Consider the following 104,648-nt stretch of genomic DNA (forward strand, 5'->3'; position numbering starts at 1 on the left):
TAAAATTGTGCTCCCCAAAGGATGAGCCTTTCTGATTTAGGTAACAACTTGTAACTGTCATGTAGCCCCACCAATACTGTGACATTTACAAGTACATCGCTAAATGATATTCAGTAAAGTAAGTTGATTACATTGAATATGAGTACACTATTTCTGTATTCATAATATAATGTTTCCTGTGAAACCAAAAAAGAACTGAAATGCTCATCTCTATCACACTTACATGATCACCAGGGGATAAACCCTTTTGCTTTTAACTAATATTGATCTGTTCTCCTTTTCCAGTTCACCCTCACCATTTTTTAATCCATTCAACAATTCTGTTTTCTAGTGTTTATTTTCCACATCATCTACAGGGGGTGACAGGCTAGATACTGATGTTGTTGTTGTTGTTGTTGTTGTTGTTGTTGTTGTAGTTGTAGAGACTGATGTTTTGTTTACTCATAACAATCTCAATGTATCCAAAACTGTTGCGTTTAAATTGAGGACACAAATCTTATGGGGATTTTTTTAAATAAAATGTTTGTTCCTGCCTGGATGACCATTAAAAAATAAAATAAAATTACAATTATTAATCTCTTAAATGGGGATGACAGCACTGAAGTAAATATGTAATGTATGTAAAGCCACATTGGCATGGAGAACATTTAAAGGACAACAGTGAAACGAATGAGGAATCATTGAAATCATTGCTATTTAGGAGAATTTAAAATAGTCAAAACCAAACAGATATTATCTTTAAACATCTTTTAAATAGGACACAGGTAGCAACAAAAGCTACAACTGTTATCTTTTGTCACTGTAACTCTACATAATGTCAGCTACATCCTAGATTTCCCACTAAAGCAGAATAAACGAACCCAAAATCTTTGCACTGCAGAAAACTGAAACACTGTAGTAGAGAATAGCTGTGGTACAAACATATTCACACCAGCTGTAACTTAGATTGGGAGGCATAATCTTGTCATCCCTGCAGAATTATAAAGCTGTCATCCTCTGATAATTTGCAGACGAAACAGTCGCCAAGTGTGTTGGTGCAGAGACTGAGTTTCAGAGAGAAGTTCAATCTTCAGATGGGCAGGGGGAGCGATGCTCATCTGTGCTGGCAACACTTCCTGGACCAGACAGCTATAGTCCATCAAGACAAAAAGTTTGATCTGTCAGATCAGGATAAACCCCTTGAGATGTATCATCAAACCCTCATCAAAGAAATGGAAAGCAGAACAGTACAAGAGTTACAACGTTAGACTAAACCCAAACAAAAAGAGAATAGAAAGGTCCATCTAGGAATAAAGAACATAAAAGAACAGTGATGGCATTACTGCAAAAAACAGATAAAAAAAACTCTTCCAATCAGAAGGAGCCGAAAAACAAAAGCTTTTTATATACAAAGGGAGCTATAAAGTGCATTTCATGTATAAGGAACAAAAAATGTTAATGCATTTAAAACTGAATGGTGCCAGTGAAATTGAGGGAGCCATCCAAGTCTGTGTAACTCTGTGCAATGCTGTTAAAAAAAAAAAAAAAAAAAACAACCTAGTATAAATCTACCGAGTCCATCAAATCCTGTTTACAAGACATTTGAAGGACAGAGATAAGGGATTTACACTTTCTTGCCGAAGGAGGGAAAAAGTAATGCTTCGATACAGGTGCATTTAAAAGCGCTGAAAGTGCAACAAGACAAAACGTACAGGTTCGATCATGGACTACAGCCCGTGAGAATTCACTGGAGATTCACATGTGCAGTTCATGGATGGAGACTTGTCAATACTCATGAGAAAACTACAGTAGCTCATATCCAAGATGCTCCACAGCTGTATATACAGTACATATAAAGATGTGTGTGTACATAATTGTACATGTGCGGAAGTGTATCGCAGTTGTGCACATGTCAATGTAAACACGTCATCCTCCTGTCTCCTGCTGACTGCTTTTTGATTTTTTTTTTTTTTTCTCCTCTTGCCGATGCCCGGAGATTGAGCTCTGATTGCCTGTCCCCTGCTGTCCTGCAGCATGGGAGTGATCTGCAGGCGTGAGGACAGCAGGCCATTATTCAGTCTTTAGATGTGCTGCTTCTTATCAGCGCGCAGGGTTGACTGAGGCAGCTGCTCTTGTCAACACGCCAGCACCCGAGTGTCCTCTGGGGAGGGGAGCAGGATTTGACGGGGCCGCTCAACAGACTCCTCCAGGAAGAAAAAAAAAAAAAAGAAAGGAATAAATACTGTGGTGGAAACACAAGGTACTGACAGGTTGATGACTAAAATATTTTGTATACAATATAGGAGATAAACCGTATCACCAAAAGTCAGAAGGACGTGTTCACAACATCTGGTTACACATTCTTCATTCTACCTGAATCCCAACAGGGATATAAGCAATGTGATCAAAGGCACATAATGGTGCTACACAATATCCTCCAGACTGCAAGTGTTGTGTTCTAACCCCACCCCCATCCCCCCACGCCTTACTCTGCACAACATCATCACCCATCTCTCACTCTCCGCGGGGGCCGATGTCAGTGGAGAGGGTGTGGAGGAGGTGTTTGACAGATGACAGCTGCAGAATGAGGGTGACAGTCTTTGGTCACTTTAAATAGAGAGAAGATGACTATCTAAAATGAAAACGCTTCCCGCCATGTGTCCCCCCTTTCTGTTGATGGATTAAAAGATATCGGCTGCGATCTCGAAGGGTGAATTTACTCTTAGTGATGAAGTCATTGTGTTGTAATGTCCTTTCGTCGCTTCATAGTTTAAAAACAACAGGGACGATCAAATAAGTTCTGATCCTGATGTCCGATACTGAATGTGCCCCACCTCAGGACGTGCCAGCTCAAAAAAGGCGGGGTATGGAAACCTGCATTCACCACCAGAAACTATCAGATGCTGGAACATCCCTCAGTGGGGTTAGACAGTATGGAAACATCATGTCTTCCACAAAATTCTTACACTGGCTACTCGAGGTTGTTTGTACAAGCAGCTTATTACGACCTATTATGTTTTGTTAAGTGACATCTAGTGTCTAGCATCTAGCTAATGCCCCAGAACAACACATTTAAATTGAAGTGGTAACGCCGTTGCCGTGGCCACAGCTGTTATAACGCAACAAAAGTGACTTAATGCAGTTGAAGGGACGGCTACAGCATGACGTAGATTCTATCCGTGCGTCATTGTGTCATGCCGTAGCCGTCCCTTCAACGGTCGCTGCTTTAAGTCCCTAAAGTCTGCGGAGGGAGGATGTCATGGTGGACATCAGACTTTCAAACTGATAGTCAACATTGTGTCCTTAAAGCATGACCAAACCATGACGAATTTCCTCTAACCTTCACGAAGTACATATTTTAACCCAAACCACAATCTTTCCCTAAACCTGACCAAGATGTTTTTGTGCCTAAACTTAACCAAACATTTACCACATATCACAACATAAAAGGGTTCATTATTTTTCAGCTGTGATTTTTTATATTTTTTATCTGCTGCTGGTAGAGGGGCTGGTTCAGGAAACACTTCTATGGATCATGTCAGAGAGTAGGGACAAACAACATACATGATCAAGGACTTGTTGGTCTACTGATATCACCAAATCTTTGCCTAAAGGAAGTGATGTATTGTTTGGAACGTAACAGAAGTGGCTTGTGCGTTATTAAAGAGCCAGATGTAAGGCCAGGGGGTAAAGAAATCCTCTTTGGGGCGTCCCTTCGCTTAGAGGCTAAGAAGCTGACCATGAACCTGTTCTGTACAACATAGCAACATAGCTGATGTCCACTACACTGGGTTAATGGGATGTCAAAATCGCAGATTTCCCCATTTTCAGGTAGCTCAGAAATAATTTTTGGATAAAGGTTAAGTGCAGGAAAACCAGAGCTGTTTTCTAAAAGCATAACCACAGACCTTTTAGCCAAGTCTGCCTCCTCAGGTGGTCGACTCCAACCTGTTTCGCTGTAATGAATCATCTTCTTTTTCCCTCAGAACTTTCACAGAAGCAGGTTCCAAATTATTCAGCAATGTGGAAATCTATCAGCTGGTTTAATGTTGTTTGTAATGGAAATGACTGTGATTAGAGATTATGGTAGGAAGCGTCTGTTCCACAAGCTTCATTCAGACTGCATTTCTTACTTAAATGTTTCAATTATTCTTGTTTTTAACCAGCAGGGAAAAACTGTATCATGATAATTGAAATCTACCAATAGAGATTTGGGCTAATTTTGCTCAAATCAGCCTCTGCAATCTCTGCTCCAGGTAGGCCAAGGTAGAAAATGGTTGCTGGAGCTACATGGGAACATTTTACCAGATATATTCCATCATATTCACTATGTTTCTAAAATCCTGTGGGTGAATTAAAAGTGTTGATAGCGAAGAGCGTGCTCACATTCAGAACAGAAGTGCACTTTTGGGATATTTGATTAGTTTTATTATTATCTTGTAATTAAGTCTTTTTTTAGGCAAAAGTCGATTGTAATTGCAATGTCACTGTTAAACGAGAACTGTCATGAGAGTATTTTCTATAGTTTAGGTGTTTATTATTTTTGTCATTTTTATCATGTTTAACCCTACAGGTGTATTTTATTCAGAGGTGTAATCCCTGAGGATTAATATACTGTGGTTTCATATTCAAACCTCTGTGTTTTCCATTATGTTTACAGCAAATGGATAATGCAATGGGATGAAAGTAGGTAGGAGTCCGTTTTTTTAAACACAGTACAAATATGTGCTTGGGGAAATTAACCAACAACCATGGTTATTATCAGTAACAGGTTAAATTGTAAAACGCCACATTTCCTTCAATGCTGGGCCCACGCCAGAGGATAACTGGGAAGATTTTAGGTCTGATTCCGAACAATCATTGGGTTGTTAATCTGCTCAAATGATCCTGTAGTGTGTAGGGTTTACAGACATAATCTTAATGTTACAGACTGGATCAGTCTCCCCGGTTTGTGAATGGAATAATGATATAGCCAATTAGAGCCATCTGATTGGGAATTGTCACCAGTCACATGTTGCGTACTAACAATAAAACGTTTTTTACTTTATTTATTAACTTTTAATGCACCTCCAGCCCATGCTGCAAAATGTATAAGCCATGTTAATTCCTTGTTTTCAGCCATGACTTCATCCACACTTTTTTCTTGTATTTTGTTTTTCTGTGAAAAATGTAGCACACACACAAGTGCGACAAGCTGATGATGACGGTCCTCATCCATGTGTGTTTTGGAGAATGACCTGTAAAAAACGAGCCCATAGGTCGTCTGTACAGCAGGTTATTATGACCCATAGTTATGTTTTGTTGTTAGGTGACATCTAGTGGTCGTAGTAATTATGACAGTCAAAGGGAAAAGTGCGGTGACGTAGTATAAAGAGAGACAAAGTCTATGACAGGAGGAGGTTGTGGTGGATGGATGAATATGAAACAGGAGAGTGGTGTTTGATTCCCATGTCAAAGTAGCAGTTTACGTTTTTTCTATTATCCATGAGCGTTCAACATTATTATTGTAACTGTGACAACAAAGACTGTATGATATTGAGAAAGTACTTATTTTAACCCAAATCACAATCTTTTTGTAAACCTAACCAAGTCGTTTTTGTACCTAAAACTAACCAAGCCATGACCATTATTATAGTAACCATGGCGACGAAGGTAGGTATGCCACTTTCGGCACAGTCAGTATGTTTACTGTTGTAACCATATCAACCGAGGTCTGGTACAGCTGCCGCCGTAGGGACGCTATTTCAGGAGACACTCCTATGGGTCGTATCAGAGGGTTAAAAGAAACGACCTACATGGTTGTTCAGGTTGAAGGAGTGGTTGTTCTTTTGCCCTGATATCACGCTTGATCACGTTTTCTGGAAGTTTCTGGAACTGCCACTCTGAAATCATTTAGTATAAACATAAAAGTGTGTGGTCCTGCGTCATGACTGAATCATCTGGTATGTGAAAATATTGAAATATTATACCAAATATTGCACCAAGTGTGCACCAAGCCTAAGCCCTTTGCAGACTGTCTGGATCAGGTCTGGATGCAGATGTACTGAAGTCTGTTTTACCTGAGGACTGAATAAGCAGATGAGGAGCGGCCAATGCACAGTCTTGTCAACAGTGGCATTCAGACTGTTTTGTGGTTTGAGCAAATCTAAGCCTCAGGGAGGTGGGCTCTCATTTTCTTCTCTCTCCTTAGCCAGAAAATCATAAATAAGTCAACTGTCTGACGTGCAGAGAAATGCAAAAATTCAGAGGTAAGCAGTGGAGACTGGTGGGATGTTCTGCTCTGCTTGACAGACCGAGATGACTGAGAGCACTGAGTCTTCACTTCATGATGATGCTCAGACATTTCTAAGCGAGAGAACCACTCATCTCTTCATGTTGCTCTCAACAAGGGGATATTTTATGGAAATAGATGATTGCGCTAGAGTCTCTTTATATCTCCTTACTGAAGGAAATAAATAATATGTACTAGTCTTTTCAGAATTAAAAGCAACACGAGTTAGACAACAGTTGTCACAATACATTATCACAACATTTTCTTGTTTACAGACATAAAGCTGACTATTGCTTCACTCTCCACAGTTTTCTTTATTGATTAACACTGGAAACATTTTAACATTGAATCCATGATGATGCACAGTTTTCTACCAGCAAGGAAATCCTGCCTGAATTTATTGCCAAAAATCAGATGATGTCTGTAGACTGATGCTGTGACAACATCCTGTTTCTAATAATGTTCTATATGAGTATTTAAACCTGCACAAATCTATATATGTATAATATATCACCAGACCCTTTTTTTAGCTCATTGTTTTTGTTTTATGATCTGCAACTGTTTTGGTTCAGTCTCAGCGTTCTCATCAACCGTGTTTGGATAAACCTTTACCTGCTCAGCACCAAACTGCAAAAATGGCAAGTAGCTCATGAAGAAAGTCAAATGTTTCACTGTTTAGGAGCCACATTGTTTTTTTTCAGGCGGTGATGACAGAAACAGAACTAAAAGGACAGTGAATATTGAACTGGCATTCTTTGGCATGACTTCAAATGAAAGTTTCTGCTGGATCTATAAATAGGTAACTGTTTAACATACTAACATGTTCACCATATTTACTTTATGCCGTTAAAGCTGTACTTACAGTTTGTTTCACTGCCCTCATGTGGCCAAAAAGAAAATTCAAAGAACAGCACTCCATTCATTTATCGCACTCCAATAACGTTCTGTTTTTCTTCCTTGTCAAAACCTGGCGAATATATCACCTATAATGAAACGCAACTGCTGAGTATTTGGTTCAAGATTCGGGTGTGTTATGCTAGTAGCGGCTAATGTAGCCTCGAGCTGCTAGCCTCTGCTAATCTCTCTTCTTCTAACTCCACACCGCCGGATGTAGTCTTCAGACTCAACTGACTTCACACAGCTCCTTCTGAAGACACGAAAAAGATTATAGAACTTTTTGCACATATGCTGTAATACCTGGAGTTCCCCTTTAATCCACTATTATATTGAAAGAACAAAATGTTAATTTGCTAAAATATAAAATCTTTATGTATGTGCAGCTAATGTCAGTATCTGAAAATAGCACAAGAGAGTAAAAAGCCTTGTCAGTACATTTTAAAGTAGTCCCTGGGAGATTAAGTGGTTCCCAAGATGTCCAGATCTCCTTATCGGAAGTGCAACCTCCTTCATCATACTGAACCTTCACTCAGAACCCACACCCACCTGTTTACTGCACCATGCAGCATCATAGCTACTGTGAAGGCTCGCTGTGCATGTCCACAAGACAAAATGATTGAACGAAACCATTTTCAGTAGAAAGTGAGATTTGGTCTTAAACTTTTATTTAAAATATGGAGGGAAAAACTGGTCATCAATCAATTTTCAGTCCAGGTTAATTGAAAAAAAGATGAAACTCTCGTCCATAAGAAATGATCAGATAAAATCAGAAAAAAATAAAGTAAAAAATGTATTTTTAAATGATTCAATGAAAGGTTAAAATGGACGTTCGTTTCCACTACACCTACTTCATGTTGAGCATTTTCGCTTTAGTCAATACTCATGTGACCCTAAACATTTTAATTTCTCTGCATGCTACAGTATGTACTACAGTCTTCTCCTCATCATGTATTTAACTGAATTGACATGAATATTTAAACATACTGCAAGCTGGATCGATCTTTTCTCCTTGTTCCTCCAGCATGAGTCACTCCACTTAAGGTGACCATGCAGAGTGCATATTAACCATGTCATTCACCAGCTGTCCCCGTATCATACATCGCTCCTTTGTGTCACAAGTTGGGCTTTAAAATAGCAAAGCCCTGCTCAATCGTCCATCAGCCAAATTTCACAGGAAAGCGGTAGAATAATGGAGCAAATGCAGATCCCCCCGTGCAGCTATTGTGTTTTACATGTTCTCAGTTAAAGGTATAATGTGTGAGATCATGCTACTTGATCCACCTCCATAGGGGGCAACATTTCACCTCTTTGCCCCTCTCCAGTTAATCATGTTGTTGTTTTCCCCATGTTCCTTATAATTTGTTATTTATATTTTCATTTATTATAGTTAGTTAAAATTTTTGATAGCACTGAAACAAACGTAACTGCAAGCTCAGTAGGAAGCTCTTCTTCTCCGTGGGACTGAGGACAAACTAGACGCTACACTGACTCACACATCATCTAGTGTGTCTAAGTGGTATTACAACACGGTCCAGGACACGGCTAGTTGGTTAGCATGCTCATTTCAGTAGATATCTCTTCAATACAATAGGTGGTGGTCTTGGTCATGACATCATCACTGTCGCTCCTTCACATACTATTGACGGTGTTGGTTCATTTTTTTTTTTTACATTTTCAACTAAAATTCTGGCCAGCTCTTACACATTGCACCTTTAACCCATGCTTCAGCAGCCACCCTCACTCTAACACTGTCTCATACAGTGTAGCTTGCAGCATGGTGGAACATGCAAGTCTGTCTCTCCTTCATCCAAACAATGGTTTCTCATTTCAAACACACATGTTGCATCTCAACAGCTTTTCAAAAAGTCATTTACACTACAAGGGGAATGCTGAGGGCTGTGATTTTCCCTCTTTTTTGTGGATTTTGTCTTCAGCCTCTTTCACGACTGTTAATAGAATATTTTACAGTATATGTCTACAGGGTGTAATGTGCACAAGGGCTTTGGAAATCCAGTTCTCCCCTCAGCAGTTACATTTCCCAAACCGAAGACAGGGCTGCATGAGGTATGAAAATATATTGTTGTTCTATTGAAAATCTCCTCTTCATGTCAGTCTGTATAATGAACTGACGAGATGGAGACTATAGCTTGAGTCAAATTAAAAAAACATCAAGTGACCAGTAGGGGATGCTGACAAGTTTAATTGGACAATCAATATATTAAAAAGTGGCATTTTTAACATGAGGTTCTGTCCTAAAAAAAGACAAACACAGGGGCTGTTTGACTCATGACAACTTTATTAAAACACATACTTTGGTAGCTCCAGCCATTGGTTCTATACATTATGATATGATATGTTACATTTCTTCCTCTATTGGACCTATTTTATGGCTGTTGCAGATTTCTGAAATCTCAGGAATTACCTTTGTGAGTAAAAGCGTATCCTACATAAAAGATCTACAAAAGAGTTCATTCTCTGTTTATCACATGTCATACATTCCTGTGTTTTATATACCTGTGTATAACATACACACACATGCTGCCAATCTCCTGCTCTACCCAATCCCAAAGGTGTTCTAATGGATTCAGATGCAACCAGTTTGAGACGACTTTAGCTTTGTGACATAGAGCATTAACATGATGGAAGTAGCCATTAGAAGATGGTTAACTGTGGCCATAAAGGGAAGCACTGGTCAGCAACAATACTGAGACTGTGGAATTCAAACCAAGAAACATTCCCCACACTGTTACACCACCAGCAGCAGCAGCCTGGACTGTTGACACAAGGCAAGTTGGGTCCATGGACTGTTGTTGACTGTCGACGTGTTACTTAGCTGCTGCTCACTGAATCTTTTTTTGTTTTGGGCTCCACTCTGACTAAAAACTCTAGAGACTGTTGTATGTGAAAATACCAGGAGATCAGAAGTTTCAGAAAAACTCAAATCAGCCCATCTGGCTCCAACAGTCATGTCACTGAGATCATGTTTTTCCCCATTTGATGTGAACATTAACTGAAGCTCCTGGCCTCTATCTGCAATTATACATTGCACTGCATTTGGTGTCAGACACTTCTGAGCTGTGTTTCTTGGGGCATTTGAGTCTTTCATCTGGGTGGTAGACTTCAAGAACTTATCAAGGGTCAAACACAAATCCTCAAAACTTCCAAGCACTCCTCCAACAGCCTGAGACATGAATGATATTTGTTAGGGCCTTTAAGTTTTCTCTTTAGGTGTTGGACATCAACATTCAGTACAGTGCCTGAGGATTGACCTCAAGACCTTAAAGCTCAAGAGTGCTTCTCTAACACCTAGACTGTTTCGGGAGACACACTTGAGCCTAATTTCTTGGAGCTTATGACACTTCCCTTTAGATATTGTACTTCAGTATTTAGCGAGCATCAAAACAAACCCTTGACCTAAAAACTTCTCAGCAGTCCTCTTCCTCCCCTTGAGCCATTTGATCAGGATCAGTTGAGCAGTGTTCCTTAGACCTTGTGCATTCGTCCTTTGAAAGTCGAGGCTTTAAAGCCACAACCTCAAAATTTCAAAACAGCCATCCAACACCCTCAGTCTCTTGGTCAGATACTTATGAACTGTATTTCATGGAACATTTGAGTCTTCTCTTCACTTTGGGTATCGGACATCAAAATTCACTGAGCCTCTTCTAAGCAGTCCTCCAACAGCCATTTAGTGAAGGACTGCTTCACTCTTTTTCATAGAGCCTCCAGATCTCCAGCTGCATAGATAGAAGAATGAAGTGAAAAGTGGAAAATCATGGGTGTGTCAAGTTCAATGAAATAGTTTGGGACCTAAATGTAGAAGTCAGACTCAGAGGCAAGGTAGAAAGCTCAAACAGAGGCAGTTTATTGTAAAGTTGTGAGAGAAGTTGATCTTTGTTAGTGGAGTGGGGCAGGCACAGCAGGCAAACCAGGTATTCAGGGAACAATGGACCAGAGGCACAGGTAAAAAGAATTACAGAGGAATCAAAACCCACAACAGCAGGAAATTTCTAGGAATTCGGAGAGTTGGCCAAACATTAAATACCAAAGCGATGCAGTGAACAAATGGTGAAGAGTGGAATGAAGGACCGGGGTTCAGATACAGCAGCCTTCAGGTAGAGTTGATGAGTTGATATTCGGCAGGTGTGCAGAGGAGGAAACTGGATCGCCATACTGAGGCTGAGAAACACAAACCGAGAGACAAACGGGACAAACAAGGGAGGGGCAAACAACAGAAGCACAAGGATTAAGCAAGAGCTACTGCAGAATCCTTAGCAATGTGGCTACCATTCTTAAAAGTTCTTATATCGTCCCTGTGGAATTATAAGGTTCTATCTGACATTTTTGTCAAAATTGAGTTATTCACATATTTTGATTTTGTGGCAACCTATTTAACATTATGTGAAGTTTTTGTTTAAGTTGTATACATTTTTGAATCGTATTTCTCTTATCTAGAAAACAAAAAGGGTCTTTCAGTTCTGCTCTATGGAATGTAAAAACTCTGACACTCAATATCTCAAAACTGCTCAGAACCCAGATAGAATCTTATAATTCCAAGGGGATGATACGTACGTGTTTTATTACATTTAGTGCTGCCCCAACACAGGCTTTGTCCTGTGTTTTGCCTCACGCTGTGCCTCCGTAGCATCCTGCCAATCCACCAGTCCACTGCAAGTGAGTGCGTAATGACACACACACACACACACACACACACACACACACACACACACACACACACACACATACACAGTGTGCAGTAGGACATGTCTCTGGCTCTCCGGCTGGCAGTCTGACAGCAGCATCTGCGAGAATCTGAGCGCTGCAGTCGATGACACTCTGCTCTGAACTGTCACGGGAGCAGATGGTTTATCAATTCAAAGTGAAAGAGGGAAAATAGAGAATCAGGCTTCAGAAAAGCAAACAAACAAACAAACAAACCACTGAATGATCAAAGTGTCACTGGCCTTTGGATCCCTTTCCTCTCCTCAAAAATGCATGAAAGGAAGATGGTGCTGTTGAAATTTATACATACAGCAGTCTGGGAATTATACTTGGAAAGGGAACCATGTGTAGCGAGCAAATGTTTTATTCTCTTTCAGATTGATGGTGGGAATATTGCAATTCAAGCTATCTAGAGAGACAGCTTTTTTTTTCTTTTATGCTATATAGTGTTAGAAAGAGCCGTAATGGAGGAGCTATTGAACAATAAAATCCATATCGGCATTGCTGGAGATTTTATGGGACAAAACAACAAGCCTCTTCGATGTAAAAACACACAGATGAGTCTAACTTAAGTGCTGAGCTTGTTTTCATGTATACACTTTAAAAGTGTGAGTGTAATTTATGGGAACAGTCGCCTGAAGTAGATGAGTTTCTGCGACTGGATCAATGTTCAAAGGCCTAAAAACAAATGACAGCACTGCTTCATTTGTGCAAAATATTCTGCTGGTCTGAATCACGAGGCGGAACCAAAAGGATACATTCATTTCATTTGGCTCGATTTACATCTGAGTAATGAGTTTACAATCGGTTGGATCTAATGCGATGTGTCTCTCATGGCGATGTGAATTTTCATGGCAAATTGAGTTTTACACAACCTGCCAAAGCGAATGTATGAAGACAAGAACGGACAATCACCTCAGAAATAGTCTCTCATATTTGACATTTCACCCCATGAATTTTTTGGAGCCCCTGTGAAAAGTTCCCTAGTTTATCAGTCAGGTGCTAACAAGTGCAGTTAAAGTCCTTCTTAAAGGTCAGCCATCTATTGAGAGGTGTGAACTTTCTGAATAATTCATCTTCACTGTTATCCTTTGGAAATTGACAGCAGGAAATCAATTCCACGTGCATGGAACCACTGTCCATATTTACAGCCTTCGTGTCTTAGTCAACATTTACTCTCTAATTGGTAGATAATAAACAACTAAAATGGATTTTACAAGGTGAAAGGAGTGCAGTGCAGTGAGAGCTTGTGTCAAGTTTCTTAAAATGTATTATTTCCAGGTGGTGAAGCTACTTTTGATACATCATATTTTATCACAGTTTCACCATCAAGGTGATGATCGATTAACATAGCTGAACAACTGTTTCTACATTCCCCAGTAAAATGGTAAAAAATGGAGCTGTGTTGGAGTTTTTTGGGGCTATAGAGGGAAGTATTTTGGATGCTGACAGTAACAATGGCACAGCAGTGGTTCAACTGGATTCGAAGAGCTTTTTTTGCTCTGCAGATTCAACCTCCATGTACCTCCTCCATGCTGCCCAGTTTACTGAAACAGCCCAACCTACCTCCCCCAAACACATACAGGGAAAACAAAAGTATTAAACTTTTTGATTTATTTGGTTCATTCTACCATAATCCGGATTATATGCTTTATAACTAAATACATTTTGCCTTCAAGTCTCACAACAGATGAACCCAAGTCAATCTCCAGTCCCTATTTTCATGATGAGTTGAGTCTAATTTGGTGTCTCTGGCCTGGCTCTCACATGGTTAAAGTTTTACTTAGCCTATCAGAAAGAACACAGTGTGTACCCCAGGGCTCTGTTCTTGTTCCTCTGCTTTTCTCTATATACATTCCACCTCTTGGCCAAATTATACACAGTCATGGCAATAATTTCCACTATTACGCTGATGATACTCAAATTATCAAATCAGAGTTCAGGGCTCCTTTTTCTTGAGTTAAAAGGCTGCAGGGCCTTTTCTTATCATGCCCCCTACCTCTGGAACAACCTCCCGACTGCAATCAGACTGTCTGACTCCACTGAGTCCAAATTCAAACTTCAAGCATGTGAATGGTGTGTTTGGTTTTGCCTCTTAAATGTGTTTGTCATGGTGGAGAGGAGGTTGTGTGGCTCAGGTTCTATCTGTTGATAGCACCTTGAAGTTGCTTAACATCCTCCTAAATTATATTCTTATATGTTTACGATCTATAATTTTGTTATCCCGATTGTCCATACTGTAAATCTACTATGTTGTTCTTTAATGTTTAGAATAACATGGATGTTTTATTAGAACCATTCAACACAGTGTGGCATGCCAAAAAAAGGTATTTTGCCTTGTCTTATTTGGCTCTTACTTTGCCGCACCTGTTATCATGCTCACTATCAACTTGTTCCAGATCCTGGTTGCTGCATCTTGGAGACAACAATGCCACTGAAAAGTTTACTATTTACACAGTGTGTTCTCTGTCCTTGGATCATATCTAGCAACATTGCATTTAGGCAAATATTACCCCTCTTCATTACACCATTTTTGATACTTTGTTGATATGATTTCTAACTCAGTATTTATCTATGGTAAAACTCAGTCCACTGCCACTATGCACAGACTGCCTCATCTTAGTTTAAAGGGTCAGTTCAACTAAAACACAAAAATGAATGAATGAATGAATGAATAAATAAATAAATAAAAATTTTCTATTCATGCTTTCCAGTATCAAGCTATCAGTTTGGGTTTTATTAGTAAAGGTTTTGAGATTTGAAACTGAAGAATGATAGTCACTGTTTTCAATTATCGTGTCCTTCGTTTTCAAATATTCTCATATATATATATATATATATATATATTAATAAACCTATTTCATAATGAACATCATCATATTTTGTCTGGGTAAATGTTGATATTTCTCTGCACACTGCTTGAATACTTACCCTAGTAACCCTAACCTCTCCATATAGATTTAAGCATTTCTATTGTCAGCATTACATGTTAGCAGAACATGAGCTCTGTTTGCTATTAATATCCTATTTTTCTTTGCTGTATCTTATGACTATTTGCAGCTGAAGTGACCCATTTTCCTCACAGTGATCATTAAAAGTCATTAAACTTTAATCTGATTTGCCTCTAATTTAAGAGACATATGACAAATCACCTACCAGTCTTTCCATATAGGCGTCATTACATCCTCTCGAGACGTATGAAAAGCAGCTTTTTTATAAATCTAGCCTCTCCATAGCAACCAGACAGCCCGGCAGAGCCAATCACATCTCAGCTATCATCTTTTGGCCCTTGTGGGTGGCATTTTAAAGCGCCTGTCGTCACAGTGGAAGGAGAAGAATAGTATTGAGGGAGCACTCCATTGTGCCCTATGGCAAATGGAGAAGTGATGTACAGCCGAGTGTGAGCTCCCTGCTTACCTTGGGATGTCCTTGAAAAGACCGTTGATGTCATTTCACTCCCACACAACATCAGTTCCCTTTAGCTTTGTTTCTTACTGCAAAAATACTACTTGTGTGTGGAAATACATTCTGTTGTCAAGCTTTCATGTAGTCGACATTCCTCAAACCAGCAAAATAAACATTCAGAATTAAACTCATTAACACCAAATTGTTTATTTAGGATTTCAGTCAGAATGTCTGTTAGCAAGGAATTATAAAAAAGAATAAATAAATAAATTCTTAGTTGAATTTGGTTTCAATTTGGAGTTCACAAACCACAGAGGAACTAATATCTACATTTTAAATTTTTGTTTAATTTGACAGACCCTAATAAATTAATTTGTTCTCAGTATTCCACAATTTGCAAATATTTTGTGTATGAGTCCCCCTGAATATTTAAAGATTTACACTCGCATAAAACAAAATCCCAATGAATTTTTATTCTCTGACAGGTCTCAGCTGAGGATTTCGATTACTACAAAAATAAGAAATTTCAAACACTGAGCAGCTCTGGCTGCAGTAAATACTCTCTCAGTGATTTCTAGTTGAGATATTTTAAGATTCAAGAGTTTTAAAGATTTATTAATCACATACATAATTGTACACAGTACAGAGTGCAGTAAAAGTGGTCTCCTCCACAAACTAGCGCAAGAATCGTAAAATAGGAGAAAAGAAATACATGGACCCTAAAAGAAAAGGAGAATTATAAAATAGCAATTCTAGGCAAAAAGATGTGGTAAGAAATATGTGAATATAGATCAGTGGAGCTGTATGAAGAATGTCAGAATAATTAACTATATACAGGACACTTTGATAAATACAGTAACATGCAGAGATGCTTGCACATGTATTTCTGTATAAAAATGTATGTTTATATAAAGTATAAAAATGTGCATTGTACTATCCTATAGGGCACGTAGACCCTAAACTCACACCTTGTTAAATAAGACTCAAAACATCATTGTAAAAGTGAAGTAAATTAAAATCTTACTGTCTCACATTATGTGAACAGCTCAGTGGATAAATGTCAAAAGCTTTGTGAGCTGTTACAGTTGAATGACTGTTTTTCTTCTGATGCTAATAAATGTGTTTTACTTAAAGTGACTTTATGAGGGACATGCTGTGTTACTAGATCACACAATGAAGGATAACTGATTAAACAGTTTCCCTTCATTCCTGATTGGTGAATGGTTTTAGAATCAGACTATTACACTTTTTTATGTTTATTTACCCATTTGTTTTTAGATTTTCCCAAAGAGAAGACTTTTATTTGCTGACATGTTGTCACATAGAAATTTAACATTTTGTTCATGTAATCTGGCACATGTCCATATAATTAATAGCTATACAACCGCTGAGAGCTGAACGCCCTCCCCTAGCTGCAGTTCCACCAGCTCTCGACTCCACTCCCTTGTTCTCCTCCTCTCATCCCCTCTTGCTCTGACAGCTCGCCTGATGAAGTTAACCTGAGAATCTGGGTAATAAATCAAGGCACCTTGGTTGTCCAGTTGATAACAGCTCATACTCAGCAATTATCTGCTGAATCAGATTGGTCACCGCAAGTCTAGGGAGCCATAAATCTGCTGCACTTTCTGATCCCTCAGATATATTCGAGGGAAACGCGTACGGCCAAGGAAGCTGCTGACTTGTCACTGTTTTTCTTTTTCTTTTTTCCCTTCAGGAGGGAGCGAGGAGAGGTTAGAGAGAATAGCAAATTCATGCTGATTAAAATTCATGTGAAATGTTGGATTTCAGCGTCTACACAATGTTCTGTTGCTCCTATAAAATGAACAGATTACAATAGAAGCTCATTGTATGTCATCAGCCACAGAGGAAATTAGTTTCCATATTGATGAGCTCCAAGAAATGACTTTAACACCTTTGGCAGCCTTAATTGAAACCAATTCCACTGTGTTGCCGCTCACCACAGCAAATTGGTCTAATTTAGGAGCACTAATGGTGCCACTAAGGTGTTAACTTGGACTAATGATCATTTTCTTCCACAAGGCAAGAGTACAGAAAGTGTTTTGATTAACTAACAACCAGTTCTTTAAATCACAGTGACAGCTGTGGCAACGTACCGTCAGCTCCTCCATCACCCGCACACCTTCATCCCCCTGACTCATAATCTTCATTTGAATTGCAGCTCACGGTTCGTAAGTATCAGTCCAGCGCCGATAGACTGGAGTTGTTTTTGTGACTCGGTGACAAAGCGCTCTCGGGCCCACCTCCTCTATTTCACCGCTGCACGGTTCAGTGGTGCAGTTAGGTGATAAATGATTTATTTTCCTCAGTGTTCACCACAGTTGCTCAACTTTGCCCGAGCTGTTTCCACTCATAACACACTATGATTTATGTGGGAACAGTCGATTCTCTAACTTTTGGGTTTTCTTTAATGTTCTGCTGCTTGGACAAGACCAGATGATACTGTACGAACCCACGACTTTGGCTGCACACAAACAAGGAAACAGCCAACATGTTGTTTTTGAAGAATAATGCAGCTCTTCTCTGGGTCAATCGAACGGGAGCCTCACCTTGACCGCCAATGAATTTGCTCTGCATTCCTCAGGGGCAGTCAGTGGGATTATTACAGTATTGGGTTGCCATGGAGAGATGCATCATTTGACCATGTTTCGTAAGCGCTGGATCAGGGTGTGGGCTGCCTGCGTCAGTGTGACAAATAGACACGCAAGCAAGCAAGAAGTGGGTGCATCACTTGGGATGTGAAGCAGCTGTAGGAAAATTGTAACACACCGATGCAAACGCACAGTAAAAAACCAACAAAGCCTCCAAAATAAAAAACTAAACTGACAATACACAGTAGGTCATTTGTACTTGTAATAGGAGATGAATAAAAATAAAAATTTCTGCTAAACATGAGGTTAAGGTTGTGGAGCTGTTACAGTGTGGTGTGTAGGCACAATACTAAGGTCAGAGTGTTGTGATGGTCTCCTGGGAGAAACTCCCGTGTTTTGTTGACCCATGCATCCACTGGACGACCTGTTTAACATCACACACACGGGCTCTTTTTTTTTTCTTTTTTTTTTTTAACAGGCGGACTTGTAGAATAAGCAAACAAACCCAGCATTTAATCAAAGACATTTACGTCAAGGAACTGAGCATTTTTAGCAAACGATTACAGAATTGAACATTGGAGGAAAAAGCAACAGCAAGGAATGAATTAATTCTCGAAAAACACGGAGTGAATGTTTGACGTGATAGCAAACGCAGTTACTGTAAGAGACACAACTGAGGGAAATGAGGGAAATATGTGTCTGCATGGGTTAAAACAATTTCAACCTGTTGTGAGGATTTATTTATTTTCTTCACTTTAATATAAAACTGAATAAAAAGAGAAGAACATCAACAATAAGTTACAGCTTATATTCAGTTAATTTAGGGCTGATTAACTGGCTTCCTTTCTCAAAACAATTACATCCAATGTGCTAAAGCAAAACAGATTATGCATCATTCAGCCACTGATACTGAGCACGGATACAAACGGCTTGCTGCACATCGATTAACGGGACTTCAGGGCTCTGCCTGCTGAACTGACAGCAAGCTTTGTTACTGTTATTAAGTTTACTTTAAAAGGGAAATAGCACCTTTGCAATGGCGAATTCGTTGATGTTTTCTAAAACTGGAGAAAAGCTTGCAAATGTAGTGGGAATTAAACTCTGGATTCCAGGTAGAATATCTCGACACATGTATTTGATGCTGAAATAATCGTGTTAAAAACTAACTTCAGGGCTGTTGTTTTTTTTTTATGCCGTGCTGTGTTACATTCTCTGGAGTTTGCTCACATTTGCAGCTGGACATATTTCTCTTGCATTTTTGTTTATAATGACCCTGATGTACAATCAGGCAAAACTGTGAAATATATATGATGAATGAATAATCAAACATGTTCAGTTGGTCCAATTTGTACTAACGAGTTGATCAATTGTGCAGGAGAAACTTTTCATGCTGCAGTGAGATGCATATTTCAACCTCAGGTGTGTGTGTGTGTGTGTGTGTGTGTGTGTGTGTGTATGTGTGTGTGTGTGTGTGCAGTCCTCCGTTCTGGAGTCTGTTAAACTGAGGTGCAGTTATCTCACTGAGCCTCTGCTACACGTCAGCAGCACTCAAAACCAGACCCGACATCCAGCTGTAAGCTTCATTTTCCTCTGCGATACCAGTTGACACACACAGCTTTTCTCTGATGCAGTCGCCGGCTCGTCTGGAACATTTTTGTTTTGTAGTTTTTTTGGGGTTTTTTTTGTTTTTTGCCTGAACTGCTCAGATCTTGTTGCTGTCAGTGTGGATGTTCTCTTTGGCGGGCAGAGAGACCACTCCTCATTATGCATGACCTCCTTCCTGTTTGTCTGCACCTGCCCTTGCATCCTGCCCTCCACTGTCTGTCACAGCATAATCATATTCACACAGTGGAAATCACATTACATATTAACTGGCACTGTGGAAGGGTTCAGGGCAGCGCCAGGACAAGCCTAATGAATGCCTAACCATCAAAATGACAGTGATAATGGCATGAAAGGAGTGTCTCAAAAATATCCCCAACTCTCCTCCACCTGTCCTCCGTCTCCTCCTGCTACTCTGGGCTCGCAGGTAATACACACACACACACACACACACACACATGCACACATGCTCCTGCCTGTCACACTTTTACCTCTGTCCAACATCCATAGTCAACAGAGCTGTTGTAAAGGCCCCTGTACTGTATCAGTCCACCACTGCTGTCCACCTCTGAGAGGATGCTTATAACACAGGCTGTTTGAATGTGTATTTACCATGAAAAGTGCTTCACCTGCCCTGCATTGACTCTAATGGATCATTAACAGAGTGCATAACTTTTTGGGCCATTTTCACTGCAGGACTGTTTCCCAGGTCCAGACTAAATACTGATTCTGAGCAGGTTTTCAGTCCGTGTTCACACTGGAAAAATAAAAATTCATGCTTTTTTTCCCTCTGGTGAAAAAGTTTGTTTGATCACTTGTTCAACACGACAAAGCTCATCTGGGTGGTTGTTCACAGGTGGTGGTTATTGTGACCTCAGATTGTGCAGCAGAACTCTTTTGACAGTGAGACCGTGTGTCTGTTGTCAGGGACCGAGCAGCGTTCATTTCCTCAGTGACTCGCTTTAAAACTCATTTTTATCAATTTTGCTTTTCTGCATGAATTGGTCTGCATGTGCTATGTCACCTCTTACTTCTACTTTGTATTATCCTGATCATTTTTGCCCTGTTAATTTTTATGAATATCATCATCATTATCTCATCATTTACGCAGAGATGGTTTTAAAGGAGTCGATTTAATTGGAAGTAAGGCCTGGGGATACTCTGGAGGAACTGATGGGTAAATGCAAAGACAGGTGGCACCATCACGGAACCAAAAACATATAAAAGTATTAAATTTCTTCTTTTTGTTTTGGTTTCTGAGTTCTTTTTCTCAAAGGAGAACACAGGTCAAGGAGCAGATGTGAATGCTGTACCAGGAAGAAAAAAGCGATTTAATTTGAAGCAGTTTGATATGCTCTGTGTAGTACTGTGTAACAAAGTTGTGCTCTATACAGTGGCGGGGGGGGGGGGGTGTCATGTTGACATCATACCAGCAACATCACATCTCACTATAGCTTCAATGTCTATAGGCTGAATATGACGCAGACATAAAAAAATATCAGTATATTTTTTAACTATTTTAGCAGCTGCATGTGGAGACAAATTAATTTATAATACGAGAAATCCAACATACAAGTAGCCTGCAAAACTCTATGTAGACAGAAAGAGCTGACATGAGCGATGGCAGCCACTATGCACGCGCAGGGCAGGTGTGTTCACAGCGAAAGACCCAATCAGATAGTGAATGTGGGTGACTATGACAGTTTCCAAAGGCCTCTGTTTCTGTCTCTGTTTTCAAACTTAAACGTATGAGTGTGGATGTAGCCTCATATGAGCGTCACCTGATGCCACTTCTATGGTTACATTTGCTTCCCTTTTAGGCAACTAAACCTGCTTGGTAAAGACGAGGGAAATGTTGCTGTCATGGTTGAAAGAGACCAGCGCTGGTGCAAGACAGGATGGTGAGCCGTGGTCACGCTTTGTTGACCCAACCCAACTTCCTGCAATGATATGATGGGACTGGCCCGGGGTAAACAGTATTGTCTTTATCAAGTTTAGTCAAGTATTTTGTCACTTTTCCAACCTGGTGTCACTAGAAAATAAATTGATGAGTTCAATCGCAATTACTATTTAATACTCATTATCAATCACGGACGCCTTTGAGTAAAAGTTACTGGATATTGGTCTTCAAAAAGCCATCCATTAGTGAAAACCAAAGTGTTACTACAGTGCAGATCAATTAAGTCAAAAGGTCTTCAGAGTGTGCCGAGCTGATGAGCACAGGGAGGGCTGAAGTCTGATGGGGTCAGTGTGATAACTAAAGCAAAGCTCACATCACCCAGACGATCCAAAGCCTGGTGAATATTCATTAAATCCTCCACAATAAGAGCGAGTTTAATCTGCCAATTTAATTATGAGGCCGGCACACAGGAAGGCTTTGGTCTAGATTCTGTTTCCCCAGGAGATTCGCCCTCTATCCCCGACTCCCACGATGAGAAAGAGACAGAGAGGGAGAGAGAGAGACGAGCAGCCATTTGACCTGCAATGAAGTGAGACCTGGCCTCGCTGCTGCTGCACATACCAGAGCAGGAGTAATGAGTGAAGGATGAGAAGAGAAAGAGTGCAACCATACAGCAGTCTGGCCATTACTCCTCTGCGTGGCCTATTATACTGAGAAAACAAGCAATATCCCCACACCACAAATTAGGACACCAGAGAAACAGGGACTTATTGAGGATGGGAAATGATATTCCTGAGCGGGATGCAGTGTCAGTAATAGCTTTCAAATAGACTTTACTGCACAGTTTCCCGGCTCTTTCTGGCCTCTCGCTGTATAATGTGGAGTGAGTCATACTACAATAAGAGGTCTGGCTGGCTCTGCCCAGGGGGACTGAAACACAAAGTTGTCTCTGATTTGAGAGTATACACACATATGTGGCAAACAAATAAGACCACAGCAGGCTGGCTTTAGTGTGCAGCAAATAAAGGCAACGCAAACAAGAAGAAGAAGAAGAAGCATTTTGGAAAATATGCTTATTTGCTGTTTTGAGAGTAGAAGATTGATAGCAGTCTGAATCTACAGCCAGCAGCTGGTTGGATGGAAACAGAGGGAAATGCTTGGATCAGTATGAAACTCACCTGGTTGAATCATCAGTACAAAGAACAGCTGCATCAATAATAATAATAATAATAATAATAATAATGATGATAATAATAGGCTTTTTTATGTATATAGTACCTTTCAAAATATAAAGTTTTACAATACAAGATCAAATTGAGACAAACAATATAAAACAAATTAAAGTTTCTTCAGCATTGGGGCAGAAATAAGAGAGAAAAAGTGGAATGAAGTAGAGCATTCTAAAGTGATTAAAATGGTCAATAAAATTAAGAATCAGGAGAATGACTTATCTGGCTCTTTGATGAAAAGTCGAAGGTACAAGCCAAAAACCTTGGGGGAGAAATGAGCTGATTTTAACAATCTGCAGCTTGAAATTCAGCAGTGATTCAGCAACTGTGGCGTCGCATTCTGTTCAACTGCGACGAAGCGGTGCTTTAAAGCAGCTGCCGCTCTGATCTGCACCTCTGCACTGGTTTCCTGTCCAGAGCTTGAGGCTCATGGGTACTGTAGTATCTAAGGCCGTCCACCATGCCATAACGACGGATAACACATGACCAAATAAAGTCGGTGGTCTTATTGTAAACTTATGACCTTTATATCATCCAGGAGAACAGGAGAGTAACGGTGAAGACATCATTTAGAGAAAAAATTTAAATGGGAAAAAACACAGAACCTGCGTCACCTCCCACTTTACAACTCTATTAGACTGTTTCCTGCCCCGTACCAGTGTGTGTGATCACTGCACCCAGCCAAGAAATACTCTCCCAGTAAAACCACAAGTGTGTCAATTTGTATGTATGGAATAAAAATGAGAGTGGTATTGATCATCTCATCTAAATTTCAGCAAGGCAAATAAATGTTGAATTATTCCTTTAAATGAATCTAGCACAGTCATGTGGTAAACTAAAACGCTTATTGCTGATTGGTTGTCAGGTGTATTTAAAAACTGTACACAAACACCTTAAACAGTGAAAGCATTGCATTCATCTTATTAGACTAAAAGTAACCTTGGAAACAGCAGCAACATTGATTCATTTTTCTGCTTTCTTCCCTTTGATAAGTCGCTGTATACATAGAGTAGGTCACTATAATGTTCTGCACACCTGGTAAGAAAAGTATGCAGAACTGTAAGTTATTCGTCTTTTTATATATATATAAAATATTTTTATATATATATATATATATATATAGTCATTTTAGTGGGTATTTTACACCTCTATTAGACAGCTACAGAAGAGAGAGGAAAGGAAATGAGGAGAGAGATGACTCAAAGGTCCCCAACCAAACTGAAGGTCAGCATCTTAACCTCTCAGCCACAGGGGCCATTGAAACCCTTTGAGTTTGAATTCACAACTTATGAATAAAAAAAACTGGAAAGAAATGACTAGCACTAGGATTTTTGGAGGGCTGGATGCAGCAAGAGTTCCCCAGACTGAATGTTTTCTGCTCAGACCTAGACCTACAGTTCAAACCCCTTTAACATCTCCACCCGCCAGAAGGCCAGTCAGTACAGACTCATGCTGTGCAGCTAAACTTTGTTGAAACCCACAGAACTTTACTTGATATTCTAGTGGAGATCCCAAAGTTTCTAAAGATATCAAATATGTCGGGCTGAATTCTGGAGACAGCGTAAAAGGATGTGCATCTAGAATAATTGATGGAAGGGTGCAGCCATACAAAACAGTCAGTCTAGAGTATTGGGTTTAAATATTTGATTTGATTGAACATGACTCATTACCTCAGGACCAAACAGATCTCTCGGTGCCACACAACTAACTGCACAGGGATGCTCAATGCTAAAATTCTTTTTTCTTTTTTTTTTTGTGGCCCCACTCCCTTCTGTTTGAACTCAGTTGCAATTTATCTGGAATGTGTCTGTCTGTCATATTCAGCCTCCAGTGCACATCCAGGCTTCCTGTGCTTTGAGACAGCTCTGTGATTACACTGGACAGGCAATACTCGGCGTGTGCCGAGCTGTTGATTGTGAGAGGCGAGGAGAAAAGATTTGTAGCAGGGGTGATTTACTTCAGTTGTCTGTCTCTGTGGATTTCTGTGTAAGTTGTTCTTTCGCCCGCTCGTTCTGATCTGTGTGCTCTCTGCAGCAGCCAAATCAGTGATTTTAATCAAGGGCCCTGTGCAGCAGAACACATGGCATTATGCTGTATGTATATAATCATACATACAGCATCACCTGGGGAACTAAAGGCTGCACCCACACTAATACATTTTACTTTTTTTTCTACGTTTAAGCCTGACGTCCACACTACTCCGGAGTTTTTGAGCACCTTAAACAGAGACTTTTGGAAACGCCGCTTGTTTGAAAACTTCGTGGGTTGCATTTTAGTCTGGACAGGCAAAAACAGAGACTTTCAGAATCGATGATGCTCCATGATTTGGTCTCATCAGTCACGACTACCAGTGGTGAATGCAACATAGATAACGAATTGCAAGCCTTGCAGGCCTTGTTCTCATTGCCAGCAGCTGTTGTGCAGTTAAATTCTGCATTTTATTTTATTTTCTGCTGTCTTTCTGCCTTCTGCTATGTTTTCAGGCGTGTTAGTATGGACTGAGATTATTTCTGATAAGGAGCTAAAACGCTCGTCTGGATGGAGATTGTATTTGTTTTAAAATGAAAACATATTAGCAGGTGTAATGTTCATGTTAACATACCAGAACTAAACACAAAATACAGCTGAGGCTGATGGGAATGCCATTAATTGTGTAGGTATCTGGTCAAAAACCAAAGTATTGGACAAACTGAAATGCTCATCATTGATAGGATTCATCATCTGAGAGCCATGAATGTCTGTACAAAATCTCATAGCAGTCCACAACACTTCATGTTAAGATATTAATTTGAGCTTGTCAGTTCATTTAACCAACGTAGTTTGAAAAAACTTTTTATCCCAGAGCATCACTTGACCTGTCAATTCAGTCACATGACAAAATTCCACATTTGTTATATTAAAAGCAGTTTAAGTCAAAACATCTTTTAGTTTTGGAGCATTGGTCGGAAAAAAAAACCTTTTTGAAGACATGACATTAGGCATTTTTAAAAATGATTTTATGAATGTTTATTTGTCCAATCAAAAAAAAACTACAGAGACATTTAAAAAAAAAACTACAGACATTAAATAAAGATTAAACTTATTAATATGATCACCTCAAAAGCAGCCCGGCCAGTCGAGCAAAAGCAGTGCCAAGATTTGTTGTAATTTTCAATCAATAATCAATGATTTGTGTTTTGGGGATGAGGCCTGTCAAAATGAATCATTTCATGTGTCTTCTGTGTGTGTGTGTGTGTGTGTGTGTGTGTGTGTGTGTGTGTGTGTGTGTGTGTGTGTGTGTGTGTGTGTGTGTGTGTGTGTGTGTGAGAGAGGCTCGAGTGTTGAGACGTGCAGAACGTGTCTATTTCAGCTCATTATAAGTCTTTACCAAACCTAAGCAGAGCAACAGAGGAGCTAACGAGAAAAAAGGAGTTCAGATCCCAGGATACAAATGTTTCAAACTCTGAGCAAATTAGCATCAATCTGCAACACTAGCACTGAAGTCACCTGTTTGTGAAGTGAAGGCAGTGTGGTGGAGGATCTGGACAACCGTCAGTCCAGTTTACTGCTGTGACATCAAATTTAAAGATCTTATCCAGGGTTCCTCACGCAGAAGTATAAATAGAACGACTGCAGGCTATGTAGGCCTACTGGAGGGAGGTGAATGTCTCTGCTCGGACAAGCTCGGGTCCCCCAGGTCTCCCTCCACAGAGGGAAAGACTGGAAATAATTCATAATAAAAAAGAAAGTGTATCAGATCTACAGTTGTTAGGATTTCATGCAGATAAAGTCCAGATTAGAGAAGGTGTCGGGATGACCTACTGCGTCTGCAGGTGAATCTCTCCCTACTGTTGAACCCCCCCCCCCCCCCCCCCCCCCGTTTTAACAGCAGGAGTCAGATTTTGTTGCCAGCAGCTGCAAACAACATACTTAAAGAAGATCATGTCACGTAGCAGAGAGGAGGAAGAGCCAGTCAGTCAGACAGTCCATCCATCTTGTCTCCCTTTTCTGGTTTTTATTCTGCTTCTGCTGTGTTGTGAAATTATGTGCAATATATCGCTTCAGGGCCATTGCCGCACCAACAACAACATCAACAAGAGGGAGTGCAGCAAGATTAAGGGTGTACGATTCGATTTGGATTGTAAGGCAGATGAAGCAGAATGATCATATTTACTCTGTGGGCTGTGCAGAGAGGAAATGGAGGATTTTAATCAAATGCAATGAAACTGTTTTTATAGCCTGTGGTGAGGAAAGAACAAACCGACCAACCTGTGGAATGTCAATACTCTGATGTACTCTGCTCCAGACTGCTCCTTCCATCCACAAGGTTAGAGAGTTTTTTTTTATTATACTGTGGCCCTGAGAGCTCAACACACTGCAACTTAAGAAAGCACATGCAAGCAGACAAAACACAAACAAATTCAGAAAACATCATCAATTTGACAACACATGTGCTGCAAATACTAAATACAGAAGCGTGCTGCAAGTAGCACAGATGAAAACAGGGCCCAGACTAGTCTGTAGTGTTGGTCCAGTCTTCATTTTTTGCTCATAGAGTAATTTAATGTGAGTTAGACTGTTTCACAAAAATAAAGACTGACTCGTTTTAAACCAGAAACATTAGACACCTTATAAGTACCCAGGCTAACTCAGGCATAAGGCCAGTGTTACCCTGGTAACAATCAAAGACACCTGCACTGACCAGACAAACATGGCTCATAATTTGTGGTGTAACACTGTTACGGAGAGAGCAACAAGAGCGTTGAATTCTTCCAAAAGACAAACATTTTCTGTTGGGCAGATGGAGTGGTTGGATGCAGTTCCTCGGTCAGCCATTTTTTTAATATTGAAAAAAATCTTAATTTTCACGGAATTCACTGTACCACAGTCCGGCTTAAGATAAAACTAAACTGCTCTGTGCAGCAGATGAATTTAGACATCTATGTGAAGTCTGACTGTTTGTTATATCTAAACCATAGTCAAAGTCTGTCTTTGTGAAACCAGCCCTGGAAGTGTAGGGACAAACAAGTGATGAAACCGGCTGGGTTGATGGGTCAATGCTTTGTGACTTTCATATGCACTTCCATATAGTCAGTGTGCAAGCAGGAAGGTGACAGACCCATGCCATGAAAATATTCATTTAAAAAGTCAGCATTATATTTTTAACAGACTGAAAGATGATGACTGTAGCCTGCTAATGTTATGAGCTGTCACTACATTAGCCTGAACAAGCTAACATTGGCCTTGGTGAGCGTTGTGAGTGTTGCTACAACAGATGGCAAATGTCATGAGTCACAAACAGTAACATTTCAGGACGTGAACATGTTGACGACATGTTGTTAATGTAAAATGAACAACTGAAACTCACTCAGCCTGAACTCTGCGTACAGATCTGGATGTCTTTGAGCTGCGTTTGCATTATGGCTTCTGGTCGTCTATAACTTGTCCCTGGTGATCCACATCAAGTAGAAAATATCTTTGTCTCTGTGTGTGTGTGTGTGTGTGTGTGTGTGTGTGTGTGTGCGGGGGGTTTTTTTCTACAAGTTGCCGCGGACCCGCTGCTTCACCTGCACTTGCTGCTGTCATTCCATGTGTTGTTATTTACTTTGCCTGCCTTCTTCTTCTTCTCATCAAGTTTGATGTCAGACTAGAACACTTGTAGTGTATTGTGCTGCTCTCCGTCTCTCTCAGTCCTGGAAGAATCACATCTCTAGTACCTACAACATCTAAGATACCTTAACTAGTGTAGAAAAACAAGTACCATCACATTTTCAGAATTTTGGCATCAACTTGGTACCAAAGTATGGGCTCTCGTGTTGTCCCTAATAGCAGGAGATTGACATGTTTTATTTAATGAAACTGTTGCAAAGCAGAGAGGTTTATTGTTAATAAAATGAGCCCTACGTTTTTTTTTGACTTGATGAATGTTTCTACAAATGTGTCAAACACACTGAGAAACTTGTTAACCCAACTGCACTGGGCAGTAAAGTGGTTTTTCCCTTTTCCCTGGTTATCTATTTCATACATATGGATTTCTTCAAGGGGGTCAAGACAGAGCACAGAGCGCTTTTTGGAGTTCGTCATTTTGCTCCAGGGCACTTAGAGATACTGCAGGCAGGTGTAATAAGCAGCCACCCTGCAGCTATGTGCCCACAGCTGAAATACAGCTGCCAGTCAGTGCTGAGGACCAAAGATTTCTTCACTCTTTCTATCGACTGGAGCTGGAGGTGGCCCTGAAGCACCTGGCAGATTAGAGCCAAATCAACCAATTTATGGAATCGAGCACCTCTAAAGGTTGTATCAATGTGTACACCTGGTGTAAAACCGGCACACTTGTTGGCTATGTGTTGATGCATTTCTCTTATACACGCAGAAACCCCTGAAAATAAGTAAATATAACCCAAAACACATCCACAAACACACTGATCTCGCTATAGATCCTATAAACCGTCACCTCCTTGCTCAGGATTTCAGATACCAATTGCATAATTTAAAGACCATTTCTTTGGTCTGTGGATCAGCCGGCACAACGGGGACCTTTTCTATTATTAAACAGACTGCACACTTTTTAGATGCTGTGAGCACCATACCACATTCACTTTCAATGTAGTCATAGTTCCCTTTCATCACCATCTCATTCATTCCTGCCTTTCGTTTTCCCTTTCATGTTATTTCACACCCTGCCACGCCTACCAGCCCACACTCACCTGCCCGCCTGTTTCCCATTCCCTAATCAGCCCCATAGCACTTAAATCGACCCAGCTCCCCTCAGTCTTTGCCAGATTGTCTATCATGCTGCACCTTCCTGACATTTCATGTCAAATTACCTCCCCATGCTTGTGTGCCTTTTTAGATTTTTGCCTTTTGTACCTGCTGCCAACAGCAGCAGGTAGCAGACTTTACCCCTCGACCTTCTGCTTGTTTCTTTGAATTGAACCAAGTAAAGCTGAGCTGTCTAAGTGTATCATCTGATTTGTGCCTGTGAGCTGTGACAAGAGGCAGAAATCTTACACACTCTAATCTCAAATTCAAAATGATCTGCATGTCAAAATACAACAAAAAAAACTTGGCAATTTCATTTTGCCACTTTTTCCGATGTGGAAGCACGACGTACCTAAAGACCTGATGCCATTAATATTGCATTTGGGACACAGTTCTGGTCCTGTCTGTGCTCATTCTCCTTAAGAGGCAAGAAGACCATCAGTGGAATAGTTGACACCTGTGCTGGCTGATCCTCAGCTTGATAAGGTAGTCAGTGTCTCACCTGAAGCTTGTACTATGAAGCAGGATTTGGGGTTAGCCAGGTAACTCCAGGTTTAAGGGTTTTGACGATATCTTACCAGGGTGTATAGCCATGCTGACTTATGTTGCAAGGTTCTCGATAAGAAGTGTAAATTCACCCGGCTACTGACCAATCAATTGGAAAATGCATCATCATTCGTTGAAGAGCTCGGTGTGCAGATCGTGAGGGTGTTTGGAGACCAGCAAAAAAACCCTTCTTGTTTTTTTGGTTTGTTTGGTTTTTTTTATGAGCGACCCTCATTCATACGCTGCAAACACCGCCGCTCTTATGGGAACATGCTCAGGGAAAACCTGGGTTGACTTACTGAGTTTAAAACCAACGTCAAGTGATCGCTCATAGCATGACTATTGTTGTTGTCTCAGTGAAGCCAGATAATGAAAAGAAAACTTTCTCATGCATCCATCTACTGCAAACTGACTCATACTTCACATGTTTCATTTCCTATGTTTTATTTGAAATTTTTCAGTTAATGTGGTCTCCTCCCCTCCCAGAGCTGGGATGTGACAATACAATATCTCACATTGTTCTGCAAGAAAATGCTCAGTCACTGAGAAATTATTGCTTATTCTCTAAAGTCCATCGTCTGAATGGAACAAGCGGAACTCTGCACTCACCACCCAGCTCAATATAAACAGAAGCACAAGAGAAGAAGACAAATCCCTGGTAACAGCATTCAGATCACTTTTTCTTTTTTTTTTTTTTTTAAGAGAATATAAACAGCGTAGCTTGCTGTTTGTGTCTACTGAATGAGAAATGTCAGCTCACAGTACAAAATGAATGAAACCAGTCAAATGTTTCTGAAAAGACAACGGATCCACAGGGAAGCCAATTGTTTCTGAGCTGGGGAAGTTTTCATTTATCATGAGGAAGAATCAGAGGGTGTGGGGAGGGGGGAGACGGGATGTGAGACTGTTTCTATTGAGGAGAAATGAATGGAGACTTTAGCTGAGGTAAGGGTTCCTGGCTGTGGTGATGAATTGGTGGAGGGTTATTATCATCGTACAGTGTGGTGATATAATCTCAGTCTTTCCATAAATCCCCGGCTGTGTCCTTGGTTTAAATTTACTATATGCTACAAAACTTCTGGTATGTGTGTATGGGAGGTGAAAAGGGTCACAGAGGACAAGACACACATACATACAATCTTGAGTATTTACAAAGTGAGTGTTAACTGCAAAACAATATACAGTATAAGACCTTTTTTTAAAAAAAAAAAAAAAGAAAAACAATGTGACAAGAGCTCTGAAAATGGTATTTGTGCTACAGAACAACAACATTTCCTGTCACTGTTTGACAACTCAAGGTGCATGTCTCGTAAAAGCAGCAACCTCCGGGGCTGGGAGTTATACAGTCAGGCACTGCCAATATGGCGATGGTGGAGCAGCCCACTCTGAGCTTCAAAACCGCTCTTCAGAAACTTATTGGTGATGTTACTAAGGCTACTCCCATCTTTATTTACATTCTAAGGTGTTGTATCATCATTCCTGTTCCAAAACTGACCAATTTTAATGCTCTAGGGAAAAATTATCAATATTTTCCAGGCAATTTATCAGTATGTTACAGTCACAATTTTACTATAACATAAAGCGTGTGTGTGTGTGTGTGTGTGTGCGTGCGTGTGTCTCAATCCTTGTGTACTGTCTCAACTTTTTGGTCATAAGATAAAACCTCAGAAACTTCACTGTGAAACGGGAGAGATCATTTATCATTACGCTCTTTGGTTGTCTCTAAAGCCCTGTAGTAATCTCTTTTTTGTCTGACAACAGCATCGAATCGCAGCCTTTTATTTTGAAATGGTGTGTCAGATCAAATTTGCAAACACCTTTAAGCACAGTTGTGTTTGTGCAGCAGTGGAGAGACTGATCCAGAATGTGTGGACACGCCACTCCACAATGAATGGAATGAAATATTTATGTGTGTGAATACTCAGGACGTTATAAAGAGCAGATATCTAAAACCCTGTCAGTGGGAAGGGGCTGAGGCCTTAATTATCTCAGGACTTATTCTTAAAATCAACCTTTTTCCACGTATGTCGCTGTTTTAAGGAGATAAAACAAATCTGTCTTTGTCTGCCTACCTTCCCCCGAGGGGGCTGTGTTTATCTCCTCACAGCATCTCCACACAGAAGCCTCTGCAGAGTGTGATTATCCTTTTTTCTTCTCTGCTCAGCAGTAAAGAAATGTTGTCACTTTCTCTCCCTGGCTTTACCGGCTGCTCACTTCAACGCTGATTAGCATTTGTGAGACAGAAAAAGGGGGAAATTCTCCCATTCCTCATCTGGAGAGCTTTATTACTGAAGGACAGCTTTTCATTGTGATTCATCAAAACGGAGGAATTGAAGATCACAGCCCTCTTATTTCAGAGATGTTCCAACTTAGAACAACAAGGACACAGTATGATGAAGCATGGGTTTTTTTTTTTTCCTCGTTCTCCCTCGGTTCTCCTCCCATTACAGGTGCGAGGCGACGTGGAGAGCAAGGGAAGCCTGTCTGAAGCATGACTGCGGCAGGACTGCACGCTGGTCTGCAGGGAAATCAAAGCTGCGGAGGTGGGCGAGGAAACTCGAGGCCAGTGAGCTCGAAAATGTTGAGATTTGACATGAAGAGATGTGTGGATTCGGACCAGCAGGGGTAACTGGAGGTCTTTGACAATGTGCTGAAGGAAAAATGGTTACATTAGCCTGTTGGCACTGATGGTACCAGCGGGGTCTCGTCTTAAGATTAGTATATGTGATTTTTAGAGTGTTTTCATGTTGCATGTGAAGGCCCTAAACCAGACCATCAAAAAATAAAAAAATATTATTTTATTTGTACGTGTAAAAATTGTCTCTAAACTGGTTTCATCAGTTACTGAATGGGTTAAGGCCTTTGTGTTACTGTTCTGTTAGACCCCAAGTCAGTATAAAAGAGAAATGAATATGAGGAGACAATTTGATCAGCATATTAAAACACTGATAAGAAATAAATTCCCGTGACTAAAACTGCCCAAAAAGAGAAGTTATAGTCCCAAACTTCTCCCTATCAACACACAAAAAGAGCAGGAAAAGGAAAGTAAGAAAAATTGCAGCTCTTGACAAAGATTAGTGATTTCAGGACACAAATGTGGACAAGAACAAAAGTGAATTGAATAACCAAAATCACTTACAAAAACTGTCCAGAAAGCAAAACTCAGAATCTCCAAATGGGGGGCAAAACTCAGGGGCATCAAGAAACATCAGGAAAACTCCACGAAGGCAAACATTAGCAAAACAGACAAACTATTTAGACAATCACAGAGGCTAAATACAGACAAGGGGAGCAGGTAGCAAGACACAGGTGTAACACATTAGGGCAGGGCAAACAATTACATTGGAGGGAAAACACAAGACAAAGACAGGAAGTAAAACAACAGTGGACACACAAGGAAACCTACTTTGAAATTAAACAGGAAATGAACAAATGTCCAAAAGTCAAAAAACAGTCAAAACCAGGGGCAGAACATGACAGAAATGAGAAACTAATTAACTGAAATTTAACAGCTTCACCACTTTTCTGACCTTAACCCAACGACGGCAACAGCAACATTCAAGCAAGTCATTCCTGAACAAACAGGCCACAGTACATACATACTGTAAATAACACCAGATGGCCTGTGATTGGCTGCACGTCCCCAGATTCACAAGCCGATAGCACACGGGAGGATGAGGAACTAGAGCTGAGGAGCAACACAACACACATGAGCACATTTTAGTTACTCATTCACCTGTAATGTCCAAGCTTCTCTACATGTTTACTCAGTGTTTAGCATCACGGATGTTTGCGTCATAAATTGTGTGGTGGGACATTAATATAGCCTCCAGTACAACACTGGATCTTACACATTTTACTTACTCAGAATACAGAGGCATAGAAACAGAGAATTCCTCCCATATGCCTCATTATCATCTGAGAAAACACAAGACTCAAGTGTTTCCTAATGAGTACAACAGAAAACCAGTTCAGCCATTTGTCAAGATAATAACACACAATGAACAAGCAGACGCTGTTGTGACAAATGTGTCACTAAGAATTCACCTTGGTTAACGCCGATGGCAAAAATTTGTTGTTCGCCAAGTTGTTAAATATAAGGTTTTATATTTTCTCACTTTAAAGCTCCTAAAGTTTCACAGAGTTTGATTTAAACCAGCTTCAGACTGGACTCTCCGCCTTCTTTAGTCCTGGTTTAGCTCTAATCTTCCCTCAGGAAATCTCTTTTTAACTCAAAACTTCCATAAATGTATTGCTGTGTCTCAATTCACATACTTCTATTAGTACACTGACATGTAGTACACTGTGTACACTACGTCTACTCACTGATGTAGTGTGGGAATCTCTCAAATCAAACACTCCTGTTGTGCACTTACCAGAAATGATGATCACAACATCCGCCAGCTGCTCATCCTGTATGTGTTCTTCGCCATCTGCGCCGATGACGTCTCCTCCTTTCTCAATCGTCATTTTCACAAGTTTAAAAACACGTTGGTGGTCTCTCCCCTTCTGCCACAAAGCCAAGATGGCAACTGCTGAGTTTCCAGCATTTTACACTCAACTTTCTGACCATTTGAGAGCAACATCTGGGTCCTTGAAGAGATCTGCATGTTTAACGCACTCAAAATAGCAATATAAATAAAATGGCAAGTAGTTTTTGAGTTAAATTGGTTAACACGGTCACTTTAGACTGAAACTGATGTTTCAGCACAGACTCTTAAAGGTCCCATATTGTATAACGCGAGATGTCCATGTCTTTTTTAATTATAGGTCAGGTCTAGGTTCTATATTAATCCTGTGAAAGTATCAAAGTGCTCAGTTCACAGAGAAATGCACACAGCCTGTATTCAGAAACTGAGCCTTAAAACCAGCCGTCAGGACTTCTGTAACTTTGTGATGTCACAGCAAAGCAGTCACCGCTCTCAGCCATGCCCCAATCCCCGCCCACCTGGACCCACCACCCAACTTTGCAGGATTTGGTTTCTCTGAGTGTTTACCTGAAATCTGATATATATATTTTTTTGGATCACTCAGAAAACAGTCAGCCAATCAGAAGAGAGGCTCAGAGCGTCCTCTCTTCTGATTGGCTCACTGACCTGTTGAGCTCCAGAGAGAAGCCTAAGAGAGATGTAAAACTACGCTGAGATGGTTTTTGGTTCTTAAAACCACAAATATATCTTCTTATGGATCAAAACTTCAAATAACTTTTTAAATAACACTTTTTAAAACATTTTCAGCTATTAAGTTTTCTTAAGTTCTTATCTGTTGTATACGGAAGAGACATCTTGCCTCATCATAGCAGGAACAGGTGGAACTAATGACATCAGTGAGAGCAGTGCAGCTTGTACATGCAGGTACAGTAGATCCACCAGGAGAAAGCAACCACAATGCTGAATAGAGAGAGTGAATGGCAGAAGAAAGTGATTTGGAGCAGCAGCTGGGGAATCTGTGGACACAGTTTAAGTGTTTCAGAGAAGCTGTAACACGAGACCAAGAGTCTCTAGCATCTGCAGTGGAGCCACTTTGTCAGCTAAAATAAAGGCACATACAAACATTCATCCTTTTCTATGTTCTCATAGAGCTGCAAACCACCAACACAAAATAGTGTTTTCTGCCTTATAATGGGAAGAGTTTGTACTGATGGGATCTGAAGAGAATTGTCTTCAGATTGGAGTTGGGCCTTTACAGCTTTGCCTCCTGTGTCACCTCCTCCTCCTCCTCCAACCTGATTGTAGAAACCTGTGTCAAAGCTCAGTGTCCAGTGAGTTTGAGAGGAGAGATGGGCCTGATTGTTTTTGTTCATATTCATCTTGTATAACTCCAGGAATGGATGCCGCTTGGCTGTACTGAGTGCAGGGACACAGACAAACACTGTATGATTCACATTAAAAACTACAATAATAACTTTTCCCAGTTCGTTTCTAAACCCCTCCCTACAGTATCCCCTGCCCCCTCTTGCTTTTACCCCCTCCATGCCACCGCATTTTCCCACATATCCCACTGCAGCTTCAGTCATCTCGGAAAGCCAACGTGCACAATTATATACCCTCTAAATGAAATGCAGTCATTGTTACACTTATCAATTACACCTGCGCTCTTCCTGCTGAGCCAAATCAACACGTCTGCTGCAGAACAAGCTCCATTCTCACACGACGTGCTTTTCTCTCTGCAGATGTATTCTGTGCGGGAAAAGGACGGGCTAGACGTCTCTGTTCAGAACACCTGGATCCACTGTAGAATGACTGAATGTTTTGATGAGCAATTTTGCCATTATTCTACTCCTGTCTGATTTCAGTTCATGGACATACATCCACAATGCTCCCAGTTAATTGCTACAAGCCAGTCGGCAGTCAGGCGCTGGCAGCTGCGTGCAGCAGTGTCTTCATCCAGGCTGTGAAAGGGTCCTAAAGCAAATGGGAGATTTGCAACTAAATGCATCTTTTGTGCATTGCTCAGAGTACATTCACCTTAAGTTTCTACAGGCAGCCACGAAAGCTCATTTGTAGGAAAGTTGCTATTCCCCCCCACCACCACCCCAAACCCCACCCCCACCTCACCCCACCAGTGTGGAATATCTATACAGCTCAGCTCAAAGCCAACAGGGTGTGAAGAAGTTGTCACACATGATGCTACGACCTTCACACATACACAAACACTCAGATCCCCTGATTCCTCACTGATTTTCCTGCAGTCCATCTCTCTGCAGGAGCTCTCCAGATAGATTACTTTGCCCAATTATTCCAACTACAAAAAAAAACAACAAAAAAAAACACTCAATGCTGTTTTGTGTCCACATGGATTTGTCTCTTTTTAATCTTGGCTGCAGGGACAAACAGTTAAGGTTAAGATACACATTTAAAATACTGTAGTGATGTGAGACTTACTGCTACAGACATAATCCATTATAAATGATACAGACCACAATTCTGAGGTCCTGGTGCTTTACTTGAGTATTTCTGCTACTATATATTTCAAATATTATCTTTTTACAACAAGATATTTATCTGATAACGTTAAGTAGTTTGCAGATTCTGATTGATAAAATAAAATATGATCAACAAATAAATTACAATGTATTTTTATTGAGCCAGGAGCCAGGAAGAGAATTCACAAGCTACCAGCAGCATATAAAATAAGTAAAAGCAGCCCGCCTCTAACAGCTGCAACATTAAAACGCATCAATAATCCTATTATATACGATACATTACTCTGAAATAGGCATTTCTGCATAATGAGTGATTTTACTTTTGGTACTTTAAGTATATTTTGATATTTTTGCAATTTTAGGCTCATTTTAAATAAAAAAAACTTCGAAATACATGACTTTAACTAATAACAGCATTTCTTAAAGGCATTTTTGCCTTTAAGTCACTAGTTGGTCCTGATCCCTCAGTTCTGATGCTGCACCAGAAAGACCAACAAGCTACTTCCTGGTTTGAGGTGCAGGTTATTTAAATATCCAGTGTAAGTTCACTTGTAAATACCTAGAAATACCAATACAGGAGCATTATTAAAAAGGAAAACAATCAAAATTGGAGTTACAAGGTTTTCTTGCAACAACGGCCATGTTATAGGAATGAGTCATCGTGGCCTGATTCAGGCTTAAATGACATTTCACAGCACTTTTTATGAATTACTGCACGACTGTGGCCAAGAGGTCAGAGACAGTTTTAAAACAGACGTCAGTGTTCAACACTCATTATTGTGTCAGTGGTTCAATAAATGGATCATCAGAGAGATTTATGTCATGTGTGTGATTTTTGTTGTGATGTACTTTAATTTTTATATCAGTTAATGTGCTTTAACGGGATGAAAATGTCAGAGCTGTAAAGTCTGCAGCGAATAATACTGCGAACCGCTAAAATAAAAGTCTGAGTTAATGAGGGGTGTAAAATCTGTTGAAAATGGGGTTTTCAACAGCTCAGTGCCAAAAATATAATATAATATAATATAATATAATATAATGTAATGATCACTTATATCCTGTTAAATATTCCTGTCCTGACAGGAGTGGCCTCTTCTCCTCCATCTGCAGGGCAGGAGTACTCTCTGATGGTTTCATCATTAAGTTAAAAGAAGTTAAAGTGCATCTTCAAATTAAAAGTTTACATGTTGTTTTTGTATCACATAGAATAAAAGCAGCAGTCATCTTTTCAAACACTTGAAACGTAAAGCGGTGCTTCACCTTCATGCCACTTCCTTGGTGATGCGTATGAGGCTGTTACATCCGCTTCTTTGTCATTTTCTCCAATATTACACGCTGTCCTACGATGCAGGACATTTTTTTTAAGCTGAAATTCATCAGTATTCCCCACAGCATAAGCTACAAACCACATCCGTGTCAGTCACCAGCTCTCAGACACTAAACTGAGCGAGTCTGGAGCAGCAGCTACGATGTTTTCCTCCATGAACAAAGCATCAAAAAAAAAAAAAAAAGCTTGACCCAAAAAAAGCTGCTTCATAATCCTCAGCTTGAGTGATATTTTGAGGAGAATCTCCCTGATCCACACAAACTCTCATGGGAACTTTATTTCAGAAGTTAGGAATAATGCATGTAAGGCATCTCTTTGCTCTTTTCACTGCAGGCTCCTCTGTGAGTCTTTATCTGAATCATCAAAAAAAATAAAACAAACAGAAGAAAAATGAAAAATCAATGTTAGTTTATTCAGCTCAACGCGTTTAAAACAAGGATTTTCAGAGCCCCCTCCAGCAGGTGTGTGGTGGTTTGTGTGGCGGCCACTTGTGAATATCAGAGCGGCCGATTTGTTTTCTTGGCTGAGGGAGGATCTTTACTTTATTCACATGCAGGGCCAGGTGAGTGCCAGTGTTTTCCTCCCGGCCTCCTGATGTTCCTCTCTTTTAATGCAGAGCAGCCATGCTGAGGAGGAGGGAGGTGGGTGGTGGTGGTAGTGGCGGGGGGGGGGCTAACCCAGGCAGAACTACATGGAATATTAATGCCCTGTGTCGCACCACCTCTCCTTTCCCAGCACAAAAGCTGCTTCGAAAAGCCATTTGCAGAGTATCTAAAAGTTATCAGAGGTCTGCCTTGGATCTCTGGTTTCAGTTTTGTCAGTCTTTTTCATGCTTGTGTGCAGAGGGGGGGGGGGCTCTGGATTTGTCCCCTTTGGCTTTAGAGTGCTTTACAGCCGATGGATAAAGGTGCCTGTGCGGTCTGAATGAAGATCTAGATGTGAGGTGACAGCTGACGGACAGTAATGCAGGAATAGCCGGTCAGATCAGCGGGGAGCGATCGTCTGCCCACAATTACCGACCTGTCCGTGTGACAGTGCTGCGCCTGGCCATGAGTGTGACCTCCAATCTGTGAGGCTCCGGGGCCCCAGTGCCTCCTTTTTTTTTTTTTTTTTTTTTTTTTTCTCCACACAAGTCCCCTCAGATTACCTCACACTTTGATTCCTGCCAGAGCAGAATGGGGCTGCTCTCTGAATCAGCAGCCAGGCAGAAAATGTGAAGAGAGGCGAGCAAGCTGCATAATTGACTTTGGATTGAAGCGGAGGATTCAGGTGGAGGAGGTGTATCTGATTAGTTGCGTCCCGCTCTGTTCAGATCTGTCTGCCTTCATTCCACACCGAATAAACAATGACAAACATGAATAACGAAGGTGCCTGTTAGTTTGATGATGTTATATTTTAATGACTTCCCCTCTCATCCGCAGTTATTTTTGGTCCTCAGTGTAAGAACTACAGAAGGGGGCAGGAAAGTTTCTTCTTTCCTTAATTTTAAAAAGAATCCCTCGGGGGACAAAACCGTATTCATGAATATCTGCAACAGAAGAAACAGTATGACGCCTGATGTCGTGTGAATGTTGTTTTATATTTCCACATGTAAGAAAACATGTTGTGTTACATGTTGGAAACATGTAAATCAACAAAACACATCCAGGTTCCAGGTCCATCGCTTTTTTTGGGTTCCCCTGGAAACACTTCCTTTGTCGTTTGTGCTATTTTTAGCATGTGTTGTCAAATTAATGTTTTCCTAAGTTGCATTGCGTTGAACCCTCTCAGCCACCGTACGTTTCAGCAGCCTGTGAACCAAAAGTCATATCTTCTCATTCACCTATACTGATATCTAGCCATGGCCTCCACCCAGTACAGTAGAAACCAGTGGAACTAATAAAAAAAAAAAACACAGATGCGTTCAGTCGTCTACATGTAGGACTGAATCATCCGTGTTACTGACTGAATCAGTAGCTTGTTGGAGAGGAGCTCTACTCACAGGAAACTGAGAGACTCATAGTCGGTTAGCTGTGATGTGATGTACAATATGTTGATTCTTGGTTAAAAACTGCAAAATCCACACAAACTATCATGATGTGACATCTCTGCAGACAGGTGGCTGCTGAACCACCGGGTCTTGTTTTGTACCGCACTGAACTGTGGCTCAGGAAATAGAGCAGGTCGTCCGCCAATCAGAAAGTCGATGGTTTGATTCCTGTCTCCTCCTGTCTGCATTTCATGCACTGAACCCCAAATTGCCGCACCAATTGTACGGTAGAGAAGTGTTATATGTGTCGGGGAAAAGCACTGTATGAATGCATGTGTTAATGGGTGAATGTGGCTTGTAGTGTAAAGCACTTTGAGAGTGTTATGTATAGTCCATTTTACCAGTGAACAAAACGGTGCAAACCAGCAACTGACTGGCTTATCCAGAGTGACTGGGACATTTTCTGGGAAGAAACATTGGTGATGAAATTTTTTCAATTAAATAAACTTTTTAGTTCCACAAACAAAATTCCATTCATCTCCATTGCACTGAGGTGCAAACAGATACCTCAAAACCTGTAGACAAATGGAAACAAATATTTTTGTAATATCCGGTGAAGCAAGTAGTCGACCATCCAGAGCTGCAGTTTAAAAACAGCTTCAAGCATTCAACGTAAAGTCTGTGGCTCGCTGAAGATACACGGGACAAACTTCTGACGGATCAAAATCATTGGCAAAGGAACAACTAATGAGTCAGGGAAGGAAGAACTGTGGGCACTTTCTCCCAATCTGAGTTCTGGTCTCACATGGCCACCATTGCAGGGGGAACCTTTCATGCCAAAAGGCTTCATTAGTCACCAGCAGACTCAACACTAACAAGGGGGAGAAAAAAAAAAAGGCCTTGATGATCTGGATCTTCGTCAGTGACGATAATGAAGTGAAGTGTTAAAATCTGGGAACATGGTGACCGACGACCAGAGGAGGAGAGGAGGTTTCAAAACAATCCCCCCGGTTAGAGGAGACAACCAAGGCAGACATTTAACTAATGACACAAGCTGTAAATGATAACAGGTTGCAGACCAACTTTCTGGTTCAGGTTTGACTCCTTTTACCTCCAGATAAAGTGGTTTAGATCATCTGGATAAACACTTTTCTTGTCTGTACAGCAGTGTTAGCACAATCAATAGAAATTATGGCTAAATCCACAAGAATTGCAATCTAGAGGCCATTTTGAAATGGGTTCACACCAGCCATGACGCCCATCCACATGTTGATGTCCCGAGTACTCAGTAGTCATTACTACATCGCAGTTCTTATGGGTCTCACACCTGTAAAGTTTCGTGACTGTATTTTTGCGTTTGTGGCGTTGATGAAATCTGTTCACAGACATAAGCACCTGCCCAAGTGCTCAAAAGCTCCTCTGTGGTAGTTCCCGCTACAGTAGGTGTCTCCAGGACCAACACAGACACATAAACATAAACATAAACACACACACACACACACACACACACACACACACACACACACACACACCCATGCTTTACTTTAAGTCTTAGCATGCTTGACCCCAAAAATACACTTAAAAAAAGCAGGCCAGTGGACCCTGGGGTGGTTTTCCTTAAATGCAGCGTGATAAATACATTTGAATTGTGCCTTCAATATTCATTTGCAGCGGTCCACCGCTGGTCAAGTGATGATTAGGTCTATCAATCCACCATTCTGACTCTGCAATGCGTATGTCAAAACCCATTTCTGCTCCCTTCCTGCTTATCATCCATGCCTTCTCTGATAGAAGCGGCCTCGGCGGCGGCAAAGAGCCCCCCTAAATGGACTCCAGGCTCAGGAGCAATGCATCTTCATCTCGCTGCTTCACACTCCAGAAAATAGGCTAATCGCCGGCCCACCGCTCAGCCCACTAATCTCTGAAAACTCACATTTACTTCAGAGTTCTGGCACCTGTCTTATCTGGGGGGGGGGGGGTCCTCTCAGTCAGTTCAACATTTGGCCTTGAATTAGAGGAGAACCAAGGCTGACCATTGAACAGGGGGCTGAAAATCCAAATGCAAGTGAAGTGCCGGAAAACAAGGCGGTGATAAATGTTTTCTCTAAGCGCTACTTCCTCTCCTATAATTGAAAGGTCAAGCCTCTGAAATCAAAGTGCATTCACACCTGCAGACTGTATGTGGATGAAACCTGTCATGTGTCAAATACAAAAGGGCTATACGTATAGAAACCAATCCACGTCTAAGAGGCTTCCCATCCTCAGCAAATGAGGCAAAATCCTCAGAATCTCCTCATTGTTTTAACGATACACCTGAACCCTATCATGTTGCTATGAGCAGAGGAGATTCCTGCAGCCACCGCTCCCTCCGGTGGCATGGGATAATAAATGACTCCTCATGAGCGTATTACCATGATGGCTGATTTTTTTTTTTTTTTTTTTAAACTTCAGGCCTCAGTAACTGGTTGGTTTGAACACTGATGGCTCACTGAAGCCCCCATGTGGACGGAAGTGGAACTTTTCACCATCACAGTGTTCTTGAGTCTCTGCTGCCTTCCTTCCATTTTTATACATTTCAAATGTAAGTGATTACCAACCAGAAGTGCCAGGGGGTTGTATGTGGAAATGTTGTGAAGTAGCTCAGCTGTAACACTTTACTTTAAGTCCCTTTATTTAACATTTAAAATCACATCATAAATATTTAATTAAGGGTTTATAATATACTGTATTGTGTTTGTACACAGATATGGACATTTTTAAGTTTTCACCAATGTACAGTATTTGTAATCAATTAAAAATGTCTTCTATGAAAACATTTTATATTATTACAGTTGTGTTTAACTATATTGTCATTCGTTATGTTTATACAGTAGCCTACACATATAGGTGTCCACAGGACATATTACAGCTGTTACAAAACACTAATAACTTGTATCTGTTATAATAAGCATGTATTAGATGTTTATGTACTGCTTATAGATGATTAACAGAAGGACTTAAAGTAAAAGTGTTACAGGATTACAGATTATATAGAATTGTATGGAATTTAGTATATTGTCATGTTCACCAACAAAGTCACACAGGACACACCTGCCAGCGATTTGAGTGTATGAAAAATAGCTAGCAAGTTAGCAGAGAGGCCAAAGTAGCTCGTATCGATAACAGGAATATCTAGGTTCCATCACTCCAAGCTGTGCTGGTGTTAGCATGAACATCTTTCAGACCTGCTGAAACATCTCTGATGTCTAAAACCTTCTTTCATTTAGTCATTTCTGTGTCCTGTTGTTATTAGACATGTCTGAACTAACTGTGGCTCTATGACACTGTATGACATTACAGCGGTGTGGTATTGCTTTATTCTGTTTAATGAAAAACCAAAAACTCTATTCATAGCTCAGCATTGTTCACTCCAGAGCAAGAAATATAAATGCATATTCATCCATCAAACCACGCAAGGCAAATAAAACTCATGTTCATTTAAATAAAATAACTGAAGATTAAAGTATTTTTCTCTGAGCTCATGGTTTAATGGTTGCTGAAGGAGGTTTTTTGTCTCTTTGTGTCTACATTGTGCGTCGCTGCCTCGTCCTGGTCTCGTTTGGCACCTCGGCCCATTGCCGCCGCTCCGGTCCTCCTATTCTTGCTGTTCCCCTCAGAGCTGCTTCCTCTCGGATGTCTCAGCTCCCTCTTCTCTCTTCTCTCCTCCATCCCTCCAATCTCCTCAGCAAAGAGGGTTTTCAGTGCAGGAATGAGTCTGGGGAGGATTTTAAAGTCTCCACAGCGAACCTGAGAGAGGAGGAAATGGAGAAAATGGTCAGGAGACCGCACCAGGTCTGAATGTTAACTCCTGAAGGAGAGAGGCTCACAGGTACTGTGGTAGAGGACAGAGTCTTTTCTCTCAACCTACTTCTTTTCAGCCTTTTATCTAAAAGGAATCGAAACTAAAACTAAAACAATATGGAGGTCCTGAATGCAGCTGTTCAGGTAAACATACTGTTTTCAGACTTTTCCGTCCGAGGTTCCAGTTTCAGGTCTTTTTAACACAACAGCAGAGAAACCAGTCAGACAGACATGAAAACACCACAACATGCAGCGTCATCTCAAATTAAATATTTATTTCTGAGAGTTTTAACAGCAAAAGTGACTTAAATTTTCAGATTTCGAAAGGGATTCACACAACTTTTAAGACTGTGAAAAGTCAAAATGTCACATTTATTGTGAAACTATTTCAACAGGCTTCATCAGCAGACCTACTTTTAAGCCGAGAGGAGGAAAGTTCTACACGTCCTGAGGATAAAATCATCTTTCTGAGCTCACCATGTCAACAGATCCATCTCTATGGCATGTGAGCAAGTGGGTGCGAAGAAAGCTAATAAGTGGACCTTGAGTTGGGATTACTTACTCTGCAACTTTGCTGATTTCAGATCACATTTTATTGAAGTAAGGTTTTCTCATTTCCTGTTTTCGGTCAAAAAATATCTGATCAAACTATAAATAAAACAAAACTATGAGAATCTGAAAAAACTGTTGAAGCCAGTTGTAGATAATAAAGAGTTTTCAACACTCATTTCAGTCTCCACTCCATGAAACAGTCGTGGTGTTGACCTATTGAAAAGTACACTCAGCAGGTACTGTATTAGGAACACCTGTACATCTGCTTAGTCATGCCATTATCTAATTAGCCATTATGTGGCAGCAATGCAATGCATAAAATGTATATCTGAATGTACTTGTACAGGCTGGAAAAAGGATTTCCCTAATCACAATTTGTACTTTGCAGAAGTGTTGGTAAAACACTTGTGTAGATATACTATTATTATTTACTATATTTGTCAGTCACTGCTGGATGAATGAACACTGTTACGGGAAGTTACTGAGTCCACAGTTCTACTTACTCTCATGTGGTCAAACGATATTCCCACTCTGTCGGTGAAGTCCGCACTGAAGAGTGGGATCTTGGCGTAGCGCTGGCTGAAGTGGTTCAGCATGATAAAGTCGGCATTCATCTTCATGCCGATGCCGATGGCCTGGGAGGTCGTGCTGTCAGAAAACAAGAGGCGTAAAGTCAGATGTTTACGTTACGCTGCTTTCCCACTGAAGCAGTATTTCACTGAGGGAAAGTTTCCGTGGGAATATTGTTTTTCTACAAATATAAAAGATGCTTTCGTGAAGACAGATGCTCACTCGTCCTCCATAAAAAGCTGCAAAAATCAATGGCAATTGTCTGTGGAGAGTTAGGAAATTTAACAAGCTACTCAATGGATAACTGCGACCTCCAAGAGCCAATAAAGTTTCCTTTGTTGGCTGACACAGGGCTTTAACTGCTGCAATCTTCCTTTTCTCTACCATTTTATTCATTTACATAAATTACATTAAAGCCTTGCAGAGCTACTTGGTGACAGTTTGTTTTACTCACCTGTGCCTCTTCTCTACAGCTTCCTCCTCCATCCCATCCTCCAGCGTGGCCTCGTGTATTAGTAAGGTTGCGTTCTTCCCTGCAGAAGAAAGAGGCCTGAATCACACACGAGCACTTACAGTCTCTTCCTGTCCCGCAGGAAATCAATCAGGTAGTCGGCGTAATCAAGAACTGGCACGCCCTGTTCGTCTGCTGAGCCGAGCCATCTATAATGAACAGGCATGGGATATACTCGCTGTCTGTGTGGATGCTCTGCTTGGACTGAATCCAGTCAAGCAATTTAAGAGGAGTCAATGAAGTGGGATCCCGCAGGAACCATTAGAAGAGCCTGGAAGCTGCGAGAGTGATCGAAAGCATTAAGAAATATCGGATAAATTATTCAGAACAACCCGTGTAGTCGAGCTACGGTTAAGATGACCTTTATATGAATCTCTGAAATATTGAAAGAACATGCTCAATTTGCTATTACCGACAGTGCGTCTGTGTAGATACACCTCAGTGAAATATGGACTCTTATCACTGTGAGTGGTACAAACCAATGTGTACGAATCCATCACAGGGCATGGTGTCACCAGAGAAGGCCAGTTTCCAGCCGGACTGGTGAGTGAAGCTGCAGGCGAAGGCGTTCTTACAGTGATGCACTGTGCACGTCTGGAACTGAGGCACAAGCAAACAAACAAAATGATGAGCAACTTATAAAAAGTCTTTAATACTGAAAGACGTCAGGCTCGAACAGCTGCAGACCTTCTTCAGATCATTCTTCTCCAGCAGCGCTCTGATGAGTGACTGTGTCCACTGTGTGGGCGGCTCAGCCTCATCACTCAGAAACATGTTCGGGACGAGACTGAAAAGCAGAACAGAGGACGTTAAAGATGATGACAAACCAATACCAAAAGTCTGCGGTCTTCCTAACGGCCCCGTGAGGCTGTAAGGCTCATTACACATCTGGAGTGGTGGCTGGATGAAAAACTTTTAAAGAGAAGCAGAAGGAAACAGCGTGTTAGCTAAATCAAAGGGGGCCACCTCTGTACGGTGGCCACTGAAGGACATCTCAGATTGTCCAGACATCAGACATCAAGCTCAGCTTTCACCAGTCTAAGCTGGACTCACGCTCCACTGTGCTTTGAGCTTGATGATCAAAAAGTCCCAAAAATGTAAGACGTAAGTAGAGCTGCACAATTAATCTTAATCACAAAATGGCCAAATGCCATATCCAAATCACAGGCGCTGTGATTTCTTTGATAAAGATAAAATGTTTCACAACAGACCCAGGCCTGCAAATCATATTCTCCAGATATAAAGGAACATACTCGTTTGGTACAAAAATTAAAAAAAAAAAAAATCGCATCATCATCATTTCTATATTTTTTTCATCAGTGAAAATTAAATACAAAAATGACTTTCCCAACTCATGTGTTGCAGCTCCACACCCACTGTTTCCTACTGAAGACAAACGGGTCAAAATACAGTTGTTTTCTTAGTCATTTCCTCAAACAGCTGGGATCTGTAGTTTTTATCCAACGCTACTCAAACAAGAGGAAACAGTGTATTTGTTGGGGACTACTTTCAGTGGCGGATTAATACAGATTTATTGCTCTAGTGAGTATTTACAGCAGGCTGGTGTGTGTGGGACTGAGTTAAAATAAACTACAGCGGGGGCGTCGAGTGTCGCAGTGGGTTAAGCAGGCGCCCCATATGTAGAGGTCATTCCCCCCTCTCTATGCCTCCCCATTTCCTGTCTCTCCACTGTGCTATCAAATAAAGGCATAAAAAGCCCAAAAATATACTTTAAAAAATAAAAAATAAAAAAATAAAGTACAGTGTGTATTAATGGTGATGAAGCACCCGGTGTAACAGTGTGGCTCATTGATTGTTTTACAGTGCAGTTCTACGGCAGAGGACTACGAAACATCAGGCTTTGATACACATGTGTTACTAGGCTCAGTTTATCATCAGAACTGTCCTTTTCCGAAGTGAGTGTACACTCTTTGACATTCTGAGAGCGTAACACTGAAGTTTGTGTTGTGATGTGACAACGCCTCTGTGTCCACATACATGATATGGTTCAGCATCTCCTCGCACTGGTTGTGATACTGGTTGAGCCACATCATGATCTGGCCTGGAGCAATCAGGTAGATGGGGCTGAACGTCTTTCCTAAAGTTGTCTAGAAAGATAAATATGACAAAGTCAGACAAACGTAATCATCTCGATTGTTCATACATACAAAAAAAGGAGGAATAACAAAGACTATTGACTGTTTAATACATTAACTGCAAAAAAATCTGAAAACATCAGTAAAATAGTAAAATAAGTGATGTCACTTTTAGAGAATGTATTAATATTAAAAATGCCAATTATTTTTCTTTATTTACCATTGCACGTTCCCTCTGGTACAGCAAATTCAGCAGCCCCTGAGACAAAAGCATTGAACATGAGGATTAGTAGCTGTGTAGAGCAGGTTTAGTTTTTAATGGTCAGTTCAACGTGGTGCACAGCTGCTTACTGTGTGATGGTCAGCGTGCAAGTGTGAGATGAAGACGGTCGATATCTTGGAGAGAGCGTCATCCACGTCGTCCCCGTAGTGTCTGCAGAGCTGACCGAAGGTTCCCTCTCCGCAGTCCAACAGCACCGACTGAGTCGGGCTACAGACAGGTACACACACACGTTAACAACAGGCCAGAGAGGAATGAAATCCATACAGGACACACACAGACAACAACTACTAACAATGGACTCCAGCTTTTTTCTTTTCATTGCGCACTTTTTTTTTTTATTTGTCAGCTCTTGTGGCTGCTACATTTCTGAAATAAGAACTTGAGACTCAAGATTTAACAGCACCAGACACAACAGGTTCCTGGTGAAATCTCAGTGTAAATGTCAGTATTTATTCAGAGATCACTGTTTCACAAAAGAAAAAACTCTTAAACTTGTCTGGACCTGGATGGAGAGTCACCATGTTGTGGTGAATAACTGCTCCAATCATCATTTTAAGTTCAAGTCAAGATCCCGAAGTTTAAAATAATACGATATACGTAAGGCTGATCCGATGCATAGAACATTTAGAATACAATAATTTACCAGTTTATTAGGAACAGCTAACAGCTAAAACGAATAGAATCGAATGCAACAGTCCTGCAGTAAATCCTCCTTCATGAAGTTCATTATGTTTTAGGTTTAGGTTTTTGTTCAAACTGTTGGAGCAGTGTTGATGTGTTAACTTCAGTCATTTTGTAGGCTGTAGTTTGTGAACTGTATTGTGTTAAACTGAAAGGTGTTTCTATCATTTTATTTTTTTATTTATTTCTATTATTTTTATAATTCAGGTTAAGCTTCAGTAAAGACTGAAACTGTCATTTAGTATGAAAAGTTTTTTGTTCTAAAGAAATACATGTTCGCAATATTTATGTATATAATATTTTTGCTTTCCTGCCGCAAGAAAACGGAGGGAACGGCTCGCTGCAGTTTACTATCAACCTTTCACTTTTTGTTTGTTTCTGGTTCCAGATGAAGAGAGAAAGGCCTGTCTTCTCCCTGCTCCTTTTCAATCTGTGTCTATTATGTTTTTACAGATTGGAGCTTGCATTTTGTGTCAAGTTTTGAGCTGGAAGTGTAAACTGAAGTGATTGAGTCCATTTCAAGGATGAGTCATGTTGCAAATGGCCATTTGATAATCCAAATATAACATGGATTATAGTCCACATTTCAGGACCTGAATACTAATTAACTAAATACAACTGAACAAAACAAGACATCCATACCTGATATTAACTAAAGTGCCGCTGACGTTTCTGATCTTCATTGGAAGAGCTGATCCTGTTCCCAGGAAAACCAACTCTGGGTATTTTTCGCCTCGCCCTGCAGAATGAAAACTTGTACAATCATTAAGAATGCAAAGGAAAAAAAAGGGGCAGTTTGATTTAAAATGGAAGAATTTTTTTTTTCCACATTAAACATCATTGCAGGAGCATCCTCTTCAATGCAATCTCTTTTTTCCTCAGCCTTAAAAACTAAAAGTACCCCTCCTGTGTTTTCCAGAGGAGAACTGACCGGAGAGCTCTGCTGCATCAGTGGAGCAAATCCTCCTGCACTCGTCCACTTGTTCCAGAAAGTTTGGGACCTCCGAAGCTTCTTTCACAAACTCCTCGGCGTTGCAGGAGGGGATGGCGTCTCTAATGAATGAGATACAGAGTCAAGAAGACACACACCACTGCCTGCAAACAAAACGCGAGGCGTGGAAAACAAGGATTCGTTTCACATCTGACCTTGACGTGCCTCTACAGTACTTGACAGAAACAGTGCAGAGAGAGAAAAAAAAAAAAAAAAACACTGACACTTGTAAGACGAGTTTAAAAAAGAAGAAAGAGGCTGAGTGTAATGGTCCACTCCAGATTGTTTTCTGTGACAACGCAGCGCTCGGAGCTGCAGAGTAATGTCGGGTAAATTGGGGGGGATTGAAGGACAAACTAACCTTTGCCACTCCATTACGGGTCTGAGCTGGAACTTGAGCAGACACTCGGCTCTGACGTTGGGGGCGTGCAGAGCGGCCTGAGGCTCCTGAGGGAAAAAATGTTTTTGATGTTTTCGCCATGTACCACACCTGATTTATGACTTTGTGAACTCTGCCTTTAAAGCAAAGTAGAAATATATACGCTGGACTTTATTAGGAACACCAGACTAACACTGGGGAGAGCCTCCCTTTGTTCTCTGTGGAAAGATGTGATCTCAGTGACTTTGACCGTGACTGTTTAGGATCTCCTGGGATGTTCACCCACAACAGTCTGTAGAGTTCTTACTTCTTGGAGCCAAAAACAAAAAAACATCCAGTGAGCGGCAGCTGTGTGGAGGAAACACCTTGTTGATGGGAGAGGTCAGAGGAGAACGGACGGGTTGGCAGTAGCTCAGATAACCACTCAAAGCCAGGTCTGATGGATTTGGATTTCTGATGAGGCAGAGTTACAATTTGGCATCAACAGCATGAATCCATGGACCCAACCTGGGCACTTTGGGCCTTAACAGCAATCAATCATGGTTTGAATGTCACAGTCTATCTGAGTGTTGTTGCTGACCATGTGCTTCTCTTTATAGCCACAGTTTACCATCTTCTAATGGCTACTTCCATCATGATAATGCTCCATGTCACGAAGCTAAAGTCGTGTCAAACTGGTTTCATCTGAATCCAGCAGAACACCTATGGGATGTGGTAGAGCAGGAGGTTGTCACAACATGAACGTGAGAAATCTGCAGAAATTACGTGATGCAGTCATGACAACATGGAGCAGAGTCTCAGAGGAAAGTTTCCATCTTGTTCAATCCATGACACGAAGAACTGAGGCTGTTTGAGAGCAGAGGGAGGAGCTACCAAGTGTCAGTGTGGTGTTCCTAATAAAGTGCTCCAGGGTTACCTTTGTTTTGTAAGACTTGAGCTGTGGAAAGATCTCGGGGTGAATCATGTTGAGCTGAGCTTGAATCTTGTGACTTCTGATGTTGTGGACTGTCTGGGCTTGTTCGTTGAGGATCAGGTGTTGTGTTGTGGATGGAAACCTACAGACAAACAGAGAGAAAACTCTCAGCATCACTCTGTCAAAGTAAATGTCAAAAAAAAAAAAAAAAAAAAAGAAGAAGAAGCAGGAGTCTGGTTTCAAAGTGGGAGAACTCAAACCTCTCCATCCACTCTTTGTATTGATCTGTTTTCAGAACAGACTCTGGAGTGATGTGGACCACCAGCACAGCCGGGTCCTCTGTCCCCCCCGTTTGGTGACTAGACGGGACGACAGAGTGACGTGAGATACAGCTTTTCACACACGCTCAGTGTAATCCAGATAAAGAAACAATGAGCTCTTAACATGTACAGCTCAGACGATCTGTTTTACCTTCTCAGTTGCTGATTGGTGCAAACGGCTTCGACAAACTCCTCAGACGGACACTCCACAATAACAAACACTGGTCCCGGGTCGGCGGGAGTACAAACCTGCTCAGGCCGGATCTACAAGAGAACAGCAGAACCGTCAGCAGGTACCGATACTGTCGGGAGCAGCAGTATCAGAATCAGAGAGTCCATCTTCATACTGCACCTCTTTCCCTTGAAACGTGATGCTGTTCCCAGCTTTCAGAGCTGAGATGAGCGGGCCGATGGCTGCTGTGCCTCTGTGGGAGAAAAGATTTTAAATAGTTAGTTATAGATAGCTATAGATTTAAAATGCTAAAACACATGAATGTAGAGCTGAGGTGATTAGTCAGGCTACCAAAAAATAACCGTTTTGATCCTTCAATTCATTTATTAAACAAAGAAACAAATGATTGATTCTCAAATATAAGGGTTTTGAATCTATTTGTATTCTGTGCTGCTGGTCCAAGAAAATAGGCAATTTTCTGTGGCAGTCTCAAAGATTTTCATTAAAATAAATGTCTGTTAAGTCACTATCTATCACCAAATGAGGCCCCGCTGCTTAAACTATTACAGTATGTGCAGTTTGAATTGAGTGTCTGCGATAGTTTGCTGCGAATGCAAACTGAACATTTCCTGCTGTTCTGCCTTCACATTTAAAGTATTTAACTGGCGAAACACAAGTTGAGTTTTATTATGAAGTAGTCACGGGAAATGCAATGTGTTTGTCAGTGAGCTCAGCACTTAATACTGTTGTTCTTCAAAAATGCATCTAAAAAAGAATGTATCGCCTGACAGCGGATCAGTTTGAAACATTGCAGGGAGAAGTGGAACAGGAGCCACGCTGAGCTGGTAGATTTAGAACTGCAGGCGACAGGCTGCACACCTCCACCTCCTCAGCCAGGTAACTAACTGCTCTCACTGTGTCCAGCTGTTCACACACTCAGGCGGTGTGCAACATCCAATCAGATCACGGTTGCTCACAGAATGATGGGGAAAGGCCAATTACTGCCTGACTTCTTTATTAAAACGATGATATTTTGTTTTGCTGCCTCCAGAATCCTGTGACCTGTTGTATTAAACCATATTTCCCATTACCATGAGTTACTACAGGTGTTGCCAAATCAACCAGGACTGAAATCTTCAAGATTAAAGTTTAAAGAAGAAATCTCATTATCTGCATTATCAGAACCATTATTGATGGTTTATAGAAATAATAAATAAGGGCTTTAATAATAGTATGAAACATACAGAGGTAGAACATATAAACATACTACTACTACTACTACTACTACTAATAATAATAATAATAATGATAATAATAATAATTGCCATGATTGCAATGCAATACAATTTAACTGAAGTTGTAATAACTAATTTCCACAGAAACACTCTCACTCAAACCTATACTGATGATAATAACAAAAACTAACACACATTGATTCTGTATGGATCTGTTGATGAAATCATCATACCATGCATTGAGTGCAATGCAGCGTTAATATTTCAATCAATCCAACCTCACTGAGTCACCAACTGGACCTCATGTTAACTGTAATAAAACACCAATAACAGGTGTTTTTTTTTTTTTTTATTTGATGCAAAGATCCACTCACACAGGCAGACCGAGCTCCTGGGCTTGAGCCACCAAGAAATTTCCCTTCCTGGGATGAAGCTGTAAAAGATTTTAAAGAAGAAGAAGAAGAAAGTCAGAACCAAAGTTCCTCAGTTTGTACATCACACACAGGATGACGTTATATTTTCCTACCTTACAGATAAAGGCGACCACCAGAGACGTGTCTTTAGCTGCTGTTCGTCTTTCACCTACAACAAACAAATAATGATGAAGTTGAGCGAGGTGGTTGTGAATGAATCTATGAACTCCTCAAAGTACCAGATAATTTTTACAAACAGTACGTGCTTCTCTACCAAAAGTTCCAGGAACTTTAATTTCCCAAGAATTAATGTCGAGGAACTTTCTCAGGGTACAAAGTTCCTCCAAAGCCTCTGGGAAGATCAAGCAAATCAGTCCACGGATGTATCGAAAGCACGACAGGTGCCTTTCATGTCAACAATATTCAATATACATTTAGATCAGATCAGATTCCCTCTGAAGGTCCCCCTCAAAAACAGTTTATCTCCCTGGAAGTTAATTCAGACCCTGGTTGCTGCAGTGGAAAGGCAGGTAGGGGAACCGAGTTCCTCAAAAACAAGTTCCTACGCTGGAAACACAACAACCTAGCTTCTGATCAGGATTTCAAATTCAGTTTGTGCAAATTCCCAAAGCTCCACAGGTGGCCTCCAGGTGTACCTGACAGTTGGTTCCTGGACTCACCTGGACTGCCTGGATTGTCTCTGCAGCTGTCGAGGTGACCGTCACATTTCTTTGGAGAAGCCGGCCTTCGAGAGGGGCTGCCTGACCTGGGGGAGAGCTTCCTACTGTGACCCCTCGACTGGGCTACGGAGTGAAGATCGAACAAGAGTCAGCTGATGAATGAAAACACTTTGAGAAGTCGAGGCAAAGCAGAGAAGACTCTTGAGCACAACATCTGAACTCACCAAATATTGGCACTTGATAAACTGCCATTGTGTCGTCTGTGTAAGTCTCTGCAGTGTACGGTCGAACCGCTGGGAGAACACGACACAGTAAACATCACTCTGATATAATATAAACAATTTAATGCAGTTATCTAATTCAGCTCAGCAGAGTCAACATACACAGCTTGATGTCTTCCAGTGGTCCAGAAAATGACTTGATGGCGTTCACGTAGTCGTCCTTTGATAAAAAACAAACAAAAAAAAAAAAACCAAGGCAGAGAAGAAGAGTCAGATGTGAAGTGAACATGTGTCACATGTAAAACTCCTGCAGGTGTGTTTGTACTGTGTGATTCGGTTTCTCACCAGCTGTGGAGGTCCAGAGAGGACACACTCAGGGACACCGGTGTCCTTCAACGTTAATATCATCCCTGCAGAAAAGACAGCAGACATGGATACATTTAAAAAATATATATCCTCAATTGCTGATATTGATTTAACTGATGAGAATATGACAAGAAAATCATCTATAGCTGTGGCCCTACCTGCAAAAATAAAGCTGTCCTTGTAGCTACTTTCACTTTATGTGGGAATATAATAACACACTGTATCATGGCATTGAATATTCAACTGTCAATGTCAATAAATGAGTATCTGATTAAAATCTATTAATATGTTTTTTCCCCCTCATTAACATACATTTTATTTTTTATTTATACTATAAATCTGCCATGTTAAAAATGTTAATAAATGTTTCATGTGCTTTACTGTATGTGGTCTAAATAAAAGTAAAGGTCCACTGTTTCATTTCAAAGTCTCATATTATACTTTTAATAAGATTCTTGTTATCATGATTTAAAAACAGACACATTCTCTAAATATATTAAATTATTAATGTAATGTATCAAATCAATATCTGCACTAATTTTGTTGTTTGGTACACGTCTAAGTTGATAGTATTTGTGGCCATTTCATGAAAACTTTCTACTGTCAGTTTTCATTTTAAACCTGCTGTAAACTGCTTATTTTTGGCCACTTGGGGGCAGCAGAAACCAGCTGTGAACACGACATAGACATTTTGTATCACCACCTTTAAGGTTGACATGAACTTCCAGCAGTTACAGGCCACATTATCATTCAGCTGGAGTCATGTTTGTGTCACCTGAGGACTCTCAGTCCAGAGGTCCCTCTCTTTCTTTTAGCTGGGTGTCTAGTCTCCACCAGCTTCTGAGGGAAACATCTGTCTCTTTAGCTGCTAAATGCTCCACTATGTTCAGCAGCTGCGCTCTGACTGAGTCTGTCTGCTTCAATACAGTGTAAGCAAACAGTGTTACCATGGACCGCTGCAGTCAATAACATGGATTATTTAATCTTCCAAATGATCAGACAGATGTGACTGACCTGATAAACCTCCCACGTTGTCCCAGCTCAGTCTGGTCAGGAAGATGTTGTCCAGGTGAGCAGCCTTCAGTCTGTCAAAGGAAAACACCTTCATATTAACCCTTTGTTTTTCCTTGTCCATCAAACCAACCGAGATGATGACAATGTGGTTACACCGTGATGGACAGATCATCTTACTTGTGTTCCTGCATGAGTCTCTGTGTTCCCTCACCACAGTTGAACAGGTACCTGCAGCAGAGAGGAGGGAAGGTTGAAAGGTTTTTTATGTGCAGATGATGAAACAAATATGACTGGTGGACAATATTACTGTGGTGTCACGTTGGGCCATCAGGGACTGTGCAATATTTGTAGGTTCAGTAATATTATTATGTCATTATTATGTTAATGTAATTCTAAAATATGACAATCAATTAAGCCTGCTCTGTTTTTTGGACCCCTGCATTCATGAAAGATCCACTTGAGAGTTTGAGCTTTTGGACTTGCACAAGACAAGACATTTGAAGTCGTCACCTAAGACTCTGGTGAATTTTGACCATTTTTCAGTATCTTTTTGCATTTTATAGACTAAATGATTCATTGATTAATTGAATAGATAAATTCAAAAAAAAATTAAAAATAACTTGTTTTAGCTAAAGAGAAATCTAGCCAATCACTTCTCTATTATTGGGGTACAAGACTGAGCTTTTACTTTTTCTTTTTACCATTTTCTGACATTTTCTGGACCCATTAATTGATTAATAGAAAAGTTAAATAAATCAATCAATAATTAATAACTATATTGCTAATACTTTAATAATAGTGTCAATTTCTGCCACTTCTCTTTAAAAGACAGCATTTTAATTTAATCTGCAACACTTTATAACTCATATACAGCATCTGTGATATCCTGATATCAGCTGATCATATTGGTTTACCTGTTTATTTTGGTTTATGTGTTAAGAATTGTAACAGTTTATACCCTCTTCTCTTTACAAGCAGTGGCAGAAGAAGTACTCAGATACTTTACTTCAGTAAAAGTGACCACACTGTAAAACTATTCCATTAAAAGTAAAAGTCCTGAATTTACTCAGGTATGTTACTCTAATAAAAGTATGTTAATTACTATCAGGAAACTTACAGTACCAAACGTAAACATACTCAATGCATAATATTGGCCATTATCTAATTAGACATTTATTTCTGATGCATTGATGTGTAAGCAAAATTTTACAGTTATTTAATATAAGGCTGCAAGTAATGATTATTTCATTATGGATTAATCTGCTGATTACTTTCTTGATCAATACATTAATTGATCTAGTTGCAAAACAAAAGAAAATTGTGGAAAATGTCTGTCACAACTACCCAGAGCTTCTCAAAACACTTGGAAGATGGCTGTTGGGCAGTGTAGTCTTTTACAAAGCATCTACAAATACAAGTTCCTCACATTTGTTCCACAGTTTGTACCTCAAAGGTGTGACAGGTGGGTCAGGTGGTTAAGGAGGCGTGCACATGTTTCTATAAACAGTACCTGTTGTACTCGGAGAAGACATAAAGTGACGCAGCATTATCTCTGCTCCCAGCACCGACCACCTGCAGGTACACTGTGGATGGTCCGTGAAGTTCTCCTCGTTTGTTCTTGGTTTTCAGTCTCCGCAGTGGCTCCTTCTGTTTGGCTTTCTTCGGACCCAGCAGCTGTCTCGTCCCCGGGCTATTATCACCATTGTTGTTGTTGTTTTTATTATTGTTATAAGTCGCCATTGTTCGGAAAAACTGGAAAACAGTGCGGGGATCGCAGCGTGCGAGCGGCGGTGGAGCCGCAGGAAGAATACTGCCTTTAACAAACAGAAACGTAAAGCACCTCAGCTTCAAATGCACCCTATTCATAATAAAAACGTCAGCCGATATTTAAAACAGCAAAAATCTATGAGTCACACGTAAAGCACTCAGTTGACGTTCGGACATACATTTCTACACGTTTTTTGATACATTAATTACCTAAAAGACGCTGTTTGTATGTCCGGCAGGAGCTCAGAGGTTGGTTGACACATGTGACACTTCGTCCGGCAGCTAAAGATGACGTTTCCACATCTTGTCCCTCATTGGTTTGTGGGCTTGTTGAGCAGGTCTGTTGACCAATCACAGCGGCTCATGGAGGGAGGGAGGCGGAACTTCTTGTGAACATAAACAAACTACTACAAAATAAAACGTACTATATAAAAAATATATATTTCACATGTTCAGCCGCTCTTATAAAGTGTTTTAATGATCAAATAACCCAAAATACCCTTTCAGAAAAAAATAACAGCGAGCGTAAATTAATTTTAAATGTTATAATATAAATAGAAAGATGTGTTTATTGTTGAAACATAACTTGTAATCATAGACGGAAGTCCCGGTCGCAGCATTATGCTTAGTCTGCACATAAGAAGAAGAGAGGTTGATGGAGACAGCGCCTCCGATCTGCCTTGGATGATGCTCATACTTGCTCCACAGTGGCTGCTTTTTGCATCAGTGACCTTCGTGATTACAACCTCGAAATAAACTTCTGGGGGACTGTGGCCTCACTGCTGCTTTCAGAGGGTTATACAGGGGCCACACATGGTCTTATTGGTGGTGTTTAAGTATAAGCTTCTTAAATCTGTACACAAAATACATTTGAGTAAACGTATAGTAACCTCTACCACTGCCTTTAGGCACTAATATCAATACACAGGACTAATCTTTTGTTGGTTTAGTTATTGTTTGGTCTAAAAGTAGTAAAATTTAAGTACAATGATCCTAAAAATGCTGAGAAAACCTGTAAAGTTCTCACAATGTCTGTGTGAGGTTTGTAAAAAGGAAAATACAGAGGACATGACCTCAAAGGACTATATAATCTCAGCATCACTGCAGTTATTTAAGAAAACTAGAATTACCGGCTTGTGGTTGTATCCCTTCACCACTCAGACTAGTTTCAGGTTACATCCCTGTTTATCCAGTCATATAAAATTTTAACAATTTGTGTGAATTTTTGCCATAATGGCCGTGAAGTCTTGAGTAATGGCTAAAAAGCCAACCTGAAAACACCTGAGCCTGGCAGTCGCCAGCAAAGAGGCAAAAAAAGACAACACACTTTTCTCTTCTCTTTCTCTCTCTTTATTCATATATCAGCATATAGTCCATTGCACAGTGAGCACTAACTGGACTGCAGGTATAACATGATTCTGACCACCAACACTTTAACCTTTTTAAACTGCTTTATACCCAGAGAAGCAAAGTTCCATTAACATACCAAACACAATGCTTTCATTCACGTACATGGAAGAGGTGGGACAATTCACAAAGAGCATGATTCCAGTATGTTGAAGAATCTCCAATCAGATACTCCACATGATTTTGGTTCTATAAATACAAGTTCCAGGTTATTTACTTTTTTTTTCTTTTTCTTTTTTTAAATCACTACTAATCACTGAGATGAGTCCTCATCAAGATGAGTCAAGACCATGATTGATTGATTTCAGCTGCTATTATACTTACGTGACTGTGCGTCAGTGTGTGTTTGTGAACAAGAGAGAAACAGAAGTGTGTTAACGTTTATATATTATACAGACATGACTGAAATGAACACCAATTTTATTGCAAATGGTGTTTTGTTTTTTGTTTTTTTTTTGTTTTTTTTTTAAGCTTTACAATTCTCTTTTAACACTGCAATAAGGGGACCAAGCAAATTTACATGAGGATTTGTTTTCTTTACTTTGTTGTCTTTTTTTTTTCACTGTCTTTGTTGATGCAGACTGGTGTATATTTATTGGTGTATTTTTGTTTTTGTGCTGCTTTCAGTCCATATACATAGGGGAGCTGGGGGATGCTGGCATCTGATCCAGGAGCCTGCAGACGTAACCGGCTACGTCGACCGAGCGCTCCTCGTACATCTGAATGAACGGGTCTTTCTGCAAAGGGAAAAACAAATGATTATTTATTAATACAAACTCCTACAAAATAATCTGAGCTCTAAAGCAGAAAGGATGCTCTCCAAAAATCAGAAAATAGAGGCTTAAGACTGGTTTTGAGTCAGTTTATTACATTTTAAAGCCTTCCTTTTGAAATTTTGACTTTTTTCTCATGATTATTATCTCGTAATTCCATCTTTTTTCTCATAATTTCTACGTTTTCTCATAATTTTGATTTAACATGATCATTATCTTATTTAAATGTTTTCTTTTACTGGCAGAAATGGGCTTCCATAGGCTGCAGCCTTCATGACGACTAAACACAAACTCACCAGTAGCTCTTTGTACTTTGGCCTCTTCGACTCATCCTTTGTAAGGCTTGAGGTAAAGAAAAAAAGAGGAAAAAAGTATTAAAACATTGCAGTATGCATTTCAGGCAAGTTTCCACCAGGGGGAGACAGAACCAAAGCAAGCAGCAGCTGGAGGTTGTACTCAATGACACCAGAGAAAACCTCCAGTAGAACCAATCTCCTGACAATAGAAATCTTCCCTTACCACACGTTGACAAAGGCGATGAACTTGGGGGAGAAGCGCCTCTCCTCCGAGTTGCTGAGCTGTGGAGGGTCTCCTCTCACCACCTGGGTCAACTGGTCAAACACACTGTTCCACTTTGGGTAGGGAAACCGTCCTGTGGCCAGCTCATACTGAAATACATTATAAAAGCACAAAATGAAGAAATTTGAACATTTAATATTTACAAATGCAAATATTTAAAATCATCATCATTTCAGGGTGTGGGGCAGGGGACCATTCTAAGTGGACTTTAAAAGGTAAACTTTGTTTCATTTATATGTGCATACATGGAGAGGTTAGTGTGTTTCAGAGTTAGCAGTCTTTACATGTCCCAATTTGGTCGGATGTTACTTTAATTTAAGGCATGTTGTGTTATTTTGATTTACATCATTATTAAACAAGATTTATTCCATTTTATTAATTTTATTCTTCACTCTAAATAAGCGAGCTAATGTTGCACAACAGTTACACCAAGAACTAGTTTGTGTGGTGCAACGTGTTTTAATTTAGTGTTAGGGCTAGGCTAACTTTAAACCAATTTAATTAATCTGAAAATGAGGCGTGATGTGTCATCATAGTTGTCCACACCTTCACCTTGAGGAAAAGCATTTGTGGTTGAAATGTTGTCAAGTCCACGCGGAATTAAAGAAGAACAGAGAACAAGATGTTGATGTGCAGGTATTTTCTTTCCATTTTGTCAGTTTAACTTATTCTTACCCAGCACCTGATTTAATTATGGATGTGCGTGTCTTCCTGATGATTTCCCAGAGTAATGATGTAAAACTACATAAATCAGGTGTAAAATTACACTAGAAAACCCAGAGGAAATTAATATACAGAGTTTTCCTGCAGTGTTTTCATAGCAGAGGCTTGTTACCTCACCTGAAATAAAGACGGCCTCCACTAACGTCATAAAAAATCAACACAATTTTATTTAATAAATTGTAAAGCTTCTGGGAAAAAGAGCAGATGTTCTATTCCACAAAGTAATTGTCATATATTTATTGAATGTGGCAATGGTTTACACTGTCATCTACTACACTGTGGTTTACCACCTGGTACCTGAACAGTTAGGACTACAATTTATATAGAGAGTGGAATAATTTCCCCACATTCACTGAAAACCTGTTTTTTTTTTCCCTCTCGAACAGAGTCAAGACGGCATTAAGACTCACCAGTGTGATTCCCAAACTCCAAACATCTGAGCGGACATCGTAGCCTTGCCTGGATGCGCTGGGGTCTATTCTCTCTGGCTGAAAATTAGACAGGAAATCAGATTAAAATTTGGGCCCAGAAACAACAATAAACAGCCAAATTGAAAAATATTACAAAAGCTTTTGGTATCCAAACAAACCAGGACTTTTGGTGATACGATAAGAGCAGAGACCGCCAACATGAACACCAACAAAAGATACTCAAAATCAAACAAACTCAAGCATCTCAACATGTGCATTATCACTGAAGTAACTCGGTTGTCAGATGATGTTTTGATGAAACTCAGCAGAAGATACTGAAGCACAAAGACGTGTTTCTCATTTTCACAACACATTTGCTTTTTATTTTACTGTCGTACATTGAACAATCATCTGTGCATTTTATGCAGCTCGCCTTAACAAGATTATCATATCTTTTATTGGACACATGAGATTGAAACTATCAGATCAGTTGGAGGCTGCAAGTTTTTCAGACCACCAGATGTCACTGTGCTTGTTGAGTTTAAAGCCTCTAAGCTTCAAATCTTTTGCAGCTTAGGGAACCCATACATGTGAACAACTGATCATGAATTTTAACTGGAGTTTTATGGTGTCAAAATTTTAATTTACAAGCCTGTGAAGGAACCTAAAATATATTTTTTTTATTCCTTTCTTCACTCTGAGATCCAGATTAGATCATCAGAGAGAAACAGGTGTTCAGGCCGAAACTGGGCCTAATAAAAATCAACTGCTAGACAAGTTCTCCCCCTGAGAATACCGAGCCAGCTCATCACCTCTGGGCATGTTTTCACCTGCACAACAAGATGCCATCAGCTCTGGAGCTCACATACGAAGGCAGCACGTTCCCTCATTGCTGTCTGTCAGGACTGCAGCGTGGCCCTGCCTGCCTGCCTGCCTTACAAGACTCTTCTACTGCCATTTACAACCTCCTTTTCCGTTCATCACAATTCACAGTGGTAGACGTGGTAATGAGGTGTGCAGCAGAGGGCTGCAGAAATCTCCTGCCTCTCCTGCTGCTGTGCTGAGAGGAAGGGGAGCACCTCACTGGCCCATTTACAGGCCTGAATTAGATGCTGACGTCACCCCAGCAGAGTGGGACAGTCTGTGCTGCAGCACTGTTGGGTTTTATAGAAGAGCAGCTGACTACTGCAGAGAGAGCCTGCTCACATCTGCCAACACTGGCAGTGTTTAGTCTCTGCAGTCACAGCATATAAATTATCTCAAATATAAACAGCATTAGTGGGGAAGCGATTAGACAACGATGTTACAAGGTTATAAGGTCCACCTTCTCCTCTTTTATCTCTCATTATAAACTGAATCCTTTCAGGTTTTTTTATTGTATTGTAACTGACATTTTATAGACTAAATAATTCATCAAAAACACATACACACTCTATAGACATTATTATTTTGTATGACTGGAATTACTTTAGGAAAAAAAGCCTGGTGAAGCATACTGCAGCATTTCTGCTATGAGAACTGTAAGGCAGCAGAGTCTAAGCAGAAAAGAATGGAGTCTTGTTTCATGCAGAATAATAAATAAAATATAAAAAATTAAAAGCTATAGTTTTCTTCTCAGGACACAAATGTTGTCAGTGTTATCGTACAGAGGTTGATCCTGAGATGTGTTTCAGTTGCATTAGTGGGTTGGGAGTGAGGTAAAGAGACCTGTGCACAGGGCTTTGAAAGGAGAAATTAAAAAGGGAAATGTGTGCAGCCTCTTGTAAAAAACTGTCTCTACTTCTTGACGTACAGCAGCCACAGACGTGCTAGACTTATCATCATGTACAGTAGAACAAAAAAGAAAACCACATAATCATAACCGCAACCGCAAAGAGTTGTGAATAAGAGCTACTGGTTCCATAAAATCCACATACAAACACAGCGAGTCAGGCCCTCCAGCTGTACTGAGGTCAGTTTTTTTTTTTTACGTCATTAAGCCTGCAGTAACCAGCAGTGCGGTGATCAAACACCTGGCGAGCGTGCCAGCTGGAAACCAGAAACTGGAGCTTAGATTCCTGAACCCTGAGTTCACAGTCGCGGGAAGATCCTGGGCGGCTTCGCTCAGACCGAGTCATGAATGAAGCCGACCGCCTCGGCCCTCCAGAGGGCGGGCACAGCGTGTGTTGTGGTGGTGGTGGTGAGGATGTGCTGCTAGGGGTCCTGATAGTGCCTCACCAAATTTAGAATGGAAACTGCTGTGGAGTGACTGGGGCGGGGGGGGGGGGGGCACCCACCCACACACTTGCTGATGTAACCCCGGAGACAGAAAATAACCTCAGAGTGGTGACGACACAGTGAGATCACCTCTTTGCACCGACAAAGATTTGGTGCATGCACAACAAAGCACGCGCACACACTTACACACACGGGGTGTTCACTAAAAACATGGTCTCATAATTTACTGATAACTAATTGATCATTTAAGTATTTTATTAAGAAGAAATGTTTTAACATGCAGCTTCTAAAATGTGAGGATTTGCTGCTTTTCACAATTTTATATCATAATTATCTTTGGATTTTTAGACTGTTGGTGAGACAAAAAAAAATATCTGAAGACATCACCGTGGGCTCCAGGAAATTCTGATAAATCCATTCATTTATTGATAACAGATTTTTTTATTAAAAAGGGAATGTAGTGGAAATTTTTAGTATGGTTGTATTTGTAACTTGTCTTAATCCATCATATGTGCACCCTCATGTAACCCCTTTGTAGTTAATACTGAACTGACTGTTCCAGTTAGAGCTGGACTGTATTTCTGCATATCTTCCCTTTTAATTGGGGTTTGACTCCTGAGAACTTACAGCTACCTGCTTGTGCATCCTGACACCACCAGCTGCCAGCTAGGGGACGATACTCCCATGTCTGTATTTGCGTCAGTATAAGAGACTGGTTTGTTCTCATTTCGGGGGTGACCGAGTCTTTATTCTTATTTCAGATTTCCACCACAGGGAACTCTTTTATTTGTCATGCAGAGCACTATTCAGCCTGTGAAAACAGTTATTTTACATACTGGGAGCTTTGAAAATTAAATGATAATTCATCAGGTAGGTTGTGTCTTCATCGTTTTGGGGAGTGTTCTTCAAACAATGGCGACTGAAACTGAGTGATCATGTTGGAGCTGGTGCTGGAACTAATTAGTGTTGAACACCGGTTAATTTGATTGAAATTACTGCAAAGCAAAACAGAGAGACATTGGAGGAGATGGTGTGTATGACCATTGATCTGATTGAGGCAGAAGGAGGGGGAGTTTGTAGTGCTTGTCCGGCTGCTGAGAGACATGCTAGGAGGAAATGCGATGCTACAAAGCTGACCAATCATAGTTGCTGAGAGTATGCATCACCGCGACATGTAGTTAAATTTCTAGGGAGGTGCACATCAGGGTACGGTGCAGGATGTGCGACCAACGGCGTTGATTCTGTGCAGAGGTATAAACTGCAATGACACATAGTAATAAACATGACTGAAATCCAGTCTTTCACTTCTGCTCAGTGACATTTTCATATTGTCACTGTTACTAGTAGAGTATCCTTTTCCAGTACAACGCAACACTAAAAAGCACCAGAAAACACAGTCCAACATCTGGAGGGTGTTGATGTAGTACTGAGGTGTCTGACTTATGGTCTGGCTCAGTCATCATCACCTCACCACAGCTCACATTTCAAGACTCCTGCACCCAAAAGTGATTCCTATCAGTGCGTCACAACCAGGTTTAAGGTCATACATGACTCGATGACCTTCTTTTTTTTTTTTTTTCCAGGTCTCAGTCACAATGAGGTCATTCTGTTTTGTTTAGTTTCGCAGTTCTCAACTCCATCAATACCAGCTGCACTTATTCATTATGAATCATTTCATCAGCACTAAGATGTACCTGCTGCCATGTGTAAGCAGACGAGTCAGACACCTGCCCTGATTCATATCAGTTGTTTTACTGAATTCTGGGACACAACAGTTTGCATTTGTAATCTATGACTTAGTAGTCATGACAAGTAGTCATTTATTGTCAGGATGATGAGCAGAAGGGAACATTTAATAGTCTTTTATTTTGGAGACCCATGCGTTTGCACTCTGTTGATAAGACCTCTACGATATTCCATAAACAGCAGAACTCAATCACACCGGACTCTGTGTTACTCACTGCCATGTACGGTCTGCACCCAGCATCTCTGGTTTTGGCGATGGAGTCCACCAGCTGACCACTGATGCCAAAGTCACACAGCTTTATGTTGCCGTTCCTGTCCAGGAGGATGTTCGACGGCTTAATGTCTGACGGTGAAAGAAAAGACACAGTTAATGAAAAGCAGCCTGAAGATGGAAAAATAATAAGACAGGAAAGGTGCCTGGTGTTGTCTTACCTCTGTGTATTATTTTCAAGTTTTCTTTTAAGTGGTTAAGTGCTTTCACAGTCTGCAAAATACCAAACAACTCTTTAGTAGCGGCAGTTGATAATAAGGCGTCTTTGTTTTTAAAAAGAGGAAAATAATCAGAGAAACTTACAGCTAATGTTATTTTTCCTAATATTTCTTCTGGAATCACATCGTCTAATGAGCAATATACAAATTTGTAAAATTTGTCTAAGGAGGTAGCCATAAGTTCCATACAAATCCAACAGTCGCCCTGAAACAAAAGAAACAAAGTCATTTCCTATAGAAGTAGTAGATTTCAAAATAAAACATTAAGGTTTTTAAACCCGGGAAACAGTAAAAAGAATTAAATATATCAATAAAATAACAAATGTTTCAGATATGAAACAATCTCACCTCTCTGAACAGAGCACCATAAAACTGCACGATGTAAGGACAATCACTACTTCTCATGACCACGTCCAGGTCCATCAGCAGCTGCTTCTGCTCCTTCTCGTCAACCGTTGACCGGATTCTCTGTGACAGAAATGTAACAAAAAGTGTAAACGAAGACATGACCACGCTGTAAAACAGTCAGAGTGCAGATACCTGGATATGTGGGAGTTAGAGAGGTAAATGATCACCTTGACGGCCATGATCTGGTTACTCGGCTTGTGCACCATCTTGTTGACGGAGCCGTAAGCCCCTCGGCCGATCTCGCCCAGATCTTTGAGATCCTCGGCCGTGAAGTCCCAGTGCTGCTCTGGGGAAATCTTCAGCTTTCCTGACGACTCGATGCTGTGTGTCCTCAGCCTCTCTCTAAAAAAAAAAATACATCCATAAATTTACAGTGTGTGCAAAAGAAAATAGAAAATGCAGGATAAAAAGAAATGTACTGCTGGATTTCTTTGTGGCACGATCTCTGGGGTTCACTCACATGTGCGGGTTTTGAAAGGGTGGCCCCGCCGTGTTCAGTGTGAACCTAGTTGTGGGTTTGATTGGAGGGTTGGCAAAGTTCAGCTTCAGGGCTTTGCGTTTACCTGACCAGGGAAAGAAACAGTAACGAGATCAGATTTTAAATGAAACAGCAAATGCTGAGGATTGAGCAAAAAAAGAACAAAAAAAAAAAAAAACTCATCCCACATGAAAGGTCAGAATGATCAGTGAGAGTGAGTGAAAACAACACAAACCATAAACTGAGATAATGGGAAGAATGAGGAGATTCACTCAAATCTATGGATCTCATGCTTTCCACAGAACAAGAGGACAACTTCTGCATCACCATATATGGAGATTTTACAGAATATAGTCAAACTATGCTGTCATATTTCCAAAGACATACTCACCTATGAGCCTCTGATATCTCTGGTGGTATTTATTTGTTCTTACTGTCAACAAATCCCATGAAAAGACCCAAACCAACAATGGTTGGCTCCTACTTACAAGTGTTGTGTGTGATCCAAAGCCTGATGAATGTTATTTCTCTGAGCCATAGAGCTTCAATGTTTCCAAAAACTATTACGTTACACATCACTGTTGCACTGGGTGTCCCACACACTGTAGTTTATTTTGACTCAATCCCACACACACCATCCTGGTGCACCAAATACTCGCTAGAGCACCAAATGAGGATTAATCCGCTGGTGAAAGTAGTCCCTAACAAATGCAGTGGTTCCTCCTGTTTGAGTAATGTTTGATGAAAACTACAGTGCCCAGCTTCTTTAGGAAATTACTGAGCCTTTTTTTAAAAACTGAAAACTATATATATATATATATATATATATATATATATATATATATATATATATATATATATATATATATACATATATGTGAGCAGTTTTAAATGATTTCCATCTTCAAAAGCCAGAAAACTGTCTCATAGCTGAAAACCACAGACAAGGTGGGGAAGTCATAAAGTACTTTTCATGGGAGGTGTCGACAGTAAGAAAATCTCATGCTAGTCTTATCCTTCATGTTCCTCATTCTTTGTCACCTGTAATTTCAAGAATTAACAGGTGCTGTTCAGCCTTTAATTGAAGCTTTGTTTGCAAAGAAATAGCATTTGCAGTCATGTAGATGAGTATATCATATGTTATAATTCTGCGTACATTATGACTATAATCCAATTACCAAACTTATACACTCCTTGACTACGTTATTAGGTACATCTGTGCAATCTGATGCAATACAGTACAACAGCTCCAACATACATTCTGCCTTTATTACATGTAAAGTATTACTTTACCTTGTTGTGTTTATGTTTATGACTGAGGTCGTAGGTAGTTGGAGGTGGTGTTGTACTGGACTGCGTTATAATCAAAGCTGTTTCTAATATTCTCCCCGTCATGTTTGTAGAAGGTGTGGGTTGTAAAGCAGTCCAGTTCAACACCACCACAGAAAACTACAACTTCAACAACAAACATATAAAACAATTTAACACGTCTGACAGTGTCAATCAAAACTGAACATTATCGTCTTTTTAAAGGTAGAATTCATGGCTGAGTTGGTGTACTGGATTACATTAGATCACATATACCATCACAGGTATATCTAATAAGGTGGCCACTGAGTTTCTTCTCCTACACTTAGATGACAACTGGATTGTCCCTTTAATAACAGTGGGTGATGCTCTATCATAATATATTTTTATAGTGTAGTGTATAGCATAGTATATATATAGTATATTGTGTGTTATAGTGCAATACTGGTATACATCATGATGTAGTACATTTTTTGTACTACATCTTACTTGTAAAAAGGAAGATGTTAGTTTCTAGTTTGTAATGAGGTCCACTTAGCTTAAACTAATGCATCTAATACAACAGTACTGTAAGAAATCATTCCTTCAAGTTTTCAACTAAAAGATCATTTCAGTGGATGTAACTTATTTGTTTGCTTGTTGGCTGCGGTAGGCAAAATAACAGAAACACCTGTCAACGTAACTAGAATTCATATCTTATATTTTAGTGCTTTTCATGTTGTAATACTTAAATATCAGGATACATCTTGATCACATTAGACCAGAGAGGTGTTTATTAAGCCTACTCGCATTGATGGTAATGCAATGGACAAAATTAAACATTATAAGCTTCATGAAGGCAGGATTTGATGCAGAGGTGCTGTAGTAGACTGCATTAGCTTGTGCTAGGGGAACGTAATACCCTGCAGCTGAGTGTAAATTACATGGAAAGTCTCTGACAAATTCATTTCATCTCACTGAATATATCATCACATCGCCCAACCCTAACTTACGCTGGTGTCACCTGTTCAGCGGCTGCCTCACACATTCATTTATTTATCTGAGGAGGCTATCAACACCCAGCAGCGCTACCTACATTTGAATCTTTTACTTGATGCAGAAACAGAAAGGCAAGCATGCTGCTAAAGTCCCACACACCTACATTCACAATGCAGACACAAACCCAACACAGGTCAAAAAAAAAAAAAAAAAAAAACAGGCTAAGAAGAAATTACATATATATATATATCTCGCACATGCTTCTCAAGGCCAACTGCTTTGATTTCACCTTGAATCATAGGACTGTGTTCCCAGCTTGCTCCACCCAAAAATACCACAAGAATGTGTGTTTGAATTCCAGTAAGCAGCATCGCTTGAAATGACATCTTTTGAGTGTGTGTACCTTGTCTCGACAAGCAAGTGCTATGCTGAGGTGCACCCATGCCAAAAAAAAAAAAAAAAAAGACAAACCAGTCGGGGAAAAAAAACAGTGATGTGACAACACTACAGGCACTACTTTTGCTTGTTAGTGACACACTGTAAACCAGTGAAGTAGAGCTTCCATTACAGTATTTAATGAGGGAAACAGGATCTTTCTTTATCTGGGAGAGCTCTTCCATCACACTGAGGAGTTAAAATCAGTTTGTGCCAAAATATCAATGGAAGCTCTGAATTTTAGGCTTGTGCCGATGAGAAATACACCTTACCTGTAAGTGTTTTTGACTAGAAATGACTGCCTTTTTATGCAGCACAGATTTGTAAAGTCTGTATCTTGTGTGAAAAAGGTTGTGACTTATCAAACTGAGTTTCTGACAAGCTGCAGCTTTCTCATTCTCTATTATCTGAGCTACCGGCACAAGCCTACTTGAACCCGTCAGAAGTCTTGACTTGGATTAGTTGAGAACAGCAGGACAGACTCCCCCATACCAGACTGTCAGGCGGAAACAAAGGAATGAGAACTGTTGGTGCTGAAGCAAAAGAGGGTTGGCTTACTTGGGGGAGCTCCAGACAGGTTTATCTGAAACCCTAGAGGTGAGAAGACAGCTTTTATTTTCTTCATAGTTCACCCTTCAAATTTGCCAGCTTGTTATGTCTTCCTCAAGAGACTGCTGTATTAGTAGACCTCCAAGATTTAAGGTGGCGTCCCTTGCTTAAAGGATTCTAAAATAACCTCTTCCTGGAATTAAAAAAAGTGTCCATTTCATTCAGCAAACCCAGGACTAACAGGAATCCTGCAGTTTTAGGGTTGACAAATAATCACAGAAATTGGCCTTGCTGTGCTGAGTTCTATTGCAGGTTAAATGCATTATCTGGAGGGTAATGCATTAGCATGCACACGCATTTTATGAAACAGCTACAAGCACTTCAGTATGGTGAATTATGTCATGTGTCAGTCAGTGGAACAGCAAATGAAAGGGCAAAATGACCTGTAGATACAACAAAAAAGGATCTGGAAGTGAGTATGAATTACCATCATGAAATGGTTTTGCAAAGGGAAACATATTACAATTTCATAAACATCTTTTTTTCTTGGGACAGCTCACCATTATTCAGCACCATGTCAGGAGTTAGGAATCATTAGTTAGCAGCATTAAGGTAAAAAAGTGAAAAATGGTCAGGCAAAGGTGAATGAAAACAGGATTACATAACAGGGATAAATGCCAGATACCTGATAAGTTATGATTATATAATCAATTAAGTCAAAGTGTTTATGCCTGAATCATTACTACTGTTAGACTTAATTAAGGTAGCATCTTCTTCTTTATATAGAGTGGTACTAGGAATGCAAGATTGACATGCAAATCAGATACAAATCCATAGAATCAATGAAAGATTAAAAAAATAATAATAACAATTCAAATCAACTGTACAATCTAGTCCAAACATCATTAGATAGTGGCGGGTTAAACTTGGTCTGGTATGAAAATCTGTTTATGGCAGATATGAGGGATTGACCAAGACCACTAAAATGTGTTAACACACATGTTTGTGCTTGGTTCTTCACCTAAAAACATTTAATAATTGGATTTCTGATTAACTTGCTTATCCTACTCTACTAAGTCAAATGAAGTGTGTAGCTACCTGTTTCACTCTGACATCTCCAGCAGGTGTTGGACTCTGAAAGTTAAAATGAGACATTGTTTGTACAAAGATACATCATTATAATGAGCATTTGGTTTAGTGGTGGTTGTATGAATAAAGAGGCGACTGGTTTAGATGTTTCTGTTGACAAGAGCCTTAAAAGGACAGAACAGCCTCAGGTTTCACTGGGCCTACTCCTTACAAGCAGGACCAAGCTGCATCACTACAAACACTCACTACTTAATAACAGAGTTTTAAAGACTGTATGGAAATCCATCAAGCTTTAAAGTCAAATTTAGCAATTTAATTTGGATTTGCATATTGCCAAACATATACACCCAATGCAATATAACTTCTGATAATGTCTTAGTTGTGAAGGTGTTTGGACAAATTCGGCATATTTTACACTAACATAGTTCTCAATCCAAAGAGGTGAAATTCGTTGTATTAATGTAGAGGACGAATGAAGCCTAAGTTGGAAAATAGAGACGTCATGAATATCAAGGGAGCTGTAATTCATGATGACACACTGATTAAATCTATGCGGAATAGTGTTTTTTTTGTTTGCACGATTTAAAAAACCGAGAGTGTAATCATTGCTTTATATGACATATGTAGCTATAGCTGTGACTTAAAATTGCCCATTTTAGGAACAGAGTTTGGCGAGAATCTGCCCAGATAAGGGAGAACATAATGTAACGGGGCTGAAAAATATCAAAATGGTAACAAGAACATAAAATACAATTTGAAAGGTACAAGGGAATAATTATTTTTCCAATTGATGGACTCAAGCAATTAAACGTAAGCACGTTCCTCTTGGGAAAAATACTGGTCCGTTCCCTTGAGAGTATTTTTCAGTCCTGGGAGTAGCCTCAGCCTCCCACGGCTAGCCCTGCTAACATTAACCTTCACTGCAGCAGAATGTGAGCTCCCGGCTACAAGCAGATATTTCCACCTTCACCCTTCACTTACCCTGCATGCTGCTCATGGTGGTAATGTGCTGAGACTGGGACTGGTGATGGTGGTGCGCTGCAGAGCCTGCGTTGTTGCTGCTGTTGTGGCTGCTAGGTGTTGTTGAGTTGTTAGGACTGGGAGTCGCCATTGTTGTGTGTTTGAATTCCATCAGCAGCACCGGGCTGCAATGCAGAGAACGGAGAGCAACTTCACCCGTCTTCTCTCCCAGCCACGATAATTGCTGCCTCACTAACGGAAACTTCACACCGCAAAACGAGCAGCCGGCGGCTGTAGAATACTTCAAAATGCGTCAATTATCTAGAAATTTTAAAACTTCTAGGCTAGGTTAAAAGCTACCTGTGTGGTAACGTTAACAAAAACAAACATCCAGCTAGGCTAAGCTAACTAAACTGGCTAGTCAAGGGGCTTTACGACCCGCAATCAGCTGACCAAGTGACACTGACATGTCAACACCCACAGCTGCTACATGCAATGAGCCACGACCAGACCGGATGTCACATTCAAAATAAAATGAACATGTCACTTAAATTCAGTGCAAATTAATTAAAAGATTAAGATTAAATCAAAATTAAATTAAATTGATAGCTAGGCACATAGCCTATCTAAATAACACAAGATAGCTACCTACATTACCAGATTAACATCCTGAGGGGCTCCTGGACAAAAATGTGTTGTTAGACCCCTATTGCCCCACTACACATGGCAGCTTATTTCCCCAGGCACCCAGAAACTTTAGTTGAGTAAGAGAAAATTAATTGATGACTAATTGTTTTAACTTGTTTTTAACAAAATTGCTTGAAACAAATTAACTCAACATAAACTAAAAAAAAAATAAGGTTTCAACGCTAGATTTTGACACAGGGTCACATAGATAGAGTCACAACATGGAGCATGGAGGACCTGGTATGGTTTCAAATCTCTAACAAATTTGCTAATAATCACATTATGTAGACCCATTTGTTATGGAGTAAACCTGGGGCATTTGGGATCCCTGGGCAGTTGTTCACTTAGCCTGGTTGGTAGTCTAGTTTTAGTACGTGAAATTTAATTATAGTGTAAATAAATAGAAACTGAAATTTTAAACGCATCAAACATGGGGGACCGCCAGAAAACATGGTATATTCTAGAGGTTGAATATTACATAAAATAGATTTATTCATATTGATATTGTCCTTTTATGGCGCATGTACCTAATAACTAATATGCAATTAATAAAATCACTGCAAACTAATTGCCAAACAATGAGCTTCAGGCCTTCGGGACATTGGAGGTCTGGGGCCCTCTGCAAATTTGTAATCAAGCCTTGAGAAAAATGTATTTAAAAAAATTAATATATTAAAAATAAATAAATGAACCCCCTGATTTTTCACATAGAGGATACAAGGGATAATTTGTACCAAGTGTAGTTAATATAACTAACAAACATCAGTAAAATATCTCAATGCTTTGCTGTATTGATTAAGATTTTGGGTGTGGTGTCATGTTTATTGTCTCCTATTGTGTTTGTTCTTTTTGGTGAATCAGTTTCCTGTCATGATAAAGTTTAATGCATTTTTTTTCCTGCCAATTGAAATGTATTAAATTGACACACAATAGTGATTTTATTTTGTAAAGAGATACCAGAAGTAGTATTTCTTCATTGTTGCTGCCTTGACGTCACTGCGGTCTTGGCAAATGTGTGCTCGTTTTGTTGTACGTGGCAGCCAGGGACGAAAAAGTCCAAGATTTAATCTGATATAGTAAATGAAGATAGACTATATGAGGTATTTACACCTTTTTTTACCCCTTACAAGCTCAAGCCATAGCTCTGTCAGAGAACATTTAAAGAACTGCATTGCAATTACAGGACTGTATTCGTGGGTGTCGTGCTGACAGTTATGCAACACAAAATGTTAAAAAAAAATCTTTATAAATCTTCTGTAGTGTTGGTCTGTGGTCTTAAATCAAACCTAAAAGGGGCTTGTGGTCTGGTGTATGATTCACTTTGGAGATAATGGCATTGAATCATTTGTAAATCGTAGTTTATATCGAAACTGCACCTTCGCGTTGGTGTAGTTAATATCAAACAAACCCTTATTCTTTCAGTAGACCAGCGGCACTCCGGGGGGGGTGGTCGGTGCGTCTGCTTTCTTACGTCTTTACTTCCCGCACGCCCGGGCGGGGACGTGGAAGCAACAATGGGCGAAGTTAGTAAAGCGCAGAGCACCGGGACATGGCTTTTTGTCATTTGGCAAGTCTGCAACGTTTTCATGTCTTTATTCTTCGCTCTTGCCACATATGTTCAGGTGAGAGTCCCCCCCCTTTACACACACGACATGTCCCCTCCTTTTATCCTCTATCTTTAATTCGTGATCAATAATCAAGCATTTAACTGTGTCTTGGCCTTAGATCAATGATCCAGACGCAGGGTTGTGGATGGTAAGATTACAGCCATGCCTCATGGTTATTATCTCTTTGGGGATTTTATATGTGATTTGTTATTCACACCACGTTTCTGTTGCAGGTTGGGTATGGGGTCCCTGCAGTCCTGTGTGTTTTTATTGGCTTGAAACCACATGTGACAGGTAGAGTGACAAGTTTGGATCTGTAGTTGTGTTTATTTGTTTGTCACTTTACTAGATGCTTTTCTACTGGGGGGAAAAAACCTCACTTAAATGATCATGGACGCAGCTGCTCTCTGAGAGTTTCCTTTCCTGTGACACTGACAGTTGGCATTTTCCTGTTTTCCACATTTCACCACAAGTAGTTGAACTCTGCTTTAGTGCAGTTTTCCAGTGCTGAAAGCGCCATCAAGTGGCTGTATGGTGTAGCTCACCTGCAGAGCAGGATTCAGTGCATGATGTCCATTTGGGTTTTTGCATTGTTTTCATTGCAGAGACTTTGCCCTGGAGGCGTGTTGCTGATCTCCATGTGATGATATCTAGTGCTGTTATTGCCATGCTGGGATGGACACTTTATAAAGAGCGGATCACACAGATCTTCCAGCAGGAGGAGGGCAGGTACTACACCTCACTGTGAAACTGATGTTTTCATTTGACTGAATTCCTTTTCTGGCAGTGATAACAAATAATAGATTATGTTGGAAACCACATATAAATTACATCAAAGCAACAATTTCATTCGCAATACTGTAAATACAGATTTGTATGAATCACCATTTCTGAATCATCATTCTATATCTTATACTGTTCACTTATATAAAACAAACAAATACAAATCCAATTTTCACAACGAGAGCATTGAGAGTATTCTAAACAAATCTACTGACCACAAACCAATAAACTCCCTGTTATTGAATTAAAAATTTACCCTGAGATTTAGAGATTCACTTGACTTTAAAATGACTCAGAAGTATAGAGTTAAAACTCAATTAATACCTGAAAGGTTGTTTATGATTTGAGAGGAATTTAAAAAATATGTATATGTAAATCTCTTCAGTCCTGGTATGTAAATGGAAATGGAAATTTCATGTAAATGCTTTCCGGGCTTCACTGTACTGAGGATATATTTATCTATTTATTTATTTCGGTTAAATATTTTTTCCCCTTTAGAGAGTTTTCTGGTCTCATGCTGACAGTTGTATGGCTTCTTCTGTGTCGCCACTCTGGAAGGTAACGTTAAGATGTAACCAAGGGATTTATTTCAAATCTTGAATCTCATAAACTTTTTATTTTTATTCTTAAAAATTATTTCATATTGTGTCTGAAAGATTGATGCCATTCTTCTCTTCTGTGTCAGGGCTCCGGTCGGGATGCTCAGAGTCTCTACAGCTGTTGCCATCACAGTCTTCCCCTTCGTGGCCTGGCTTTACTACTACATCAATAAGGAGCTGAGATTGAACTGGCCTTCACATTGTAAAACTGCTATTTAGACATCGACTTCTTTCCTACTTTTTACTTGATCAAAAATTAATTTTGTGATATTGTTATGACTGAAAATCCTGGACAATATGCTGCTTAAGTAAAGATTTTGTGGCATCATTATATGCAAACATATGGCAGCCGAGGTGAATTGAAATGGTGTTATTTTTCAAAAAATATATTTTTTTAATTTTAATGTTTACCTACAAACTGTCTTTGTCTTTGAATTTCAATTTCAATGTGTAAATTTTGACTGATAGAGATTAGAGAGTTAATCAATGTTACTGATTTTTACATTTACTCTTTCAAATGAAGTGCACTGTGTAAATAATATTGAATGTAATAATAAAAAAGTAAATCAAGTTGGCCTTTAATTCAAAATTCATATAAGTGGTAAATTAGATTCAAGCATGTATTAAGACAGGGAGACAGATGACTGTGAGATGCTGGAAATCACAAGAGGGTGGCTGCACATGAAAAGATGTCTCACTGATTTGAGAGCTAGATTAGAAAATATACTTGATGACGGGCTAACAGATCGCTGCTTTTGTAATGATTAGGAGCAGATTGTGGTTAGAAATTGATGCATTTGTATATTTGTGTGTTTTTTAATGCTGAGCATTAAATTTGAGTACAACCGGTAGGTGACTATACATTTATTTATCATGCCAGGGTTTAAACTGGGATCAGATCCTTTACACTCTCATGAATGCATATAATTAATGTGGGTTTGTTTTGCAGTGCTAAATTGATATTGTGCTGGTGTTAGTGTAGTCAGTGAGTGGAAAACAGAAGCCATGGAAATATAATATATATGAAAAACTACAAAATGTGAATCAAGTCAGTAATTACCTGTGGAATGAAAAATATAAACTTCATTTATTTATTCATTCAGTTATTTTGTGCCTACAGAGGCTGAGCAGAGGATCAAGGATCAATACACTATGTATGAATTTTATCTATAGTGATGTACATATGTGCATTTTGTATATTTATTAATCTATTTATGTATTTATCAAAGCAGTTACTTAAACATATTTTATAACTGGATGTTACAGCCTCCAGGGGGCAGCAGAAAGCAGAGGGACTTCCCCAATCATAGAAGAAGATGTAATGACGCAATTTCCTGTGTTTAATAACATTTACCTCGATACTGATCTGAGAGCAGCCTTCCAACTTTTGAATCGACCATTTTGACTTATCATGAATCTTGAGAGCTGACCTGAGAACAGCAGTTAGTATGCCGCCTCTCCACTCACGTTTCACGTTTTGTAAACTAGTAACCGCTTCCTTGTATCAGCAGCGGTTCTGTCAAGGTCCAAACATGGCCCAGAGTGTGTTATATCACAGGCTGTTTCACAGCAATGTTAAAGTCTTACAGAAATGTTCCGTCAGATTCACACACAGTGTTTTACGGAGAGAAACTGGGCTGAAAAACACACTGTCGCCGCGGAGAGTCCACTGCTGTCTGGTAGGTCAAAGCTAGCTGACTGTATCAGCCGTAACACCAAACTCCATTAAGAAATGTGATAATTTAACGTACGCATCACTTTTCAATGCTGTTGTCACGCCTCTGAGCTTAAATACGACTTTAACCTTTCATAAACACCTACATACAACATGTACCACTGATTTCAGTTGCATGAAATATCAGAGGAAACGTTTTTATAAAGTTAACAAGTTATTAAAACATCGTTGCATGGCAGGTCTTTTCTTAATGTAGTGTGAATATAATAAACACAACAAATTCCATCCATTTCAGAACATTTTGTAGCTTTGTAGCTTATCGTTGTTTTAGTTGAACTTGATTTTCATATTTTGCTTTTCTTTAAATAAATATAATGTATATTTATAATATAAAGCTGTCAGAATTTTATACGTAACATTTCTTACAGTTAACAACCTATTAAAATACCAGCAGACAGTCTGAAGCTGTCCACATTAAAAAAAAGTGCTTAATAATTCAGTAGAGATCTCCAGTTACCCCATCGGTCTTCACATGAAACAGCATCACTTGAAATGTTTGAATAGAATGAACGGTCTTGAATAGAGACTTCATATTGCGTATTAACTCTGACCACAGTTCTTTTTTTCTTTGTGTACTCATTAACAGGTGAATGCCAGTCAGTGTTACACCTGTAGAACAACACAATGGCTGAATCAGCACTGCTCAAGAACATTTTCCTCATTGCCTCCACCACCCTCACCACAGGGTGGTGAGTCGAAGAAGTCTGGGGTAAGTGAAGAAAGTTCACAAAAAGGTTAGAAATCCCCAGTTTTGAACAGGTCTTTTGTCAAACCTCATCATAATTAACAGGCAAGTATGGAGTTTATTTTGAATGGTCAAATAGAGAGTATTCATGTGGCCATACAAAGGTTGGAAAAGTTTTAAGGCATTCTCAAATTTAAAAGCTGCAATTAGTAGAGGCATTATCTGTCATGTTGTAGTAACTTATTTTTGTTGCAGGTGCAGTAAACAGTAACTGCATTTGGTGCCAATTCACTAGTCAGATGTATTTTGATTGTGCATTTTAAGCCTCGTACAGTGATAATTGTAACTACACACTACAAACACTACACTTCATCACTTCAAATTATAGAACTACTTCCATTCTGTTGGCAATAATTATGTCATCAATCGATCAGTTAGAGCCACTCAGCCATTATTCATGGCATCATAGATCTGATCCCCTTCTTCCCCTCTCTGCTTGTCAAGGTGTCTTTGAGTGTAAGAAACCGAATACCAAATTGCTTGATAATCTTGAATATAACAACATTTTTGTTTTTTGGGGTTTTGCACAGTCTGCCCTGCTGCTGAGTCTGATCCTCATTTAGCTGCTTTGTTAACTGCTATTTAGTGGCAGCATTACTTATACCTGAAACAATAATATAATTATATACAGTATATTATAAAATAGAACATAAAACAACATGATATGCAACACTATAATTATGTTTTATTAGAAAAACAACCACTGAAACAAATGCAATAATATCGAATATTACAATAACGTTTTATATTGCAATATTTGAACTTGACTGTACCGAGATATTACACTTTGGATATCACCCAAGCCTAAAGGTGGGACCTAATAAACACTTAAGAGAATGGAGAGTATCTTTATACTCTTTATAAACACAAGTTGTTCATTGTTTTAACACGTTAACGGAAAAGTTTTGGTCAAATGATATCAGCTATAAATTTTTCTGTTATCAAGGCTTCTGAGATAACATACATAATACTGTGAGACCGTATAAACTCAAAAATAATTAATTAATTTAATGTTGGGTGACCCACTGGATAATTAGCTATTATAATGAATAATTAATTTGTCAGCACAAAGTCATCATTCACAAATTACTTATTACTTGAGCAGTTTCTATTTGACTACAGTAAGAATATTTACAGTTTATTCTAACACATTAAACTCATTACGAATCATAAATCTGTGAACTTGTGATTATATGAACATTTGCTTCAGGCTTTGTGGCAGAAAAAAAAACATTTAGATTTTAGCCCAAATAAACCCAAGAGGTAGTTGTCTTGAAATGTAATTTTTACTCTGTGAATTTGTTTTTCTCGATGTTTCCTCTGTAAAGCCTGTGACGTGGAAATCTTTAGCAATAACGTTTGCTATTGGAGGAACTCTGCTGGGAGGAATGAAATATTTCAAAAAAGAAAAGGAAGAAAGTGAGTATTTTACTGGGCAATATACTGGACGCATTAAGGTCAAGTTAATCTGAAATTAATTTGGTGAATTTAGGCAATAAAGCAACTGTGTCATGTCTGAACCAAGTTATTTTTTATGTTGAATTGTGAGATAATGCTTGATTTAACTCTGTTTATCTGTTGAATTGTGCAGTGATTGAAAAAGAGAGGAACAAATCAATAGGTAAACCGGCGCTGGGCGGTCCGTTCTCGCTCACTGATCACAACAACAAGCCCGCCAAGAGTGAGGACTTCCTGGGCCAGTGGGTCCTCATCTATTTCGGGTTCACTCACTGCCCGGACATCTGCCCGGATGAATTAGAGAAAATGATCGAAGTAGTGGATGAAATAGGTAATAAAAAAAGTTTTCATCACAGGCTATGACACACAAGAGAAAATTTAATTCACCAAACATCCTGTCCTGTTCGTGTTCGGCTTCCCTCAGATAACATAAAGTCTCTTCCAAACCTGACGCCTCTCCTCATCACCATCGATCCTGACAGAGACACACCAGAGGCCATGGCTACGTATGTGAAAGGTACAAAAACCACATAACCCGGCTGTGTTTGTAACTGGATTTCCTTTTTCATACTAAAGTTGTGGAGAGACCTGTGGGTCGAATAAGGGCAACTGAGATCCTGGAATTTCCCAGAAGTCTCACAAAAACCTACCCCCTTTTCCCAGGAAAAATACCTGTTTCTGTGCACCTGTGTGTTTGCATACTCAAGACTATTATATGTACTAAAACAAAGGTGCCTCAGCTGGTACTTTTACACAGCTGTTGTCGGTAAATTATTAGGTCTGTCCATTAAACGCTCCTATTACGAATTTCAAAATCACCTGACAACCTTCAACAGGATAAATACAAATATAAACACCGGTGTGTCTGATTATCCTCAACAAAACTCTACCTTTTAGCTCGTTCATTCTATTTCATTAACTGTGTTTCTGGATATTAAAGTTTTTTTTTTTTTAGATCAGGTCCACTTGACTTTTGAACCACACTTCACCTCTGTAATAGTTGACTTGCTTTTTTTACCATGGTGAGTCTAATAGATAATGTGATTTACATTTCAGAGTTTTCCCCGAAGCTGATCGGCCTGACGGGGACAATAGCTGACATTGAGCAGGTTTCCAGATCATACAGAGTCTATTACAGTCAGGGACCAAAGGACGAAGACAATGACTACATTGTGAGTAGTAACTCTGCCGTTACTAATGCTACATGTCTTAAGGATGGAAGGATAATCTAGGACAATAAATTTAAGAGGGTAGTATCAGTCTGAATTCTCTTCTCGTTGGCTTTAGGTTGATCACACGATCATCATGTACCTCGTTGGACCAGACGGAGAGTTCATGGAGTATTTTGGACAGAACAAAAGAAGCGCAGAGATCTCCAGCTCGATAGCAGCGCATATGAGGAAGTACAAGAAGGGGAAGTGAGCTGCAGCCTGCTAAAGCCCCCAACAGTCTGACACACTGTCCTCAGGTGTTTTGCATAGCTTGGTCGACTTAAATCTTCACTGCTATCTTATTTATTTTGGATACACTATTATATAAAGTTAATGTGTCTGCAGTTACATTACTTTCAGTGGATGGTGTGCAGAAGAAAAACAGGTCTGCAGCCTGGTGCTGTCACAATGTTCTTCATTATGATCCATAACACATTACACTGCTGCTGCGTTCACCCAATTTGGAAAAGACTGCAGGTGCTTCCTGCTTAAAAAACCTGTACACTTGAGCTCCAGCTCCTCAGTATCTCTGATTTCTGATGTAAATAAGAAGAGAACACCTGAAAACAAATATAGGAAGTGAAATGAAGATTTGATTTTGTGATAAAAACCAAAATACAACACATTTTTTGGGATTTTGTTTTATTTGTGCTTGACAGGCAATATAAGTATAAACTAAAATTTTTTTTCATCAAGCCTACACACAGAAAGGAAAATGTTGATCAGGACTAACTTAAAGCCTGTATGTGTAGGATTTTAAAGTGCGTAGCAACTCCCATTGACCTTATCAAGAAAGAAACTAGAGTGAGACTGACTGAGTGTGACAAGTGCCAAACTAGATTTGAGCTTATTTAGAAATCGAGTCACCATTACATATTTGTACCAGAGGGTGCAAATATTTTACACCGTAAAATGTCCCATTGGAATTGTAGCTTAGTCACAATTAGTTAGCATGGAATTCACTGTAAAAGAAATGATGGCAAAGAGTGCACCAATTTTCACAGATTTTTTTATTTTTATTTCCACATACATTTTTTTGGGCATTTTTATGCCTTTATTTTGATAAGAAAGTGGAGACAGACAGGAAGTACAGGAGAGACATGCAGCAAAGGATCCGGCTGGCTGCTACTCTAACCGGGGACATGCTCAGGGCTTAATACGCCCATATGGTATGTGCCCTAACACCTCAGCCATCAGGTCGCCCTCCACAGACACATTTTAACAGATACTGAGTTCTGAGCGTTGGAGAGATAGCAGCTTGTGACCAAAGAAAAATAGCTACAGCACCCCAACACTGGAGGGTGCTGTTCAAACTGTTGCACCACAGTCTAGACTTGATGCCAAGAAAACCGGAAAATAGAAGTTTATGGATGTTTAATATTTCATATATGAAGCTGAAAGTGAAGAGTGACAGTAGCATCACATTAAATTTTTTGTCTCAAATGATGTTGATGACATTATCCACTCTAGGTTCCCCACTGACGATTTGTTTCAATTTTGAATTTTGTCGGTGATCCATCGTCAACAAAATACATAAGACATTTCAACCACAGGCAGCAGGATGAGGAACTGATTGGAGATCTGATTATCTTCAAGTGGTATGACAAAATCTTCTCTAAAACCCGATACTGACTAATGATCAGAAAACACAGATCTTTTAGTGTATTAGTGTTGTCAGAAAGCTTTTAAGGCTGAGATCACTGTAATGAATAATTGCTTTGAGACTGAGGTTAGCCACAGACTGATAATGTCATTAAAAGCTTCACTGTTTGCTGAAAGATACTGTTGACTTCCATTGATAGTCTCCTTTAATATCCCTGCCTCTGGACAAATGTTTCTGTATATTACTATTTCATAGACAATAAATAGGGGCTAAGTTTTAAGTTTACAAAAACGTTAATTCAAACCTGCACTTCCCAGCAGCCAGTGCTGATTTATTAATATCTTCTGTGGCTGCACACCTGTCATGTTCCTTCTTTAGAAATTGGATTAGTAAAGCAAACACAGCAGTTGTTTGGCTCTCCGCAGCCAGACACCGCACTTATTCCTGGAGGAGAGAGGCCTTCCAGCTCAGACTGCCGTCACATGGAGCACTCAGAATGGACCACTTTGATTTCTGGATTGATAAGTTATTTTAAAAACCTCTTCAGTGCCTCTGCTGAGCCGTAATCCTGTTCTTTTCCAAGCATTTCACTCAAAACAACACAAACACATTTGCATTCCTAACTCTTTTTTTAGTGAATCTTACTGTGATGATTAAAATGAACACTCGACTTACAATTTGTCTGCCTGACACTCATTTTAAATTCAGATACTGCTTGACAACAAAACACCCTGTGCTGCGTCCTACATCCAAACATTAAATTGATTCTAAGCAGGTATTGAGAGTATGCAGTTTGAAAAATGACTAAATTAAGTTCAAAGATGCAGATTAATCATTGACCTGTAATGGACAAAGTTAAAAAAAAATGAGCTGCTCACTGAAAAATTGACAAATTGTGGACAATTGTCTCAAACAAAGCATACACTGACCCCTTCACTTCTTACACACTTTATTATGTTGTAAATTTAATTTTAAATGGATAAAATTCCCATTCTTGTCCATCAATTAGCCCCAAATAACCCATAATGACAAAGGGAAAACATGCTTTTATAAATTTTTTTTACAAATTTTACTAAACATCAAGTATTTAAACCCTTAATTCAGTACTTCAGTACTGAAGAAGATCCTTTGGCAGCAGTTAAAGCTTCCAGTCTTCCTTGGGTAAGCTTTGCACACCTGGATTCTTCCTTGCAGATCCTGTCAGACTGCCATTATATTGAATGGGAAGTGTCTATGAGCTGCCATCTTCAGGTCTCTTCACAGACGGTCTGTTGGAGTTAAGTCTGGCCACTCAAGGACTTGTCCCAAAGCCACTCCAGCATTGTCTTGGCTGTTTGCTTCAGGTCATTGTCCTGCTGGAAGATGAACCATCGCCCCAGTCTCAGTCTTGCGTGCACTCTGCAGCAGGTTTTCTTCATGGGCCTCTCTGTATTTGGCTGCACCAACTGAGGTGGTCGTCCCTCCAGCAGTTTCTCCATGTCTGCCAAGAACTTCTGAAGCTCTTTCAGAGTGACCTTCGGGTTCTTGGTCACTTCCCTGACCTGTCTGGCTGGACGCCCAACTCCAGGAAGAGTCCTGGTGGTTCCAAGCTTCTTCCGTTTCACAGTTGTTGAAGCCACTTTGCTCCTGGGAACACTCACAGCTTTAAAATGGTTTTATACCATTATCCTGATTTATGCCTCACCGCAGAACTTTATGGCAGGTCTACAGAGAGATCTTTAGATTTCACGGTTTGGTTTATTGTTCCCAGTTCAAGTGCCAGGCTATTTAAATAGTCCATGCTGCTTAAATCAAATCTAAGAAACTTAACAGATGAATAACAAAACATAAAATTCATATTATTTATTTTAATGAATAAATAGTAGTGGAGGTACTGAATTCAAATGCAGTTTTAACTTCCTCTCTTCCTTGGCTCCCAAATGACAAGTGCTGAAAAAACTGGCCTACGGTTGAGCCTAATTGTTGATCCCAGTGTGTAGCGTAGAACTGTGATGTTTTTGTGTCAGAGCTGTAAAAACAGACAAAACAATGGAAACAGAACAAATGAACACAACACAGAGAACCTTAAAGTGATCTGCCAGCCCTGCACAGTCCTCCAAATTAAACAACTAAATCTGTTGGCGTTGAACAACACAACAGATGCAGCATATGTTTAACTTCTATGATTAAAATACCATCCAGCTCCATTTTATATTCATTTGTGAAGCTAAACTGCAGCATCAGTGAACGCAAGAACCAAACTGGATTTGGATTGACAGTGTGATTGATGTGTGACGGCTCCGGGCTCTGCCAACACCTCCCACAATCAGCCCGCTTCTGGGCAGATCAGTCGTGCTGTCAATCCAAATGCAGTTTACTGCGTGCTTTCATGGTTGTTGCAGTGTACGCTCACAAATGACACAGATCAGTGAAGAAGCTGTTTCTGCTTTGAGTGCCGGGTTTAATCCCTGTCCGGAAAAGCAGCCTATGAGTGACAAACTGCCTCTAGTGTAACATGTAAATCTCGCTTTTGAAATGCTGCTCCTTTGTGAATCAAAGAAAGCACTTGTCTTTTTTGTGCATGTGGTTTGCAGTAGCTTTACTCCGAAGCAGGTCCTTGTCTCTCCCGTTGACCCCCTAATCCTGTACAGATGCACCCGTCGTCAGATCTATTTTCCACCGGGGTGAGGCACCGGGTCTCTCCCCAACACAACCAGCTGATGGGGATTTTCTCCCTGCTTCTTCTCTGTCTTGTCCTGTGACCCTTGAATCTGTGGCCTCCTCGCAGTCAAACTTTCACATGCACATTTGCTGCTGTGTCGAGATGTGACAGAGGGGTCAACGTACTGTAAGTCCCCATGCTGGTCTGCCTGCCCGGGCCTTGCTTGTCTACCAAGAGCCAATTATAATCGCAGCTGTTGCCAGACCTTCAAGTGACATTAGGAGGCTATTAAATCAGCACCAATTAGGCTGTCTGTGATGCACTGCCAGACAAAATGCCCACATCATACAGCTCTTTTCCCTCTGGAACAGCACATCATTTCCTCCGCTCTGGGGAGTAGAACAAATCGTAAAAGTGAAGATTTGAGGTTCAGTGTAGCAGACTGAAATGTCTGTATGTACTTGACAAAAGGACGGCGAAGAGGCGTTTTCTGCAACAACAAGAGAGGAAGCAGTGTAACAAGACAGAGTGACAAAGAAAAAAGTAGATATAGATATATATTTAATGTGGTTTGAACGTGTGTGTTTTTTTAATATCCTATTGCACCAGGACTCAAGCAATCTGAATTTCGTTACATTACATGCACATTGTTTTTGAATGACAATAAAACCTTGAATTGAATTTAATAATGGCTGCAACTAATGACTAGTTTCATTAGCAATTGATCTGATGATTATTTTCTCAATTAATTTATCTTTTCTTACATACAATGCCGGAAAACAAATATTCTTCATTATTTCCCAGAGTCCACGGTCACGTCTTCAACCAACAGCCCAGAGCCCAAAGATATTCTGTTTACATCGACATAAAATACAGAAAAACAGAAACTGGAAAAACTGCAACGACAGAATATTTGCCATTTGTGCTTAAAAAAATTCAGATTTATCGACGATCAAAATAGTTGCCAATTAATTTTCTGTCGATCAATGATGCTTACAGTTCATGATGGGAACATGAATGTCTGTACCAAATTTTGCAGGGGTGAGTGGGGAGTAAGCACACCATTAACACACAAAAAGCAGCAGCTAAGGCTGAATACAAAACAATCAGTGTGACACATCAAACAGCAGATTTTCAAGCAGACTTTATGGACAGTGATGGACTGAGCAAGATGAGTGTAATGCTGAATAGGAATCGAAATACCATGTGAAACATTTTTAATAAATGTGGGTTAACGGAGGTCGGGCCTTTGTCTGGAATGTGCTAAATGTTGCCCGTCAACTGTGGCTGCTCCAAACACTTGTGTGTGATCAGCTCTGCTCTCCAGACAGCCAATGCCAGAATTTCAGCGATGCCCTAACAGACCTAATCTTCCCTGATCCCAGAAAATGAGGCCTGCCGTGTTGGGACCGTAAGCCCTCTAAGCTGTCGTCCTTAGCATTCATTGCTTTTTAATGGACAGTCTGAAGGATTACAATTGAAACTGTTTAAAAGTGACACAATACAGCTATACATAGACAGTTTGAAATACAAAATGGACATACTTGACTTTTCCAAAGTGGCGCAGAAACCATCTCCAAATATAGGAGAAGGAGAAGCCATGAAAAAGGCCAGACCACCGCTTATAAAAAGCTGTCTTGTTAGGGTGAGGGATGTCTGTGGTGTACTGTTGGAACAATTAACAACAGCACAGAACGGGGAGTCTTATCTAAAGGCCCTGAAACACTTGTTGAACCTTGTGGGATTCAAGCATCTTCTCTTTGGTCTGCAGCTCTCAGGTAAGTGCGATGCTATAGTACAACCGATGTTTAAAATTCTGACCAATATCTGTTTAGTCTTGTTAAGTTTTCAGTTTGTCTCCATCATGCAGAGAGACAAAATGAGTGACGCCGAGATGGAGATATTTGGGGTGGCGGCCCCGTACCTCCGCAAATCAGAGCGGGAGAGGATCGCAGCCCAGAATATGCCGTTTGATGCCAAAACAGCCGTCTTTGTGCCCGACCCGAAGCAGGAGTACGTCAAGGGAAAAATCAAAAGCCAAGACGGCTCCAAGGTCACTGTGGAGACTGAGGATGGAAAGGTGGGTGTAGTTTGTACCATTTTCTTTTAAGCCGATAATTACAATTATTACAACAATTATAACATCCCATATCTTTTTCTTTTCTTATTTCTGTCTGCAACTGGATTTTTGAATCCATATTTCAGGTTGTCACAGTGCACCTGGACGACGTCCGGCCAATGAACCCTCCTAAATTTGACAAGATCGAGGACATGGCCCTGCTGACGCATCTCCACGAACCAGCCGTGCTGTTTAACCTCAAGGAACGCTACGCTGCCTGGATGATCTATGTAAGAACAGCAAACATAAAATGAATATAAATTCTATTTCTAAAACAATTAAAAACCAAACCAACACTTTTCAAAATAAAACACATAAAATACTTTATGTGGCAGATATGAGATATAATATTTTGATACATGACCTATTACATTTTCACATTTTATTTTCCTGCTCATTCACAGACCTACTCTGGACTCTTCTGTGTGACTGTGAACCCCTACAAGTGGCTTCCAGTCTACAATCCAGAGGTGGTGGCCGGGTACCGGGGGAAGAAACGCCAGGAGGCCCCCCCCCACATCTTCTCCATCTCTGACAACGCTTATCAATACATGCTCACAGGTATGCTCTCATCATAACATGCCTGACTAATCGCACATTTGAATTATTGAAGGTCTCTTGATATTATTGTAACAGTAGAAGTAGACCAAACTGTCTTTCATTTTTGACATTAAACCAAAATAGTGAAATAACTCACATGTGATGGCAACTAATTAAAAGTTTGATGAATTTGATGATTTTGAAAATAAATCAAGTGTCAAATTTAACAGATTAAAACCTCAAATACAGCTGGAATATAATGAAAAATTGCTATATAATACTATACATGGCAACATTTCTGTTTTAAAGATATAAGAAATTAAAATTTATTATAACTAGACAAAATTGTCTAAAAGGACTGCAATATATGTAATTTGTTCACACTAAAACTAGACCACATTTTGACTAAAATTAGCCTGAAATGACAGAACAACAAAAATGCGACTAAAACTAATTCTGTTCCAATCAGAACAGAAAACAGGTATCAGGGCTTTGATGAAAGTTCGATTTCACACAACAGCATACCTTGATAAATAAAAAAAATAAAATAAATAATAATAATAATATTTACATGATTTTTCATGACTCAATTTAGACCAAGTTTGACTAGACTAATTAAAGTTTATTAAAATAAATCAAAATTAAATGCCAAAATTAACACACATTAAAACCTCAAATGCAGTTGAAATAAATGAGTGTCCAGCTAAACTCTTTCCTTTCCACAGATCGAGAGAACCAGTCTATCCTGATCACGTAAGTACGACTTAACGTGCTTGCCTACATGTACTGTCATTACTGTATTTCCCATCATTCATTTAAGCACTGTGCTCGTTAGTGGAGAATCTGGTGCCGGGAAGACGGTCAACACAAAACGCGTCATCCAGTATTTTGCAACAATTGCATCATTTGGAGACTCGAGCAAGAAAGAGCAACCTGCTGGCAAAATGCAGGTTCAGTACCTTTATGTCAATTTAACAACAGGTGATCAAAAACAATTTGAAATCATGTGCTGTAAAAACGACTTTGCAAATCACGTTATTTTTTTAAATCCCTTTGCAGGGGACTCTGGAGGATCAAATCATCCAGGCCAACCCTCTGCTGGAAGCTTTCGGGAATGCCAAGACTGTGAGAAACGACAACTCCTCTAGATTTGTGAGTTCAAATTTGATCTATACAGAACTCAAAAGTGCCCCTGATTGCACGTATTATTATTATTATTATTATTGTTGTTGTTGTTGTTGTTGTTGTTGTTGTTGTTGTTGTTGTTGTTGTTGTCGTCGTCGTTGTTGTTGTTATTATTATTGTTATTAATAATAATTTTTAAATCCTGTTAACATCTGTAATCACAAGAAAACAAACGTTTTATTTTGATGTAATGCGATAACTAACTTTTAATTTTGAAATAATATACAATAATGGCTGTTCTCAGCTTCCATGTGTCAGAGCAAGTTTCACTTGTCACATGCTGGAACTCAAACGTCAAACTAAAATAATAATGTAATTACTGTTCTAGGGAAAATTCATCCGCATCCACTTTGGAACAAAGGGGAAATTGGCATCAGCTGACATTGAAACCTGTAAGTTTTCTTCTATCAGTGTCATTCACAGATTTATCCAGATCTACAGCAGTGATATTCCACTGCTATTCAGAGTTTTTCAATATATAGTTTACAAGTTGATGTTTATATTTATATTTATGCTTAGACCTTTTGGAAAAATCCAGGGTGACATTTCAGCTGCCGGCAGAGAGGAGCTATCACATCTTCTATCAGATCTTGTCAAACAAGAAGCCTGATTTAATTGGTAAATATACTTTTAACTTGTGAACTTGATCAGCCCTGAATGATTATGAGAATACTAAAGCTGTAATTAATGCTGCATTCATACAGTTACTGCAGCTTCTGATCCTTCACAGAAATATCAATGCTGTCTCTGCTTCATTTCAGAGATGATGCTGATAACCACCAATCCATATGACTATCCTTTCATCAGCCAGGGTGAAATCACTGTGCTGAGCATCAACGATACCGAGGAGCTGATGGCCACAGATGTGAGTGAATGTTATGTACGGAAATATTAAATTAGGACTGGGCATAGTGGTTTAAATCATAAAATGAATAGAAATATGTTTCTGATATGGATATATATAATGATATGGCACTGTATGCAAAATCACATAAAATAATCAGGTTGACTCTGTTCCATGCAATACATCAGACAAAACCTAAAACTGTAAAAACTAATTTTGCTAGCTAACTAAATAAGTTTATTTGTATCGCACAATATCATATAAAGTGATATAAAAACTTAAATTTATGTAAATTGTAAATGTAAATTTTCCATCTTAAAATGTCGAAACAAAAGCAATAGAGCTGTGTATGTTGTGCAGTTATTTCAATCAGGAAACACTAATTTGCTTAACAACTAAACTTTTATTGCCATGTGCAAAGAGAGAAAAAGTGAAAGATATGACAGTATTTGGCGGTTAGACCCCATCATGATGTTATCATATGTGATAAGGGGGTGAGGCTGTGCAAAAATATAGGAACCCCACCCACCCCCCCACCCCCCGGGTCTAGACACTGGCGGTGGTCCTGGAGATAGGAAGAGGAGAAGCTGGAGATCTGGATGTGAAGAGAATGATGATGAGCTCAGCCTGACTGGATAGGAAGACTGGAGATGAAAGGGATGGAGGAGGGTCGCAGCAACTGCACTGAAATGACAGCTGACAACAGGAGAGAGGAGAACAGATTTTAAAGTATGACGGGGACAACTTGATTGGCAGTATGAGATCATGGCGCGATGTGATTGGTTCCTGAGCACCTGAAATCAGCTGATTACGAGGACTGGGGTGAGAGAGGGAGAATAGAGATAGTCTTCCTGATAGATCTTGCGCTAAGCTTCATTCGTCACATGCAGCATCTCATATATGATGTTATTTTAGAATACATTTTTATAAAAACATATTTTTATATTAGTTCTGTCTCCAACAGTAATGCATTGGTAGAAACAAACTAAAACTGACGGTACTAATCACAATAGTTCAGCATCTGTGTCTGTTCTGCAGAGCGCCATCGACATCCTGGGGTTTAACATGGAGGAAAAGGTGGGCATCTACAAACTGACCGGTGCTGTGATGCACAACGGGAACATGAAGTTCAAGCAGAAGCAGCGAGAGGAGCAGGCTGAGCCCGACGGCACCGAGGGTAACACTCCTGAGCTGTTACATAACTTTAAATTTAAACCAAGTCATGCTTCAGTCTAACTTTTATACTGTACACTTCTGAGGCCAAGTATGTGCTTTATGATTTGACCTGTACCTCCATAGTGGCAGACAAAGTCGCCTACCTCATGGGTCTGAACTCTGCTGATTTGCTGAAAGCTCTGTGTTACCCTCGAGTCAAGGTTGGGAACGAGTATGTCACAAAAGGGCAAACTCCACAGCAGGTACTGTGTGTTTCTGCGTCTGAAAACGTGTTAACTATGTTCATTCTGATTTAAAAATTCAATTCAAAGGTTATGTTTGTTTACAGGTGAACAATGCCATGGGTGCTTTGTCTAAGGCCGTGTATGAGAAACTGTTCCTGTGGATGGTCACGAGGATCAACCAGCAGCTGGACACCAAACTTCCAAGGCAGCATTTTATTGGCGTCCTGGATATCGCAGGGTTTGAGATATTCGAGGTAAACTGGATTCACCCTCATGAAAAAATCCAACAAATCTTTCCGAAATTGTCTGTATTGATTTAATCTTGTGGCTTATTTCAGATGAACAGCCTGGAGCAGCTGTGCATCAACTTTACGAATGAGAAGCTGCAGCAGTTTTTCAACCACCACATGTTTGTGCTGGAGCAAGAAGAATACAAAAAGGAGGGGATAGCGTGGGAGTTCATTGACTTTGGTATGGACTTGGCAGCCTGCATTGAGCTCATTGAAAAGGTACATTCCCCTAAATATGAATCCAAATATTCATATTAACACTAGATGAGTGTGTTCCAACACTAAATATCTGTCTGTCCTACAGCCTATGGGTATTTTCTCTATTCTGGAAGAGGAGTGCATGTTTCCAAAGGCGACAGACAGCTCCTTCAAGAACAAGCTGTACGACCAACACCTGGGGAAGAACAGCATCTTTCAGAAGCCCAAACCCTCCAAAGGAAAGGCAGAGGCTCATTTCTCTCTGATGCACTACGCCGGCACCGTGGACTACAACATCAGCGGCTGGCTGGAAAAAAACAAAGACCCGCTGAATGACACCGTGGTGCAGCTTTACCAAAAAGCTTCCCTCAAACTACTCTCTCAGCTCTTCGCCACATATGCATCTGCTGACGGTCGGTTCGCTTTTAAAGGCAGATATCACAAGATATATATAATATTACAGTGAGAATCCATTACATCAGTTACAGTCTTTCTCTTGTGTGTCTGTAGCTGGTGGAAGTAAGAAAAGCTCCAAGAAGAAAGGATCTTCTTTCCAGACAGTTTCTGCACTTTTCAGGGTAATAACCAATAATAAGACAGTGTTATTTTTTTAATTGTAATCATTTATGCATTTCATAATTTTCCCCTGCCTTAAATCTGTCCAAATTTCTGCATGTTAAGTCTTATAAATATTGGTATCTGCATTTTAAACACCCACCATGTGTTACTTTAAATTATTTAATGTAAACTTCATGTCTCCAAATTACCAGTAAGAAATACGTTAGTAACCTGTTGATGTCCTGCAGGAGAACCTGAACAAACTGATGGCCAACCTCCGGTCCACACATCCACACTTTGTAAGATGCATCATCCCAAATGAGACCAAAATACCAGGTAAAAAAAACAACAACAAAGAAACATAGAAAACCTTAATTACTTTTCAATGTGTAGCTAACCCGTTCCCTCCATTTAGGGTCGATGGATCATCATCTGGTCCTGCACCAGCTGCGCTGTAACGGCGTGCTGGAGGGAATCAGGATCTGCAGGAAGGGCTTCCCCAGCAGGATCCTCTATGGAGACTTCAGGCAGAGGTAACACAGCTTGCTTTGTTTCTGCTGAATAAACAGCAGAGTTCACTGGAGTATGAAACTGAACTTCCTGATGCCTCTGTCTGTGACAGGTACAGGATCCTGAATGCCAGCGCGATCCCTGAGGGGCAGTTTATTGACAGCAAGAAGGCTTCAGAGAAACTGCTCTCTTCCATTGATGTGGACCATGCCCAGTATAGATTCGGATACACAAAGGTATTTTTCAGAAACATCTGAGGTAACGTTTTATTTTACAGCTCCTGTATTTTCCAGCTCAATTCCTAGAAACTTTTCTCATAATTTCCTAAACATTGGCTGAAACATTTAGCTGTTAATTACGAGGATATTTCCAAGACAGGCTGACGCAATTTGGTATTAATTAAAAGCGAAATGAAGATAGTGATAATTGCTTCAGTTATTAAGTGTCTGCTAGATATAATATTTCACAAAATGACATCATTATCCATCAGAGTTTCCTAGAAACTTGTTTTGTATTCTTCATGACTTTGAGCTGTGACATTATTAATACTCAGTTACCGGTAAGTATTAATTTAATTGACGTTTATTCTGGTTGCATGCTGCCCTGCAGTTTTCACCTGCACCTTGTGTTTCAAGCTGATGACAGTCAACAAATAAAACACACTGTATGCTATGAAACTTCCCCGACTCAGCAGTTACATTTGCAAACATATTTCTACCTGATGTCAAAGACCAGACCTGTAAATTAAGTAACTCAATCAAGAATGAAGAATTTTTGTTTGTTTTTAAATGAAACTCAGATAGATACTGACATCTGTCTATGAACAGATTGTTTGTTTACCTTCTACACAACGTACCTTTCTTGGAAATATCCCCATAATTAACAGGTAAAGAACGGATAACTTTTTAGGAAATTATGAGGAAAGTTTCCAGGAAATGAGCTGGAAAATACAGGATCTGTAGAATAAAGTGTTATCATGTTCTTAAATGGGGGGACACTCATTGGTATGATGGGGTTTTCAGAGATATCAGCAACAGCAACAGCCTTTTCTGACATGTTTCCAGCTGCTTAGAGATAAACACTAAACCATATATTATGTTATGAAAAACTGAATTGTTCCATAATGTGACATCCATTTATTCATTCCTTCTTTCATTTAAAGGTGAAATGGAGTCCAGAGATTATCCTCTATAAATCCGATGCTAAACCGCCTAAAAGAACTGTATCAGTCTGACCTTCAGTGGAGCATTTTAGATTCGCATCAGCCAAGTCATGCCTGCATTTTAGCACAGAAAACAGTACAGTGTCTAACTCAGTCTAAAAGAATTCAAAAATAGTGAGTAAATAGTTCAGTAAAATCTTCACAACATACAGGTGTTTTTCAAAGCCGGCCTCCTGGGTCTGCTGGAGGAGATGAGGGATGAACGTCTGACTGTGCTGATGACGCGAATCCAGGCTGTGGCCAGAGGTTACGTCACCAGGCTGAGGCTCAAGGAGATGTCGAAGAAAAGGTCTCTGGCACATTCATTTCTTTATCAAAAGAAACAAATATCAGGGGAATTTATGTGAATTTGACTGATTTTACAGCTTCTTTCTTTCTTCTATTGAATTCTATTGATCGTTTTGTTTGTTTACTGTGTAGAGAGTCAATCTTTATCATCCAGTACAACATCCGCTCGTTCATGAATGTGAAAAACTGGCCTTGGATGAGGCTTTTCTTCAAGATAAAGCCTCTGTTACGGAGTGCGGAGGCTGAGAAGGAGATGCAGACCATGAAGGAGGAGTTTGCCCGGCTCAAAGAGGAGTTTGCAAAGTCAGAAGCCAGGAGGAAGGAGCTGGAGGAGAAGATGGTCATGCTCGTCCAGGAGAAAAATGACCTTTACCTTCAAATCCAGGCAGTATGTAAACACCCAAACCCAAGCAGAACAAAGTGGTCCGTGTGTATTGATTTAGTTCTCTCAGATAAAGACATCAGAAGGAAAAAATTCAGAAACCGGAAGATCAATAATGAGGTAAGATAAGAGGAAATGACATTGATGCCTGCAGGGAAATTGGACACTGCAGAAAGAAAATCCATCCAAATCAAAACAAAATCTAAAGACAAACAGAGCAGACAGAGTTATTCAACCCAAACGTGAGTTTTATTAGAACAGCAGTATAGAAAGAAATATACTGTATATATGAAACTATTAAAATAATTTGTATTTGTAAATACATCTTTATTTAGGTCCTTATTAATATTTATAAATAGTTACTACACATAGAAATAAAACATAACTATATTGGCCAAAAAGGTGTAGGCTGAAGGAATAGTTTACTGCACCTGCTCACTGTTCCATAGACAATATAACATTAACATATACTACTAAACATTTCATGACTCAGCAATACTCACTACTAGCCAACACATAGTCAGAGAAAATAAAAACAAGTAGAAGCAATAATGGAAAGAAACTTTCCATCACTAGGATTAGACCATACTATCAAACAAAAACTGAGCAAGAAGCAAGATTAAGAGTTCCTGTGTGTCATATATACAGAGACCAAAAGAAAAAAAACCTTTCACTACTGATTATGCAATGATAATGATCATATCTCGGTTTTATATTCATCTAACACCATATTTTTAAACCTTTTTTTAAATTTGCTAAGTGAACTACACATTCTTAACTCATTGTCACAACCTATCTGCAGGTTTACCCCTTTGACAGATATGCATCTTCTTTTTATTCTTCTTGCTCCTGTTTTTTAAATATACCTATTCTATTTTTCTGATTTCAAAATATGTAAAAATATGTGTGTAAAGATATACTGTATATAAAAAAGTGTAAAGATATTTAACAATATATAAAGATTAAAATACGTATTGTGATATATTAGAGTTTGTTCAATAGTCCAAACAAGACAAACTAATAAGAAAATGTAAAAAGAAACAAACAAGGAAATATAAGAACATGAAAAAAAATATAAAGAAAAGTATATGAATAAAGTAAAGATGTCAAAATGTGTAGATGTCTTACAAAGATACATAACAATGGAACCCATAATATGGAACAATGATGTAGTAGCAAGATGAAAAAGCTGAAAACAAAATTAAAGAAGAATAATAAAATAGTCTACAGCTGAATAATCCACCTTCACTGCACTTGAATAACGCACCACTGTGTCCCTATCCTTCAGGAAAGGGAGAACTTGTGCGATGCTGAGGAGCGCTGTGAAGGTTTGATAAAGAGCAAGATCCACCTGGAGGCCAAAGTCAAGGAGTTCTCTGAAAGAATGGAGGAAGAGGAGGAGATCAATGCTGAAATCACTTCTAAGAAGAGGAAGCTTGAGGACGAGTGTTCGGAGCTCAAAAGAGACATAGACGACCTGGAGCTCACCATCGCCAAGGTGGAGAAGGAGAAGTACGCCACAGAGAACAAGGTGCACTACGCTGTGTCAAAACAGGTTTTGATTTGAGAAGTTGAAGCTTTACGTGATGTACTTTGGATAAAAGCATCTGCCAAATGAGTAAATGTAAGTATATTAACGTGCTAGTGAAAAAGATGCTTCTCTCCTTAGGTTAAGAATTTGGTGGAGGAGCTAACTACTCTTGAGGAAAATCTGCTTAAGTCCTCGAAGGAGATCAAAGCTTTGCAGGAGGTGCACCAGCAGACTTTAGATGACCTCCAGGCTGAGGAGGATAAAGTCAACTCTCTAATGAAGACGAAGATCAAGTTGGAGCAACAGGTTGATGATGTAAGTGTAGAAATACAAAGTAATTCTTAATCCAGTTAATGACTTTAAAGGTCCCGTATTTTACACTTCTCCTATGTTTTATTTGAAGTGTTGATCCATAAGAAGATATATTTGTGGTACCAAAAGTACCAAAAACCATCTCAGTGGAGTTTTACATTTCGTCTCTCAGGCTTCTCTTTGGAGTTCTAGTAACAACAGGTCAGTCAGCCTATCAGAAAGGAGGAAACTCTGAATCTCTCCCTCTGATTCTGACTGTTTACTGGGTGGTCTAATAAAATTTTCAGATTTCAAACACTCAGAGAAACCAAATGCTGCAAGGTTGGATGGTGGGTCCATGGGTCCAAGGTGGGCTTGGGACGTGGCTGAGGTGACTGCTTTGTTGTGACATCACAAAGTTACAGAAGTCCTGATGGCTGGTTTTAAGGCTCAGTTTCTGAATAAAGGCCGTGTACATTTCTCTGTGGACTGAGCGCTTTGATACTTTCACAGTATTAATGTAGAACTAAGACCTGCTTTATAATCAAACAACACATGGACATCTACCTTTATACAATATGGGACCTTTAAAATAAGATTTGCATGGTTTCCCTGATTTGGTTTCTGATGTGAGCGTCTCTTGCAGCTGGAGGGCTCTCTGGAGCAAGAGAAGAAGGTGCGTGCAGACTTGGAGAGATCCAGAAGAAAACTAGAGGGGGATCTGAAACTGTCCCAGGAAACCATCATGGACCTGGAGAATGAACGACAGCAGATGGAAGAAAGACTGAAAAAGTATTTTGTTGATTTATTATTCAGGACCATAAATCCCAAAACACAAAGTGGATACCCTTAGGTCTAATTACTAAAGACTAACTACTGTTAGACTCAATAGGGTACAGGTTCGCACAGGGAAGAATATGAAATATATTACAGCAATAATGATGATGATAATGAAGGAGGATGTTTGTTTCACAGTGCTTCTGTATAAAAACCAGCATTTTAATATTGATTGTTCACCTGAACAGCAATTGTCAATCATAGATTGCGTTACATCTGCCAGACACATAAGTTATTCCTCATCTTAAAAGCCTTTTATCCTGTAACGTTAAAAATGAATAGATATTGTTTGAAATAGAAACAAGTGTGCAAGCTAAGAAGCTAAACAGGGTTATAAGGTTTCCTTATCATATAATAAAACTGGGACAGTTGTCATTTCATTCAGCAAAATGATGGTCACCAGCTACTACTAGCAGAGGTCTGCTTTTGTCTCCCTCTGTCTGAAATCAAAGACATATTGTTTCAAAAAGTACTTTGAATGTTGATGATAAATCTGCCGCCATTATCAATGTAAACTGCAAAGACTGAAAAGCATAGCAAGAATAAAAAATAGGAGCGAGGGGTGTCGTCTGCATTAATACAGAAAATTCATCTCTTTTCAGAAAAGACTTTGAAATTAGCAGCCTGCAGTGCAAAATTGATGATGAGCAAGCCCTTGGCACTCAGCTACAAAAGAAGATTAAAGAGCTTCAGGTATGATTTATCACAAGAGTGCTGCAGTATTTAAACACACCTCCTGTAATGTCTCAACAACCCCCTTTCTGTATAAGTGAATATAATTTCCCTGCAGGCTCGCACTGAGGAACTGGAAGAGGAAATCGAGGCCGAGCGCTCTGCTCGAGCCAAAGTGGAGAAGCAGAGGTCTGATCTGTCCAGAGAGCTGGAGGAGATCAGTGAGAGGCTGGAGGAGGCCGGAGGAGCCACCGCCGCCCAGGCTGAGCTGAACAAGAAGCGTGACGCCGAGTTCCAGAGGCTGCGTCGGGATCTGGAAGAGTCCACCCTGCAGCACGAATCCATCGCTGCAACTTTACGCAAGAAGCAGGCTGACAGCGTCGCCGAGCTCAGCGACCAGATCGACAACCTCCAAAGAGTGAAGCAGAAACTGGAGAAGGAGAAGAGCGAGCTGAAGATGGAGGCCGACGACATGGCAAGCAGCGTGGAGAGTGTCTTGAAAAGCAAGGTAATAGACTTTCTGTAGGGATGTAAACACGTTTTGTTTTGTTTTGCCACCTGGCTGATAGTAACCAGTGCTCTGTATCTCAGGCTAATCTGGAGAAACTGTGCAGGAGCCTTGAAGACCAAATTACTGAATACAAGACCAAAGCAGAAGAAGCCCAGAGGTCTCTGAGTGACTACACCACCGTCAGTGCTCGTCTACAAACACAGAATGGTAGGTTTCAGATATTAAAAACTGAAAAAATAAAGAAATAAATGCAAAAGAACATTTTTAGATTGACAGAAAAGTCAATTAACTTCTTCTTTTTCCTGAAATAGGTGAGCTCACACGTCTGCTGGAGGAGAAAGAGACCGCTCTGTCCCAGCTGACCAGAGGGAAATCTGTGGGGAGTCAACAAATCGAGGAACTAAAGAGGCTCTTGGATGAGGAAGTTAAGGTCTGAAACAAACAATAAAGCCTGATACACAGTCTGTTGCAGTCACAACAATGATTTATAACTGCAAAAGGGCTGCAATTAATTGTTTCTTTGGTTATGAATTGATCTTTTACCGATTACTTGTTTGGTCTATAACATGTCAGAAAAACAGTGAAAGATATGGACCACGATTTCCCAGAGATCACTTGTGCTTCTTTGGTCTGATCAACAGAGAGCTAAAGACGTCAAGTTTACAATAACATAAAAGTCAGTTGATCGATCAACAATTTATTAAATAATTGTTTTGCCAGTAACCTTCACTACACACAGTAGCAGCACATCATTTCAGAAAAAGTTGAAACCAAGAAATCCTGCTGTGATGTAAGTAAATTATACACTACATGCTAATCATGCTAATGCTACTTTATCGGCCAGGGTGAATGCTTGTTATTGTTTTAGGCAGAGGTGCAACGATTAGGCCATTAGTTGAGCAGTCGATGGACAGATAATTAATCTGCAAGCTAATGATCAATTACTCGATTAAGTATTTTTTTAAAGCAAAAATATGAAACGTCCCCAGCTTCTCCAAAGAGAGAATTTGATGCTTTTCTTTACCGTGGTCTGAGGGAAGTGATTGCTTGACAAAACAAGCAATTAGCAGAACTCACCCTGGACTTTAGATAATCATAACCCTGTTGTCTAACATCTTAAAGGCCAAATGATCAACTGATTATTCAAAAAATCCTCAGCACATCAATCAGAAGTGAAAACAATTTAGTGTTAGCTGTTGCCATAAAGCGCATTGTGTGTATCCCTGAGGTATAATATACACCGTTAGTGGATTTCCTACCTGAAACAGCAGATTTCTTTGAATATTTTAAATCGTGCACTTTTAACAACCATGTTAACGAGCTTGCAGTCTTCTTCCTCTGTGCTTTTCTTGGCGTAATGCTCCACTTCTCAGCACCAACTTATCGGGAATAGACTCTCACTGATGGCAGGGCTGTGTGTTGTATCACCGGCACACTTGGAAACAAAATGGAAATCCACTCATAATTACATTTTTACAGCAGCTGTTACTCTGGGAATAAACCACTTTGATGTATATGTTTTTGCTTTTGTCAGGCTAAAAACGCCCTGGCTCACGGTTTGCAGTCGTCTCGTCATGACTGCGAGCTGCTCAGAGAGCAGTATGAAGAGGAGCAGGAGGCCAAAGCTGAGCTGCAGCGCTGCCTGTCCAAGGCCAACAGCGACGTGGCTCAGTGGAGAACAAAATACGAGACCGACGCCATCCAACGCACCGAGGAGCTGGAAGAGGCCAAGTAGGAGCTGGGCGGTGTATCTTTCAAGTCAGTGCTGATTGATTCCTTATGCTTTAACACAATTCATCTGTGGTTCAAAGGAAGAAGCTGGCCGTGCGGCTGCAGGAGTCGGAGGAGATGACAGAAGCAGCAAATGTCAAATGTGCATCACTGGAGAAAACCAAGCAGAGGCTGCAGGCTGAAGTCGAGGATCTCATGGTTGAGCTGGAGAGGTCAAACGCAGCCAACGCCACCTTGGACAAGAAACAGAGGAACTTTGACAAGGTATTCCTCTTCCTGCCTTTTGTCTCTCCTCAGAAACAAGCTAGACTGGCTACACATGTTTTCTTTCTTCCTCTGGCAGGTTCTGGCTGAATGGAAACAGAAATATGAGGAGGGTCAGTCAGATCTGGAAGTCTCCCAGAGAGAGTCCAGACTGCTGAGTACAGAACTCTTCAAGTTGAAGAACTCCTACGAAGAAGCTCTGGATCACCTGGAGAACATGAAGAGAGAGAATAAAAATCTCCAACGTGAGAGCTCTGCTGGAAACAGATCTTTCTTTTTTGGGGGTACTGAGAAGCTGTGGTGATTGTTCTGTTTATTAACATAAATGTTTTTCTGCACATTTCATAGAGGAGATCACAGATATCACAGAGCAAGTTGGGCAGTCTGCTAAAACCATCCATGAGCTGGAGAAAGCTGCAAAGCAAACTGAACAGGAGAAGAGAGACACCCAGGCAGCTCTTGAGGAAGTAGAGGTTCGTATTACGTCCTGAAACGACAATAAACCCTCCAATATCAACAAAATAACCACAACCCTAAGTGTTTATTTCTCTCCCTGTAGTCTTCCCTGGAACACGAGGAGGCCAAAATCCTGCATCTCCAACTGGAGCTGAACCAGATCAAGTCAGAAGTGGACAGAAAGGTGGCGGAGAAGGACGAAGAAATCGACCACCTCAAGAGGAATCACCAGAGGACCGTGGACACCCTGCAGAGCACGCTGGACGCCGAGACCCGCAGCAGAAATGATGCTATCCGGACGAAGAAGAAGATGGAGGGAGATCTGAATGAGATGGAAATCCAGCTGGGTCACGCCAACCGGCAGGCAGCCGAGGCCGCCAAACAGCTGAGGAACCTGCAGACTCAGCTGAAGGTTTGTGAATGCGTTGGTAAGAAAAATGTTTCCACAAAGGGGCTGCTGATGGTGCTTTTAAATCCTCAAATTCTGGCTTTCTGTCTCAGGACACTCAGGTCCATTTAGATGAAGCGCTCCACAGTCAGGAGGACTTAAAGGAGCAACTCGCCATTGTGGAGCGCCGCAATAATCTGATGATGGCAGAGAACGAGGAGATCAGGGCGGCGCTGGAGCAATCTGAGAGAAGCCGCAAGCTGGCCGAGCAGGAACTGATCGACGCCAGCGAGAGGATTCAGCTGCTGCACTCTCAGGTCAGGAGACGTTATTTAGGACAGGAAAGGAAAGGACAGGGCAATTTTACAACAGGAGAGTACAGAAGGTGTCAGAAACAAGGTGCCAGAAGTGCTTGTCGGAGGGTCGAACAGTGTATGAAACCCCTCACCCCACACCTCTCTCACCTCCTTCTATCTCACTTTTTATTCTCTACTTAACTGTTTCTGTCACTTTTCATGTGAACAACTAAGTGCGACACCATCAAAGAGAGACTGTCTGAAAATGTGCATCATTATCCCCAAACCTCTACACCATCCAACCTGCTAGTGTAGTTGTTTTGAACAGCTATAAACACTTCAGACATGGTTGGACGATCCCATAAGCAAATGTTATATACTGTGTGTAGATATATTGAATTTCCATATGGAAATCCAATATATATTTAATATTTTCATATATATTATGTAAATATAAACAGTATATCCATCCCAAAGCCTGACAACATATGTTGATATTATATAGAGTGGGTTCCACAAGTCTGAGACCACTCTCCCAGAATGGGAAGAAAGACATGTTTCAATGCAGGAGAAAACTTCACACATCTATTTTGTGAGGCAGGTGCGTTGGAACAGCATGAGTGGATCCAAAATGGCAGTCAAAAAATCCCGCACACTGTCTCAGTCTGTCACAGTGTGCTGGATTTTTTTAATTGCTGAGATAGAGATGTTTAAAATGAATGAGAAACTTATAAGAAAAACATACAAGCATATTGAACATTTATATCTTGTTTCAATAAACTTGCATATATTAATTAAATATATTTTGTAAACATATATGGTCGCAACATGTTATACCATATAAATATTCATCATATAGATAGATACTTTATTTATGTTTATACTTTAACACTCGAACATGCCAGTCGAGCACTTACTATGAACTTTTAGTTCCCTTCTTTACCTGATCTCTTTCACTTGTTAAATAGATGTATCACCTACTACTTACACCAAGGTCTCCGACTGCACTGAAGCTTTAGTCATGTACTTGTAAGTTGCTTTGGATAAAAGCATCTTCCAAATGAGTAAATGTAAGATATTTGAATATATGTACATACAACATATGAACAGATGAACTAGTTCAGCCCCAGAAAAAGACACTGTCGTGCAATATGGGCAGTGTGGGATCCAGTTAAAGCTTAGGAACTCAAAATCAGGACATCGTGGATATTCTTTTGATTATCAGTCTCTTGCAAGTCCGCCAACTTTCTGGAGGACCCAATACAGAAACTTGGATATTGATCCCATTCTGTCTAACTTAGATACACTGCGAGAATACACTCTGTCATGTTTATTCATGATGTGGGAGATCTGCCAGACGAGCTAGTTCTTTTCAGACATACCTGGATATCTTAGATATCAGACAGCGGCTTCTTTACACCACTGTTTTGCACTCAGGAAATGGTCAGAGGTTGTTTACTGTCATTTATTTTTTTTTATGGATTCGCGACTCACTTGCTAATAATGCTGTGTGGTTCTAGCCTTTGTTCAGCTTGAGTCATCTATACTTTCTCTTGGAGGACTCTCTTAGAGTTGAGAATGGACATGTGCACATGACACATCGTGATCATGAACCTAGATACGTTGTTTACACAAATTAAGAAATACATCTAGTTTATTTAGGTTCATAAACGCCATAGTGGACTTTGTCAGAAAAAGATTTTCATCTGCAAAAACATAAATGGCATCCTCCACAGAGCCCTATCATAAGAGGTATGCTAGCACTAGCATGTAAAACTACTTACAGATATAACTTTCATCGTAGTTAAGTATGGATTGTGAAATTTGTATCATATCTGTACATATCTTTATATATCTGTAAGCAAATAATTCTTTTTCTTTTTCTTATTTGACCTTGGTACTAATCCACTTCAACTTTGAATTAACACCTTATATTTAAATGTTATGTATTGATCAGAACACCAGCCTCCTAAACACTAAGAAGAAGATGGACTCTGATTTAGCTCAGCTGCAGTCAGAGATGGAGGACACTGTCCAGGAGGCGAGGAATGCAGATGAGAAGGCCAAGAAAGCTATCATGGACGTAAGTTTAACTGAGCATTTGCTGGACTTTGAGGTTGTGTGGATTTAAATTTCACACTGAGAACCCATTTGCATTCAGGCAGCCATGATGGCTGAGGAGCTGAAGAAAGAGCAGGACACCAGCGCCCACCTGGAGAGGATGAAGAAGAACCTGGAGGCCACGGTGAAAGACCTGCAGCAGCGCCTGGATGAGGCAGAGCAGATAGCTCTGAAGGGAGGGAAGAAGGAGCTTCAGAAACTGGAAACCAGGGTACGAATCAAGACAGGACAAAAGCCATTCTGTAGAGTAGGAGAAGAATGAAAAGTAATTTAAACCTAGAATATCTTTAAGGTCCGAGACCTGGAAAATGAACTGGAGGCAGAACAGAAACGCAGCGGCGAGGCGATGAAAGGTGTGCGGAAATATGAAAGAAAAATCAAAGAGCTCACTTATCAGGTAAGAGGTATATGATCCGGTTATATAACTGTGTATTTCGTAAGTTCTGATGTGACTGCTCGAAGCTGAATGCATATGCAAAGTGAGACGTGAGAGTAAAACCTCAAATGTTTCATTTTAGGGTGAGGAGGAGAAGAAGAACGTGGCCCGACTCCAGGATCTGGTCAACAAACTGCAGCTGAAATTGAAAGCATATAAGAGGCAGTGTGAGGAGGCGGTGAGTAAAAATATGTGAATATTATGTGAACTGTTGCTGGCATGATGTGTACCTTGAAGAAAAAAAAGTCTCCTTCCCTATGTTGTTTTCTGTGACGCACAGGAGGAACAAACCAGCATCCACTTGGCCAAATTTCGGAAGGTGCAGCATGAGCTGGAGGAAGCTGAGGAGCGAGCTGATATCGCAGAGTCCCAGCTGAATAAATTACGGGCCAAGAGCCGTGATGTGGTTGGTAAAGGGGAATAGAAAAACACACTGGTACCATCCACTTTAGTAAAGATACCATTGTCTTCTGAAAACCATGTACCTCCACTTTCAGCTGGTGCATTGGAATTATGTTTTCAAGTATTCCGTCTCATTCTCGTGAAGGCGATACCTCAGTAACACCTCGAGGGAATTAGTTAGAATTTGGCACAAACGTCCACTTGGGCTCAAAGATGAACTGATTCGATTTTGGTGGTGAAAGGTTCATTTGTTCATTAACTGCAACTGGACTGGTTGGCAGAGGCATACAACAGGCAGTAATTCTAGTTTAGTTGTGTTTTTTTCTTAAAGGGAAATTCAATTTGTCTGTAAAAATCAAAGTCACCAAACGTGGAAATACATGGTTTTCTTTGGACAGCGATAGGGATTTGGTCAAAAGAGTTTCATGTTATTAT

General features: G+C 40.0%; 5 protein-coding genes across 11 annotated transcripts; 3 read left to right on the plus strand and 2 right to left on the minus strand.

Annotated features, from left to right (window-relative positions):
- Nucleotides 1-43,457: 43,457 nt before the first annotated feature.
- Nucleotides 43,458-57,435, minus strand: elac2 (elaC ribonuclease Z 2). 2 transcript variants are annotated; one of them, XM_056402485.1, is made up of 25 exons: nucleotides 57,334-57,435; nucleotides 56,867-57,170; nucleotides 55,534-55,584; nucleotides 55,357-55,427; nucleotides 54,322-54,386; nucleotides 54,139-54,196; nucleotides 53,980-54,048; nucleotides 53,756-53,878; nucleotides 53,189-53,244; nucleotides 53,037-53,095; nucleotides 51,608-51,680; nucleotides 51,407-51,519; nucleotides 51,196-51,294; nucleotides 50,939-51,077; nucleotides 50,005-50,090; nucleotides 49,584-49,705; nucleotides 49,295-49,391; nucleotides 48,040-48,178; nucleotides 47,909-47,947; nucleotides 47,591-47,700; nucleotides 46,280-46,379; nucleotides 46,072-46,192; nucleotides 45,536-45,614; nucleotides 45,015-45,159; nucleotides 43,458-43,905 (listed from the first exon to the last, which is right to left on the minus strand). In XM_056402485.1, exons 2-25 carry the CDS (start codon nucleotides 57,094-57,096, stop codon nucleotides 43,645-43,647), a joined length of 2,505 nt encoding a protein of 834 aa, XP_056258460.1. In that variant the 5' UTR covers nucleotides 57,097-57,170; nucleotides 57,334-57,435; the 3' UTR covers nucleotides 43,458-43,644. The 2 variants fall into 2 exon arrangements, with proteins under 2 accessions (XP_056258460.1, XP_056258459.1); XM_056402484.1 differs by having other exon boundaries at nucleotides 56,867-57,406.
- A 1,015-nt stretch (nucleotides 57,436-58,450) lies between these two features.
- map2k4a (mitogen-activated protein kinase kinase 4a) lies at nucleotides 58,451-72,124 on the minus strand. 3 transcript variants are annotated; one of them, XM_056401950.1, is made up of 13 exons: nucleotides 71,694-72,124; nucleotides 70,722-70,757; nucleotides 69,633-69,665; nucleotides 66,336-66,438; nucleotides 66,043-66,217; nucleotides 65,816-65,935; nucleotides 65,553-65,672; nucleotides 65,411-65,462; nucleotides 65,194-65,321; nucleotides 61,016-61,093; nucleotides 59,823-59,971; nucleotides 59,600-59,645; nucleotides 58,451-59,267 (listed from the first exon to the last, which is right to left on the minus strand). In XM_056401950.1, the coding sequence occupies exons 1-13, from the start codon at nucleotides 71,842-71,844 to the stop codon at nucleotides 59,154-59,156; spliced, it is 1,305 nt and encodes a 434-aa protein (XP_056257925.1). In that variant the 5' UTR covers nucleotides 71,845-72,124; the 3' UTR covers nucleotides 58,451-59,153. The 3 variants fall into 3 exon arrangements, with proteins under 3 accessions (XP_056257925.1, XP_056257927.1, XP_056257926.1); XM_056401952.1 differs by lacking the exon at nucleotides 69,633-69,665 and having other exon boundaries at nucleotides 66,336-66,426; XM_056401951.1 differs by lacking the exon at nucleotides 69,633-69,665.
- Nucleotides 72,125-73,350: 1,226 nt separating this feature from the next.
- On the plus strand, nucleotides 73,351-75,918 carry tmem220 (transmembrane protein 220). Of its 3 annotated transcripts, none has more exons than XM_056401524.1 (7): nucleotides 73,351-73,459; nucleotides 73,782-73,981; nucleotides 74,085-74,114; nucleotides 74,200-74,260; nucleotides 74,572-74,695; nucleotides 75,248-75,307; nucleotides 75,435-75,918. In XM_056401524.1, exons 2-7 carry the CDS (start codon nucleotides 73,874-73,876, stop codon nucleotides 75,565-75,567), a joined length of 516 nt encoding a protein of 171 aa, XP_056257499.1. In that variant the 5' UTR covers nucleotides 73,351-73,459; nucleotides 73,782-73,873; the 3' UTR covers nucleotides 75,568-75,918. The 3 variants fall into 3 exon arrangements, with proteins under 3 accessions (XP_056257499.1, XP_056257498.1, XP_056257500.1); XM_056401525.1 differs by having other exon boundaries at nucleotides 73,374-73,459; nucleotides 73,785-73,981; XM_056401523.1 differs by having other exon boundaries at nucleotides 73,362-73,981.
- A 913-nt stretch (nucleotides 75,919-76,831) lies between these two features.
- On the plus strand, nucleotides 76,832-81,122 carry LOC130185840 (protein SCO1 homolog, mitochondrial). Its single transcript, XM_056402548.1, has 7 exons — nucleotides 76,832-77,027; nucleotides 77,670-77,792; nucleotides 79,157-79,247; nucleotides 79,420-79,617; nucleotides 79,711-79,803; nucleotides 80,343-80,458; nucleotides 80,574-81,122. Exons 1-7 carry the CDS (start codon nucleotides 76,881-76,883, stop codon nucleotides 80,706-80,708), a joined length of 903 nt encoding a protein of 300 aa, XP_056258523.1. The 5' UTR covers nucleotides 76,832-76,880; the 3' UTR covers nucleotides 80,709-81,122.
- Nucleotides 81,123-86,604: 5,482 nt separating this feature from the next.
- LOC130185520 (myosin-1B-like) lies at nucleotides 86,605-104,254 on the plus strand. Of its 2 annotated transcripts, none has more exons than XM_056402021.1 (38): nucleotides 86,605-86,825; nucleotides 86,957-87,090; nucleotides 87,265-87,421; nucleotides 88,126-88,153; nucleotides 88,236-88,350; nucleotides 88,460-88,552; nucleotides 88,914-88,977; nucleotides 89,105-89,203; nucleotides 89,347-89,450; nucleotides 90,468-90,606; nucleotides 90,729-90,847; nucleotides 90,934-91,083; nucleotides 91,168-91,338; nucleotides 91,424-91,730; nucleotides 91,828-91,895; nucleotides 92,124-92,211; nucleotides 92,291-92,408; nucleotides 92,498-92,621; nucleotides 93,760-93,896; nucleotides 94,028-94,283; nucleotides 95,566-95,808; nucleotides 95,947-96,123; nucleotides 96,746-96,891; nucleotides 97,539-97,629; nucleotides 97,727-98,116; nucleotides 98,200-98,326; nucleotides 98,431-98,549; nucleotides 99,654-99,850; nucleotides 99,931-100,114; nucleotides 100,194-100,359; nucleotides 100,463-100,587; nucleotides 100,674-100,982; nucleotides 101,072-101,275; nucleotides 103,212-103,337; nucleotides 103,416-103,586; nucleotides 103,668-103,772; nucleotides 103,894-103,989; nucleotides 104,092-104,254. In XM_056402021.1, exons 1-38 carry the CDS (start codon nucleotides 86,606-86,608, stop codon nucleotides 104,233-104,235), a joined length of 5,811 nt encoding a protein of 1,936 aa, XP_056257996.1. In that variant the 5' UTR covers nucleotide 86,605; the 3' UTR covers nucleotides 104,236-104,254. The 2 variants fall into 2 exon arrangements, with proteins under 2 accessions (XP_056257996.1, XP_056257995.1); XM_056402020.1 differs by having other exon boundaries at nucleotides 86,605-86,821; nucleotides 86,947-87,090.
- The last annotated feature ends 394 nt before the right edge of the window (nucleotides 104,255-104,648 follow it).

The sequence above is a fragment of the Seriola aureovittata genome, chromosome 17, assembly GCF_021018895.1.
Source record: "Seriola aureovittata isolate HTS-2021-v1 ecotype China chromosome 17, ASM2101889v1, whole genome shotgun sequence".
NCBI classification, from domain to species: domain Eukaryota; kingdom Metazoa; phylum Chordata; class Actinopteri; order Carangiformes; family Carangidae; genus Seriola; species Seriola aureovittata.

Coding starts and splice junctions, on each gene's coding strand:
- elac2 (XM_056402484.1), bottom strand. CDS start 57,222: ATGAATAGGGTGCATTTGAAGCTGAGGTGCTTTACGTTTCTGTTTGTT. Junction 46,380..47,590: donor GAGATGCTGAACCATATCAT/GTATGTGGACAC, acceptor TCTGCTTTTCAG/TCTCGTCCCGAACATGTTTC. Junction 43,906..45,014: donor TATCGTTTGACCACATGAGA/GTAAGTAGAACT, acceptor CTCCTCTCTCAG/GTTCGCTGTGGAGACTTTAA.
- map2k4a (XM_056401950.1), bottom strand. CDS start 71,844: ATGGAATTCAAACACACAACAATGGCGACTCCCAGTCCTAACAACTCA. Junction 65,463..65,552: donor TAGGAAAAATAACATTAGCT/GTAAGTTTCTCT, acceptor GGTATTTTGCAG/ACTGTGAAAGCACTTAACCA. Junction 59,646..59,822: donor ATCGCCTTTGTCAACGTGTG/GTAAGGGAAGAT, acceptor CTTTACCTCAAG/CCTTACAAAGGATGAGTCGA.
- tmem220 (XM_056401524.1), top strand. CDS start 73,874: ATGGGCGAAGTTAGTAAAGCGCAGAGCACCGGGACATGGCTTTTTGTC. Junction 74,696..75,247: donor TTCCAGCAGGAGGAGGGCAG/GTACTACACCTC, acceptor TTTCCCCTTTAG/AGAGTTTTCTGGTCTCATGC. Junction 75,308..75,434: donor CTGTGTCGCCACTCTGGAAG/GTAACGTTAAGA, acceptor CTTCTGTGTCAG/GGCTCCGGTCGGGATGCTCA.
- LOC130185840 (XM_056402548.1), top strand. CDS start 76,881: ATGGCCCAGAGTGTGTTATATCACAGGCTGTTTCACAGCAATGTTAAA. Junction 77,028..77,669: donor GGAGAGTCCACTGCTGTCTG/GTAGGTCAAAGC, acceptor ACTCATTAACAG/GTGAATGCCAGTCAGTGTTA. Junction 80,459..80,573: donor ACGAAGACAATGACTACATT/GTGAGTAGTAAC, acceptor CGTTGGCTTTAG/GTTGATCACACGATCATCAT.
- LOC130185520 (XM_056402020.1), top strand. CDS start 86,606: ATGCAGAGAGACAAAATGAGTGACGCCGAGATGGAGATATTTGGGGTG. Junction 98,327..98,430: donor TCGTCTACAAACACAGAATG/GTAGGTTTCAGA, acceptor TTCCTGAAATAG/GTGAGCTCACACGTCTGCTG. Junction 100,360..100,462: donor AGAGAATAAAAATCTCCAAC/GTGAGAGCTCTG, acceptor CACATTTCATAG/AGGAGATCACAGATATCACA.